The sequence below is a fragment of the Sceloporus occidentalis genome, unplaced genomic scaffold (genome assembly GCF_023333645.1).
Source record: "Sceloporus occidentalis isolate IW3139 unplaced genomic scaffold, rSceOcc1.0.p SCAF_42, whole genome shotgun sequence".
Lineage (NCBI taxonomy): Eukaryota > Metazoa > Chordata > Lepidosauria > Squamata > Phrynosomatidae > Sceloporus > Sceloporus occidentalis.
This window is the reverse complement of record NW_028317022.1, coordinates 3,874,939-4,019,117: the sequence shown is the minus strand read 5'-3', so window position 1 is coordinate 4,019,117 and position 144,179 is coordinate 3,874,939. Positions and strand designations below refer to the sequence as shown.

At 41.3% G+C, this 144,179-nt stretch overlaps 1 protein-coding gene across 2 annotated transcripts; it reads right to left on the bottom strand.

The window, feature by feature from the left end:
* Positions 1-63,993: 63,993 nt before the first annotated feature.
* On the bottom strand, positions 63,994-109,310 carry LOC149289888 (striatin-like). Of its 2 annotated transcripts, XM_089490112.1 has the most exons (19): positions 109,029-109,310; positions 87,569-87,672; positions 86,027-86,100; positions 83,825-83,906; positions 83,258-83,425; positions 81,490-81,625; positions 80,505-80,640; positions 79,527-79,637; positions 76,038-76,124; positions 75,641-75,784; positions 73,461-73,597; positions 73,141-73,316; positions 69,302-69,349; positions 68,304-68,425; positions 67,603-67,770; positions 67,345-67,485; positions 66,558-66,665; positions 64,807-64,893; positions 63,994-64,163 (listed from the first exon to the last, which is right to left on the bottom strand). In XM_089490112.1, exons 1-19 carry the CDS (start codon positions 109,308-109,310, stop codon positions 63,994-63,996), a joined length of 2,481 nt encoding a protein of 826 aa, XP_089346238.1. The 2 variants fall into 2 exon arrangements, with proteins under 2 accessions (XP_089346238.1, XP_089346241.1); XM_089490115.1 differs by lacking the exon at positions 76,038-76,124.
* Positions 109,311-144,179: the final 34,869 nt, after the last annotated feature.

Here is a 144,179-nt window from a genome sequence, read left to right as displayed (position 1 = left end):
GGTTTGAGGGGGTAAAATTGAGTTAACCGGCTTCAAAGATGTTCCAAAGAGGAGATGGAGGCAGACTGAGCAGATTTGTTAAAAAAGATTTGGAAATCATAAAACGCTGCTTGTACTTATTGCCCTATAACTTACAAAAAACAGCAAAAAAACATAAAAACATTGGGTATTTCTAAACTCAGGACAAGTAGTAGAATCTATTTAGCTAGTTTTTTTACTTGCTTTTTTAGGTGAGTAAAAGATTTTTCAAATAAAAGTCATAAAATGTGTTTTTTTTCAATTTTTCACCATGTTTTTTTAATTTTTTTTATAGTAAATAAGATGATACGATCAAAATAATGGTATCTGAAGAAAGCCCATCTTGTCCTGAAAAAAACAATATATAACTTATGTGGGTACACTAAATGGGTGAGGAGAAAATTACAGCTGAACACAAGCACCACAAAAGTGTCAAAACAGCCTCGGTCCCACAGGGTACAAAACGAAAAATGAGCCCGGTCCTTAAGGGGTTAAGTTTATCAATACATAACAATTTCTTATCTATCTTCATATTCTCTAGCTCACATTGTTTGTACATACTAGCCCATAACTGTGCATTAGTAGGACAATTATCAAATTGAAAAGTTATTTTACTTTTGTTAGCATATGTTTTTATAAAATCCATGACTTACCCTTCTTAATGAACTCTCCTTGAGTGGCTGTTGTATCACGCTGTATGGCTTTCTTGTGTCTGCCGTCAATAGCGTCTCTTAGCACTTGTTTTTCCAATAAAATCTGGAAGTCTGTATCCTCAAAGGTCCTTTTCTTAATTTTCTCCCGACAGTTTGCAAAAAGTGTACAGATATATCTGCCCTTCCCCCTGAGCAAGCTGGAGGGCAAAGGTCAGGAAAAAATACGCAGGGCTGGCACGCCAGATATGTAATAAAATGTATATAGGGCCAAATACAAACTTCAAATAATTGGAACACATATAAATGTATGTGCGTCAAAAATAGGCAGAGTCACTTAGATGCAAACAAAGGTAAAACATTTAATACGAACAAAAATAGAAGAAGAATATAAAAAGAAGATAACAAAAATAATACGAAATAAGTCTTACAAAACATTGGAGAGGAATTTAGTTCATGACATCTGTCCTATGCATTCCTGAGGATGGAGGGAGGGAGTGTTGGGACGTGAAGAGTACGTGGATGGCAAGTACATCTCCCCTCTACCTCTCCTCCCATGCTTCTCCAAGGCTTTAACTTATATACACGGTTTGAATAATGATGTCAGTCTTGTCAGTCTATTGGTCTTCACCTAATTGGGTAAACATGCTCACTAAGATCTTTACACGTCGAAACCCTATTTTAGGTGGTGGCTGTACGCATACTGTAATGCCCTTTTAGAGTTACAACTATACCCTGCATTAGCAAGTTACTATCCTATCTATAGAATGCCTGTTCAGCAAATCCTTAATTCCATATTTTAAGGTCAAGGAAACCTTGAAGCCTATCATTGAACTATTGCCTATACCAATAATTATATATGGTCCATTTCTTAATTGAGGTTTATTAGAATCTTTTACAGGGGTGCTTAATGTGTCTTAATGGAAACAAATTACTTAAATATTAACCATCTAAAATTCTTCACAAAACAAGATTCATTGTATTCAAAGATATCTTGAACTTTTCAGGACACTTGGACAAATATACAAAAAAATATTCATATTTAATTTTTTAAGATACTTGATGTGGACAGAATAATTGAGAAGGAACTTAATGTACTATAATGTGTCCAAACATCAATCAATTGCCTTAAAACTTTGCACATCCTAAAATTTTAACTTCCCAAAGCAATGTTTGAAGTTTCATGGATTTTGGATTTTCAATTTACAAATGAGTGACATTAAGCTTGTGTTTTAGGGAGCTTCATGTGGCATAATGGAAAAAAAATAACTTACATTTCAATCAATTGCCTTCAATTTTTACACAATGCAATATTCCATCTACCTATACATGCTCTTAAAGGAAAAAGGAACTTAAATATTAACCGGTTTCCTCCAAAATATTTCCAAAAGCAAGAGTCGTTCTATAGAAACATATAGAAACTTTTGACAGCCTAATTTTTTAATCTCCCCCAAACTTTCCTGGAAAGTTCATGGATTTTGGATTCTCACTCTTCAAATGATTGGCATTAAGCTTTTTTGGGGTGCTTAATGTGTCTTAATGGAAACAAATTACTTAAATATTAACCATCTAAAATTCTTCACAAAACAAGATTCAATGTATTCAAAGATATCTTGCACTTTTCAGGACACTTGGTCAAATATACAAAAAAATATTCATATTTAATTTAATAATTCAGAAGGAAATTAATGTACTATAATGTATCTAAACATCAATCAATTGCCTTAAAACTTTGCACATCCTAAAAATTTAACTTCCCAAAGCAATGTTTCAAGTTTCATGGATTTTGGATTCTCAATTTACAAATGAGTGACATTAAGCTTGTGTTTTATGGAGCTTCATGTGGCATAATGGAAAAAAGAACTTCAATTTCAATCAATTGCCTTCAATTTTTACACAATGCAATATTCCATCTATCTATACATGCCCTTAAAGGAAAAAGGAACTTTAATATTAACCGGTTTCCTCCAAAATATTTCCAAAAACAAGTCGTTCTATAGAAACATATAGAAACTTTGGACACCCTAATTTTTAATCTCCCCCAAGCTTTCCTGGAAGTTTCATGGATTTTGGATTCTCACTCTTCAAATGATTGGCATTAAGCTTTTTTGGGGGGTGCTTAATGTGTCTTAATGGAAACAAATTACTTAAATATTAACCATCTAAAATTCTTCACAAAAGAAGATTCAATGTATTCAAAGATATCTTGAACTTTTCAGGACACTTGGTCAAATATACAAAAAAATATTCATATTTAATTTTTTTTAAATACTTGATGTGAACAGAATAATTGAGAAGGAACTTAATGTACTATAATGTGTCCAAACATCAATCAATTGCCTTAAAACTTTGCACATCCTAAAATTTTATCTTCCCAAAGCAGTGTTTGAAGTTTCATGGATTTTGGATTCTCAATTTACAAATGAGTGACATTAAGCTTGTGTTTTAGGGAGCTTCATGTGGCATAATGGAAAAAAGAACTTCAATTTCAATCAATTGCCTTAAATTTTACGCAATGCAATATTCCATCTATCTATACATGCTCTTAAAGGAAAACGGAACTTAAATATTAACCGTTTTCCTCCAAAATATTTCCAAAAACAAGTCGTTCTATAGAAACATATAGAAACTTTGGACACCCTAATTTTTTATCTTCCCATAGCTTTCCTGGAAGTTTCATGGATTTTGGATTCTCACTCTTCAAATGATTGGCATTAAGCTTTTTTTGGGGGGGTGCTTAATGTGTCTTAATGGTAACAAATTACTTAAATATTAACCATCTAAAATTCTTCACAAAACAAGATTCAATGTATTCAGATATCTTGAACTTTTCAGGACACTTGGTCAAATATACAAAAAAATATTCATATTTAATTTAATAATTGAGAAGGAACTTAATGTACTATAATGTGTCCAAACATCAATCAATTGCCTTAAAACTTTGCACATCCTAAAATTTTAACTTCCCAAAGCAATGTTTCAAGTTTCATGGATTTTGGATTCTCAATTTACAAATGAGTGACCTTAAGCTTGTGTTTTAGGGAGCTTCATGTGGCATAATGGAAAAAAGAACTTCAATTTCAATCAATTGCCTTCAATTTTTACACAATGCAATATTCCATCTACCTATACATGCTCTTAAAGGAAGAAGGAACTTAAATATTAACCAGTTTCTTCCAAAATATTTCCAAAAGCAAGAGTCGTTCTATAGAAACATATAGAAACTTTTGACACCCTAATTTTTTAATCTCCCCCAAACTTTCCTGGAAGTTTCATGGATTTTGGATTCTCACTCTTCAAATGATTGGCATTAAGCTTTATTGGGGGGTGCTTAATGTGTCTTAATGGAAACAAATTACTTAAATATTAACCATCTAAAAATCTTCACAAAACAAGATTCAATGTATTCAAAGATATCTTGCACTTTTCAGGACACTTGGTCAAATATAGAAAAAAATATTCATATTGAATTTTTTTAAGATACTTGATGTGAACAGAATAATTGAGAAGGAACTTAATGTACTATAATGTGTCCAAACATCAATCAATTGCCTTAAAACTTTGCACATCCTAAAATTTTAACTTCCCAAAGCAATGTTTGAAGTTTCATGGATTTTAGATTCTCAATTTACAAATGAGTGACATTAAGCTTGTGTTTTAGGGAGCTTCATGTGGTATAATGGAAAAAAAATAACTGACATTTCCATCAATTGCCTTCAATTTTTACACAATGCAATATTCCATCTACCTATACATGCTCTGAAAGGAAAAAGGAACTTAAATATTAACCGGTTTCCTCCAAAATATTTCAAGAAAAAAGAGTCGTTCTATAGAAACTTTGGACACCCTAATTTTTTATCTTCCCAAAGCTTTCCTGGAAGTTTCATGGATTTTGGATTCTCACTCTTCAAATGATTGGCATTAAGCTTTTTTGGGGGGTGCTTCATGTGTCTTCATGTAAACAAATTACTTAAATATTAAACATCTAAAATTCTTCACAAAACAAGATTCAATGTATTCAAAGATATCTAGAACTTTTCAGGACACTTGGTCAAATATAGAAAAAAATATTCATATATTTTTTTTTTAAGATACTTGATGTGAACAGAATAATTGAGAAGGAACTTAATGTACTATAATGTGTCCAAACATCAATCAATTGCCTTAAAACTTTGCACATCCTAAAATTTTAACTTCCCAAAGCTATGTTTGAAGTTTCATGGATTTTGGATTCTCAGTTTGAAAATGAGTGACATTCAGCTTGTTTTCAGGGAGCCTAATGTGCCTTAATATGAAAAAAAAAGAACTTAAATATCAATCTTCAGTCTTTACACAATCCAATAGTACATCTATCTTATACATGTTCTTAAATTTTCAGGACTTTGGTAAGACATACCATAAATTATTCACATGTAACATTTTATTAAAATGTACAATGTAGAAGGGGGCGTGGCTTGCCTGGCTCGAAGATGGCTGCTTGAGTCTTTGGCTCCGCGGCCGACTCACTACAATCTGCTACCATCCGACCCTACAGAACACGATGGGCAAGCAGAAACGCTCATCCCAGCGCCACGACACCCCGGACACTCAGTCCAGGTCGGCTGGGTCCTCGCTGCGGGCTTATTTCCAGACCCCCGCGGTCCTGGACACGCAGCCTCCATCGCCCAACATGGCGCCCTCTCCAGCGAGCACGACGACTTCGGACGAGGCCCCGCACTCACCTCCACCGGCTGGTGCCGCACACTCAGCCGCGGACCTGCAGGAGTTGTTCCGCTCTCTTCCCACGAAGGCGGACTTCAGTAATCTCATCGTGGAGGTCAAACGTGCCCTGCACGAGGAGGTGGCAGCTCTCCGTGCGGATATCACGGGAGTGGAGCAGCGCACTTCCCGTCTGGAGGATACACATGCCCAGGCTAGTCGACAGCTGCAGGACCTGCAACACTCCACACAACGTCTGACGGGCCTTGCGGCTGAGCTCCGCCGCTCCGTGGAAGACCTCGAGAACAGAGGTAGGAGGAACAACGTGAGGGTGAGGGGGCTGCAGGAATCAGAGGGCCCTGAAGATCTGCGGGCCTTGCTGCAACGGCTCTTTAATACTTTGCTAGGCCGCGCACCTGACGCTCCGGTGCGCCTGGATAGAGCACACCGCGCTGAGACCTTGCGGGAGGCCCACGGATCCGCCTAGGGACATAATATGCTGCTTTCAAGATTTTATTTTGAAGGAGGAAGTTATGTCTGCGGCGCGCAATATGCGCGCTATTACGTTTGAAGGCCACTCTCTGGCACTCTACCAGGATCTCTCCCCCATTACGCTACGTAGCCGGCGGGCGTTGAGACCGCTTACTTCCTTGCTCCAGAGCGAAACATCAGATACCGTTGGGGTTTTCCCTTTCAACTGACAATCACGCATGCTGGCTCCACTTTTTCTGTGCGTAAGCACAGCGATGTTGCAGGAGTGGCTTCGGCCCTCGGGTTGCCTGTGCCGCGGGTGCCGGACTGGACCCTTATGAAGGATGCTTTGCAGTTCCTGCCTCGGGCGGTTCCTGCCCCGGCTCCTCGCGACGCTCCGTTGCCGCGGCGTCCCCACCTATGACGTGGAAGATCCACGGATGACGGGAGAACCACCGCGCAAATACGTGAGGAGTAGAGGACCACGCCTCCCGACCGTTACTTGGACGCTGTGCCGTCATACTATGACCCGTGAGAGGAGTTCTTCTGTTTTTTGTTTTTTGGGTTTTTTTGTTTGTTTTTTTATTTTTTTAATTTTTAATTTTAATTATTTTATTTTTTTTCCCTCTCGGCTGCCTACAATACAAAACAAAAAATCATTACGTTTCTTAGCCCTGAGAGGGCATGCTGGTTGGCCTGAGAGTTCATTTTATATAAGAACTAATTGCTCTGTGCATCGGATTACCGCTCTGAGGACGTTTATGTGCTTCTGCAAGTGGGTTTGGCACGCTGCTGCACTTGCTGTTTTTCGCGAATGTGCCTTACTTTTCCTGAACACTCGGCGTGATCGGAATCGTTACAGGGCGGTTTTCCTTTAGTTTAGTTGGCTAACGTTTGTTATTCTTGTTGCGGCACTTGTTTTTTTTTTTTTTTATTCTTTTTTTTTTATTTTTTTTTAAATTTTTTTATGTATTATTATTATTCTTCTCGCCGCGTGTGCGCATTGGGTCTCCGTACCTGACTCTTACATTCTTACTTTCTTTGCCGTTTCTGTTGCATATTACTCAGACTACACTACTGTATAACTGCTACCTGTCTGGTCTGTTTCCTACACCATGGCAGCCATCTACGTTTCCTAGCCCGGAGAGGGCATGCTGGTTGGCCTTGGTGATTACTTTCTACCATCACTTTATACTATGTACATCAGATTGCCATTGTGTGACAACTTCTGTGTTTATGCAAGTGTGTATGGCACGCTGTTGAACTTATTGATTTTCACGCATGTGCCTTTCTCTTTCTGTACATTCTACGTGATTGGAGGCTTTCCAAGGCCGCTTTCATCTAGTAGGCTACCATTTATTATTCACGCTGCGGCATTGTATTAACCCCTTTTTTTTTTTTTTTTTTTTTTTTTTTTTTCCTCTCCTTCTTCTCTCTCTCCTCTCTTTTCTTTCTGACCGGGTGGCGGGTCGGGTGGTGGGAGGTGCTTGTGGTGTTCTTCACTAACATAGCCTATACTGTGGTTTGTGTTGTGTTCTGTTTACGGTTGGTTCAGCTCATTGATTCTGACTATGTGAGTTGCGGCTGCGGGGTAATGTGGAGTTCTTGTTACCTCTAGTTTTTGGTTTCTTCCGTCTCATTTTGGCTCTCTCCACCTTGCTGCCGCTTTGGGCGGGGCTTCTACTAACCCCCTAGCAGGTCGGACTCCGTCTTGCTGGACGCCTGGCCTTGTTGCCGCCGTCCTTTCCGACAACTGCTGCTACGCGCTTGTTGCGCGGGTTAACGTTAGTGTCTTGTGTGTTTCTCCTCCCTGTGTTTCCCTGCGTTTCTCCTCCCTGTGTTGTGTGTCCCTCCCTGGCCTTTCTCTTTTGTTACCTGTTGCCTACCCCTTTTCTTTTTCGCGTCTTACCTCCCCCCCTCCCTCTTTACCTCCCTTTCTCCCACCTCCTTGTTGTTTTATTTTGTCTTTTTCTTTATTTGTTTGTAACCTTTTTTTTTTCCACACTCACGTTCTCTTTGCTAGCTTCTCATCATGCCCCGTCTCGCCTCCGCCTTTCGGGCAGTGGACTTGGTTGCTCTTAGCCTCAATGTTAGGGGCCTTAATTCGCCGGAGAAGCGGTCAAGGGTTTTCCGGACCCTATGCAAAGCTGCCCCTTCGGTGGTGTTCCTCCAGGAAACTCATTTTCGCGGTGGACACGCCCCAGTGTTTCATCACCCGGCCTTCCCGCAGATATACACGAGTAATTTTGTGGATTCTAAGTCCCGCGGCACGGCTATCCTGCTCTCCCGTCGTGTTCCCTTCCTTATGACTGCTCAACAGGAGGACCCTGGAGGCAGGTTCACGTTTGTCAAGGGCACTGTTCATGATCAGGTGTTCACCTTCGCATCGATATATCTCCCCAACAGGGGACAGTGCTCCGCCCTGTCTCGTATCCTTTGCGCTCTTATGGGCTTCAAGGAGGGCATATTAATTGCGGGAGGGGACTTTAATGTAACGCCCGACCACAGATTGGATTCGACAACGCGCTCGCCCCCTACTCCACCATCCCATGTCAAGCAGTTTAACTCCATTTTGCGCCGCTACAGGCTTGTTGATTGTTGGCGAGCGTTTCACCCGGGTGAGCGGGATTTCACTTGTTATTCTGCTCCGCACCGGTCGTATTCTTGGATTGATCTGTTCTTGATGGAATACTATCACTTGGGTCAGGCTGAAGGGTGTTCTATCAGTGTTGCTGAGATGTCAGATCATTCCCCAGTGACCCTGCGACTTCGGGCTCCCCTTTAAAAAGCCTTCCACTACTTCATGGCGCCTTAATGACTCTCTCCTGACTAATGACGATGCGGTTCAGGCTGCTTCGGAGCTGCTGTCCCATTTTTTCCTAGATCATGCCGATTCGGAGGTGAGCTGCCCCGCAGTCTGGGAGGCTCACAAGTGCACGGTCCGGGGGCTCTTTATCAGTAAGGCATCTTACTTTAAGAAACTCCGCTCCCAGGAGATATCCGATCTTTCTCAGCGCATTGCGGACGTGGACGCTCTCCACAAACGCACCTGCGACGATCGCACATATCTCGAGCTACTCACCTTGCGGCAACGCTTGAATACTCTTCTCAACCACGATATTCAGAGATCGTTCCTCCGCACTCGTTCCCTCTTTTATGAGCATGGCAACAAAAGTGGCCGTCTCCTAGCTAGGGCGCTGCGCTCCAAACAACAATCTCTATATGTTAGTAAGGTTAAAACTCCTGGGGGCCTGGTTTCCTGCTCTCCCACTGACATAGCGGACGCCTTTTGCCATTATTATCGCTCTTTATATAATCTCCCTGTTGGCTCCTCGGGTTCTGGACGGGACTCTCTCATTCGTGAATACTTAGGAAAACATATCCGTCGTAAACTGACTGCGGAACAGTCGGCGGCCCTGGAGGGGGAGATTGGTGAGGAGGAGGCGTGGGCGGCGGTGAAGTCGATGTCGGCGGGAAGGGCTCCGGGGCCGGACGGCCTCCCCTTGCGGTATTATCGCATTTTCTGGGAGCAGTTGAGGGTCCCCTTTGTGACTCTTCTTAATGCTGTGCGTCAGGGAGACCTCTTGCACCCCCATTCGTTGATGGCGACGATTGCTGTGTTGCTTAAGGAGGGGAAAGACCCTTTGCTGTGTCAAAGCTATCGGCCCATATCTCTCCTGAACGCAGATTTAAAAATCTTTGCTAAGGTCCTGGCTTCTAGACTGCAGGGTGTGTTAGGCTCCTTGATTCATCCTGATCAGTCGGGTTTTATCATTGGCAGGGAGGGGCGCGACGGGACCTATAGAGCATTGAATTCGATTCACCTTGCCCAAGTGACGGGACAAAAAATACTTCTATTGTCGACGGACGCCGAAAAGGCGTTCGACAGGGTGGCTTGGGACTTTCTGTTCCAGACCCTCCGGACCATGGGTTTCGGACGTTTTTGGCTTCATTGGGTCATGTCGTTGTACTCTGCCCCTTCTGCACGAATTCGCCTGAATGGAGCCCTCACAGATTCCTTTCCGATCCGCAACGGCACCAGGCAGGGATGTCCTCTGTCGCCCCTCCTTTTTGTCATCGCTCTGGAGCCTTTCCTACAGGCGGTTCGGGATGACCCTGGCATCCACGGCCTGACTTGTTCTGGCCGCGAACTGAAGGTGTCGGCGTACGCTGATGATTTGCTTTTTGCGATCTCGCAACCGGTAGTCTCCCTCCCGCACTTGCATGGCGCGCTCAGGCTGTTTGGCTCCCTCTCCAACTTTAAAATCAACACAGACAAATCTGAGGTAATGGATATTTCTTTGTCCGCGGCTGACTCCCGTGCTATTGGTGCTTCCTATCCGTACCGGTGGTGTCGTGGTTGTCTTAAATATTTGGGGGTCTGGATTCCTACGGACCTCTCCTCTATCTACAGGGTCAATTTCCCCAGTCTCCTACTACGCCTACGTAGTGACCTCCGGCTCTGGGATCTCTCCCACGTGTCCTGGCATGGGCGTGTTAATGTCATCAAAATGAATGTCCTGCCAAGGATATTGTATCTCTTTCAGACGCTGCCGGTGACCATTCCGAGTTCCTTTTTTTCTGAGTTACGCACGCTCGTTACGAGCTATGTTTGGCGGGGGCTCGCCCTCGGCTAAGCTATGCGGTGCTTACGCGCTTGAAAGACAGTGGGGGACTTTCCCTGCCTGACTTTTTCAAGTATTACTGTGTTATCCACTTATTGCGACTGTTGGAGTGGAAGTTTCAGCCGTCTTCTAAACTCTGGATTGCTCTGGAGCAGGCTGATACACCTTTCTCCCTGCCTGGTAGCGTGGGGCTCCGCCCTGGGGCCATCCATCTCTCCTCTTGCCCGAATCCTTTTGTGCGGGCTACTCTGGGGACTTGGCGTCGACGTCACGTCGGTGGGGCGCTTTCTTCCTTCCCGTCCCCGCTGACCTCCGTTGCTGGGAACCCGGATTTCCCTCCGGGACTGGAGAGGGGATACCTCGACTCACTTATGCTGTCTCCGGACACTACTCTGTCCGCCGTGTGGGATGGCGCTGCTGCCCTGCCTTTCGAGCGGGCTGCTCCTGCCGCTGAAGGCACTCTGATGCAGCGCTTCTGCTATGCGCAGATCTCTCGCTATGTTCGATCGGTTCCGGGCAAGCATCATCTTTCCAGACCTCTTACCCCTTTTGAGCAACTTGTCCGGCGATCTTGTGTCCCCAGAGGGGGGATCTCCATCCTCTACCGCATGCTGTTGGCGAAAGATTCTCTGGTCCCTCCGGTGTTCATGGGACGCTGGGAGGCTGACCTGGGGGAACCGCTCTCGGAACCCCAGTGGTTGAAGGTTTGCGTCTTGGCCCACAAATGCTCTGTTGCAACTCGCTATCAGGAGACGGCTTACAAGCTATTATCTCGGTGGTATAGGACTCCGCCACTGGCGGTTAGTCGGGTTGTACCGGGGAGTGATCCCGCCTGTTGGAGGTGCGGGGAGGATAGTGGCACTTACCTATGTGGTGGAGTTGTAGCACGCTTCAGCCCTACTGGTCTGGGGTTTTCCGGTGTTTGGAGGAGGTTACGGGTGAGGAGATTCGGCCTTCCCCAGGCTTTGGGCTCCTCCTCCACTCTGAGAGGTCGTTGGGCAGTATGAAACGCTCCGTTCTCCGTCATCTTATTAATGCGGCCCGTAGCCTCATACCGCTGTATTGGAAGCGCCCTATGGCCCCACCCCTGCGCTTGTGGGTTTCGCGGGTGGAGGAGAGCCGGACTTTGGAGGAGCTGATTCACCTGGCTTCTGACAGGATGGAGGCGTACACGATGACGTGGGCATGCTGGCTCTCCTTTCTCTCCTCTCCTGTGCTTGTGTCGTTGCTTCAGTGATGACACTCGGCTTCCTGATATCTGTTTCTGCCTTACTGGCTCTTTGCTTTTTCTTCTCTTTCTCTTTCTTCCCTTCCCGTCATAGTAAATTTTTTTTTTAATTTATTTTTTTTTTTTTTTTCTTCTCTCTTCTCTCGTTCTTTTCCTGTCTCCCCTTTCTTCTTTCCTCCATCTCCCTCCTTTTCGTGTGTGTTTAGGTGTTTCCCTCTCCATCACATGGTCTCGCGACACTTTGACTCACGGGCTTTGATTTTTGGCCTCCATTGCCTCTTACTCCACATTGCCTCGCGTTGCTTGTCATCTTTTGTGTTCCTCCTGGAGGAGGTTGTATTTGGAATGTATCTATTACTGCCAATTTCTGCCTTATTATGTGCCTGACTCATGGTCATGTCGCTGACGCTGCATTTTTCATGTGATGTTTCCTTTTGTTATTGTGTTGTCTGTGTCCTTCAATCAATAAAATATTATTTACCTAAAATGTACAATGTAAACAGCTTAATGTAAAAAGAGCTTTGCTGATAATCTTTGAACACCCTAATTTTTTTAGCCTCCCCTATTTTGAACGTTTTATGGATTTTGTTTTCCCAATTTGCAAATAGGTGAGATTAAGGTTGTTTTTCGGGAAGCTTAATATAGCTTAACGTGCAAAAAAAAAAGAACATTAAATATTTTAGGATGTCCCTGAGCAAAAGGCGTTGTGTGTTTACTTACGTTTCTACGTTATCATTGGTGACCATTTGCGCTACTCGATGTGTTCTGCAAAAAAGTGTAAAATGGGACAGATTTTCTGGTTCTCTCCTGACATTAGCTTTCCAGCACAACCAGATAGTTCTTTTATCTCTGGCTGCTCTCGGCAGCTGTGTCTAAATGGCATGGGGTTTTTAACCTGGTATGTTGAAATTCAGGAATACTAGCCATCAAGACAGAAGCTCTGTAGGCCGGGTCCCATATTCCTTGAACTGTATCCTTTATATAATGTTGTACAAGGCAAAAATGTTCATTGTTTGTATTGTCCTGTTCATATGTATGTATTTATCATATTTATTGTATAGGTTTTAGATCAATTAAGTAGTAAAGTAACACTTCTGTTAACTAGGATCTCTAATATTGTATCCAGTGAATTAGGACCTTTTATTGTATCCTTACCCTTAGAGTTCAGCTTCAATGCAGTATTCATGTATAAGATCTGCCTGTAGAAATCTCCTTTTCGTTATGTTGTATCCTTCACATTATGGATTTCTCAACAGAACAGCTATGTGTAAGCTTTGAGGTTATGGACCCTGTTATGTCTGTATGCACCACCTATTTTCTTATTATTTTCTAAGCTTGGCAGAACATGATAAGGAAGCTACGTGTAATCTCGTCAGACAACGACCTATTACAGTAAATGTAAACAGCAATATTCATGAGAGGGTTGATCCAAGGAGAAATCCGATCGCCACATTTGGGGTCAGGAAGCAATTTTTTTCCCTGATGAAACATAATTGGCCAGAGTTTCTACAGGGTTTTTTCGTCTTCCTCTGGATCAACCCATAATGAAATATAGAATGACTATGTTTATATTACAATTTTACTTAATAAAGTAAATATGATTCAATTCTCTGTCTTCCCTAATTTATTTTACCGCGCAGAACACACATCTATACATAGTGATGATCAGATTTTAGTGGAGAAAGTAAATTTGGTAAAGATGATACTTTTAATGTCTAACTGACATGTCATGGATTGCAAGCTTTCAAGACTATTTAGGTTTCTTCAGGCATAATATATTTTAAGAGAATCATATATTTAGCTGAACCAAATTTTCAGTCTCTATCTATACATCATGTTATTGAAGGTTTTAGTAGAAGTGGCAAGGATAGATTTACTTGGATCCTGGGATGATTTTCTTAAACAAAAGGGATCAAGTTTCCCAAACTGGAGTTAGCACTTTGCCGTGTAGGCTAAGGTTCTCTGTATGCGTCTGAAGAATATCAATCTCTAGCTGGGTTGTAGGGAAAGATAGCAATGTCCAAGAAAAAAGGACAGCAATCTACCATGACAACGTTAAAAATTTGCTGTTCCACCTACTTTATAGAACTGAGTCATTTAGAATTCATTGAACAGTTGAAAGCTAAAACATTTCCGTGAGGGGGGGCGGGGCCAGCGCTGAACCTAGATGGCTGCTTAACTTCGCAGCTCCGTTCACCGGCTCGGAACTTCTTCATTTAACCTTATCCTACCGCAATTATGGGGAAATCAAACCGAACGACGGGCACCCCTAAACATCCGGGTACGCTGGAAAAGCAACCAAACCCGTCGGTTCGACAGTTTTTCCGACGCTCTCGGGACTCGGACGCAAGGGGCCATGCTTCCAAAATGGCGCCCTCTCCTTCCAGTCGAGCAAGTGAGTGCTCTGATGACGCCTCGCTGGATCAGGACCTTGTCTCCCAGGATCTCCCTGCCGCAGCCTCCTCATGGCAGGAGGCATTGAAACACTTACCTACTAAGGCGGATTTGGTTTCCGTGATAGATGCTGCCCTGGATCAGGCTCTACAGGGAGTGCGTGCTGACCTTGTCTCTATTAAACGTGATGTACAACATATTGGTGACCGAGTGGCGGCGTTGGAGGAAGATCAGGTCAAAACCAGCGAAACAGTGGACTCCCTTTCTCATCTCTCCCGCGGCCACTCGGACCTTTTCAAAATGCTACATAGACAAATGGAAGATTTAGACAACCGGGGACGACGCAACAACCTTCGGGTCAGGGGACTTCCCGAATCAATTACAGCGGCTGATATTCGCTCGACACTACAATCTTTGTTCAACAAGATCCTACAGCAACCCAGTGACCCGCCGATACAATTCGATAGAGCTCACCGTGCGCTCCGTCCGAAGGGTCCTCCGTCTGCGCCGCCGAGGGACGTGGTTTGCTGTCTGCACGACTACACAGTCAAGGAGGCTCTCTTGAAGGCTTGTCGTATGTCTGGGGTCCTGGACTTCGCGGGTGAGCAGATCCATATTTTCCAGGACTTATCCCCGATGACCCTACAGAAACGTCGGATCCTCAAACCTGTCACAGCTGCATTGCGGGAAGCGAACATCCCATATCAATGGGGGTTTCCCTTTGTTTTAATTGCCCGTAAGGACAAAGAGGTTTGTACTCTTCGCCAGTACGACGAACTAGCCTCATTTCTCACGCAGCTTGGCCTCCCTGAGCTCTCTCTACCGGACTGGGAACCTACGCTGGAGTCTCCAAAGCTGCTTACGGAACCATCCAGATCCTGGTCGGTGCCGACGAACCGTAGGAAGAGGATTCGCCACTTGGCTGCCATGATGGAGCAGGCCGGTTGATACACCCGATCGACGTGCTCCAGGTCCAGCTTATCTCTACTTCCTTCGACCTTTTGCTGGGACTAGATGCGTGTGATGGACTCCATACGCTCCTATACCCGTGGTCCGGGTCTCTGGTCCCGGGAGTTTTGTATCAACCCGTACCGGCACTCGTGCCTTTCGCTCCCGAGGGGTAAGCTGATGTTAACCCTACATGTCGGACATTATGGACGTCGGCCTCCGCATCATGTCGGTCTATCGTATTGTTGTTTTGTTTACATTTCTACTGCTCCTCTTTTAGGGAGATTTTGTTAGTTCACTGTTATCACTGCACACATTATCTACATACCACCCTACACACTATCATTAACTACTTCTCTCGAGTCTGGATCATACATGAGGCCTGTTCACCTCATTTCGCAACACTTGGCTGGGCCTTTGGCGTCCTGCTGCTAATATCTCCCCATACACTCCTGCATTTTTTCCTTTGCTTTCTTTTCACGACATGTTTTTATTGTTTTTCTTATTATCACACTGCTATGACATGCTTGTATCAGTCTCTGGACCTGTGTCCCTAATTTCAGGTCCCCAAGCGGTAAACTGTATGTACTCTGTTCCGTAGTCGGGGACGTATTGTTCCCACTGGTTCTTCTCTACCTTGCCTTCACTGGCAATCCCCCCCCGGAGCCTTCCTGTCCGTTCCTGGACAGTGGATTTGGGCCTGCTTGCAGTCCCCTTGCTCGCCACACATTTTACATCATTTGGGATGTTGGCCCTACCTGCACCACACAACTCGCACACACCTCACTCCATATGTTGGTTTAAGTTGTTTTATTATGTTCTGATTTTTGCCTGTCCCAGGTGTCCAGTGTTGTTGATGTTCTCACCTCAACATTTTGCTATAGTCCTTAATGTCTCGTGATACTCTCAACCTGGTCTCTCTGAATATTAGAGGCCTCAATAAACCTCAGCAACGTTCTAAACTTTTAGCGTTCCTACACTCTTTTAAGTCACACGTCGCCTTTGTCCAGGAAACCCATTATTCTGCCAATAGGGAATTCCCACTCCTGAATAGGCATTTTACGCAATCGTTTCTGTCCAGTTCCCCCTCCTCTAAAACCAAGGGGGTGGCTATCCTCATACATAAATTGCTCCGCTTCCAACCTTTGGAGGTCTGGAAAGATAGTGATGGCCGTGCTGTTTTTGTTAAAGGTTATTTTGGCTCGCATAAAATTACATTCGCTAATGTGTATGCACCAAATTTCAACCAAGCGCGTTTTCTTATATCGATCCTGAATAGGTTGGCCGATTTTCAGGAGGGTATCGTCATCTTGGGTGGCGACTTTAACATGGTACTGGACCCTAAGAGTGATACCTCCTCTGGGAGCTCCCATATTCCGTTCTCAGCGATACGTAAAGTCGTTAAACATCTGAGACTGAACCAACTGATGGACGCATGGAGAACCCTCCACCCCACTGGAAGGGACTTCACTTACTTCTCCCCAAGTCACAATAAATACTCCCGTATAGACACTTTTTTTATTTCTCATTTCCACTTGCCGGCCCTGTGTTCGGCTAGAATTGGCATAGCTTCCCTAAGTGATCACGCCCCGGTCTTTTTGAAACTTAATTTACAAGACTTACCTAAAACGAAGTGGCACTGGAGACTTAACGAAAATCTTCTGAGTAACCCTCATCACGTGTCCCAATTGTCCTCCCATATCAAGCACTACTTTGAGGATAATATTACCCCTGATGTCCCCCTCCCGATTGTCTGGGAGGCGCACAAGGCAGTCATGAGGGGCCACCTAATAAAGCTAGGTGCTTCTATAAAGAGACTAAACTCGGCCACTATATTAGAGCTAACGCAGCAAATAGCGCGTTTGGAGACGCGCCATAAATTATCTCTACTCCCTTCCATTCAGTTAGAGCTGACGGCCCTGCGGGCGCGGTTGGCTTCCCTTCTTGACGCTAAAACCAGGCGTAATTATTTGCTGGTGAGGCGCCAGTTCTATGAGTATGGAGACAAACCTGGCAGGCTTCTGGCACGAGCGCTGAGGGCTAAGAGGGCACAGAATTATGTTACACGTGTTAGGGACCACGCCAATCGGCTTCATTTCCAATCAGAAAAGATAGCAGAATGCTTTAGACAATACTATACCTCCTTATATAATTTGCCTCGCCCGGGGGACCCTGACTCTGACTTGGATGCGGCCACTACTGACTATTTATCGAGATTTATCACACAGGCTTTACCGACTGACGCTACTGCCCTATTGGACAGTCCGATCTCCTTGGCCGAGGTTGATATGGCTCTAAAAAATTCTCCCGCTGGTAAAAGCCCTGGCCCAGATGGCTTTACGATCTTATACTATAAGAAATTTTTCCCAGTTTTGGGTCCGCAGTTAGTTTCCTTTTTTAATGCTGTCGCTCAGGGCGCTGCCTTTGCCCCACAATCCTTGACGGCGCATATTGTGGTTCTCCCTAAACCAGATAAGAACCTAGATCTGTGTGGTAGCTTTCGCCCTATTTCTTTAATCAATGTTGATCTTAAGTTGTTTTCCAAAATCCTGGCAAATCGCCTGATGCCCTTCATACCCTCCTTAATTCAATCTGACCAGGTGGGATTTGTCCCAGGTCGTGAGGCTAGGGACAATACCATCAAAGTTATCAACATAATCTCATATGCCCAAAAACACAAAATTCCGATGGTCATGGCCTCTATGGACGCCGAAAAGGCGTTTGACCGGGTGACGTGGTCCTTTCTATTTAAGGTACTTTCGAGAATTGGCTTAGGTCATAGGTTTTTGTCCTGTATTAAAGCTCTGTACGCCGCTCCAACCGCACGAGTCTCTCTCAATGGCATTTTGTCTGATACTTTTACGCTGTCAAATGGCACGAGGCAGGGTTGTCCCCTTTCCCCCCTTCTGTTTCTTTTGGTCCTTGAGCCCTTCGCTAACGCTGTCCGGGCTCATCCGGATGTTGCGGGGGTCCAGATTGGACCTCGTCCTTACGCCTTATCGCTGTTTGCGGACGACATACTCTTTACTCTGGCCAACCCTGTCCAGTCCCTTTCAGCCGTCCTATCGGAGCTCGCCAGGTTCCAAGATCTCTCTAATTATAAAATTAATCTCTCCAAATCAGAAATTATGGGTTTTCACCTCCCTCTGCCAACGACCCAGCAAATACGCGCCAGGTTTCCTTTTAAGTGGAAGGAAGACTCTATTAGGTATCTCGGTCTGCTTATTCCCTCTGACTTGTCCAAACTTTACACTCTGAATTACGATCCCCTGCTGAATACATTAGACTCAGATTTACGTCAATGGGCTTATCCCCATATATCTTGGTTTGGGAGAGTGGGGGTTATCAAGATGAACCTATTGCCTCGCTTCCTCTACTTATTCCAAACCCTACCTATTCACCTCCCGAGGCCCTTTTTTCGTCGTTGCCAGGGAACCTTCTTACGCTATGTGTGGAGGGGGAGGCCTTCGCGCTTATCATATTCGTACCTGCTTAGGCCTAAGTTGCAGGGGGGAGTGGGCCTTCCGAGTTTGGACCTTTATTGGAGGGCGGCGCATTTACGCCGAGTCGTGGAATGGTCTGTTAAATCCGATAAACAATGGATAGCATTAGAGGCCTCTTTTCTGACATGCCCTATTAGTGCTCTGCCCTGGACTCGTGACCCGTTGCAATGCGTTATGTACCCTGTCCACCCGTTCATTGGTCCTACCTTGAGGGTCCTTCGTACGATCTTGAGGGAGGGCTCTCTCTCCAGTCTCCCTGGCCCGATGACCCCCCTGGAGGGGAACCCTGACTTTCCTCCGGGTCACTCGGTGGGTAGTTTACAAGCCTTCCGTGCCCCCGGGGTGCGCATTCTCCGTCTCTGTCATGTCGTGGGTGGGGGGGTGTTGAAGCCTCTGGAGATGTTGATGGGCTCGGGTTCTCAAACCTTCCCGCTCCGATTTCTCTACCATCAGCTTAGACACTTTGTTGTGTCTTTAGCGACATTTCCGCAGGCGGACAGGCCGCTTACTCAATTGGAGAGATTTTGCCTAGAGAAGAAAGAACCCTCTCACTTACTGTCCAAATTATACGCCTTACTGCTGGCCCCGGAGCCGTTGGCCAAACCGTATTACTTTAGCCTCTGGGAGAGGGACTTGAATTGCTCGTTCTCCCCAGAAGAGTGGTCCAACATTCTTTATATTGTTCATAAGGGCTCGATATCTAGCCGGATGCAGGAAACGACCTTTAAAATAGTCACGAGATGGTATAGGGTCCCTCTGGACACCCATAGGTTTGCGCCCCAGGTTCCACCTACCTGTTGGAGATGCGGCATCCACCCAGGCTCATTGCTGCATATTTGGTGGCACTGCCCTGATGTCAGGCCCTTCTGGGACGCCGTCGTGTCGGCTATCCGTGCAGTTGCCAATCCAGACTTTCAGGCCTCTCCTGAATCTGTCCTACTCCATCATACCGCTATTTCACCCGCCAGTTATAAACGCTCCTTAACGTTCCATCTGATCAATGCGGCCAACGCTGTTCTGCCCAGACATTGGAAATCAGCCACCCCCCCCACTTTTACAGCCTGGATCAACCAGGTTGAATTTATTTATCAGATGGAGGTTTTAGTATGGTCCGCCAGGGGGGCCGGACACAAAATTGAGCTTAAATGGTTCCACTGGAGGGAGTATGTGACAAACTTGGGAACGCAGTGTTCTTCTTCACTATCTTTGTAGGCTTTGTCTGCCACTAGGGTGGAGCTGAGGGCCACCTTCATTTACTCCGTTCTGTATTCACTTACTTGAGGCTAATGTTCGCCCCTCCTCGGGGGCGCTCTTCTCTGGACCCTGGGACGCCGTTGTTTGTATTTTCTTTCTTTGCTTTTATATATGTTTGTTAGTGATATGCTCTCAATGTTTTGCCTGCTCCGTACTGCACTGTTATGTGGATCCTTGTGCGCTTGGAATTAGTATGGGTCGTACAATGTTGACATGCTGCTCCTTGTGGGGTAGCCATGTGCACCAACATTTTCTTCAGCTATTGGGTTCTGTTGAAGCTATATGCACACTGCTTGGATGCACACTGTGACTTACTGTGTGATACTCTGTATTGTGTTCCTTTTACCAAACGTGCAATAATCGGAGAATTGAAAAAAAAAAAAAAAAAAAACATTTCCGTGAAATAAATAAAAACAATAAAAATCTTGTGAAATGTTGCCTCATTCATAATATTTCAGGGGTGTTTAATTGCCATATGACAAAGACAGGCACATAAAGGTTGTTGTTTTGTTGTTTGTACATGCTGAAACCTTCCGATGAAAGGATAAAATTACATATTGACTAGAGTTTGTTTGCTTAACATGCAACAGAACACAAGTTATGTTTTTTTAAAGTGGAACAGCACCTTTAAATACACACTTTGATACTATTGATGATCTAAATATTGTTTCGCGTTAGGGTAAACGCAGAAAAATAAGTGACTTTAGAATGAATTATAGATTTCAGTATAGAAACATATATTACCAACAAGGTCCTTTATTCATGATGGATCCAATACAAATGCTATTAAACCTTTTAGGGCTATTGTTTTTCTGCTCAGATTAAGATGACACAGGAATGGACCATAGTGTAATTTGTACGCTCATCGCAATATTGAATCATTACAAATTCTTAGTAAACACATATATAAAAAAATTGTAGATATTTTTGTAGATATATTTGTCTGCTCTTATTTCTAAAGATATGGCATATACCGAATGGACAATTAAAAAAAAAACATTTCACCCATTCACTCTGCACAAATACCAGTAACTTTACATCATTTTTATACATTTACTGTGTACAACAACTATAAAAAACAAATGGCAGATTTCCAGGTTTTCCTGACATTGTCGAGATGCGAGAGACTGGAGACTTCACAGGGAAGCCTTCATCAGCGGAGAGAAGCCCATTATATTTCGATCTCTTCGCATGCGGGACAATCCACCAGACAAAGAAGTCCTTCAGCTCGCACCCAGATCCGGCGTCTTTCACTCAGACTTGGCCAATGTTGGGAGCTTATTGTTAAGAGCTACCTGGAGGTGGACTAGAAAGCCAGTATAACAGTCCACAAACTATATCAGAAGGCAGGCGGCAGACAAGGAAAATCCAAAAACAATCTAGAGGTCAGAATATCCGAGGTATCAGTCCAGTGATCAAAAGGGTAATTAGCAGGCAGAAGGGGTAGTGGGTGCATGATCCGGGTCAGCAACGATGGAGCACCTTTAGGGCTGCTACTGCACCATGCCTTCCTGCACCTGATGGCATAGAAACATAGAAAGTGACAGATAAGAACCATTTGGCCCATCCAGTCTGCCCAATATCCCCTTAGTACCTGCCCTTATCCTATATCTAGCTTAGCCTTATACCTATCCCATGCTTGCAAAAATGTTTTCACTGCATTAACATCTACCACTTCTGCTGGAAGGCTATCCAATGCATCCACTACCCTTTTCATAAAGTAATATTTCCTGATGTTACCTTTAAACCTTTGCCCCTCTAGCTTAAGACTATGTCCTCTTGTTGTGGTAGTATTTCTCCTTTTAAATAAACTATCTTCCTTTATCGTGTTGATTCCCTTTTGAGTATTTAAATATTTCTATCATATCCCCCCTGTCACGTCTTTCTTCCAGGCTATATATATATATATATGAAGGTCATTTAACCTTTCCTGGTAAGTTTTATCCTGTAATCCATGAACCATTTTAGTAACCCTTTATGGTCTCCACTACTGTACACAACACTCCAAGTGAGGTCTGTGGAAGAATACAGGATGACCTATGTCCCATATTCTGTTCTCCTGAACAGAATATTTCCAGTAAATACTGATAACACCAGTTTGTTTGGATACTAAGCACAAGGTTTGTCTGGATACATCATCCTGACCTTCTTCGCTATAAATTGTATAAATATGTTTACTAATAAGGGCATAGAACTTTTTATGTATTATGATTGGATTAGGATCGGGCCTTATTTCCGGTATGCTTTTATAAATATATCCATAATGCGTCATAATAAACAGAAATCTTATTATACAAACACTCTTGTCTGTGTGTCTGATTTCTCTCGGGCCGCTCGATAAAGATATCTACATAATTTGGAAACCCAAGGTATAGAAGTACTCGGAAGTTCTCCGACAGGTCTCACCAGTACTCTGTACAACGGCAACCAAGCATTCTGCTAGCTCTATTGCATTTTCTGCCTACCTTTAAATCCTCAGAAATAATTACCCCTAAATCCCTTTCCTCGCACGTTGAGGTTAGGACAGTATCAAATATTCTATACTCCGCCCTTGGGTTTTTATGCCCCAGGTGCATTACTTTGCATTTATCCACATTAAATACCAGTTGCCACAGCTCTGACCATTTTTCCAGTTTATCTAAATCATTTGCCGTTTGGCTTATCCCTCCTGGAACATCAACCCTGTTGCAAATGTTTGTGTCGTCAGCAAAAAGAAACATTTCCATGAAGACCTTCTGCAATATCACTGATAAAATATTAAAGAGAACGGGTCCAAATAAGATCCCTGCAGGTACCACACTGGTAACCTTGTTCTGTATATATGCCATTGACTACAACACTCTTTTTTCTGTCATACGGCTACCCACTAATCCATTCAACAACATTGGGATTTAAACCCAGAGATTGCAGTTTATTTATAAATCTTCTATGTGGGACAGTGTCAGAAGCCTTACTGAAATCCAGATACGCAATCCAAATACTGCACCACCTTCTTTTTTTTTTTTTTTTTTATTTCTTTTATCAAATAATTAAATACAATAAAAGCAAATAGACAGTATTCACAAATTTATGTGTCTGCAAGGAGAAAAAAAATAAAATATATATATATATATGTATCACCATAGACCCCAAGTAAATTGGAAATCCCTCATTTTCTTTTTGGATTCTCCACTTCTATATTGTTCATATTTTTTAATTTGGTCAATCAAATTTAACCACTGGGGCAATACGGGGGCTCCTTTATCGAACCATTTCCTCAAGATCAATAATCTCCCTAGAAATTTTTTTTTCCTAAAGAGTTTATTTAACCTACCAAACTGTTCCACATCTCCTAGTATTACAACCTTTGGATCTATTACACCATTGCAATTAAATTTCCTTTTCCAAAAATTAAATATGTCGTCCCAAAATTTTTTTAACATATCACATTGCCACCATAAGTGCAATAAACCCGCATTAAGGACCCCACATCTGGGACAGTCTGAGTTGTCTCTACAATTAACCTTCCATAGCTGATGCGGAGAGTAGTATAACCGATAAATAATTTTAAGTTGAGTGAATTGGTATTGTTTATTTACAGTGCAACACCCTGTGTTAATTAGAATACGGTTCCACGAGGCCTCATCAATAGCCCCAATCTCCTCTTCCCACCTCCGTTTAATCTTATCTCGGAACCTTATATCCATTTCTCCAAGCGATATTTTATAAATAATACTAAGTATCTTTTTCCCTGTGATCCTTTTCTGTAAAAATTCAAACAAATCATGTGTCTCAAGTTCAAAAAACTTCTTATTTTCCGTGTGTCAGGACACGGGTGATCAGGTCGGGTAGGAGCCCATGCGCAGGGGATACTTGGGGTTCAGTATGTAACCCATGGTGCATGATTATTCAAACAAAGACACCACAAGCAGAATTCCAGGTAATGCAGTGTATTTTATGTATATAACAGGACCAGCAAATAAGGGTAATACAGTCTAAGCAAGAAACTGGACGTATGGCAAAATAAATACCGGTAATAAGTCTTTTGGCAGGGAGCCCGCTTGGAAGGGCACGAAAGGCACACAGCCCGCTTGGAAGGACACAAAGCAGGGAGTCCACTTGAGAGGACACAAAGCAGGGAGTCCACTTGGGAGGACACAAAGCAGGGAGTCCACTTGGAAGGACACAAAGCAGGGAGTCCACTTAATCAGGACACAAAGCAGGAAACCAGGAACAGTACAGGTGCAGAGCCACAGCAGGAAGGTCCATAGACTTCAATACAAAGGCCCTGACTGAAGTAAGCGGTGATGTAAGCTTGGCATATTTCATACACACTCTTCCTCTTCCCCACAAAAGTTTGCTCAGTGCAGCTTCTAATCCTCTAAACCATTTATCCGGAATCCACACTGGTGAGGCAGATAAAACAAACAAAACCTGCGGGAGAACAATCATCTTCACTAAACTCAATCTATCTGCCAACGACAATGGGAGTTTTGCACAGATCTCCACCTTTTTTTGTATCTTTATACCTAATGGGATAAGGTTCTGCTTCATAAAAAGATCAACTTTACTCGAGATTTTAATCCCCAAGTATTCCACAGGCTCCCCCTGACTCAAAATCTTGACCCCCTGGACCTTGGGGCTACTTACTGGATTCAATGGGAGAAGTGTTGATTTGTCCCAATTAATTTTAAGACCTGAGAGACTACCAAAGTACTCAACCGTGTCTATCACTATTGGGAGCATTTTTTCAGTATCTTCCAGAAATAATAATAGATCATCTGCGTATAACAACAGTTTATCTTCGTTACATTTTATCCCAAATCCTCTTATTTGTTGATTTTTCCTAATACTAAGAGCTAGGGGTTCAATATATAATATAAATAAAAGGGGGGAAAGTGGGCATCCCTGCCGGGTTCCTCGACTTAAAGGGAAAATGTCCGAAAGCTTACCATTTAAGTTTATCCTTGCTACTGGAGATCTATACATAAGTTGTACCCAGCTCAAAAAACCCTCTCCAAAACCAAAAGCTATTAACGTATGCCATAAAAAACTCCACTCCACCCTATCAAAAGCCTTCATGGCATCCAAAGATAGGATGGAGTGGGAAGAGTTCCTGCCCAGCTGGAGGTTGGCAAAAACTATTTCAAGATTAGAATGTAATAATCTTCCTGGTACAAACCCTGTCTGATCTTCTCCACTCAGATCCGACACAAAGTTTGCCAATCTTCTAGCGAGCACTTTGGCTAAGATTTTCGCATCGGTGTTAAGTAAGGAAATCGGCCGGTATGATTCCACTTTTGCTGGATTTTTATCTTTTTTAAGAATAAGAATAATTACTGCTTCCAACATAGAACTTGGTAGCTGCTTTTCTTTCAGACCTTCAGTAAAAACTGAGCGTAACATAGGTAAGAGAGCACCTGCGTATTCCTGACCGTCCCCTCCTGGGGTGGATGAGGATGCACAAGAAAAAAGTGCATCCCTCATCTCATCCACCGTAATTTCCTTTTCTAATACATCCTTCTGTTCATCCGAAATCGTAGGTAGAGCACACTCCTTTAAATAATCCACTATATCTCCCTCATTTACTACTGGATCTGCTTGATATAGCTTAGAAAAAAATTTGACAACTGCAGCCTGTACTTTACTTGGTTCCCTTACCACCCTACCATCTTCCTCTTCAATTACCAGGATATCACTTTTATCTTTCTGGGCCTTTACCAAGTTTGCTAGCAATTTCCCCGGACTACCCCCTTCAACAAAGTTCCTTTGGCCTCTAAAAAATAGCTTATGTTGTGCCTTATCTATCATCAAAGCTGCAAGTTGGTCCTGTGATTCTTTCATTTGTTTATAATTCTCCCTTGAAGGGTCTTTTGCAAAATTTGCTTCACTACTAAAGACTTTCTCTCTTATATCTTTCTCTTCGTTTTTTTATGACCACATCCCTAAGGAGCAACCCCCGCAGAAATGCTTTTAGTGTATCCCAGACCACACCTAAAGTTGCGGATGTTCTATTTATCTCCCAAAACTCTTTTAGGGAATGAATATTCTTCTCTTTGGTGTCAAGTAGTGTCAGCCAATGGGGATTAAACCTAAAAGGTTTCCCTTCATTCTTCCTCTCCTCCCCCAATGACAAATCGACCACTAATGGTGCATGATCTGAAATTGACCTCGACTCATATACGATCTTATGAATAAACATAGTCCCCAAATCATTACATAAAACTAAATCAATCCTAGATGCGGTTTGATACGAGGCGGAGAAACATGAAAATCTTTGTATAGCAGGATTCATTAAGCGCCATGGATCATTCCAACCTAGTTCTTCCATTATTCTTGCTAATGGGGTCTGAGTATTTACATAAGTATTCCGTATATTACCCACTCGGACCACATCTTTCACAGAATCCAATATACAGTTAAAATCCCCAAACAAATATAATGGGAGATGCTCCTTATCTCGAATAAATTGAACTACTTTATTTATTGGGGAGAAAGGGGGAGGAACGTAAAAGAAGGTCATAATCATCTCCTGGTTATATATTGTCAAGTGTACAAAAATGAATCTACCTCTCCCATCAATTTTTTTGTTCTTAATCACTAACGGAATATTTCGATGGAAAAGTAGTGAAAATACCAGCTGAATAATTAGAATGGGAGGAGTGTAGTTCCACCTGGGCCCATCTTCTTGTCAACCTCCTCTGAGTCTCTCCTATCGTATGTGTTTCCACTAGACTTGGGCACCAGGGGGCTCTTCGTGTTCGTCTTCGTGCCCGTCTTCGGGGGGAAAAAAACCTTCGTATTCCGCGAATATTCGCCCGTTCCTGTCTTCTCTTCAGGCGAATATTCGCGGACATTCTTCGTGCTCGTTTAATCTTCGTTTCCTTCCCGGTTGCCTAGCAGGGGTTAATACGGGGTTAACAACACATCGGAGCAGCAGCAGTTGCCGTGAAGGAACGTGTGTGCAACTCTATTGGTCGTTTCGGCAGGGGGCTGGTCTGGCATCAATGAGTGAATTGCAGAACGCACTTCATTCGTTGATGGCAGGCCAGCCCTCTGCCGAAACGACCAATAGAGTTGCGCACACGTACTGAGGTGTACTGTACACAAAATGACCTAGAGACAAATGCTCCAAGGAACTTGGCCTTCGTTTATCATACACAATCACACATCCATAGATGTTTAATAAAAGAATAGGGATTATTTTACATTTTTAAATTGATTTTGGACCACTTGTAATACATGCCTAACATTTGCTACCTATTCACAATGGCCTACTTTGCAACAACCCAACTTTTACTGGACAGGACTGGAAAAAAGCAGGACTGTCCACCAAAATATTGGGTGTGTTGGCAGGTATGCGGTTGGAAAAATGTTGGACAAGAACTAAAAAATAGCTTAGGGTTAATGTACGGTTATGTTTAAGATTAGTAGCAGTGCACTGGTTTGGTTAAAGATGTATTATGTCTAAATAATAATTTAATTTTAATTTTAATGAGTTTTAAAAAAAAAATTAGGGGTTTATTTAAATGTATTTTAAAGTTAGATTTATTATTTAGTACTTTATTATATTTATTTAATGTTTATACTAGTGCTACCTACCGAGCTATAACTACCAACGTGTATTTGCATACCTAGATAGCTAAATTAGATGGGACAGGACTGGAAAAAAGCAGGACTGTCCCTGAAAAAGTTGGGTCTGTTGGCAGGTATGTGAATGGAAAAATGTTATAGTATGAAGTGTGAGTTATAGCGTTAATGCTAGTGAGTGTAGAAGTGAAGGCCAGGATGCAGCAGCAGCAGAATTGGGAAAGGCGAATGAGTGGGCAATTGGCGACCCACTCACCTGTTTCACCCCAGGGCAAAGCACCCAAACACTGTCAGTCTTAGACGTTTGGCAGCAGACTTCCAGAGCTCAGACACAAGGCCCTAGCGTAAGCTGGCCACTCCGGCGGAGGTAGCAGGCGTTGCCACACCGCAAACAGACGCAGCCAGGGGGGAGAAATTACCCTCTCCATTAGGGACATTTCAGGCATGACACTAGCCAGGAAGCGAACTGGCAGAGAAGAGACGCTGGCACCAGCAGCAGCAGCAGCAGCAGCATTGGAAAAGGCGAATGAGTGGGCAATTGACGACCCGCTCACCTGTTTCACCCCAGGGCAAAGCATCCAAACACTGTCAGTCCTAGACGTTTGGCAGCAGACTTCCAGAACTCAGACACAAGGCCCTAGCGTAATCTGGCTACACCGGCGGAGGTAGCAGGCGTTGCCACACCCGCAGCAAGTGCAACCAGGGGGAGAAACTACCCTCTCCATTAGGGACATTTAAGGCATGACACTAGCCAGGAAGCGAACTGGCAGAGAAGAGACGCTGGCACCACCACCACCAGCAGCAGCAGCACCATTGGAAAAGGCGAATGAGTGGGCAATTGACGACCCGCTCACCTGTTTCACCCCAGGGCAAAGCATCCGAAGACTGTCAGTCCTTGGCGTTTGGGAGCGGACTTCCAGAACTCAGACACTAGGCCCAAGCGTAAATTGGCTACACCGGCGGAGGTAGCAGGCATTGCCACACCGCAGCAAGTGCAACCAGGGGGAGAAACTACCCTCTCCATTAGGGACATTTGAGGCATGATTTCAGCCAGGAAGCGAACTGGCAAAAGATGCTGGCACCACCACCAGCAGCAGCGTTGGAAAAGGAAAAAGGTGAATGAGTGGGCAATTGACGACCCGCTCACCTGTTTCACCCCAGGGCAAAGCATGAAAGTCTGTCAGTCCATGGCGTTTGGGAGCGGACTTCCAGAACTCAGACACTAGGCCCTAGTGTAAATTGGCTACGCCGGCGGAGGTAGCAGACGTTGCCACACCACAAACACGTGCAACCAGGGGGAGAAACTACCTTAAACATTACAGAGAAAAAAAATTAACTTTCCAAGCTAAGAGCTGGGTAACCCAACTTGGGCAGATTGAATTTAAGAAAGGCAATCTGCTCCATCAGATGAGGTGCCATGCGTGAGCGCTGTGGACTCAGTATGTTTCCAGTCATAGAAAACACGCGCTCACTTTGAACAGTGGTTGGCGGACATGATAGTAGCTGCTGCGCAACCCATGAGAGTGCAGGCCACACACTCTTCTTTTCATCCCAGTAGCTAAGAGGATCAACATTAGGCGCAGAAGGAACTTCACAGAGGTAAAGTTTGACCATTTCAGCAGCACTACTCTCCTTTCTGCTGCTAGCTCTGTCAGATGGTCCAACTATACTCCCAAGTGCCTCTTCCCAAAACGCAGCTGCTCCACTCAGCTGTGTTGTGCTGCTTGTGGCACTGCTGCTGATGCTGCTGCTAGGAGTAGCAGACCACATCATCTCTTCCTCCTCCTGCACCTCTCCCTCCTCGGACAGCATTCCCATTTTACGCTGCCAGTCACGCACCTTGTTGACCAATTGCTCCCGGTAGCTACTGAGAACATTAAATTTCAAAGCTAGCTTTCCCTTAATTCTTGGATCGTAAAGGCACGCTAGCATCATTTCGGGACTCTCTTCCATTCGTTTGCGAAGGTGTACTTTTAGCAGATCCTTCAGCTTCCTGACTATGGCTGCTACGTCAGGATGTAGAGTGCCACCTTGAACAGCCTCACGGTTTCCAAGGAACACATCCATCTTGCTGCCTAGATGGGAGAACACTGGGATTACCTGGGCCAGACTGGCAGTGTTTGAGTTTAAATTTCCTGTGGCATCCCTGAATGGTTTAAGGACTGCCACTAGCTGGGCGATCACTGTCCAATCCTCCCTATTCAATGGAGAGGTAATCCCAATATTGTGCTCTGAGGCAAGATTATGGATTGCCCTCTGCTGCTCCAAAATCCTCTCCAGCATGTCTAACGTGGAGTTCCACCGTGTACTGACATCCTGACGTAGGCAGTGTACGGGAAGACCTGACCTCTCTTGCTCTTCCCTCAAAAGTTGGCTAGCCTTAACACTATGGTGAAAGTGCCCAGCGATCTTTCTGCAGCGGGACAAAACTACTGCTGCCACATTAGTTCCTTCTGACATTGCTGCCTTCACTACAAGATGGATGATGTGGGCTGCACAGCGCACACCAACAATATGACCATCTCGCAGCGCTTTCACCATATTGGCACCTCCGTCAGTTACCACAAAACCAACTTCAACATTGGTGCCCGCCTCTGCTCCCACCCAAAGGCTAAACATTTTCCTCATTGCATGCAGAATATTTTGGGAAGTGTGCTTTTCATCCATCACTTCTGCATGGAGAAGGAAAGATCGGTAGCCTGCTTCAGCAGCTTCCTTAGACACACCGGGCTGCCACCAGGCTGGAGCTAAGACTGATATTGTCGTGAGACTCGTGACTAGTAGTAGCGCGAGCAGGAAGAATAGACTCTGCACTTGGCCTCTCAGTCTCAGGCTCCTCTGCTACCTCGCTAGGTGGAGTTCCACTATGTGTAGCCCTCTCTCTAACTGTCTTTACAAAAATTTTGTAAGGACTTGGTGGCTTGCTAGAGGTACTAGGAGGACATGGCGTGGCGGTACCAGTGGGAACAGTAGGCGCAGCACTAGTGGTGGTAGAGGCGGTGGGGGTGGTGGTGGTGGTGGTGGTGGTGATTTTCCCTACAAAGGAATGAGATCGCTTTGGTTTGGGACCCCTCTGAGTCTTGCTGCTAATTTGGCTCTGCTTGGTACCTTGCATACTGCTTGTGGACGGGGAAGATGCTGCTTGGGGCAAAAGGCACTTCTTTTTAGTCACTGGGCTGGTACTACTTGTGCTATCCTTTAACTTTGAACGTGCTTCTGGTGCTTTAGGCTTTCCGTAAAAAACCATAGAGCTTGTGGGCCTAGCCGCAATACTACTGCCTGCTTTTGGTGCCTTTCCTTTACTTGATGATCCTTCAAGCAATGCTTCCCCAAATGATAAGCGAGAGCTTGGCCTACTTGGCCGACTAGACTGACGCAAAGGCTGCATCTTAGAACTGGTGGTGGTGCTGGTGGTGCTGGTGGTGGTGGTAGATGGAGTTTGTCCCTCCTTAGTCCCAAAAGGAGGATCCATTTCAAATTTTGTGTTGTGTTTGTAGTGTAGTGTAGTGTAGTGTTTAAAAAACTATAAAAAAAAGGAAAAACAAATTAAAGACAAAAAAATTTGAGGAATTTCTCTTCAGTGCTACTGCTTAAAAAGTAAAACTATGCACTACTGCACTGTGCTGTTGTGTGCAATCTGCCAAAGTGATAAAGTTATTTAAATTATTAACTCAAGATTAACTATTTAATAACTAGCAGTATTTTATTTTTAATTTGAATTTACACGGGCCTAAGAGCTTAGCCTACTACTATGCTAGCCTAAAGCTATATTTCCTTACTATAAGTCTACCTCTAGGCAGACGCTCTCAAACCGACTAAGCTAAAGTGAGGTTAAATCAGATTCAGTATATGATTTATTAATTAATATTAAGTTATATAATATTAATAGATTAGAAATAATTTACTTATATATTATGTATTATAGATAGAAGAATATAGATTATGAATTAGAATTTAGAATTAGAATTACTTATATTATAGATTATGAATTAGAATTTATATTGTTATATATTATTTATAATATATTATAGATTAAGATTAAAGAAGATTAGAATTATTTTAGTACTACAGCTAGTAGCTTGAAGCTTTGCTTAGTACAGCTCGTCACAGTCAATTTTTCTTGAAAAGAATTAGAAATAAAATAAAATGTCACAGCAAAACAGTTAGCTTCACTGCTTGCTAAACAAAAACACACAGCACTTATGCGGCTGCACTCACTAGCCCAACAAGTTCACTTCACTGATGGAGTGAGGTGAGCAAAACACTAAGGGTACTTTTAATAAAATTGAAATAAAATGTAAAATAAATGAGAAAATCTTTGCAAAACAGTTAACGTCACTGCTTACTGATCAAAAAAAACCACAGCACTTATGCGGCTGCACTCACTAGCCCAACAAGTTCACTTCACTGATGGACTGAGGTGAGCAAAACAAATGAAATAAAATGAAAGATTATTAATTAAGAAAAATTGACTTGGTCTCTTGCTGTTGCTAAAACAAAGCACAAACTATAGAGCTGCAGCACCAGTACTAATAAGATTAGCTGAACTATACGCTAGTAGTAATTAATTAATATTATTACTTTTAATTATAGCTAATTTAATTAACTATTAAGATAAGAAAGAATTATAGAATTATTGATATTACTGATTTTAGATTAGACACTAGTAGATGTCTTGAATGTCAACAGTACACTCTACACTAGTATACTATTACTAACTATAACTGACAAATATATATATAATTTTATAATGAATTCAATTATTAATTATATTAATTAATATTACTGATTTTAAATTAGACACTAGTAGATGAATGTCTACAGTACACTCTACACTAGTATACTATAGTATATATATATATGACTGACAAATATATATATATAATATTATAATGAACTATTAAATTATAGATTCTATTAAATTATTATGTATAAATTCTATTTAATTTATTTAAGCAGGACAGGCAGTAGGCACTAGTGCCAGCCCAGGGCAAGGGCACCCCAGTGCCACTGAGACACTGGATGCACTGTGTAAGAAATCATTTTTTATACTTTTATTTTGTTCTGCACATTTTAGGCCTGAATGCAACTTGAGTGCTAGGAACATATGGTATCAATTAAGTGACGTAGTTTAGAGGGTCTTCTGTGGAATGCCGGTGTATCATATTACTGTTCCAATAGAGTTCCTTTACGTATACCCTAACCAAATGTAAAGGGGTATAAATTGGCATGACTACAAAGACAAAGTCTTTCCACGCTCTTTCCACACTCTCACCTTCATCTCACCAAGATATTTAGCCTACAATACCTTTTATCAACATTTGTTCCAGCATTGGTATTGTATGAATTGATAATTTGTTATCGAATAAACCTGATTAATAAGACATAGAAGCTGTGGTCTTGATTGCTGTTTGATCACTGGAGAAGCTTAGATATTCAAGACAAAGAATATTCTAACAAATTGGCGAGCCAGCCAGTCTTTAGTCAGTTTTCTACGGCGAGCCTTTACTGCACATTTGTTTTTGACTTTTCCTCTTCCGACAAAGGGGGGATAGTGTGCAGTTGTCTGAAGAGATCAAAGAGATCCTCTGACTAAAAACAAAAAACCTAGCAGTGTGATCAGAAGAAAGTGTAATTCGACACTACCAGACCATTACCAGACCACGTGGTGAGAAGCAAGAGCATTCCAGAACCGTGTATCGTAGTGAGAGCAGACTGAGCAAGCAACTGATCTACGGTAAGTATGGATTTTATTAATACTTTGTCTTCCGCAAGTAAACTTGAATATACGTTTGTTCCTTATACGGCTAGTGATTCAGCTTTGTGGCATGATTTATGGCGTCAGTGTGAAGATGCAAATAAATAGATAGACAAAACGATATTTTCTGGGAATAAGGAGAAACAAAAGTTGAGAAATGTAATGAAAATGATTAAGATTTTTAATACATTACTTGATGGTGGTGATAATCTGACTAATAATGATGTTAGTCAAAGTAATTCACAGAGTAGTGACATGGTTAAAAATGAGATGCACAATGTGTGTGCAATAGAAAAGGAGATTTCTGATTTGTCGGATTGCTTAGAAATTAAGAATTTGTTAATTACAAAATTGCAGAAAGATTTGAAACAAGTTTGTGTTAACACAAGGAAAGATAAACAAAGACACAGCTTAATACCAGAAAATGTAGATGACGAACAAGAGGTCAGTTCAGAACTAATACAAATACAAAGTGAGTTAATGAAATTACTTAAAGAAATACCGCCGTATAATTCTAATTTGGATGCATTTGGTAATGCAGATGTATTTGAATCCAATACAAACAAACATAACTTGTCTAATAAAGAAAAAAATATTTTGTTTAAGATTTGGTTACCTACATACATGAGTAGAAGATTAGTAGCTCCAATAAGTTCTCCTATAGTGGAAAATGATGAAATAATTCATGGAACAGATAAGGATAGACTCCAGCAGTTGATTAAGTTTACAACTGGAAATACCAATCCAACAATTGATATACTAGAAAATCTGAAACCTACAATTTCAGAGGATCCATTTTCTTTCTTGTTAAGATTTGAGCAGGCTTACAGATTAGTTTTTAAAATTTCTGATGATGAATGTCCTGTCTCTATGATTCAAGTTTTTGTTAAAAAGTTTAACTACCTGGATCCTACTAGCATAGCAATTGCTTCTGATATGCAAACACTTGAGGATGCTGCTGCATTTATTGATAAAATCAGGAGAGAATGCAGACATGAAGGGGTTAAAATGAATGTGTCTGTAGTTAACATGGTTAATAGCAAGGATATAGGTAGAAAGGACAGATCACATTTAATTCACCCCCCTTCTCCCCCTCAGGAATTTAAACATACCCAGATGCAGAATCCCAGGGGACACAGGTTTTGGAATAAAGAGTGTTTTCACTGTTTCTATTGCAAGAAACTGGGACATTTTAAAAGACAATGTCGCAAATTTCTCTATAATAAAAAATTAAAAGAGCAAAGAAAATCAAATGGATTTGTTTACAGTTCAGATCCAAATGTATATACTAACAGGGCTGTAACACCTCAAAGAGATTTACTTTACACTCCAATGATTAGGCAAATCAGGGAGATTGAAGTTAATAAAGAAGATTTACCTAATACAGGAACTACACAGGAGTATGTTTGTTGTAAGTGTCGTGAGAGCTATAATACGTAGATCTATGTTGATTCAGTATATAGGGAGCTAGTATAGCAATTAACTCTAATTCGTACTGTATCCCTGCACTCTGTCTTCTATGAAGATGTTTTGAATAAGTTAATTTATTTATAAGAAAAACTATATGAACAACATCAGATGTGTTATATGTTAAAGTTTTGTGTTTTGTTTTATTCTGTAAGTTAAGATCCTGTAATGTTATATGTTGTATATGTTAAACTGCAACTACATAGTGTCCATCATTTGCAGAAGTACAAGTTAGTGATATTTCCTTTCTTGCTTCTCAGGTTGATTCAAAACCTTAATTTAGTTCATGAGAACAGGGTTTTGCGTCATGACTAAAAAGGATTACTATGTATTGTATTGATCAAATGTGTTTTTCCGTAATCAATTGAAGTATTAATTATTTACTATTGTCCATATTCTTAAATTAATCTCATGATCCAAATTCATGTGTTATAATTTGCTATTTGGTTATTTGATAAAATGATGCAGTCTTTAATGTTAATCATTTTAAACAATTTCTTAAGAATCATATTAGACTATTACATCATGTTTTATAGTGAGGTGCTACAATAATAAAGGTTTTGTATCAGCTAAGATTTTGATGCTGCATATCTGTTGTGTTTTTTAGGTTGTATGTAAGAATCGAATGGACAATGCAAATTATTAAAAAGTCCATCATGGCAAAGACATCTGACATTCAACAAGAGACAATCCTTTTTGTTTCTAGCAGTTCTGACGGCGACCATACTGATGATTGATGGTTCTAAGAAAGATCTACAGAGTCAAGAAGATATACAGATTGACAACCAATTTATAGACAATTTAACAATACTCAAGGGTTCCCAGACATAATTAAGAAGAAAAGAGAAATTGATTATTTCAATGGTCGTGTGTTTTGGTGTAATGAAAGGATACTTATTAGTTTGTAACATTAGAATTAACGTCACTAGACAAAGTAATGTGAGGTTAAATGTTCCGATAGGGCCTAAACATTTATTTAGTTGGATTAAAGGGACCTACACACAAGATGATAAATTTGGGTTTTGGGAACATATCATAAACAAAGTAGCTTTATTGAGTATAGTAATAGGATGCAGTAATAATGTATGTGAAGGTACATGTTTAATACCTATGGCAGATAAAGAAGAAACATTGTTTCCTATGAGAGTATTGGGAATACCTGTCAGTAGTACACAATTATTATTTTATAAATTAGAGTATCCTGATTTTGTTTTTTCCACAGATATGTCAGAACCGGAACAGTTAGATTTGTCTGCATGTTTACATTTTATGTAAAAAATTATTTGTTTGCCTCATCAAGCTGAAACTATATATCATTCATGTTTTCATAACCAGAGCTCATGTTCAGGTACAATTCAAAGTGTGAAAACATCTAACGATCTTGTAACGCCTATAGAGAAAGGTAGAGTATGTGTACAGGTAATGTCTAATGGGGAATTGATTAAAGCAATGTTTCCTAAATGTACGCATACAGAAATATTATCGAAAGGTCTGTATTGTATTGATGGCGATCCAATAGCAATCTATATATATGGAACTCAGATTAATGTTTCTCAAATTAATTCTCAAAAATTAAATGTTTTGCCACTACAGTTTAATTTATCACAAGTAAGTGAATTTCCATGGCAAAAGTGGGCAAATGAGATAAGGAAAGATGTAGGATTTTTAAATGTCTTGCAAAAACAATTAAAAGAAGCACAGATTGTATTTCAACATGAGCAAGGTAAACTCAAAAACATAGAACATGAATGGTCAATAGTCTCAGGTACATCTTGGTGGAAAAACTTTGCTAAGTCAACAGAAATTATGGCAAAATCATCTGTTGGCTCCGCTATCACCAATGTTTTGTTACATCCATTTATTATTGTTTGTGTCTTTTATATGTATTATTTTTCAAATATGCTTATTATGTAGAATAAGAAAATCATATTTAACTTTTCGAGAAAAGCAAGGAGCAATGATATTAAGGGAAACTTTAAGACGTAGGATGCATCAGTCTTCCACAGATTCTTTTTTATAATATTATCATTTACATATCTTCCTGCACTCACTGAATGTGATACGAATGTTGTATGAATGGACAGCAAACATTTATTTATGGTACATAACCATAAACAGGGGGAAGTGTAAGAAATCATTTTTTATACTTTTATTTTGTTCTGCACATTTTAGGCCTGAATGCAACTTGAGTGCTAGGAACATATGGTATCAATTAAGTGACGTAGTTTAGAGGGTCTTCTGTGGAATGCCGGTGTATCATATTACTGTTCCAATAGAGTTCCTTTACGTATACCCTAACCAAATGTAAAGGGGTATAAATTGGCATGACTACAAAGACAAAGTCTTTCCACGCTCTTTCCACACTCTCACCTTCATCTCACCAAGATATTTAGCCTACAATACCTTTTATCAACATTTGTTCCAGCATTGGTATTGTATGAATTGATAATTTGTTATCGAATAAACCTGATTAATAAGACATAGAAGCTGTGGTCTTGATTGCTGTTTGATCACTGGAGAAGCTTAGATATTCAAGACAAAGAATATTCTAACACACTGTCAACTCAACAGCACTTACACTACAGTTGATGACAAATTAAATAAAAAAAACATTTAATTAATCAAATTATTATTATTAATTATATTAAGTAGCACTGAAGTGAGGATGAAGTACACTGTGAGAAATGGCAGTCTAAGGCTTACCAGTCTCACACAGAACAGAACAATCTCTCTGTAACGCTCGGATGCAGCACAGCAGTGTTGCCAAAGCAGTCACAGCAAAAAATGAATAGATCTCTCAGGCAAGCTCTGGTCTTATAAAGACGCCTTCAGAATTCAAAAAACAGCAGCACAGGCATTGGACGAGACCCTTAGCATGACGTCACAAGAGTGAGCTGATTGGACAGACGAGATCAGCTCACTCCTGTTTGAAATTTTGGCGGCTGCGCGGCAAAAACGAAGACGATGGTTTTGAGTCTTCGTCTTCACCTACGTTTTGCCGGCACTGTATTCTCTTCGGCGTGTCTTTGGAACGAACAAAAAAAACGGCCTCTTCGTGCACGTTTTCATGTTCGCCCGAAGACGAATGCGCAAGTCTAGTTTCCACTAAACAAATAATAGCCGGAAGATATTTCTGAACGCGATCAAATATGGCTACCCTCTTCCTACGTTCTCCCGTTCCCCTCACATTCCAAAACAAGACCTTAACCTGCATTCAAAAAAAAAACCCCAAAAAACAAACCACCCCAACCCTGCAGACACATAACCCGCCCCCCCCCTCTCGTGATGCGTGATGGACAATTTGTAGCCCAACAGTCCACTCAATCCATTTCTGACAGAACATTCTAGAATCTGATCCCTCCACCCCCTCTGGTAAACCCAGAATACGAATGTTATTCCTTCTGGATCTATCTTCCATATCTCTCATTTTCTCTTTCAATTTCACCATGTCTGTACTCAGAGAAGTTGTAATGTTCCTTATCCCCGCCATTTCTTCATCCAAAGAAGGGACCAATGTTTCCAATTTATCAATCCTTTCTCGTATCTTATTTAACCCCTTGATGACAATTGCCGGTCCGGGCACGTCACCGAAAATCGTGACGATTATGACAATTGACGTGCCAGGACCGGCACGTCTTTAAACGGGTGAAAAAATCGATCCGTGATCGATTTTTTCACTCAAACGGTGTTGCTCTAATGCCTCGACATCGAGGCATTGAGCAACACCAAAAAAAACATTCCTGGCCCCCCCCGATCGCTCCTAGGAGCAAATAAAAAAACATGTTTGAAAGACTGCACGTCTTTCAAACATGGCGGCGCCCGCCGCCGAAAAACGGGTTTAGGAAGCGATCGCGAGTCGCTTCCTTTGCTTAGCTGGTGTTGCTAAGATGCCTCAGTATCGAGGCATCTTTTCAACACCTGTTTAGCAAAGGAAGCGACCCGCGATCGCTTCCTAAATGCTTAACTTACCTTCCCGGTACCGGCGTCTTCAAAACACACGCGGTGTTTCAAGATGGCGGCGCCCATCAAGCCGGGGGCGGAGCCTGCTGTCATCATCGGGGGGGGGTGTTGCTGGATGTCATGGACATCCAGTGAATAACACCCCTAGTGGTCAGATCACTCATAAGAGTGATCATGATTTGCTAAATCAAAGGCAATGTTTTCTAAACATTGCCTTTGATCAGTATTGGATCTGCCTCCCTCCTTCACTTGCTTCTAGTGAGGGAGAGAGACAGATCAGTGTGTTTTCAGGTATTCTCAATAATATATATATATATTGATCCAAAGGCTCTTATAAGAGCCACCCATTTAATATTAACCCCTTCATTGCCATTGATCACTGCATAAACAGTGATCTTGCATAGTGGCAATTGTTTTGGGGGTTCTTTTTTTTTACATTTTTTTTTACTTTTTTTTTTTTTGTACTTTTTTTTTAGGGTTTTTTTTATTTTTTTTATTAGAGCCATTAACCCTTTCCTTCCCCACTATTTTTGCTGCAATTGTTGCCATGCAGCGGTATACGGCTGAGGAGGCATGTTCCAAATTTGGCCCTTTTGCCCCCAAACAATCTGACAAACCCATGCATGTGGGGTATCAATGTACTCAGGAGATGTTGCTGAACACATATCGGGGTGTTGTGTGACAGCAACAGCATACCAGGAGCTGTAATTTTACACCTGAAGTACAAAGTATGTTTAAAAAACAGCAAAAACAATTACTATCACAAACTTTGACAAGGGTTGGTGGTAGGATTAGTGCATGGAAAGGGTTAAACTATCAGCATCTAAAATACCCTGGGGTGTCTAGTTTTCAAAAATATATGGTTTGGTGGGGTAAATTTAATTTGGCTGACTATGCTCCCCCCCAAAGTTCTCCGTTTCTGGGGGAGATGCAGATCTTGACTCATCTATATCTTCTCTTCCTTCCACTGAGGGCACATTTTTAGCTGAGCAGGTTTTCGTCATAACAGGGGAGGCTTTAAGGAATTTGTCAATTTTACCTGCCACAATACTCCCTTTTGGAGAACTAATGCCTGCGGACTTCCGGTTTGGATTTTTAGGAGGCATTTTCTATCTCTTAGCAGTATCCTAGTATTCCTACTAATATAAAACAAAGGAGCAGGCTCAAGCCACCCAGAATATATATATATATTTTTTTTTATATTTTTTTCCTCCCCTCTTCTAGTTCTTTTGCTTTATTATCAAATATATAGACTTCCAGTCTAGAATTGGATTGAATTGGATTGAAATAATCTAAGATAAAACAGTGTCCAGACCGCAGTGCATCTTATAACTGAACAGGCATTTAAGCAATAAGCCCCAACAAACACTTCATCAGCCTTCCAGCTTAACTCCTTTTCCAGGAAATATAGTTGTAATCAGATTTGCTCAACACCAGAGGGAGTGATACCGGATCTTGCTGCAGTACATCAGATTCAAAAAAGACAGGAAGACTGCCGTGCCGCCATGGTGCTGTACCGGCGTATTGCCGCAATATCACACTGTCCCACGCCAAATTGGTGTACCCATCAGTTGTCTCATTGGCATCTTGCCGTGCCGTGCCGCCGAGCCGCCTGAACCGCCGAGCCGCCAGACCGCTCAGCTGCCGAACCACTCAGCCGCCGAGCCGCCGAGCCACCAAGCCTAGGTTGTAACCGGCGAACTCCGGCAGAGGAGGGAGAGAGGGGAGAGATGGGAGGAGGGAGGAGGAAGCACGTAGGTACGTCCCTATGTCATGACATCCTCAACCTGGTGCACCACCTTGATCAATTACTTTAGTCACCCAATCAAAAAAATCAATAAGATTAGTTGTTTTTTTTATCTTGAAACCCATGTGACATCAGATGTTCAACAATCCTATCCTATAACATAGTTTCCATTAATTTCCCCGACTCCTCCCTACTGCCTTTTTTGTGAGTGGGCACAACATTCACTAATTTCAAATCCCCTGGGACGACTCATGTTACCAATGATTTGTTAAATAAATAAATAAAATAAAATTTTGCTAGTACACCACCAAGCTCTTTTAATAACTTCGGGTGTATCCCATCAGGCCCCATCGACTTATTTGTTTTATAGGTATATGTAGAAATAGATAGTAGTCCTTGAGAAGGCTGGCAGGCCCAGCGAATCTAGTAGTTAGTAGATAACTTTGGTTTAGAGCACGATTCACTAAATAATCAATTTCCAAAATCAGCGTGGAATTCCAAAACTGGTCAACAGATAAGCCGGGATCATACACGGAGCAGGTATAAAGACAAGCCATGGTCATACATGGAGTAAATAAGCAGACAAGTTGGGTTCATACACGGAGCAGATAAGCAGACAAGCCAGGGACATACACGAAGCAGGTAAGCAGACAAGCCGGGCTCATACATGAAACAGGTAAGCAGACATACACGGACTGAATGCAAGGTATCGAATCGTCAGGCAAAAATAGGCCAAAAAGAAGCCAAGAATCAAAGCAAAGCAATCTTCACAAAACAGGATACACGATATACTAGATCACACCAGGGTATCGGTGGAATTAATTTCCGTATTTTTAAATCCAGCACCGAATACAGGACACACCTCCCGACGAATCACCTCACTGAGACATGCCCCTTGGCAGCCCTATCAGGGTGTGTTTGCTGCCTATAAACTTTAGTATCGGAGCGTCGCTTTACTCAAGCTGGGAGGGTGTTTACTGCAGCCTGATCTCGGGAGAAGGATCTCCTGCATGCTGGAAAAAGGTGAATGAGACAGGGGAATGATGCCTGCGGGTACCCGTGGGGCATGTGTGACATTACCGCCTTCCTGAGTACCAGCCATAGGCCAAAAATAACCTGGTTTATCATGAAATTTGGTGTGGCATTTCTTGAGTAATATGGGAGCATTTAAATCTATAAATGGAACCCAAGACCTTCCCTCTGGGTCTTATCCTTTCTAAAGTACCAAATATTTAAATAGTATTTCTGGATCTTCTAGAATCCATAATGCTTTGGATTTTGTATTCAATGTGGTAGAAGGTAAAGATGTAGGATGGTATCCATAATTACAGAAAAATGGGATATCTTGGAGGCTTCATAGGAAACATTATTTGTAGCAAACTCAGCTCATGGGAGTAGCCTAACCAAATCACATTGATGGTCTCCTATAAAGCGCCTAAGAATTTGTTCTAATGTCTGATTTATCCTTTCTGTAAGGGCATTGATTTGCGAATGACATGTAGAGGAGAACGCCAATTATATACCTAAAGCTTTATTAAGGGTTTTCCAAAATTTAGCAGTGAATTGCACTCCTCTGTCCCATAGGATCTGTTCGGGAAAGCCATGTACGAAAATAGGAACTTACTCGGGTGCAGAAGGTAGCTTGGGTAATGGAATGAAATGCGCCATCTTTGAAAATTGATCTACCACTGCTAGGATGACGGTGTACCCACCTGAGGAAGGTAAGTCTACAACGAAATCCGTGGCTAAATGGGTTAAGGGACGTGCAGGAATGCAAAGTAGACGACGATATCCAGAGGGTCGATAATGGGACGATTTCAACGCGGCACATCAAAGACACCCTGCCACATAATCCCTACAGTACGAAGAGAAATTAGGCCACCAAAATTATCTTGCGATGATGTCTGCTCTGCCACAAGCACAAGGGTGACCTGAGGTGCATAAGGAATCACCTTATAGGTGAACTCGCTCTTTCTCGGGAACCAAAAATGTGCCTTCCTGTCAATGACTGTGAAAACGTGGTCCTGTGCTGCTAGACTGCAATGTAACAATGGAGTATGAATTTGGGTAGAGATAGAAGCCAAGATACTGGCAAAAGGAATAATGGGTTCAGGGCTGGGTTTTTCATCTGAAGTACAAATAAACTTAAAAAAAGCATTAGTTTTCAAATTTTTAGATCTGGGTCTATATGAAATAATAAAACTGAATTGAGATAGAAACAACGTTCAACAGGCTTGTCTGGGATTCAGCTGCTAAGCCTTACTACGGTACTCTTTGTCTGCTTCATTCCACCTCAACCTACCTAGAAGAACCAGGATATAAGAGATACTTGAACAATGAGGTCTGGGTGCATTTAAGCAATTATTGCAAGTGGATCAGAAATGGAAAAGCAAAAGGATCTAAAACCTCCTCAAAAAAAGAAAAAGAACCCATGGAAAGAACAGATAAAAAACATTTGTAACTGGCTTTTTCTCACCAGCATCACAGAAACCTCGGGCCTCAGAGATGTCTACTCCAAGTCATACTGCCAATTCCTCTGTCTTTTTAGGAGAATGCTCCTTAGATTCATCAATGGACCAAAAACAAGGGAAAGTCACCCAATAATTTTTTAACACCTCTGTGCAGTCCCTCTTAGAACAGATCAAAAATGAGATAGGAGCCTCCTCAAGGGATCTGAACCAGGTGATAGCCAAGAAAGGCTCTAGAGTCTTTAAAATGAGAAATAGGGGTAAACATTGACTTCCTTTAGCTAAGTTTGTATATTACATTTATGGGTGGGATTTATGATAACGGTGATTGGATATCAGGTCATCATATTTTGATAATATTTTGAACTTATAAAGTGTTGGATAATACCATCTATTGATGGTATTGAGAAAAAGATTTATATCACATAAAGGTGGATAAGAGGGATGGAACAACCTCATATTCTGTCATTGTTGGATATATATTTGATAATGTACATGACACATAAGGCAAATTAAGATAAAGTACACTTTTGGCTGGGGTTTATGATTTTGGTGACTGGATATCAGATCCCTTTAATTAGATGATAGACTAAGCATATAAAGGGTCTGATAAGTTGTCTGACATGTAAATTAATGGTGAAATTGGAAAAAAGGGGAAGGGGAAGAGAGACGGGGGGCAAGGTGGCGGGAGATTAGACAGGCAATATTAAAGTTGTGTATATATAACTCATAGAAATGAAGCTAGGAATGACTTCATAAATTAATTTGTACGAAGTTTTTTTTTTAATAAGATTGTAATTAGGGGTATAGTCGCAAATAATACATTTTAGTTTGTATAAGTAATAGAACTTGTATAGAACACTTCTGGATGAGAATTATGACACTAACATTCAGATAGTAGAATCTTTATATTTTAATCATTTATGTATTTATAAAGAGACAGAAGAGTTAGCTGTACTACGTTGATAATTAGTGGATAACAGAATATTAAATAAAGTTGTAAACTATATAGCTATGCTATCTCAGACTTCTAATAATCTTAAAGACTGGGTTAATATAGAGGCTTTGTGGTGGGCACCTATTGATTTCATAAAATCTCATAACCTACCCAAATGGCTTTATCTGTTTGATATGTTTCCAATGGTGTAAACTTATCTAAAATTAGGAGAGATTCAAAAAGCCTGGTCAAGGTATATCTGAAGAGGCAAGAAAGCTAGAGTGAGCCATAAGATTCTTTCTAGGAATAACAATAAAGGCGGTTTAGCGATCCCGGATATTAAAAAATACCCCAATGCCGCTATGATCAGACATATCACTAGATAAACCAGCCAAGATGCAGATCTAGATGCATGGAAATCAATAGAAAGACTTATGCTTAACATCGAGGACCTTGATATTATTATTTAGTAGTCACTGATCAATAAGAGCTTCCAATTCTTAGTAGGCAAGAACTATATAACAGACCTCTTATTAGGGTTCTAGAATAGATTTACAAAGAATCAGGGTGTTAAGGCTTATACCCAGAGGTTCCTATAAAGGTAAACAGCAGCTTAGAAGATCCGTACATCCAGGGATAGATACATTGAAAGATTTAATGCCAGATGGTAGATTAAAGCCCTTTTACCTTCTATCTCTTGAATATCCTCTCACCTCTAGAGATGTTTTAAAGTTTTTAAGAATAAAAAGTTTCCTGTTGGGAATTATATTTAGAAATGTATCCGGTCCTTTTGACCAGAAGATTTTTAGGAAAGATGACATTACACTTGTAGGAATTTTGAAATGTAACCTCTTTGAAGAGGATGATGTCGGGTGGAGGCAGGACATTAGAGGAGTTATAGCAAGGTGGGAGAAACACCTGGAACTCTCTATAGATGTCATACACTGACTGGAGATCATTCCAAAATTAAAAAAATCTATCCACTGCTTAAATCAAATGGAATTACAATATAAGATCTTACAGGGGTGGTACCTGGTCTCTCCCCGATATGCTGGAGATGTAATTCCCAAACAGGATTTCTGATGCATATCTGGTGGAAGTATGAAAATTCGACCAAGTTTTGGCCTTCTTTCTTCTAATAGACATTATGGATAAACCTTTTAATAAATCAATGTCCATGAGGCTACTACTGGCTTGACCAAACCTAACAAAAAATTAGTTTTTTATGGCGACATGTATATTTCTGGCCCCAAATTATGGAAATCAATAGAAACATCAACCAGATTGAAATAAAAACTGCATGTCTCCTATCAGTAAGAAATGGAAAAATCAAAGAATAGGATTAGCCAAGAGACAGGGAAATGTGGAATGCTTACATATCCTAGCTATGGGTGTAGTCTTTGTGTTTGATCTAAACAATGATCCAATTCTCTGTATCATGTAAATACAATATTTTTGTTGTGGGTTTTTTTTTCCTTTTTTTTCTCTCTTTTTCTGCTTTCGGTCCTTTAAATTATGTATGATATAATGTATGTCATGTTGTGTAATATCTTTTATAGCTATAACGCTATAATTTTAAAATTGTCTTAAGAAATTCTTGTAATAAATATATATATATATATATATAATTTCAATAAAGAACGTAGATAGGAGCTGCTGGGGTTGTTGGCCGAGTTTAAGCAGGGGACATAGCGGCAATATTTGTTTATCATGGGTACGTTGATCCATCTTGTCTTCCATGCCTTTAAACGGTGCTTCATGAGCCTTTAGCATCTGACCCTGGGACGGGAGGGCTTTGCCATACTCAGAGAAATCCATGACCCTGGTGTAATGTCACACCTACCTGACACCAGAGCACTCGAGGTAGAATATCTTCTCCCTGTAAAGCTACAGCTAAGGGTATACCCCAAGTGAAGAAACCAGGGGAGAGGCAATACAACTGTGAAGAGGCTCTGGTATAGATAGAAATAGAAAGTAGTCCTTGAGTTGGCTGGCACACCAGGCGAAGCTAGTAGTTAGTAGAGAACTTTGGTTTAGGGCACAATTCGCTAAATAAGTGATTTCCAAAATAAGCGTGGAATTCAAAACTGTTCAACAGATAAGCCAGGGTGATACACGGAGCAGGTAAACCAACAAGCTGAGGTCAGGACAAACCTCCCTATTCATCCCCTCACTGACACATGCCCCCTGGTAGACCTATGCCTGCTGCCGATAAACCTTAGTACTACAATATTGCCTCGATTGACTCGCGCTGGGAGGGCGTTCACTGAAGCTTGATCTCCAGACCAGGAATCTCCTGCATGCTGGGCAAAGATGTGCTAGACAGGGTACGGATGCCTGCGGGTACCCGAGCCCCTGTATTTGCAGTGGACTGGCAGGCTAATGTCACCAGAGGCCCGAGGGACATTTTGTAGCAGGAGGAACCCTGGTGGATATTCTCTGAGCAGCTGATTGGTCTTGTGTCACTAAGTTTCATACATTTAGCAGCGCTTAGCGTTAGTGTCTTTATTTCTTAGTGTTAAAATCACAAAATAGGAGCTTCCTGTCTTGCCCTAAAATTAAAAATTATTCCAACCTTGGTGACCGAATTATGAAAATTTTAATAAATACAGGAGGCGAGGATTTTCCCTCCCTGCCTCTCTTCTTCCGGTCTGACTTTATTTGCGTTTTTTACATTTTTTTATTCTGTGCCTCTTTTGTGTTCCTTCCACGCAAATGGTTGATTCCTGTCCTTGGCGGTTATCTTAATGTTTATGTTTGAAGATGTGATCTTCTACGTTCCGGTTGATGATATGTAGTCCCGCAGCATAATTACGAAAGAGGAAGAGGCACGGGCCGACAGAGTTTATATACTTGTTACTGTTTTCACATTTTTCGCTGTGACTGCTTTGGCAACACTGCTGTGCTGCATCCGAGCATTACAGAGAGAGATTGTTTTGTTCTGTGTGAGACTGGTAAGCCTTAGCCTGCCCTTTCTCACAGTGTACTGTGTTCAGTTCTACTGAATTAATAATTTTATTAATTTAATCATTTTCTAATTTAATTTTTTTTCAGTGCTTTTGTCTGTCATCAACTGTGTAGTGCTGTTGAGTTGACAGTACACCCAGTGCCTCACTGGCACTGGGGTGCCCTTGCCCTGGGCTGGCACTAGTGCCTACTGCCTGTCCTACTTAGATAAACTAAATAATAGAATTTATAAATAATTTAATAGAATATATTATTAATAATTGGATACATTATAAAATTATATATATATTTGTCAGTTATATATATATATATATATATATAGTATAGTTAGTATACTAGTGTAGAGTGTACTGTACATTCAAGACATCTACTACTGTCTAATCTAAAATCAGTAATATATAATACATTTTAGTTAGCTTATTAATTAGCTATAAATAAAATTAATTACTACTAGTTTATAGTTCAGCTAATCTTATTAGTACTGGTGCTGCAGCTCTTTAGTTTGTGCTTTGTTTTAGCAACAGCAAGAGACCAAGTCAATTTTTCTTAATTAATAATATTTCATTTTATTTCATTTGTTTTGCTCACCTCAGTCCATCAGTGAAGTGAACTTGTTGGGCTAGTGAGTGCAGCCGCATAAGTGCTGTGTGTTCAGCAAGCAGTGAAGCTAACTGTTTTGCTGTGACATTTTATTTTCTAATTTCTTTTCAAGAAAGACTGACTGTGTGACGACAACAACTGTACTAAGCAAAGCTTCAAGGTACTAAAATAATTCTAATCTTTAATCTTAATCTATAATATATTATATAACATAATATAAATTCTAATTCATAATCTATAATATAAGTAATTCTTAATTCTATTTCATAATCTATATTCTTCTATCTATATACCATAATATAAGTAATTCTTCTAATATTTATTATATAACATAATATAATAAATTCTAATCTATTAATAATATTATATAACTTAACCTCACTTTAGCTTAGTGGTCTTGAGAGCGTCTGCCTAGAGTTAGACTAGAATACTAAGAAATATAGCTTTAGGCTTAGCATAGTAGTAGGCTAGGCTCTTAGGCCCGTGTAAATTCAAAGTCTTTAATTTTTTTATCCCGTTTTTTTGTTTTTTTTATTTTTATTTTTTTTTAATAGTTTTTTTAAACACTACACTACACACACAACACAAAATTTGAAATGGATCCTCCTTTTGGGACTAAGGAGGGACAAGCTCCATCTACCACCACCAGTTCTAAGATGCAGACTTTGCGTCAGTCTAGTCGGCCAACTAGGCCAAGCTCTCGCTTATCATTTGGGGAAGCATTGCTTGAAGGATCATCAAGTAAAGGAAAGGCACCAAAAGCAGGCAGTAGTAGTGCTGCTAGGCCCACAAGCTCTGTTTTTTTACGGAAAGCCTAAAGCACCAGAAGCACGTTCAAGTTTAAAGGGTAGCACAACTAGTACTTCTACTAGCCCAGTGAGTAAAAAGAAGTGCCTTTTGACCCAAGCAGCATCTTCCCCATCCACAAGCAGCATGCAAGGTACCAAGCAGAGCCAAATTAGCAGCAAGACTCAGAGGGGTTTTCCCAAACCAAAGCGATCTCATTCCTTCGTAAGGAAAACCACCACCACCTCTACCACCACTAGTGGTGCGCCTACTGTTCCCACTGGTACCGCCACGCCATGTCCTCCTAGTACCTCTAGCAAGCCACCAAGTCCTTACAATATTTTTGTAAAGACAGTTAGAGAGAGGGCTACACATAGTGGAACTCCACCTAGTGAGGTAGCAGAGGAGCCTGAGACTGAGGCCAAGTGCAGAGTCTGTTCATCCTGCTCGCACTACTACTAGTCACAACAATATCAGTCTTAGCTCCAGCCTAGCAGGAATTCCATTTGATCTGGCTAATGAAGAACTAGACTATGAGCCATAGGAAGTAGAGGAGATGAGTGGTCAGGAATCAGATTCCTCAGGGAGCAGTGTCCAAATGACTAGTGCACAATTTTCCCCTGAGCCTCCACCTTCTCCGCTACGATCATCACCACCACCAGCAGCAGCAAAACCTACCAAATCTAGAGTTAAAGCAATTAGCAGTCCCACTATGGCCAGTACTGTTACCACCAGTGCCACCACCACTAGTTCTGCCTCTGTTCATCCACCCCGAGCAGTAGAAGCAGCACCCAAGGCACACTCCAAGGCTATGCGTGCCCCAATTTGGGAGCACTTTGAAAATGTTGAAGAAGGGCGCTATGGAAAGTGCCAACATTGTGGGACGCTAATAAGCAGAGGGAACGTGTCTGGCCATTTTACCAGTGCTAGAATGAAGCATCACCTCAGCACTCAACACAACGCTGTGCTATTGTGCAGAAGTAAAACTGAGCACAGGCAGCATAGCTGGTGGCCGTGGTACTACAACAACAACTAGTACCATCTCCAGAGAGAGTGGAAAAACCCCAACAGCTGCTTCTGAGCCAATAGCAGCAGCAGCAGCTAGTGCTGGCAGCCAGAGACCAAGGCAGGTTGGAGCACTGCATGTGCAGCCCACCCTGGAACAATTTGTGGCATTCCAATCCAAAAGGTCAATGTCCAAACAGCAGGCCAATAAAGTAACGCGACTTATTGGTCAGTTCATTGCTGTTGGAGGGGCATCCTTCTCCATGATTGAAGGGGAGCCTTTCAAAATTGATGGCGGCTGTGGCTCCACAATATACAATTCCGTCACGTTCCACTTTCAGCAGGAACATTGTCCCCTCATTGTATCGGTCCTGTGTTTCAGCAGTGAAAGAGGAGCTTTCCAAGGCTGCTGGTCAGTCTGTTCATTTCACAACAGATTTGTGGAGTGCACCTAGTGGGCAGCATGCCTTTCTTTCTTTGACAGCACACTGGTGGCACCCCGGTGTGCCTAAGGAAGCTGCTGCAGCAGGCTACCGATCATTCCTTCTCCATGCAGAAGTGATGGATGAAAAGCACACTTCCCAAAATATTCTGCATGCAATGAGGAAAATGTTTAGCCTTTGGGTGGGAGCAGAGGCAGGCACCAATGTTGAAGTTGGTTTTGTGTTAACTGACGGAGGTGCCAATATGGTGAAAGCGCTGCGAGATGGTCATATTGTTGGTGTGCGCTGTGCAGCCCACATCATCCATCTTGTAGTGAAGGCAGCAATGTCAGAAGGAACTAATGTAGCAGCAGTAGTTCTGTCCCGCTGCAGAAAGATCGCTGGGCACTTTCACCATAGTGTTAAGGCTAGCCAACTTTTGAGGGAAGAGCAAGAGAGGTCAGGTCTTCCCGTACACTGCCTACGTCAGGATGTCAGTACACGGTGGAACTCCACGTTAGACATGCTGGAGAGGATTTTGGAGCAGCAGAGGGCAATCCATAATCTTGCCTCAGAGCACAATATTGGGATTACCTCTCCATTGAATAGGGAGGATTGGACAGTGATCGCCCAGCTAGTGGCAGTCCTTAAACCATTCAGGGATGCCACAGGAAATTTAAACTCAAACACTGCCAGTCTGGCCCAGGTAATCTCAGTGTTCTCCCATCTAGGCAGCAAGATGGATGTGTTCCTTGGAAACCGTGAGGCTGTTCAAGGTGGCACTCTACATCCTGACGTAGCAGCCATAGTCAGGAAGCTGAAGGATCTGCTAAAAGTACACCTTCGCAAACGCATGGAAGAGAGTGCCGAAATGATGCTAGTGTCCCTTTGCGATCCAATAAATAAGGGAAAGCTAGCAATGAAATTCAATGTTCTCAGTAGCTACTGGGAGCAATTGGTTAACAAGGTGCGTGACTGGCAGCGTAAAATAGGAATGCTGTCCGAGTAGGGAGAGGTGCAGGAGGAGGAAGAGATGATGTGGTCTGCTACTCCTAGCAGCAGCAGCAGCAGCAGCAGCAGTGCCACAAGCATCACAACACAGCTGAGTGGAGCAGCTGCGTTTTGGGAAGAGGCACTTGGGAGTATAGTTGGACCATCTGACAGAGCTAGCAGCAGAAAGGAGAGTAGTGCTGCTGAAATGGTTAAACTTTACCTCTGTGAAGTTCCTTCTGCACCTAATGTTGATCCTCTTAGCTACTGGGATGAAAAGAAGAGTGTGTGGCCTGCACTCTCATGGGTTGCGCAGCAGCTTCTATCATGTCCGCCAACCACTGTTCAAAGTGAGTGCGTGTTTTCTATGACTGGAAACATACTGAGTCCACAGCGCTCACGCATGGAACCTCATCTGATGGAGCAGATTGCCTTTCTTAAATTCAATCTGCCCAAGTTGGGTTACCCAGCTCTTAGCTTGGGAAGTAAATTTTCTTTCTCTAATGTTCAAGGTAGTTTCTCCCCCTGGTTGCACGTTTGTGGTGTGGCAACGTCTGCTACCTCCGCCGGTGTAGCCAATTTACGCTAGGGCCTAGTGTCTGAGTTCTGTAAGTCCGCTCCCAAACACCTAGGACTGACAGTCTTTGATGCTTTGCCCTGGGGTGAAACAGGTGAGCGGGTCGTCAATTGCCCACTCATTCGCCTTTCCCGCTGCTGCTGCTGCTGCTGGTTGTGCCAGCATCTTTTGCCAGTTCGCTTCCTGGCTGAAATCATGTCCAAAATGTTCAAGGTAGTTTCTCCCCCTGGTTTCACTTGTTTGCGGTGTGGCAATGCCTACTACCTCCGCCGGTGTAGCTTATTTACGCTAGGGCCTTGTGTCTGAGCTCTGGAAGTCCGCTGCCAAACGTCTAGGACTGACACAGTGTTTGGATGCTTTGCTCTGGGGTGAAACAGGTGAGCGAGTCACCAATTGGCCACTCTTTCGCCTTTCCCAATGCTGCTTCTGCTGCTGCTGGTGGTGGTGCCATCGTCTCTTCTCTGCCAGTTCTCTTCCTGGCTAGTGTCATGCCTCAAATGTCCCTAATGGTAAGGACGGTTTCTCCCCCCTGGCTGCGTCTGTTTGCGGTGTGGCAACGCCTGCTACCTCCACCGGAGTAGCCAGGTTACGCTAGAGCCTTGTCTCTGAGCTCTGGAGGCCCACTCACACACGTCTAGGACTGACACAGTGTTTGGATGCTTTGTTCTGGGGTGAACCAGGTGAGTGGGACGCCACTTGCCCGTGGTGGTGGTGGTGGTGGCGGCGGTGGTGCCAGCGTCTCTTCTTCTCTACCTCCATCGGAGTAGCCAGCTTACGCTAGGGCCTTGTGTCTGAGCTCTGGGAGTCCGCTGCCAAACGTCTAGGACTGACAGTTGTTTTGATGCTTTGCCCTGGGGTTAAACAAGTGAGTGGGTTGCCAATTGCCCCCTCATTCGCCTTTTCCATTTCCATTTCATTTTTTTCCATCTGATACACAACCTACCAAACATAACACATAACACAGTGACATAACACACATAACACACACACGTACAATTCACAAATCACAAGGACCTTTCCTCCTGTTATTTGCCCTGGCCTTCACTTCTACACTCACTAGCATTAACGCTATAACTCACACTTCACCCTATAACATTTTTCCATCCACATACCTGCACACAGACCCAACTTTTTCAGGGACAGTCCTGCTTTTTTCCTGTCCCATCAAATTTAGCTAAACTAGGTATGCTAGTGCACATAGGTATAGCTGGGTAGGGTTGCACTACAACATTAAGGCTAGGTTTCCACTTGGTTTTTTTTAGCTAAAAACGCCAATAGCGCCACCTGGCGTTTTTTTAGTGAAAAAACGCAGCAGCCAGATGTTAGCTGTTCTTCAATAGGAAATCGCAGAATGCCATATCCACTTGGCGTTTTTTTGTTTGGCGTTTTTTCAGTCCTCTTTGGCGTTTTTCTGCTTTTTTGGGCTCTGTGGCAGCTTTTCAAAATCGCAGCATGTTGACACTGGCGTTTTTTGCAAGGAAATCTTGGCGTTTTTCTCCAATAGAAGTCTATGGGAGAGAAAAACCGCCATGAAAAAGCCATGTGGGTTTATTGCCTTGGCGTTTTTTATGGCGTTTTTTCCACAGTTACAATGCAGAGGATGGACCCAGTATCTGTGTGTCCTACGAGAAATAGGCTGGAAACAAACAGTTTCACACAAAACAAAGTTCATATTGAATTCTACACCATTTGGAACAAACATGCCATTACAAACAAACATACGCGACACATCAACTGGATCCTGCGTGCCAAAAGCAACAGCAAACAATTTGCACCATCATTTGGGGCCAATCTTCCTAGAGGAGCAGACATTCGGAATAAAGCAGGCCTTACAAACCACAGAAAAGTAACAAAAGGGTCCGCCGGGGCGTTTAAGTAGAACTCTACCAAGTAAATGACATCAGGGGGCAGATACTTGCCATTTATCCTAATCCCTTTTAGCTGGGTGAAACTTCTAACTTGTAAAGGCTGGAAAAACTGCCTAAGGTCAAAAAAAGCAATTTCCACACAAAGGCTAAAACGCCAGAAAAAACTCCAGAAAAAAACGCCAAAACGCAGGAAAATGCAGTGGCAGTTTTCTTGGCGTTTTTCATCAAGAAAAAAAACGCAGGACAAAAACCCAAGTGGAAACCTAGCCTAAATGTAATAAAGTAAATAATAATAAATATAACTAAAATAAAATTAAACCCACCACAACACACCCAACATTTTCGTGGACAGTCCTGCTTTTTTCCAGTCCTGTCCAGTAAAAGTTGTTGCAAAGTATGCCATTATAAATAGGTAGCAAATGTTAGGCATGTATTAAGTGGTCCAAAATCAATTTAAAAATGTAAAATAATCCCTATTCTTTTATTAAACATCTATGGTTGTGTGACTGTGTATGATAAAAAGGAGGCCAAGTTCCTTGGAGCATTTGTCTAGGTCTCAGACAAGACAACTGCTCGGAGGAACTAGGCCCTCAGTTTCGGTTAATGTGTATTGTGTACAGTACACCTCGGTACGTGTGTGCAACTCTATTGGTCGTTTCGGGCAGGGGGCTCGTCTGCCATCAACGAATGAAGTGCATTCTGCAATTCATTTGTTGATGCCAGACCAGCCCCCTTCCGGCAACCAATAGAGTCGCACACACGTACCTTCACGGTGCGAACGCAGCTGCTGCTGCTCCGATGTGTTCTTAACCCCGTATTAACCCCTGCTACGCAGCCGGGAGAAAACGAAGATGAAACGCGCACGAAGAATGTCCACAAATATTCGCCCGAAAAGAAGACAGGAACAGGCGAGTATTCACAGAATACAAAGGTTTTTTTTTCTCCGAAGAAGAACACGAAGAGCACCCTGGTGCCCAAGTCTAATATAAACCACATGATGCCAGTCTTCAACAGGAAAGTTCCTCACTCCTCTCCATCTCCAAGGGTAAGACCTAAAACGCTAGATACCTTTTAATAAGTCAGACATTTGCTGTACATTTCCACCCCTTCCAATTCTATCTAGGCTATAAGGACAGACAGGCTCTTGGAGGTCCTCATGGATCCAGACTGGCCCAGAAGGCTAACGTGCCTGGATCTGGTGAAAATGAAGGTCCCCAAAATGTCCATGTTGTCCACTAGGCTGGAGCCTCTCCATTACGATCTAGTCCTGCATCTGAAGCGCACTATTGGGCAGAGACACCTTACTAAACATGATTTATCTGCCGAAGCGATTAATACATGTCACCAAAGTCAGAAGCAGGCCTTGATTTTATGCAATGTTCAGAAATGATTTCAATGTCAAAAAAGCACAATCTAAAGGTAGTTCCAGAAACAGGAAGTTCTACTTACCAAGAGCTTCTTTTCCCTGTAAATCCCTGGTGACACTAAGGATAGACTCCTCCTCCGTACCTGATAGGGAAGGACTCAAACTTTAAAAGGGCCCTCCCCTCCTACTAACACCAGTAAATACCAAAGACCACACAGGCAAAGCAATCTGATGCAACAAAATTTATTGAAAGGAAGGGAGGGAACAAAAACGTGTCACCAGGGATTGACAGGGAAAATAAGCTCTCTGTAAGTAGAACTTCCTGTTTCACTGCCATCCCAGGTGACACTAAGGATAGATTTACCAAAGCAGGACCTTCCGACCGAAAAGAGAGTCCTCCTGAGCCATCTGGTCGAGACGGTAATGCTGCACAAAAGCGTAGAGAGTCCGCCAAGTAGCCGCCTTGCAGATCTGGTCGGGCGAAAGACAACATCTTTCGGCCCAGGAAGTGGAGACTGCCCTAGTAGAGTGGGCACGGATCCCCACAGGAGCAGGTTGGCCGGCTGCAGAATATGCCAAGTTCATGGCCGCAACAATCCACTTAGCGATGGAAGACTTGGAGATGCTGACACCCCTGTTGGGCCCTGAAGAGGCCACGAACAAACGAGAGGACTTACGCAGGGGTAGAGTCCGTTCCAAATAGATGGTGAGGCATCTCTTCAGATCCAGAGTGTGAAGAACTTTTTCTTCAGCTGAGCCAGGAGCAGGAAAAAAGGTAGGCAACACGATCTCCTGGTTCTTGTGGAAAGCCGACTGAACTTTGGGTGCGAACTCTGGCGGTAGAGAGAGAACCACCTTATCCTGGAAAAAACAGAGAAACGGTTCCTTCATAGACACAGCCTGGAGTTAACAAATCCGACGAGTAGAAGTAATGGCTACTAAGAAGGCCGTCTTCAGCGAAAATAAATACAGAGAAACCGACTTTAGAGGCTCAAAAGGAGGTAATGTGAGTCTACGAAGGACGAGATTCAGGTCCCACGGAACCATCCTGGTGACAAATCGAGGACGCATCCTGACGATGGCCTTGGCAAAACGTCTAATCACAGGCAGATGTAAGCTCGAACCCGAGGAGAGCACTGATGGCAGAAATATGCACCCGGATCGTAGAAGGCTGAAGTCCACAGTCGAATCCTTCCTGGAAGAAGTCCAGAATAGAGGCAGAGGAACAGGAAGTCGGCAAAATCCCCCTGGAACAACACCAACTGTGAAATCTCTTCCAGATCTTAATGTATCGTAGAGAGGTAACCTTCTTTGTACTCTGCAGAAGAGTCTCAGCCACAGGGAAAGAAAAACCTTGCGCTCTCAGCAGTTTGCGTTCAATCTCCAGGCTGTCAGGTAGAACACGGCAGGGTTTGGGTGTAGGAACGGACCCTGATGCAGAAGGTCTTTCCAAGCTGGGAGCCTCAGAGGGGGAGAGAGACCTAGAGCGATCAAGTCGGAATACCAGACTCGCTTCGGCCAGTCTGGTGCTATCAGGATCACGGAGGCGTGGTCCTTCTTGATCTTCTGTAGGACCCTGGAGATTAGAGCAAACGGAGGGAAAACGTATGCGAGACGGAAATTCCATTCCCGTGAGAAGGCATCTATTGCCAAGGGATGATCCTGAGGTCTGAGGGAAAAGAAGACAGGAATCTGAGCATTGTTTCTGGATGCCATCAGGTCGATCTCAGGCAAGCCCCACCGTTGGACGATTAGATCGAAGGCTACCGGATGCAGAGCCCACTCGCCGCTCAGCACAGGAGTTCTGCTCAGGAAATCTGCTTGAGAAGTCCAAGTTCCTCTGAGGTGGACGGCGGACAGAGTCATGTGATGGGACTCTGCCCAAAAGGAAATCCTGAGCGATATACAGAGAAGTCGAGGACTTCTTGTGCCCCCCGTCTGTTGACACAGGCTACCACTGCCTGATTGTCGGAACGAAGCAAAATGTCCTTGCCGGCGAGCAGATGTTCCCAGTGATGCAGAGCTTTTTCTACTGCAAGTAACTCCAGACAGTTCGAGGGAAGAAGTTTCGTAGCTGGGGACCAGAGACCTTGCACAAACCGGTCTAGATACGTAGCTCCCCATCCCTTGATGCTGGCGTCGGTGGTGAGAAGTACCTTGGAGACAAGAGACCATCTTCTCCCTGCGGCAAGGACGCTCTGTTGGAGCCACCAGGAGAGGGAAGCTCTGACCTGCGGAGGAAGACAGACACGCCTGTCCAGAGCCAATGGGTTGTCTTCCAGATGGTTGAGGACAAATCCTTGAAGTACTCTCATGTGGGCCAGAGCCCAGGGCACTGCATACTTTGCGGAGACCATCTTGCCCAGCAGGGACATACATAACCGTAAGGAGCTGCGGTGCGCAGAGCGAATCCTGTGTATTAGGAATCAAATCCCCTCGATCCTGGCAGTCGGAAGGAAAGCTTTCCCGGAACAGGAATCCAGGCGAAGACCCAGGAACACTAGTTGTTGAGAGGGAACGGTGCAGGATTTGTCCCAGTTCAGAATCCAGCCGAGATCTTGTAATGTGTCGACCACCGTGGAAAGGTGAACCCTGAAGAATCTGCGCCGACTGGGCATGGATAAGCCAATTGTCCAAATAAGGAATCACTGAGATTCCCTGAACTCGGAGATGGGCCGCCAAAAGTTTCGTGAAGACTCTTGGGGCCGCCGACAATCCGAATGGAAGTGCTTGAAACTGAAAATGCTGGACAGTTGAACCCCGAGGAATCGCCACTCTTGTTGATGAGATGGATGGATGGGAACGTGGAAATAAGCATCCTTTAGATCTAATGACGCCATGAAGTCGTTGAGGCATAAGGTGTCTTGGGTGGATCTTACGGTTTCCATCTTGAACCTGATGAACTGGAGGTGACTGTTCAAAAAAATGCAAGTCTATGATTAGGCGAAGACCACTCGGTCTCTTGGGGACCAGAAAAAACGGAGAATAAACCCCTTGGCCCAGTTCTGGCCAAGGGACAGGAACCAGGACTCTGAGGTCTGACAAGTGTTGAATGGTGGATAACAGGACCGACCGCCTTGCCTGGTCTGGAGGAAGGTGGGAGATCAAAAAACAGTCTGAAGGTCTGGTCCGGAATTGAAGTCGATAGCCGTGCGATACAACGGCTCTCACCCAAGGGTCTCGGGTGAGTGAGAACCAACTGTCGGTGAAAAAACTGAGCCTTCCTCCCACCGGAATGGAGGAGGCGTCATGCAGCGTTCTTGGGGTCTTGAAACGCTTTGGGGAAGGCGATCCTGTCAAATCTCCCCCTTCCACGAGGGAATCTGCCTCGGAAGTTTTGTTCTCTGGACGAGGGGTTGAACCTAGAACTATGGCCTCTAGATTGTCTCGGGAAGAAAGGCCGAAAGGACTGCTGCCTTTTCGAAGGAGGCTTTTGCTGAGTCATCCAATGCTTGTCCCCTGTGGTTTTCTCGAAAAGGGACTCCAGCTCTTCCCCAAATAAAGTCTTACCCTTAAAAGGGATATTAAGAAGCCTGTTCTTAGAGGCATTATCCGCTCCCCATGCCTTAAGCCACAAGGCTCTTCTAGCTGCAACTGAAAGCGCCGAAGCTCTGGCCGTCATTCTGATGTTTTCAATGGAGGCATCACAGAGAAAATTCACGGCCAATTTCACGGCAGCAACATTCTTGAGGATAGTCTCCCTGGAGGTTTTGGCAGCAATATCCTCTTCAATCTGGGAGAACCAAATCTTGACAGCTCTGGAAACTGAGGCAGAAGCAATTCCAGGTTAAAGACAGCAGCTGAAGCCTCGAAAGATTTCTTAACTGCAGCTTCGGCTTTCTTTTCCATCTGGTCAGAAAAATGAGAGCCATCCTCAAACAGCAGAGTAGTCTTCCTAGAGACCCTCATAACAGCAGTATCCACCAGCGGGGTAGCACAAAACTCAGCAAAGTTCTCATCAAAGGGAAACATGTGTTTAACCCGTCTGGACAGGTTAACCCTCCTTTCCGGGTGGTTCCATTCCTGCTTGATAATGTCAGAAAGCGCAGGATGAACAGGAAACGAGGCAGACTGCTTGGAGAAGCTAGCACCAAAGAAAGAGTCATTTTTCTGGGTGGAGGCCTCCTCCAAATGCATAGCCGACCTCACAGCAGAAATTAAAGTCTCAATTTCTTCCACCGGGAACAAAAAAGAACTTTCCTCCCGGATCTTTCCTTCCTCTGAGGAACCTTCCTCTACCTCAGGATAGTCAAAATCAGAGTCTGAGAACAAAGGCTGACGCCCCAGGAGAGCGGGGTCTTGTACCGCTGGAAGGTGATGATAGGTAGAAACAGGAACAGGAACAGCCTGACGGAAGGCAGAGAAGGTAGACTGCATCTCCTCTTTAAGCCAGGTCAAAAACTCCCTACTCCCAGACGGCTCAGAATCCGCTGCAGATCTCAGGCAAGCGGAGCAGAGCTTCTTCCTTGAATCCTGCAAAGCCTTGTGACACGCGGAGCATTGGGCATGTTTAGACTTCATAACAGCTTTCTTAGGCTTGTCCTCAACAGAGGGCGGCACAGAATTATCAGGGGCCGACATAATTAAAGATGCAACAGCACCTGACCCAAAGAAAACAGCAGGAACACACATAGCAGCCAAACCACTTACCTTCTATATATACAGTGAAAAGGAGCTGAAATTAGGCTGTAATCTGCAACAGCAGAGAGTTTGTCGCCAAAAATTTGAATTTTGACCAAAACGAGGCTTGGAACGCACAACCGGAAGTGCAGAAGCCTGAACCGGAAGTCTGCAGGCGTCATTATGGCCGATGCCAGTAAGCCGCAACAGCGGTGTCCAGCAGCTGAATCTTCAGACCGGCAGGCGTCCCCGGCCATAGGAGGTGTCGGCATACAAGCTGGCAACTCCGTAAACACAGCCGGCGGCCGCGATCACTGCCGGGACGAAGGCACCACCGTGGCCGCGATCACCGCAGGGACGACGGCGCCACAGCTGCAGCGTCCAGGACAAGCACTGGGCGACGCAGCACCAGCCATCCAGCTAAGGTGCAAGGTATCCCCCCAGGAATGGGGGCTTAGCCAAGGGAAAACGGCTCAACCTAGAGCCGAACAAAATAATAAACGGTAGACGAGTCCCCCTACCTGGTAGGGCAGGAAAAAAACTGGTGTTAGTAGGAGGGGAGGGCCCTTTTAAAGTTTGAGTCCTGCCCCATCCGGTACGGAGGAGGAGTCTATCCTTAGTGTCACTTGGGATGGCAGGGAAACTTATTTTACTTATGATAAAAGTTGTAACCACCACAGTTCCCCTTTAATATGTACAAGGACCAGTTAGACATACAAAGAGTAATATTCACAAAGCACTTAACACTAGTTGGCTGGTATGTCAAATGAGTTCCAGAATAAGGTAGATAAGACATTTTAGTCACAGTTACAAACCTGGAATAGCGCAACATTTTTCCTTGAATTCTACAGTTAACACAACTTCAGTGTAATTGGTATATCTGCCTATAATTAAAAAAAAGACCATAAATGCACTCTGCTGGTCATTTCCCTGCCATGACTGGGAATGCTCTCTTTAAAAAGCACACGTGTTCTTGGAGGTATGCTTATTCACTTTACCAATGGCTACTCTCTGCCACATGGAAGGCAGCACCACTCTACTCTGTGTGTCCACTCCCAATGTATTTTCCATTAGCAGAAGGTAGTTTAGACTTAGCATTCGTGCCAATGATAAGCTAGGGTATTAAACCGCAAAAGAAAAAACTGGATCCGTGCATGAAAGCAGTAATCAGGGCATAGGAGCAACATTTGGCCTAATCTGTACAGGGATCAAACACCGTCATATAGAATTATGCTTTCCATTTCCAGCTTTAATCAACAGACTAGTATTGCCTATAAGAATGTTCACAACCATAGTTACTTAGATTTCACTCCCTAATGCATCTGAATTAAATGATCTGGCCTGTGGCCAATGAGTCAGTTTTAAGAATGCAAGAAATGCACAATTACATATTTACAGTACTATGCAATGGTTTTAGGCAGGTGTGGGGAAAATAAATGCAGTAAAGTATGAATGCTTTAAAACAGACAGGGTAGTTTATTTGTAACATTTAACAAAATCCAAAGTGAATGAACAGAAGAAAAATCCAAATTAGATCAATATTTGGTGCGACCACCCTTTGCCTTCAAAACATTGCACAAATTCGGTGATTTTGTAGGCATATAGTTAGATGCATGATTAAAAAAAAAAAACATCAAGGCACACAGGGGTTTCCAGATGTTCAACACAAACCGTTTTGAAGAAGCACAAAAGAAAGACATCATGCTTACTTCGCTTCATAATCGGAACATGTAGTGCCATCAGCTCAGCATTGGTACATCTATCTACTGTGCGTAGAAGACGGATCAGAGATTGTTTCATGGAAGACTTGTGGCCAAAGAGACAATTCACAAAATTAGAGGAACGGGGGTGCAGAAAAAGACTGATGAGTCAAAATTTGAAATATTTGGCTGTAGCAGAAGGCAGTTAGTTCGCCGAAGAGCTGGAAAGCAGTGCAAAAATGAGTGTTTCCAGGCAACAAGGAAGCATGGTGGAGGTTCCTTGCAATTTTGGGGCTACATTTCAGCAAATAGAGTTGGGGACCTGGTCAGAATTAATGGTCTCCTCAATGCTGACAAGTACAGGCAGCTAGTTATCCATCATACAATACCATCAGGGAGGTATCTGATTAGCTCCAAAGTTATTCTGCATCATGACAATGACCCCAAAGAGTCAATAACAACAGAACTACGATTGCTCCGAACGTATATTGAGACCCAATCAACCTGCTGAGCTCCTTGTATGCAAGTGTATCCGTACAAATAGTTTTGAGTTTAGCTGTTTCTTCGGTTTACTTGTATTTTGGAAACTTTTTTCACATCTGCCTAAAGCGTTTGCACAGTAATTATATATATATATATATATATATATATATTATATAATATAGAGATATATACATCAATGCAAACCATTTATACATTTATTTGTGTATGAAACACTTGTGATTTTTGCCTACATCACCATTATTGATATAATAAATATTGGGGTAAAAACAAAAAATTCAATTTGTTAAAATACTGGAAATATTTGCTATCACAATCAATAATTGAAGAATTTGTTTATTATTTTTTTTAACAACTGGACAGTGATAAAAATGAGGAGAAAAAAATCCTTAAATACATTTTTGTTCACTTAAATGCACCATTCATGAAAGGAAGTCTTTAAGGGGACTTATTCTGTCAATCATGAAAACAATTTCTAGCTCAACACACGCAGAAAAGACCAATATGAACCCATGTTTGATTTACAACTAGAACTAGGTTTTTCCATATGGAGCTCCCAACCCCTGTATTTTATTTAAATAAAGGCACCGTTCCATCCATTCATATAGTATTCACCTGGTTAAAACACAACAGACTTATGTGTGGGGTTTTTTTGTTTTTGCTTTTAAATTGTCATTCTTTTTACATTCAAGTTTTTAACAACTAAATAGCACAGCCATTGAAACAAGCATGCCAACTGAAGATGTATGTACATCAATTAAAACAGCTGTATTTGTATATAGCATGTTACAGCAAAATACTCAATGTCATTATACCCTAATCATTTTTGCATGTACACTTACCAAGGAGAACGCAACACAAAAAGATTAAAATGCACCCCTGGAGTCAACCCATACTAGACACGTTTAATATATGTTTACAATATATATATATATATTTATATATAATATACATAGGTTTTAGAATTTCCAAATAAATCTTTGCAATTTAGTCTAAAAAGAAAATGGAAAATCAAGTACACAAATAATACACAATTTCCATCTAAGACCCACAAACTGTATTTCTGTTCTTGAAACAAGTGGAAACATTATAAAACTAGCAATGCTATTATGCACATTAGTTGTCCTTGTCTGAACTTTGCTTTAAAACAGCTTTAGTAGTTTACTTTAGCACTATCAAACAAGCGAGAACTACTTTTTCCCAAAAAAATTCTGAGCATGCCTTAGCAGCAAATATCTGTTTTGTTTTAAAAAAAAAATAAAAAAAAAAAAATAAAACCTTTAACACATGTATACTTCTGTAATTTAAAATCATTTGATTCCTTAAAACAAACCAGGAGAGCATTGGTCACATACTAAAAGTAACCAGTGGTTGCATTAAGGCGGATATTATATAGTATTAAAGTATAACTGGCATCTGTTTTTGTAATCCTTATGCAACCGAATTGCTGGCCCTTAACAGGATGTGGAGAATTCATTTTCCAGGGCAAGAAAAAAAAAATTGATTAAAAAAAATAAAAAAAAATACATAGACAGGGTAAGTAACATTGTATTAGCACAAATACATTGCATGTTAAATACAATAGTATCATATCCTCCTGTTATGGTCTTCATTGATGGATTCAGAGTTGTCTTTATTATGGACCTGTACACCCTGTTCTATTATAGCTCATCTGTTAAACTCTATGACAATCATTTTGGGAAACACAAAGTTTAAAATGAAACATTTTACTTTCTTTTGAATACAATTTCACTAAAGAACAGGTAGCCTTAAGCTCAATGTTCCAGGTATAATGTTGCAAGGAGTTAGTAGACTGAAAAATGTATTGAACATTTTCAGAATCTTCGGTCAGTAGACAGGCGGAGTAGTATCCATGAATTACTCAATTTAACCAAAAATTAACATGAATGGTTTCACATAAGAGTTGACCAAGGCATTAAATTATATATTTTAAACCTATCATGTAAGTCAAAAAGGTACATACGTTTTAGCTATATGTTTATTTAGACAGATGGGAAATGGCATACATCTTGCGTTTCATTTTTCATATTAATTAACATTACCAGAGCAGTAACTAAAAAGGCAAGTTAAAAAGGCTAACGTGAGCCAGTGTGTCTACTGTATTCGATTGGCTTTATTAAAAAATAAATGGAATGAAGTCCCTTTTGAATGACAACCGTCACATATTTAAAGACTGACCCTCCAGAAACCCCTGACCTTCAGTACTTTACAAAGGTAATCTTTCTATAAATTTATTTGGCAGTCACTTGGATAATACATTCCTGGAACACAAAGCACCGTACACTAAACAAAAACCATTTAAGAACATAAAATGCATGTTTTCCCCCAACTGAATGGGAGCATCCTTCCTTTTCCAATAAATCTGCTTGAAAACCATTCATCAGGCAGCAAATGGGTCCCAAGTTATCCACCATATATTCTTCTTCGAGCTTTAAGCGAGATAGACGGAGCAGTACGTTTCCTGTTACGAATCCTATTTTTTTGCCACTTCACTGGCCATCCTTTTTGTCCCACTAGCCAAAACCCTATGTTATGCTGGAACCTAGTTTGATCCAGGCCTGCCTGGTCAAGTATGCACTCTTAAAAATAAAATGCTGCTACTGTAGCTCAGAGGGCATTTGCAAGACAGAAGCCTGGCTCCAAGCACCAGTTCAGTTCACAGCACCCTGAACAAACCATTCGTTTAGAAAACCACACCCGGCAAAATTAAACCCACGACATTGTTTTTTGCATTTCATCCTGATTATTGAACACAAAAAAAGAAAGACAGAAGGAAGAGAAGGGAATAAGCCAGTTAAGTCAAATCTTCCGGCATCGGTAATGTGTCTCTGGTTGGATGAGGCTGGTAACTGATAAGCTACTGGGGAACATTATGTCATACAAAAACTTTAGCGAGGGCGTCAGCACCCGCACTGGCAATGTAGCATTTAGATGGGTGGAATGCCACGTCGTAGATAGATTCGTCTGACTTCTTGCGGTGGGCTGTGAATTCTTGTATGCAGGTCTTGCTTTCCAAGTTCCATAAACGTATTGAACAGTCATGACCTGAGAAAACACAGAATTACAATGGATTCTTCCTGGAATTAAGGCTTTCTGCATGCCGCTGTGTGCTTCTCTCACATGCTCAGCAGCACTCCTATTCTAGTCAAAGGAGACAGCCAATCACATGTATACCATCTGAAAGTAGATGTTTAGGATATATATGATTGGCTGCCGCTTCATGACTTTAATAGGACGATTCTTGGTTTTCAGAGCATAAGCTGGTGGGGGTAATAAGACATACATCTTATTGGCAAATGGCAACAACTAAATAATGCCTGCTCAGACTTGCTTGGAGTAAAGCGTACTGAGGTCCATGCAAAACAGACTCCAACATGGAGTAAAAATAACATTTTGTGGACTAGACTGCTCCACTAATTACAGCATACACATGGTTCTCATTTAGGATTGCCTTTCTACTGCATACAAAGGTTGCTCCAATTTTAAGTTCTATTATTGTTACTCCATTAGGGCCCTGGTATTCTTTACAAAAAATGTTGTGGTCATCCAAACTGCATCACGGGTATGGTTGGGAACAATAAACCGTAAAAGCAGAAACATGTAACATAGACCTTTGGAATATTTTGCATTCGCACAAATTCTAGTAGCTTGCGCAATGTTTCTGTGCAAATGTTACTTAAATACTTACTGCCAGACATCAGATACAATCCATTTGGATCAACTGCTAAACTAGTGACGGCATCTAAGTGAGCTACCATTGAATGGATCAATTTTCCTAAAAGGCAAAGAGAATATAAATGTTTTGTTTTCTATTTCATGGAACTGATGACAATAGCATAGTTTGAAAAGTGGTTACCAGTAAGCAGTCTTTAACCCCTTCAATCCCCTATGGACGTACCGGGACCTCCAAAAAACGCCTAGTAAAAAACCCCTATGGATGTACCAGTACGTCCAGCCCTTCGTGCAGCTTCAGGGACACATCCCTGCCACTGCACGGGAGATCAGCCTGGACTCCCCACTGACAGCAGAAGGCGGCATTGCCGGCTTTCTGCTGTCCGGTCTGCTGTAACAGCTCCAGGCATGAAAGCCGGAAAGCTGTTATGTTTCAAACTGCGCGATCGGGCATTCCCTGCAGGGGATATCCTGTCCTCCGATGAGGCACAGACGCTGAGATCTCTATGCACGTCTGTGAGGACCTGCATAGAGATCAGTGTGATCGGTGCAGGGGGATCGCGGGGAGGGGAGTGAGAAACCATGTCTCAACCCCCCTCCCGTCCTGAAACAGAAGAGCTGGAAAAAAGCGGTTAGTTATCTAAAAAATATAAAAAAAAAATCAAAATGATATAAATAATAATTAAAAAAAAAAGTGAGCTGTGATGTCATTGTGACATCACTGGCATGTTCAGGAGGTCCCTAAGAGGACCTCTAACCATTTGTGTGTAAAAAAAATATATAAAAAAATGCAAAAAAAATATATAAAAAAAGATTACATCCCATTGTCCTAGCATAACATCTAGCCAGTATAACCCTCCTGCCCCCGTTCACAACCCCCAAACCCGTTAAGCCATAGGCATAAAAATTATACAAAAAATGTACACCTTATAGTATGCTCCTTGATGCTAGGAAAGTATGGAAAATCTATATAAATCAGGTATTTCTGAAATCACAACACCTGAATTGATAAACTTTTGATGAATTTTCCATCACTTTACCTAAATTTGTGAGGATTCAGAGGGAAAATTTAAAAAAAAAGTTTTTTTTCTAATTTTCGCTAGTTTTTACTAAATTTCTCATTCTAAATTTTCAGCTAATCATCCAACTATGGTATCAAAAGAAAGCTCTATCTCTCCTTGAAAAAACAATATATAGTTTACATGGGTAGACTATTCACAGGAAAAGAGAATCATCTCGGAACCGACATAGCGCAAAAATGGCAAAATTGCTCCGGGCTTTGAGGTACCAAAAACCCCTGGGATTGAAGGGGTTAAATAGTTCTAATGCAAGCAATCCTTCAACATGTTTTATTTGTTAAATGATCATGTTTTCATTTTTGGGACCATATAGTGGCTGTAATAGACATTTGACACACAATTCATTGCTCAAGAAAACAGAATCCAAACACCGTACAATAATTATTGCTACATATTTAAGGAGTGCAAAGCACGTTTGCATGATGTTTTAGTTCACAAATCACTTAAAGGACACAAATAACTACAGTAAATACTTCTTTTCCAAATCTTGCAAATTTTATTTACAAATTAGACTAGCTATAAGAGCACTTGTCAAATGAGACAAGCCTCAGAAATGCTAGAGAACTATTGTATAAATCGCTTTGGATACAAAAGTTTTTACTATGACGACTATACTGTCTTTTTAAGGATAGCACTGGCATTGAAAACACTTGCACATTACTGTGTATCTTATTTCTTATCTTCTTACCTGTGTTGTTGTCATAAAATTTTATGTGACGGTTTTCATGAGCAGTGATACTGATTGGAAGAGTCGGATGACTGATTACCCGGTTTATTTGGCAGGAGGCATTAACAGCTAAAATGAAAGAAGAGTGTGGGGGGGGGGAGAAACGTTGCTTCAGGTTAAACTGCATTTTAAGTGTCAGAATTCATTTTTTCTATTATTTTTGCCCGACTTTCCCTAGTTAAGAAGTTAGCTTTGTCTTTCAGGGTTAAAGGCTAATAGGAATCCTTAAGGAAAATAAATGTAAGCAGCAGAACATTCTAGAACACAAACAATGACAATATGTTATCCAATGTATTTCTTTTACTCCTTCTGTACCTGAAGTTTTTAGAACCCTGAAATTTGTCATTGTTACCATGTTTGTTAAACCATAATTCCCCTTTCCATATTTGATGAACCCGCACAAATTATGTCTCATATTGTTCCGAAAAAGAGGGGCCTTCTTTTCAAATCCTAGAAATTCAACAGCCCTGCATTTGCCGATTGTAATACATGTGATCAGCCAGCAGGGCTCTGCTGCACTATAGTAAAATTGCGGTGGGTGCCAACACCGATCCGGCATTCCATTTATGAACGTGTACTGTTACACAAGATCGGTCGGCAGGAAGTTTCTCCCTCACAGGGGAAAGTGTCTGGTGCCAAGAGACAGCCTGATCTCCTGTGAAATGGGATGGAGATGTCCCTGTTGCTGCAACAAACTCAGGATGAACCTGTACAGAGTGAATGTAATACAACTGAAAATATTACTCACCAGTATCAATGCAGGATTCCAGTGTCAGGACTTTCTGACGTGTCTCCATATTAAAGATACTTGTGTGTCCGCTGCTAAATGATGCAACCATATGGGCGGGATCACTGCTTACAAGGTCGACGGATGAAGGTATGCCTAGTTCTTGGTGAGAAAACACAAAATATGAATAAACCATGAGCTGAGCTAGGTTTGTCATTACAAGAAGACCAAGAACTGTAAATAAACCTTACTGAACTATTTAGCAGTATCTGCTCTTACCTAAGGTCTCGTTAAATATTGTTAAAGCTGGGGAGGCTTCAGCTGCATTCCACACTCTTATTGTGCCGTCCGCCGAAGCAGACAACAAACGTTGGTGAATCGTGCTGTATACCAGACCCCACACAGCATCAGTGTGGCCTTCAAATGCCCCTCTAAGAACAGAGGGATCTGTCACAACAAAAAGAAAATCAAAAACAAGGCATTCATCGCACACATTAATAAAAACTGGAAAGTACTACATACTTGTCTGTAAAAGACACATTCTATAGCCACAAACCAGAATTCCATCCCATAGCATTATACACTAGTGACCCACACGAAAACTGATAGTTAAAGTTAGATCATGTGTATCAACCATCATTTTATCTCCCGCTATCTACTGACCCCCCAATTCTAAAAGGTCAGCTACGGCCAGTACAAAACATTAACACGTTGCTAGAATGCCAAGCTGTAAATACATTAATTATGTGGTACATTTGTTATGTCCTTGTAGGCCATACCTCTTTCAATGAATTGAGGGTTGCAAAATATTGCACATTTTTAAATTAATAAATGCATTATTTTTAAAAAATAACTCATACAGAAACAATAGTGATTACATGAACTGGCCTAACTTTCATTTGCCAAAAGCAGTTTTCTAATAAAAAAAAAAGCATGCATTTTAATTACCAGTGGAAAATCCCCTAATGGATGGAACATACCATAAGAATCATAAGGATCCACATTGGGGTTTGGGGTATTCCAGCTCTGGATAATACCATCTGTTCCACCGCTGTAACACTGCTCCCCATTACTACTCATTACTACGCATAAAACCGGTCCCCTGAAAAAACATGTGCTTGAGATTAAATATCATTTAAAAAAATGGGAAAGTGAACATACACATTCATATATATATACACACACACACACACACTGACGTGAAGCAAATATGGACCTGTAATTATATTAGTCCACCATGTTTACTTAAATGTTTTAAAAACAAATCCAAACCCTTGGGGTCTTATTTTAGATTTCTGTTTGGCATTAAAAAATAAAATCCAAATGCAATCGCCAATTTATACAAACAAAGCTCCAAATAAATTAGTGATTGTGTGCCATTGCATTTCATTTTATGTCCCATGGACATGTGTTTCCAGTGTGAAAAACACATATACATATATATATATATATATATGGTCTTCACATAATTCAAACAATCATTTTCACTTAAGAGTTAACGTGTATTTTGTTAATAATGATAATTTTTTTTTTTTTTTATTAATAGCTATTTTTTCTGGTTCTTGTAAGTCTGTAGGAAGCAAGTTCAGACAATCTACCACTATCATAAGCACCATATCACTGCCAGCAGGCTCATTCTGTCATGTGTGGAGATGAATGATATGGGTTGGACTCAATAATTCAACAAAAACAAAAACATGTCACCTACAAAATATGACACATCAGCTAAACATTATGAACATAAAAATGGAATATGATATTATCCCAACTAGGCACAGTCAGGGATCTTCTACTGTTGGGTGACATATGACAATACCGGCAGCGATACAATCTTGCTTACAACCTTCAGGCATGGGTGGAAGAACCTGAGATGGTAGTATGGTAAGACATACAAGACTGGAAAGGAATTAAAACTGCAGCTTATTAAGATCTGCGGTCCTTAGATAACCTTAATTTCTAAATGCAGCTGTCTACCTACCTGTGTGCCCGGAACGTATAAATTGGTTCAACATCCAGCGATGTACTCCTAAATTGGGGAAAATGCGTACATTTAAATTTCATGTGTTTTGGCATAGCAATAGTAAAAAATATGCATGCAAACAGTATTTCGGTAAGAATTTAAAAAGTAGAATGGTAGATCAAAAAATGTAAAGTGCAAAACTGTCAACCCCAATGGAAACCAGAAATGAATTAGCAGTTAGGGTAAAGTTCATTGAAAAAATTTGATAAAATGAACATTTTGGTAGTATATATTGTTTTTTCTAACAGGACAAAAGGGGCTTTCTTTAGATAGCATTTTATGGTCAAATCTAATTTGACCATAAAGAGAAAAAAGAAAAACACTAATTTATTTTAAAAAATGTTTTACTCATCTACAAAAGCTAATGAAAAAAACTGCTAAATATACTAATATTTGTCCTGAGTTCAGAAATGCCCAATGTTGTCATGTGTTTTTGCAAGTTACAAGGCAATAAGTACAAGTAATGTTTTGCTATTTCACATTTTTGTTCCTCAAATCTGGTAATCCTGCTCTCATGTCCAATGTTGACATCTTTGAATCTGGACAATTCAATGTATCCCCATCAAACCATGTATTGTTGAAAACTAGACACCCCAGTGTATTTCAAATAGCGGTATTTTAACACTTTCTATGCACTAATTTTGAGACCAGCCTTAGCGCAAGTTTGTTGTCGTAATTTTGTCTTTTCATTTCACACAAATTGTACTTCAGGTAACAGCTCCTGGTATATCTCACTTTATAACACCCCAATACGTGTACAGCAACATCTCCTGGGTACAGCAGTACCACCCATGCAAGGGTTTGTCGAGTTGTCATTAAGGGGTTAAAGAAAAAAAATATATAAACACACATCAGAGTTGAAAAATGCTAGCGATGTCAGATAGCCCTAAAGTGTGGGGATGCCATAATAATAAATTAAAGACTAAACAGTTCAATTAAAATGTTGTTTCATAATTGGTGACATTTTAAAGGTAACCTCACTCTATGGATTGCTTACAGTTCCTAATGAAAAGGCTGATAGCATTAACTAATGAAAGATTATTAGGTTGTATACACACATACACAGATCAGGATTTACCACATAAACATCAGGTACAATTAAGAGCCAAGACTAGCTAATCAATGTCTAAAAGCCCTTCAAACATTACTTGCCAGCTGCATTATCCATTAAAATCCATTAAGTTTGGTCAATTATATTGACTACCTAATCCGTGTTTAATGGCCATGTACAGCATTTTGTTTTGAAGTGTAAGAAAAGTTTTCGTTAGCACTCGACAAGGAAATTACACGGTGCGGGAGTGCTGTTATAGTTATTTGTCATGGTAAATAAGCACTTCAGTTGGAAGCAGCAGGGGCAATCATTGTCCCCTATATATATTTAACCTTATAACTCTGGCCAGTAAGATTTCTAGAGATAGAAAATGGGACACCTAAGTTAAAAAGGTGCAAAAATATTAATGTTACATTGTGATTTTTATGTTTCATTTTTTTGAATGGTCAGGCCCCTTTGCTACAAAGAACATCCTCCTTTTGCATTGCTTGTGTTTTATTATACTTCTAAGATCTAAGCCAGAAGGTAGAGATTGTCATACGTTACTATCTATATTGCACTGTTCAAAACAGTTGAAGGACCCATTGGACAATAGCTTTGGGTGCTACAACGTAGATTGTTAGATAACACCTAGATAAATCCAAGAACCGGTACCAGACATTTCCCTGCAGGACCAGGACAGCTACTTAAACTGAAGTGAACAGAACAACCAGTGATAGAAAAATTAAGTCACATTCATGACATCATTCTACCTCTGGGACAAAAAAGTTGCTTGGCTAACAAATGCAATACTATGTCCATTTTCTACAGTTTGCATTGAGGTGCCAGGTTTCTGCAGAAGGAAAAAAAACTCCCGGGGTGGAAGTTGACATTGTATTGTCATGATGTGAAAGTCTACATCTGCATGCTACACTTAAAATAAATGAGGAAAAAGCTGTATGATTGACCAAAAATCTAAAATTATTATATTGTTCTGGGTGTTGCAAGGTTGCAGCTTCAAAGTATATCTGAATAGGGGCTTCAGAAAAGTGAACGTTATTAAAATGAATTCAACATTTCCCAGTGGAAAGTATAACTCCCTGGTGCACTAAATGAAAGAGGATAAACAAACCAAATTAATATATTTAGGTAATTCATGAAAAAATAAACACCAAATGGTGAGTGGGAAGATGTAAACTTAGTTGGGTGCATCTAAAAACGCTTCTACAGCTATTGTTAAGGGAATTTGCCGATAAGAATACATGACAAACTGAGAGCTATTTAATTGTGAAAAATTAAATCTACATGTCTTCTCCTGATCTCTCTCCATCTCTCATGTCCCGTATTACCAATTGCTTGTCTGCTATTTCTTCATGGATGTCACAACGCTACCTGAAACTTAATCTAAAACTGAACTCATCATCTTCCCTCCCTCCATCTCCACTACCTGAATTCTCTATCACCATTAACACAACTATCTCTCCTACATATCAGGCCCAATGCCTTGGGGTCATCCTTGACTCAAACCTCTCCTTCATCCCTCACATTCAGTCCCTCGCCAGATCCTGCCGCTTGCACCTAAAAAACATCTCTCGCCCATTCCTCACCCAAGAATCCACAAAAACTCTGGTTCATTCACTTATTTCCCACCTTGACTACTGCAACACTCTTCTGGTTGGCACTCCACTGTCTTGACTCTCTCCTCTATAGTCTGTCCTAAATGCTGCTGCTAGGCTTATCTTCCTTGCATGTCGCTCCTCTTCTGCTTCCCCACTCTGTGAAACCCTCCACTGGCTCCCAATTACCTTTAGAATTAAATTTAAAATCCTGGTACCGACATATAAGGCCATCCATAATACTGCTACTCCGTACATTTCTGCCCTCATAAGCAAATACTATCCTACTCAATCCCTACGTTCTTCCCATGGGCTAAGGCTCTCATCCTCACTTATCACCTCTTCCTTTTCCAGTCTACAAGATTTCACTCGGGCTGCCCCATATCTCTGGAATCTACTCCCAGCGAACCTTCAGCATTCACCCTCCCGACATTCAAGAAACATCTAAAAACCCACTTCTTCAGAGAAGCATACCATCTTAGCTGCTAGAACTTCCTTGTCATCGATACAGCCACCACACTACCTCTCACCCTTTCTCTGTGCCTTATGTTTGTCACCCCATTTCCCTCTAGCTTGTAAGCTTGCGAGCAGGGCTCTCTCCACCAAATGTATCGGTTTGTCTTAGTCTGTCAATTCTTGTCTTGTCATATCCCTTGAATTTATGTATTGTATTAAGCGCTGCGTAAACTGTTGGCGCTATATAAATAAAAGATAATAATAATACACATTTTATGGAGGTAAAGAGCTATTAGTTATCTTCTCATTAACCATAAGAAAACTCAACTGGCCAAAACATGTTTAGTTGGCCTGTCTGTGGTTCGGGAGGCTAGCTAAATATACATATATAAATATAGAGAAAAGGATGGACTTGACTAGACTAAAGCAGTAGTTAAGGACTACTGTAGGGAAGATACCAGTAAACTAAGCGAGTGGAATTAGTAACAGCCACAAACTGCAACTTGAGATATGTTTTGATTAGTATTAAGACACGAAAAAAAGCTACAATACCACATATTGAAAATAAACATTAGTCAAGCAATCCTGCTCAGGTACCAAAGTTATTTTCTCTAGGCTTAATTTGGCAACCAAAACACTAAACCAGTATTTATAGCATATAAATAGTCCTTCATAAACTTGCGAAAAATACAAACTTTTTAGCAGGGGCAGTCTTTTGGAGATTCCACATTTTTAATGTATGATCTTCTGAGGCAGTAATAAGGACTGGCTCAATTGGATGGAATGCTAGGCCCCGGATTCCATCAAAGTGACTTCTTAGTGTGAATTTAGGGTTCCATGTTTTCCGTAATGCATCCTTGTTGTTCGCAATCTAGAACAAACATGGATAAAATTAGACAAATAGGTTTTTATGCGCTAGCTACCTACAGAAACTGGCTTTGATGTGTGTGGTTTGCATATCTACATTTTTAATAAGTTAATTGAGTTTTGCAATGGTTTCTGTAAAAGAACTTACATCATAGGTTAAGGAGTCTGCTTCATTGGCCACTGTTAGTCCTGCCAACTCTCCAAGGCCAAGTTCATTTTCTAATGCTTCATCTGTTCCCATAATGAACGATTTTCCAGACGATGGAGGAAATGTCAAAGCTTCAACTAAGATAAAAATATACAATAGGTCTTTACAATTATGTGCACTCTATTTAAAAATGATGTCTAAACATGGCAGACACAGGGCCATCACTACAATACCACTGACAGCACATCAAAAAGTTAACTGCAGCTTAATCACTGCCTTGTCACTAAAGAAATAATAAGAATTGACATACATACCAACTAGTCACATATGTACTAGGGTATGCAAACATGCTTAGCTACAAAAAACACTATGCTGGTCTTGCTTGACAGGTGGACTAGCTCGTCCATTATAGGCATCACTTTGTTTTTATTCATTCCTATTGGATGAAGGCATACAATGTATGGTCTGCACCCCAGCTTTCCTGCCCTGTGTCAATGTCCTACACTCTACCAAACCTAGTATCCAAATATATACACGATACAGGCCGTACACAATCCTACAGCTCCAGTGGATGGGGGCCATCCCTTCCTGTTTAAAAGAATGATGTCTATAGATTTGTCCATTTGTGACATTTGTCACAGCTTACACAAACATGCGAAAGACCCAGCTGAAACCCAATACTGCTGAAGCAAAATAGTTTTGGTCTTATTTTCTGCATCCTACAACCAGGAAGTTTCTCCCACCGCCATTTTTTTGTGTACCGGCCAGGTCCCCAAATGTGCCATGCAACATAGCACATGGCTGGTCATCAGGTTTTTTTTACCTTACAGCTCTAGAAACCAAGACGCTCTCATCTTCCACAGACATTTACATCATTAGTTTTCTTATTTTTTTCCCCCAATTATAACCTTGTAATATTCAGGGGTTTTTTTTGTTTTTTGTTTTTTTTTTTACATTCTACTTTTGGTAAGACTACAAAGGATATCAATGCTCATTTAAAACAAAATAGTAACTACTCCTGAAAGCATTGTTACATATCAGAAGCAGTAATACAACGATAATACAATTTCCTTAAAGACAGCCTATAATGTTTTGTAGACAAGGCCATACTTTCAATTTTTAGACAAAAGAAAAACAGTATCACGAGTGGTTAACTCCCACGGATAGCTTAAAAGAACACCCGCAAAAGGTACACGAGCCTTTCCATCGCATTCATTTCTGTATAAGCAAGACAAGATCAATACGCTCGAGACATTATTTTTAATTCAAAGGTTAGGCTAAGCCTTTAAATGACCACACTGTTTCCAGACTACAACGCAGAATTTCTAATGGTGCCAATTTTCTGCAGAAGGTATCCGTCACAATATGGACTCCATTTGAATGATTGAATGCCGATTAAAGTTTTTTTTTTTTTTTAAAGATGTAAAAGTAGAAGCCACCGCAGTCACAACAAATGCGGCAGCTGCTTAGCTTCAGATCAGAAGAGAGGGAAAATGTATGGAAGAGCGTTGCTAAGTAACAATTTTTCCCTGTATAACATGCACATGTGTGGAGGAGTCGGATGAATCACAAGAGAACAGATTTGCCACAGGCACCAACAGTCCTTACCTCCTACTATTTAAATCAAATCAGCCTAGAATCTGACATTCGAGAAAAAAAAAAAAAACACAAATTGCTATTATCCACAGCTGCAGTTTTTTGCCTTCATTTTGTTTGCAATCGATGCTAAAAGGACATCACTAAAGGATGCAATCCAGAGAGTTAAGAAGCTGATCGATTATTTGTATTTACCTATGGTGTGGTTAAAGGGTAGTATGAATTGATAACCATTCACAAAAACGGACAGTAAAAAAATTCTTAGGTAAGCCATACATAAAACTTTAGCAGGTGAGAAGAATGGTGTTTTTTGGTCTAGGTCTGTAAGCAATTTGTAATGTTTGATAATATTACAGATATGTTTTAGCATTTACTAAATTTTATAAAATTATCCTAAGTTTTTAGTGTCACAACTTGCCAATAGCTTTATATTTAGCAAGGTTAGTTTTGGCGGAGCCCAAATTTCACCCATCGCAATAACTTTCAAAGAGGTCAATTTCCCCACTCCGAGAAGCAGTTTCTGAATAAGATCTAAACCATATAAAGAAATATGTCTTATAGACATGTCACAATTGGATCTGTACCTTCATCTGTCCGGTTAATTTCTTGTTCGCTCAGCCGAGAGCTTGCAGGTCTGGAGGAGGACACCACAGAGGGCTGTAATGATGGCAGCTCATCAACATCTCTAAGGTTGGCCAACATATCTTGGAGCTTTGACCTGTTTGGCCCTGGCCACAACACAAAGCACATCATCACATAACACTGCCATGGTTCTGTACACAGTAAAAACATGTAAGTTAATGCTAGTTGTTGGCACATACCACAATCAAAGAGCCCTTGATACTTGCGGGTCAAACAGGATACACAACTAATTTTAGTAACCAAAACGGCCACTTGGGTATTGCCACAGCCATTTTCAAATGAGCAGGAAGTGTATATACAAAGTTTAACTCCTAACTTTGTACACACCATGACACTTACCTGTACTTTTCTCCAACATGCTCCCACATCCCTGTTTTGATTGTTTTATGTGGGACACAGGCTGGGACATTTCTTCTGAAGTTTTTCCTGTTGTAAGTTTAGGGACAAAAGTTTCTTTAAGAAATGGAAATGTGGAAACCATGGCCCACAGCATTTCCTAAGTCGGTAAAGAGATTTTCCTGTTTTGCCTAAAGTTCAGAATACTGTAGTTTTCTTTTCCCCCAGAAAACAAATATTGGGTATTTTCTTGTCGAATCTACTTATCTGTTTGATCTTTTATTTTACAGATATAGGAAATGCACAGCTATATGTTCATGGGAAGCAGAACATACTCTTGCACTTGAACTTAGAAACAGATCTAGCGCATAATAAAGCAGAAGGATCCTTAATGAATGAATGGAAGTCAAGTCAACAGATACTGCCTAATGTCTGGGCCCCAAATGATTCCATACAATATGGATATAATATTGTCAAAACTAAAAATACAAATGATGCTATTTCGCATGATAAATAATAAAACCCCCACCTAAAAATGTGTTTAAATAAAATATTCCAAGGCGAATGTGTACTTTAACTCGAAGTTACTTTATTTTTAATTATTTACAATTGTTTCTAAACTATTAAATAGATTTATCATTCAGTATTTGCATTCATTTATTAATGAACCGCAAAAATATTAAATGGATTAATACACACTATATAACCAAATTTATGTTACCACCCTTCCTAATGGAGTTTAGGAGTATAAAAGTACATTGGCATGCCACTACCAAAGACAAATGCTGGCGGGGGAATAGGTCATATAGACAAGCTCACCTACTTTAAATGTAGCACTGGCATAGGATGACCAGTCAAGTTTCTGCCATGCTAGATCTGCCCAGTCCACTGAAAGTGCTATTACTGTGAAGGGGAAGTGTCTAGGAGTAAGAACAGCTCAGCCACAAAGTGGTAGACCACACACACACAGAGAGCTCACAAACCCCAAACCTAGTTGAACTACAACCTCTGCAAAATTTGGTTTGACCAAGTATATTGCGGCTTCATTGAGTTGTGCTGGGTTGAATGCTATCTGTTACTGAATTCAATGAAACTCATGGGGTCCAGTGAACACCCGAAGTTGAGATATACCAAAACTGATCTAGATCAATGAAGTCCTATGAAATGGCAGAGAAGGTCTAGCATTTACAGTTCAGACATGTTACTTGGGGTCACCTATAAGCCTTATCCATTGCAGCATGTCTCCTGGTGTCTTTATAACAAAAACGACCTACAGCCTTTCCCCTGTTATAACCAATTTTAAGCAGAATGAATAATGTACTTAATATTATGGCACTGTAATAGCTAAATAATGAGGAAGAATCCCCAAGTTACTTGGTCCAAAGAGGATGTGTGTCTGTAATATAAAAACACACCTGTGAGGTAGGATGACCCAAAATGTACTGTTTAAAGGGAAATCGCCACTGCTTTAGTAGCATAAGATTAAAAAATATGGTTTCTTGAGGGGTTTGCGAAGTACATTGTGCTAACACCATAACTCCTTATCATATAGCTTGTGGTAAACAGAATAGATCGGTTTTAGTTACACAGGCCCTGATACTCTGAAAGCCTACAGCGGAAAATATTTCACTGAACAGGACTTCTTTAGGCTCCCCATAGTTGACTCAATGTGATGTCTGAGTAGGGGCACTGGTCCCTCACATTACACGATTGACACAGGTCATCAGATAAAAGAACAAGATTAAATAAAACCAAGTCCTGTACACACATTCAGAGAAATAAATCAGTGTTGCCCTGTGGGTTGGTTACAAATACCACCCTTAATGTAGTCTGGCCAAGTCTGCAGCTTGTTGAGGAGGTGAGTCACAGAGATGTTAAATAATAAAATTGAGAAAAATAGGGGAAAAAATATATATAATCCGGAAACAAAAAAAAAAAACTTTCAATACATATGTTTTATGCACTGGAAAGCTCCACTTCCTCTTTTATAACAGACCTTAGAAAGCTACGGCAGACAAAACAATCTAAAAATAAGTCGCCGACACGTCATGTTGATCATGAAGAACAACGAGTCACCGGGTATCCAGAAGATTACAGGATAAAATAATGCACATAGATGTGACACAAACTGTATGGGGCCACATAAAAGAATTTAGAAAAGCCTGATGATGTTGCTGTAGATAGACAAAATATATTTGAAGCTACAATAAATGATATCACAAGTTTATTATTTTTTTATTAAATTCATGTGCCTGGCCTAAATTATTTAAGCAGTTACCTCTTTTAGTGCCAGTCAGGTGAGCTACTTAATTATTAAAAAAGATATAGATATATTATGAAATATGCATCATCTCTGGGAAGTGACAAAAACATAATTTGATAATGATCTTTCGCCAAAAAATGTTCATGATAGGGGCATATATTCTGCTCTCTCTTAAAATAGTGGTTTTGCACATATATTTATGGCAAACATCTAATGGGCCCACAATATCTCTAGCGAGATGCTAAATATATAATGTCTGGAACAGAGCACTGCGCACAATTTCCTTGCCATGTGTAATCACAATAGAAATGGTCTCGTAGGAATGCAAATGCTATGTTCGGCAAAAAAAAAAAAAATACTAAACAAAAACAAAAAAACTTAATGGTCAGGAAGAGCTCCTCAAAATTATTAATTCTCAGTGGCATCTTACGCTTAAACTGGCATAGCTAGTTAGTCCCAAATTTGGAACTCACCTCCCACCTCCATTATGCTTAAGCTATGCCTTCCCAGGCTGCCACAACCAATGAGCCTCCACCAAAGGGACGGGACAACATAGGGGTATAATGACTTATCTTACTCTATAGACATATGATATGCTGCACTATAACGTATTAAAACTTGATAAGTGTCAGAACAACCTTAGCCTCATTGAATGACACATTTTACATTTCAATTACAGGTTGCCAACTAACCATTCAGGCAAAGGTTATTTCTATGTTGTGTACCCTTGGCCTTAAAGATTTACTGGCAAACCTATTCTTTTGTCTGCCTGGTATGGGGGTCATATACACGCACCACTATTAAGAATAAGGATACAAGAAAATACAGAGAAAGGATTCAAAGTATTATGCAAATGAATGGATGAAGAAGCTTCACTAGCGCTTGTGTTGTGTTCCAGATTACTCTCTAAACGGCATGTAAGTAAAAATATACATATAGGTTGAGTGACTAGTTACAAGCGTTTTAACTGAAGGACAACCCAAGGCATTCTTCTATATGAGGCGCCTTAATCTTAAGGCACTCTGGCAATGAATATTATATTGTTCTTGGCTAAATTCACGACTCCAGTGCCAGTTAATAGGTGAAGAGCAGGAAAAAGAGGAGGAGTAAAGTAAAAAGAGTAAGTGGTTGAGGAAAACATTGAAAAGAAAAAAAAATAGCTTCGGAGGGTAGATAGGATATGAGAAAGGTGGGATTGATGACTTTGAAGTGCAATGTTTTCCACTTACTCTTAACCCCTTTTTTCCCCTTGCGCTCCTTTTTGTATTGCTCCTTGAGTTTGGTTATTACTCCCTGATCCACATTCCAGGACTCCGGTATCGGACACTGGTCTTCCTTTTCTAAATAGTGAAAAACAATCAAAAACACATCCCTCTTCAATACATAGTTCTCTTTTTCTATTTGAAGAATCTTGTGAACACTTTTTTTTTTTTTATATATAATTATACACAGAGGAAAAAAAATACAACTCAAAAAGGCACGCGACATTAACATCCGGCTCTATAAAAGCAACAATATCGTAAAGGAAGATTTTGTTTTCATAGAAAAAGAAATATTCATATTCATGGCCGTTTCTCTTCATTATTTCAAAAAGTATACAGGAAAAGAGTTCCTAACACGTTGCCAAGAGATATTTTGGAATCCAGGGATTATGTAAAAAGACTTGTTATAGAAATCAAACATGAGGAGCGCTTTCAAATGTTTGCCAGGCAGTAGAATGAGGATGAACATAAGCAACAAGCTACTATATGAATGTACTGTGTCTTCAATTCTTTGACATGGGATTGAACCAAACCAGGAAAACTTATTTTATTATAACATTGTATTATAGGATAACAATTTTGCACCATTGACTGCACCATGGCTAAACACACTGAAGTTTGTCTTAAATACCAACACAATACGCGTCAGGACCAGGTACAAAGCCCTGCTTACAACCTGAAAAAACTGCTTTATATAAAGCACTGCATTCAAAAACCTGATGCCAACACTTTCCATTTAACAATCAACAACAATTTAGACGCTAAACTGAATTTTCATTAACATACCTACTAAGTAATACGCATCTTGATGTGGGAAAGAGACACCAAGTGGATTAAGTTAACTTAGTAACTTATACTTTCACTGGAAGAGAAGGAACAGCTAAGCATGGCATACATACTTCCACTTAGTATATATTTATCACTTAGTTTCCATATGACACGCACCCCATTCAGTGCCATCGCCAGCACTTCTAGATTCTCCCCCATCGCTGTCATCAGTTACCAGGAAGTCAAACTCTTTCAAAGCCTCTTCAGTGTCACGATCATCATTAGGCTCAGGAACAATTCTTCGTCGCACAATCTAAACGTAATAATAACAATTAAATAGTCCAAATAGACCAAAACGATTCATACGTAAAACAGTGTCATCAATTAAAAATAGCTGGAGACAGTTGCCAAATTAGAGTTCTCATTCAAGCAATTAAATATAAGCTTATGTTCGCAGCTTTAAAAGTTTCCAACTTGGTGATATTTTATAGAACGGCAAGTGCTGGAAAATAACATCAATCAGTTAACATGGAAACCATTAGTTAGATAGTTAAAGCTTCTGCTCTTGGGAGATAACGTAATTATTATTATTATACTTTATTTATAAAGCGCCAACAGATTCGGCAGGGCTGTACAAAGTTGAAAATGTTAGACGACAAGTACAATACAGCAATGGACATACAGATACAGGAGGAATGACGGGCCCTGTTCCCGCAGGAACTTACAATATAGTTGGAAAAGGGGGTGAGAAACAGGAGGTGAGGACTGCGTGGTTGTGAATGACGTTAATGTAGGGCGAGATAAGGGTTGTAAGTGGGTGAGAGAGAAGTTTTGATGTTTATGTCAGTGGTAGGCCTCCCTGAAGAGAAAGGATTTTAGGGAGCGTTTGAAGGAGGGTAGAGTTGGTGAGAGTCGGACAGCACAGGGAAGAGAGTTCCAGAGGATTCGTGCTGCGTGAGAGAAGTCCTGTAGGCGGGCATGGGAGGAGGTGATGAGTGAAGATGCGAGGAGCAGGTCATTGTTGGATCTTAGAGGGCGACTGGAGTATATTTGCTGATGAGGGAGGATCTTGCCCACATGATGCCAGCATGACATGGGTAGAAGCCTTTATCCAACCTGAGTTTGTAGGCATTAGTTTCTTTGGCTGTTTTTTGTGACTTACCGTGGCTGCATCTATTATGGTTTTATCCCTGCCATCATTGTCTTCGTCATCCTCCTCATCGCTGAACTCTGCAGCAGCATTTTCCAAAAACTTAAAGGTCTCCAGCACAGAGGCAGAGTCCGTCATGTCCGGTTTTCTGCAAGGAGAACAAAGCACAGATACTGGTTGTTACTTAAACACAGGTTTCCAGATTTCAGAACTCTGAATGTAAAATGAATCCTCTTTTTGAGGGTCAGTTGCCTAAAGACAAACTCTAGTCACGTTACATGAGCCTTCATGAATTGCTATTCACACAATGGAGGTTGAGATACCCGCTTACCCACAACTTGTGGGCTTCTCGCAAAACGTTTAAGTACCTTTCTAAACACTACATTTTAATGGCGATGAATTGTAAATAGCTTTTAGCAGCATTTTATTCATTTATTATGACTACTTTGAGTTTTGGTTGATATTAATCAGCATAGTAGTTTTAGAGAGATATTGTTTAGATGAAGAAAGTTTACCGCAAAAGAGATGTGGTCAGGGAATAAAGCGTTACCAAAAACAAGGGACATAATTATGCAAGTTATGAGAAAAAGGAAGTTAAGATGGCTACTTGCTTGGCATCTGCACATATACATATTTCACTTTAATGTAACAATTATTAAAAAGACTTGATCACACAAAAATAATACCACGACATCTAAGAAGCCTTTCCACTTTTTATGGTAACAATCCATCAGTTCCTGCTATTGGGTCACAAAAAAATAAATAAAAAATGAAATTAAATTGTAGGTGTTAAACAGTACTAGGAATGATATTTCTAATACTGCAGTCTATATTCCCTAATGTAATGTAATGAGTTAAATCCCCACCATTGTTAATTGTAAGTAGCTTTTAGTATCACAAGTGGAACTTTCAGTAAATTAACAATTTAGCACCACCATGAACAAAAGGTGGGGGAATTAATTGCTGAAATATATATTCAACATTGTATTCATGGACTGTATTATGTTTAGTCATTATAATCAGTTTACTTTTTAATAGCATTTCTTTTCTTGTTCGGTTTGCTTAGAGAGACATATACCACAACTCGGTCATGTGAGTGCTGCCGGTAGCTATTGCGAGTCTCCTGATCTACAAATTTTACATCATCCTATGACCTGGGAAAAGTATCACAGTTCAACAATATAATTCTCTGCATTTTTATTTTTAAAAATGCAGTCATAAATTAGGTTTATTAGTGGAGCTTCCACGATGGATTTCTTATTATCAGTCGACTGTAATTATAGCTCCTGTTCTTTAAAGCCTACACAAATTGTCAATTAATAAAAAATCAAATTGTCAATTACTGCGCGGCACCCACCATCTCCCACACTCTCCTACCAAACCCTGCCTTTTATTTTCAACCTTGACTTGAAATACCCAGGGACCAAAATAGTAAAAAGTTCAAGATCAGCACACCTGAGGAATATGAAGTATGCAAGACATCATGCCTACAGGATATGAACCATAATGCTTTATTGGATTATTGTTACCTGTAGTTGCCATGCTTCATTAAACAAAAACCTTTACACGTACAGAAGAGCTGAGAAGCCCAGAATATATGAATGCAATAAAAACATTACTTAAAAATAAATCCTTAAACAAAAAAATAAACTCACAGCCGAACTAAAATATGCATTTATGTAAAAAAATTTAATTAACTTACTTTAATTGTGATAAATAAAATCAGTGCCTCCTGTAAACATAGCTGCTAGTATTTATAATTTTATGAAGCAACACTTACCCAATGACCAGTGGATTGGGAAGCTCCGTCTCCGTGCCATTTACCATGGAGTCCTGATTTGTATCTGTGAGTCTGTCCGAGGTGTCGGCGGACAGCCCCAGCAAAGCACGAACACGTTTCGACTTAACCTCCAGTATGGTGTCTGTGTAGCCCACTTCCTGAAGATACCTGCAGAATGCCACAGCACTGATTCCACAAGCCACACGACATCCCAGACAGACAATAATGGCACACTACCCCCCCATGACACAGAGCAGCACTATTCACATTGCATGATAATAAATCGTCTGGTACCAGCCCAAAAGGGCTGCCTCTTGCACTACCAGCCTCAATAGTCACTTGAAAAATGACTACAATACAAACACAAACAATTCCCTATTCATAGCAGCAGAGAACAGAAAAAGGCACTGGTTAGAGACACACACACACACAAACCTCTAATGCATCCGAGCACACTGGCAGTATAATAGATTTAAAAACACATGCCTCGAACATTAAAGTAAGACTGTTAACCCTTTGTTTTCAAAGGAACCAGCCAGTGGTACGCAATGAAGAAGAGTCACTTACTGCCTTAGTAACTGGCGGCTCTGTTTCCATATAAACTGGCTGTTCTGTGTCGGTGGCTGGATCTCGGCCTCATTAGCTTCATCTAAAAGGAAAAGGAAGGAAGATATATCACACTGGGTTTTCATTTTTTTTTTCTTTATTATGCAGATAAATATAGCAGAGATCCAAATTAAAAGGGTCTCCTAAACAAGGTTGGTTTAACAGGGTCTTGGATGACTACGTAGAACCTAGATTTGCATTGATTAAGAGATATTCACTTTCATTACATGTAGGGCCTTTATGCAAACTACCTGACACCAAAGGAGGAACCGTTTGCATACAGAGGCAGCACACGGTCACAAAGCGCACGTTTTAATGTAAACGAGCACACGGTTCTGAACGACCTTAAGCACGCGGCTCCAAGTTATAAGCCACCTGGGAGGTAACACAAGCATATGTTGCTTCCGCCTGTGTTTGTCACTTGTTATTTAGCTCGAAACCCCATTGAGCACTGCAGAGGAATGCGATAACGTTATAAATAACCACCGCGAGTCGCTCGGGGGTTGCCTGGGTGATTCTAGAAGTCTGTACTGTAAATAGCAGGAATCAGCTGCCGCAAAATGTGCATTTCATCTGAAAACGAGGGTTTCTATGATCGGTCTCTCTCATTAGGATATCGTAAGGTTTCGGACTTTAGCAAAAGGAAGTTTGCTTTCACAGATGCGTATGATTTAAGTTGCTGAAAAGGTTACGATGCTGCACCATACAGGGACATGATGATGTGTGGTGCTTTTCCCTCTTGTGTCACTTTAAATGCTAATCTCAACAATGCGACTCTTAAAAAGGCTCAACTATATTAATTTATGAACCGACAAAAATGACCGTATTTATCAGCATATAACACGCACCCTCCCCAGGACCGGAAGTGAGGGAGACATGGCTGCAGATCGTGCAGCTCTAGGATTCATCGGCATATAACACGCAGGTAGGGTTTCAGCTTCGTATTTTAGTTATAAAAGTGCGTGTTATACACCGATAAATACGGTATATGTAAAATGATATAATATATATATATATATACACATATCTCCAGTTAAGTTCTTTACATTATATCCTCTCTCTCCTTGCATTGTCTGCCTGAATCAAGTCAACAACTTACACTGCAGCTGTGATATGCAGTTTTTTAAGTATATGACAGAAGTGTTGCTTTATATGTCGTTTCCCTTTTTGCAAAGCATAGAGGGACAAATCGTTATACAGACATTCTGTTTCCCCAATCTCCGCAGCTAATTGCATCGCAGGAGATACTGTGCATGGAACGCACCACCTGCCCGGCAGCACACATGCACACACACTCGTCATCCACTGCTTGCTCAGCCCCCCCCCGCCCCACTGATTTCTTTACTGCCAGAAACTGACTGCGTCTAGTAGCCAAAACTGTCTCCAATAGCAGACAGCGGAGGGGGCAGAATACTGCAGATATCTACAGATGGTGAGGGGGGGGGGGGGGGGTATTTTTTTTTCCTTTAAAGAGGTAGAGGATGTACAGATGCATAGTGTTTTTTGCAGTGTGCGTGTATATACATACACACATATATACACACACACAAGAAGAAGTGACAGCACTTGATCTTGTCGATGCATGCTAGGCAGGTTAGGGGGGAGTCATTAAAGGGAAGGGAGCGTAGTAGCCTTATGCTCCTTGGGAACAGAGGAGAATCAAATTTGCTGATGTGACTTTTGTTTTCACAAAAAAAATAAATTATTGGGGACCCTTTGTTGTAGACTTTACGTTTCAGAAAAGTAATAATTCAGTATCTAGACAAAGAGCAGTCTAATGTTTGCCACTTGTCTAGGCCATCCAGTTAACGCAACTTTTTTTTTTTTTTTTCAACTGGTTTTCCACAAACACGTCTTTTCGTTGTAGAAATGCTTCCTTCCTGTGTTTTGTAGCAGTTAATTGTCAGTTTTGAAGATCGTCTGTCTTTGTGGATTGCTTTTTTTTTTTAGAACAAGAAAGCACCAGAGATTTCAATGGTTAAGTTATTGGGGGGGGGGGGGGCTTCTATCTAAGCAAAAATGTCAAATACTAAAACAGGGTATTATACATTATAATACATATAAAAGACAGGGAAATATTACAAGTGGTTTGAAAATGTTATTCTGAAACAATCTACCTCTTAGTATTGAGCATACAAAAATATAAAAAAAAAACCCACATACCTGAATCATAGTTTGGTGGCTTCATATCTCCCTGATTTAATTCAGTTCCGTATTTCAGCTTGTGATATTTTGCCCTGGGGAGCGGGGAAGAAGAGACACTCTTGGTCACGACCGCCATGACAGAAAGAAAGGTTTTTTTATTTCTACAACTAGACTACTGTAATGCACAATGACTAGGATTCTACCGGCATCAAGTTACTTAGAAATAGTTATTTTATATTTTTAGTGTAACGTACACGTTATCAGCATTGTATCCAAGCTTTTAGTAAGGCTGTCAAACAGTTGAAGACAATATCTTATTAGGCCAAAATTACAGAAATCTTCAGGACTTCAGCGGTCTTTTCTTCAGATGAACGTTACCTTTAATGGGCCAATATAAAAAAAAAAAAAAAAAAAGATGCATCGACCTTCAACTAAAGACTCAATTGTCTATTACGCCAATGTGGCTATATCTAGTTTTTCCCTATTGGGGTTGTAGCCTGGCATTATATCGTGAGTGGGTACGTTTTTTCAAAAGCGTATGACCAGTTAGAGTTCTCCAAGCTCTACCAGACAGTCACGCTCCATGGATTGTATCCTAGTGGTGATCCTAGACGAGTTCCAGTTTAAACAGGAGGACATATGAAAATCTTTAAATCAAAGTGTATATTTTGCAGAAATGTGGACACTTGTTATTGTATTCACAGAACGTGCAAACTTTTACTGTCATTCACACAAGTAGTAGTATGCCGGGTAGGTGTGATACCAAGAGAAGGAGATAAGGCGGCATAAAAACACATCCAGCATCCCTGCATGCATTAAATACTCCAAAAATGCTTTACACGCAGCTGGGTTATAACATGAATTATATAGAAGCATATAATTTGATTGTAGAATCATTTGGCCCATCTAGTGCCAGAATGAAGATTCAAATCTTAAAGGGACAGGACAGGCATCATATACCCTTTTGTCCCTTCGGTACGATTCTCCTTTCCATATTTGATGTACCCAAATTACACGTCGTTTTGAAAATAGGACTACAAAAAACATTTATCACACATGCTAATAAGTACAAGAAAAAAAATCCTATGGAAAATTTTAAACATTTCTGAACGATGACCCAATTAGAACAGCAATGGCAAAGCACAACACAGTTACATCAGCTTACTAAATAGTCTAAACAACAAAACGTCAGACTCGTTCACTAAACTCACTATGCATTATAGAAGGCAATCCCTGGCTATTTACTTGTTTATTTAGTTCAAGAAATATCACTGATTTAATGTAGGGCCATCCAGGCTATTATTGGACCAGATGAAGCTCAAGTAGGGTTGGTCCTTCGCATCAGAGCATGAGGCCAGGGAGATAAAACTGCAACACTCTTGCTTGTGTCCTCTGGCAAATAAACCGTTCTTGGACACCGTGATTTATTGATGAAAAGCTAACGTTTCAAACATTGGTATCACAGCACTTGTGAGGACTTTATGAGCAGCTGATTGATAAACGCTTTTAGGCATGAAGTCAACTTAAACACCCTCACAAGCCTATCTGAAGATCACTCACCTTTCCTGCTTTAAAGCATACTCCAACATTTTTATTCTTCTCACTAGATCTTTCTTTAAGTTCTCTTGTCCTTTTCTTTCTCCTTGCAGGAAGGCTATTTGTGCCTGAAAACAAGAAAAAAGTACCAAAATTAAAGAAAGATTTGCACAAAGATTCAGAGATAAAAATAGACCGATATTTACAAAGCAGGACCGTGACTACAGAATACAACCGACTGGTCCATCATGTACATAACTAGAATTATTGAATTTCTTTACTGTGTTTACCTGTAATATGAGAGAATACAGCACAGAGTGGTGTGATATTTAATGACCCATTAGGAATAAATGCATGTTCCAGATTTACTTCATAGATATCAGATACCACGCATTCAAGAAACCTCAACGAATACCTGATTTTTTTCCCTCCTTTTCTTAAAATGCAAAAATGTTATACTTGTAATGACATGTGTAACGCCATATCTATACAATGACTGCAAAATCATTACACCTTACAGAATGCTACCAAAGCCATTCAGAATAGTTAAATTGCTGGGCCATGAATGCAAAACTCCAGCCTTCGAGGGCCATAAACAGTTTTTGGACACCCCAGCACAAGCACCTCAGTTACAAATTCACGAACAGACTAGTTTTCATGTAGCGGTCCATATAACTCCTGACCTGTTTGCGGCCTTTGAGTTGTGTATGGCCGACTGCTGGAGATTTTGCCTCTCAGAGTATCAAGTGCAGGCCCTTGGAGCAGAAGAGACAACAGAAGCATTCGCAAAACAGAACAGACTCCAAGCGCATTGTGATTAAGAGAACACATTTTAGTAACGCAAGTGAGGTTTAGGTTTAAAACAAATGAGAAAAGTAAAACCGGGTTTTCAAACAACGTGATGTCACGTGACTTCATACCTTTACATCCTTAAGCAGGGGCATTTGGTAACACACAAATAGGAAGTAATTTCATAACGAAACGGGTCAAGTAAAGTGGACGGCAGTGGGAAAATGGCTTCTGTGTCATAAAAGACAAGCTTCCAAATAAATAAAAAATGTCCCACTGTTACAGAATCGCTAGTATATTTTTTAAACAAAGATCAACTTACCGCAAGACTTTTAGCAACAACTCAGATTTAAGATTTTGAAAAAACGTCTTTAGCTCCTCTGCCTTTTGTCGTGTTATGCCGTTATTCTCCAAATAGCATTACGGTATGATACCTAAAAATGTTTCGCTACACAGCAAAGCCGTACGATTTATCTTCATGTGATCTAAATTAGATTCTTACTCAACACCATCCTACTCTGATTCACACTTGAAAAGAACAAGTTGACAGTGGAATGGCTGACATTTCTGCAACCAAACCTTTATGTTCACCATAATCTTTTTTTAATTATTAAAACTAGGAGATATATATATATCTATCTATCTATCTATCTATATATATATATATATATATATATATATATATATATATATACCGTATTGGCTCGAATATAGGCCGCACTTTTTTCCCAAACTTTGTCTTTAAAGTGGGGGTGCGGCCTATATTCGGGGTCTAGCGCCGGGCAGGCAGCGGGGTTAGGATACAGATCCCCCGCAGCGATACAGGGGACCTGCATCCTACTCCCCGATACGCTTAGAAAGCCTCCCCTGCCAGCACTTTCCACGGGGGGGTGCCGGCGCGGGAGGTTGTCTAAGCGCATCGTGCGGATGGTCACCGGCTGCGGAGGTTGTTTACCCGCATCGCCGCAGCCGGTGACCGTCCGCACGATGCGTTTTACCTCTGCCCCCAAGACTTACCAGAGCAGACTCCCGGGTGTCTTGTGGGGGCCGGCGGGGGACATCTACGCAACACGCGTATACAACAGCTGAGTGCCGGCACCGGAAGATGTATACGCGTATTGCGTAGATGTCCCCCGCCGGCCCCGCAAGTCACCCGGGAGTCTCCTCTGGTAAGTTGGGGGGGGGCAGAGTGGCAGCATATCTTGGGGGGGGGGGGGGGGACACACAGAGTGGCAGCATGTTTTTTGGTGCTTTTTTAAAGAAAAAAACTTTTTCTTTAAAAAAGCACCAAACTTTTAGGGTGCAGCCTATATCCGAGCCAATACGGTATATATATATACATACATACATACATACATACAAGTGCAATGCTTATTTTTGCTGCCCTTGAGAACGGAGAACAGGACGAGTGAGGCACCCAACTGGGTAAAGTGATGGCACAAATCACATTTCTGGTCAGGAATGATTTTAGATATAATATATATTTATAAAATATTAGGTAAGTTAATTGTATTTGTTTCTATAAAGAAGTAAAAAAAAGTAAACGTAGCCACAGTAGACACATCTACAACCAAACCAACACTGTAGTAAAGTTCATAGGAGCCTTTCCAAGACCAAGTTCTTCTTGACAAATACTTTTTTCTTTTGCTTACTAAGCCTAGACAAGGAAGAGATGCTCATAATTTATTGGGGTGCACTTAAAGCCAAGCACCTCTGACAAGAAAAATGAGTCTGTGTATGGTGGAAAAAGGCCCTACAAATGTTCTTAAATAGGGAACATTTCCTAGTAAGAAAGCAAAAATGTATGGAATTGCAGGATCTGGGGAGTCCATGGAGACCATTGAATGGGCAGAATCGGCCACCTCAATTTGGAAGGACTGGGCGGAATTCAAGTAGTATTTAGAAACCAGATTAATTTAATGACAAGCCAAGAAGAAATACCTCAACAGAGACCAACCCAAAGTCTCACAAAACATTAGGTGCCAGCAGTAATAAAAGCCGTGGCTACCTGGGTTTACCCAACCATGTTTGTTAATACATAATCTCCAGTGATATTTTTAAACACTTTCTGAAAACATAGTTCCGCTTCTGTAAAACTAAAGTAGAATAGGAATCGTAGACACTGTGGTTTCGACCAAAGACATTTCCAACAGGAAACAAATTACTGGCTAATGTGTGCATTAATACTTAAAAGCTGGTATGACGAACAAGATAGTCTAATTTTAAGCACAGATTTTTTCTGAGAGCCTTTGTATGTTTACACAGGCCCTATTCATGCAGCATTCTTCAAATACTTTGTCAAAGTAGAAGATAACTAATGAGAGCATTCTTTGAATTGTGGATGTTTTTAAGTCTGACTCTTCTTTTTCTAATTGAACTTCAAATTAATTTTAATAATGTTACGCATCTCCGAAATCATGGATAAACGGATGTTACAGCCACAACTACCTGTATCTATAAAAGGAAATTTTGGGGTAAAATTTGGAACAGGATTTTTTTTTTTTACGTATGGCAAGCCACATGGCACTTTTAAGCAGCCCACACATACAATGTGTTTTGAAGAAAAGAAACTCTGACCAATCGCTTAAAAGATTTGTCATTATTGGCCACCTTCTGGCAGCAAAGGAAGCGCTATGAAGTGCTCGGAAGGATGTTGATCCTCCGGTAAGCGAATAATTTAACAACTTAACAAGAGTTGTCAGGTGGCCCCCAACTCTAAAGCCACAGTGCTGGATGAAAAAAAGATCACAAAATATCCAACCGGCGTTTATGGCATTTGCAGGAGTGCGGTGCCCTAAAATATGGCAGCCTATTTTACTCGCACAACCTGTACACACTAACAGGGCAGGAATGCATCGCAGTGCCAGAAAACCTCAGCTCTACAATATGGTTGCACAATGGTGCACTTTTTCTGACTGAAACATTTGTAAAAAGTTATTTGGTTACCTTGTCTATCACGGTGTGGCTGTCACAATGTCACCATAACATTACCAAATTCCCGCTTTTTATTTATTGCCCTTTACAATTGCTGCCTATGTTTGGGAGAAGACATGTTGTGCTCATGGAAATCTATAGGACACACACATTTATATATTATATATATGTACATACTTTTCTTTCTTCTTTGCTTCCCTCTGGGAATCTTGTAGAACATCACTGTTTGCTTAGGTCAGCTGTTGGGAGTTTAGTGGGGACATCATGGCATGTAAGAGTCACATGTTAGCCCATCTCGGCCAATCAGCTGACGCAGTTAATTTGGTAAGACAGGCACTGCTGTGAGTGACTCTCTGCAAGCAGGGGTTGACAGTCACAGAGAAAGCAGCGTGCAACTTAACCTTACATGCTGCTTTTTCAAAAATCGAAGCCAGTTATATTTAAAGGGGGACTTCCAACATTTTGGATTACTGGTAAGGCATTAAATGTTTTCAAAAGTATTGTGCCATTTTCTTTATGAAAAACAGTTCTAACTTTTGCACAATATAATGTTTTCAGAAAGCTACATATTAGCCATTACTGTGTGTTCCAAGCTCTGTTGACCACTTTGGGTGATTCAGACTAAGCCACCCTCTTTAACCCACACGTTGACAATATGGCGTAGGTCTATTGACAAAAGGATTGCCTTGGGTAAACACAGAACTTCCTTAGCAATTCCATAGAGGAACCAGCTTACTGTTTGTGCAGGGAAAGTCAACCTAAATATCTCATCACTGACAACAATGGCAGTATTCAGGTCTGAAGACATTTGAATAAAATCTGTATATTACTGTACTTTAGGCTCATATTTGTCCTTTAAGGTTTAGAGAACCTGTAATATAGCAATAGCAGTCCTCACGAACACATTTTTCCTTTTATACAGCGCGTATATTCTTCCTTATCTGTAAAGGGTTCAATTCCTGGCAAATAATGGAACAATTGGCATTGTGCACAGCAAGCAATTCTGGTGCAAAGTTGTTAAAAGCAAAGCATTCATAAACAATGTAGTATTGGTGGAAAGGCTACCAAAAACTGAGGATTTAAGGCAGATTAACCCAAAAGTTAAGGACTCGCCCGCAAAAAGCAAGGATTACCTGCCCCAAGACGGCCTAGAACACTTGGAAACATCTTGTCCCCTGTTTCAGGCACCCAATGTGGACATAGCCTGTATGTGCTGCAATCACATGGAACTCACTAAGACCTGACCTTCCACAGCAACAGGAATACAATGTGATCTAAAACCATATTAAAATGGAACTCTGAGCGTAACTTTTGTTATCTAAGTTATTACGTGCAGTGTATGCCTATTACAGTATGTAAGTAGTACAAGCATGCCCCTGAAATCACTGAACACCAAAGTATTAGAAGGAAAATGTTAAATTGCGTTGTAAAGGTGGGTACAGACAATGCTGGTTATGCCAAAGGGAGGTCTTTTGGCTCTTTTAACCGAGTACCCAGAAGCCTGTTGACTTAAACTAGGAATGGGACGTGAGATATTTTTTTTAGCATCCTATTTAAGTACCAACGAAGACCTCCCCTTGTCATGCTATACAAGAATCTATTATATTATAGCTTTTGGAGACTTATTTATGGTTGTTTTTTTCATTATTATTTGTTAACTCTTTCTTTGCTGCTGTTGGTGAGTAGTAAAGGAAGATATGCAAAATAGGAAGCCTCCTGTCTAAAATAAAAGTTCCGTTTCACATTACGATCAAATGCTGTATGATTCTTGGAGCAGGAAATCCTTCCATTTTGCAGGGAAGTCCTACTGAATATTTATATATGCCGCCGATGGTTGGGTCTGGGAACCCATGGCGACTACATAGTCAATTACATGCCCTACTTCATTTGGTTTTGTAGATTAATCCAAAAGGCTAAAATAATTTAGCTGAGGCAACTGAAAACCAGGTCCAAGGCCAGAAGATATTTGCTCTATGGTCATTCCACCCATTGATTGCTCCACTTTTACTACTACCTAAACATTACAACAATCTTGTAAGGGGTGTATTGAGCAATATTGTTTTTGGCTCTTCCCTGGACACCACTGGTTAATGGAATATATACCTATTTCCAGTATTGTTCTAGGGAAGAGTCCATATGACATCCAGAGGTAATCACAAAAAAGGGGTATAAAGGACCTACATGATTTAATGCCAACTTTGCCCTCACATTAGCTAGCAAAGCATGTGGCAGCAAACTGTTGGGGACCATTAAATATTAACCTTAAACGTATATTTGATCAAGGACAAAAAGGCAGACCATTGCAATATATTCTTAGATTACTTCAAGGAAGAAACATTTGGTGCCGGCACTTGAGAGGCCATCTTACTCTTGCAGTCATTAGTATTTGTCAGGTATAAATATCACTGTCTCCGTTCACAAGTTGCAGAAAAAAAACTGCCTGAAACAGAATATTAAAAAGCAATTATATAGCAACTTGCATGAAGCTGCATAGTTATGGATACAAATTACTTTCTGGTTATTCAAGCTATGAAAAAAAAAAAAAAAAATGTTTTTTTTTTTATGGTGGATTTAGGAGACCATAAATGTGACGTTCTAAAAATACACTAACAAAATGTCAAGTCAAAAAAGATTAGCTAGACCTTTTCAGACTCATTCTTTAGGTGGTTACACTTTCATAAAAGCATTATATATTCAATAACAGACAATGAAACCTCACTGTAACAGAAAAACAGATAATGAACGTTGTACAGAGACACACATAAGGTCCATATAGAATAAGCCTGGCAAACAAGTTAAAGGAGGACGTCGCATTTAGCCTTGTGTTACTTTGTACACCAGTATAATGTAAACTTACCAAGTGTCTTAAGGACAATATGAGATATTGTACGGTAGGTACATTAATAGCCAATAGTGAGACATGGTTCTAATACTGGTGGACTTTGCCCAATACAGTTAAGAGTTTGAAATTATGGATGGGTTAGTAGAGCGTGGCATGCCCAGCGTTCAAGACTAACGCAGCGCAATTTTCTTTTTTCTTTTAGACTGAAAGGGAAAAGAGTAACTGATGTCCTTGCTGTAAAATATGTAGAATAGAGGCACAAGAAGTTAATAGTGCTTAAACAAAAATGTACAATTTTACTTTCTTGGGCATAACGCAAATTATGTTACAATGGGTTAAAACCAGATTTAAACGATGCTAGAGACTAAAACAGATCTGTTGCTTTAACCCCTTCGTGACAAAGGCTGATTTTACTTTTGGTACCCTTTGTGACAATGGCCGTTTTAACATTTCTGCGCTGCTCGTGTTTAGCTGTAATTTTCTTCTTTCCCGTTTACTGAACCCACACACATTATGTATTGTTTTTTTCAGGACAAGAAGGGCTTTCTTTAGATGACATTGTTTTGATTGTATCATATTATTTACTATTAAAAAAAGTATAAAATATGGTGAAAAATTTAGAAAAAAATGACTGTTTCTAACTTTTAGTTGAAAAATCTTTTACTCGTCTATAAAAGGTAATGAAAAAACCTGCTAAATAGATTCTACTATTTGTCCTGAGTTTAGAAATACCCAATGTTTTTATGTTTTTTTGCTTTTTTCTACACATTATGGGGCAAAAAGTACAGGTAGCGTTTTGCTATTTCAAAGCCATTTTTCCCAAATCTGGTAATTCTTCCCCCCATGTGCCATTTCGGGTATATTTGAAGCCGGCCAATGCAATTTACCCCATCAAGTCATATATTTTTGAAAACTAGACAGCCCAGGGTATTCCAAATGGTAGTATTTTAACCCTTTTCAAGCACTAGTTCTACCATCAGCCTTTGTCAAACTTTATGGTAGTAATTTTTTTTGCATTTGTTTTTTCACACACATTTTACTTCAGGTATGAATAAACAGGTTCCGTTATATGTCAGTATCATAAAACACCCCAATATGTGTTTAGCAACATCTGAGTACAGCGATACCTCACATGAATGATTTTGCCTGGCTGTTTGGGGGCAAAAGGGCCACATTTGGGGCATGCGCATTTTCAATGTTGAACTTTGGCGTTTGGCGATCAACTGCCCATGCCCTATTTGGTACATCTTTGAGCCGGGCCATTTCAGTATGCCCAATAAAGCCATATATTTTTGAAAACTAGACACCCCAGGGTATTTCAAATGCTAGTATTTTAACTCTTTCCATGCACCATATCTACCACCAGTCTTTGTCAAACTTTGTGGTAGTCATTTTTTTGCATTTGTTTTGTCACACACATTTTACTTCAGGTACGAATTAAAAGGTCCTCGTATATGTCACTATCACAAAACACCCCAATATGTGTTCAGCAACATCTCATGAGTACAGCGATACCTCACATGAATGATTTTGCCTGGCTGTTTGGGGGCAAAAGGGCCACATTTGGGACATGCGCATTTTTCAATGTTGAACTTTGGCATTTGGGGATCCACTGCCCATGCCCTATTTGGTACATCTTTCAGCAATTTCAGTGTGCCCAACGAAACCATACATTTTTGAAAACTAGACACACCAGGGTATTTTAACTCTTTGCATGCACACATTTTACCAACAGAATTTTTTCAAAGTTTGCAGTAGTATTCTTTTGTGTGTATTTTTCCCACACACACCTATGTAATGTATGAATTTACAGCTCCTGGTATATGCCGCTGTCACACGACACCCCAATATGTGTTCAGCAACATCTCCTGAGTACAGTGATACCCCACGTGCATGGGTTTGTCATTTTTTTGGGGAACTAAAAGGCCACATTTGGTACGTGTGCATTTTTCTAATTGGAAATTAGATGTGTGGCCATCCTTCCCCTCGTGTTAATTGGGACATTGTTGAACCCGGCCAATTCAATTTACCCCATCAAATCGTACATTTTTTAAAAGTAGACACCCCATGGGCATTTAATATGCCAATATTTTAACTCTTTCCATGCGAGAATTGTTTTAAGCTAATGTGCTAATTTTAGGACTTGCTCACAAAAATATATGTTTTATATATATATATATATATATATATTTTTTTTTTATTTTTTTTTTGCCTTTTCTTAAAAAAAATGTAATAATTTTTCAACTTGAAGGTTCCCCTGATAGTGACATCAGTGGGAAATTATTTTTACATTTTACTGTTTTTTTAAAAAAAAATTCTAATTATTAATTTTATTTTATTTTTTAATTTATTTTTACTAATCACACTGTGATTAGAAAGCTGGGCTCCATCGACTTGCATGGTTGAATGCAGTACCTGTATTCAACCTGCAAGTGGAGCCCGAGTTCTCTAGAGGGTCTGGAGACCGTCTAGCGAACTTTTTCATCTTTATTTTTTTTTTTTCCCGGGCCGCTGCCATCTTGCTGATGGCGAAGATCACCGGCAGCTGCGGCTGTGACCGCTCTCCGGAGCGGTCACAGTCCATCCAGAGGTAAGTGTTTGGTGTCGCTGGATGCCTCCTGATCGAGGCATTCCAGCGACACCATTTAAGTTTAGGAGGCGATCGTCGATCGCCTCCTAAACGCTTTTAAAACTGGCGTCCGCCGCCATACAATGTATGGCGGTTGTTGACGCCCCGGGGAGGGGCCAGACATGGCCCCTGGTGCTGATCGTGGCGTTGCTGAATGCCTCGAGGTCGAGGCATTACAGCAACGCCGTTTGGGTGCAGAAAGCGAACGTAGATCGCTTTCTTCACCCGTTTAAAGACGTGCCGGTTCTGGCACGTCATTTGTCGTAAACTACTTGTTTTTCCGTGTCGTGCCAGAACCGGCAATTGTCATTAAGGGGTTAAGGGGAAGGAATAGCAATATTCTGAAGGCATCAGTTAGGCCAAGTGTTTGATGGCCTTATTGAGCTAGAAACACAGATCATTTCGTTTACAGGCATATCCCCCATTAACATACACATTGGGTTCCAGAGCATGTATGCAAAACAAAAAAAAAAGGGGACTTAAAGAGAAGACGTGTTGGCGTTATGCCATTATTTCCGTTCTCATGAAGCGAACGTACATAAACAGCGACATGGTTCTGCTGCAACTATGACCTTATTATGCACAAGTGTCCTGTACCTCCTGCTGAGTTCTCCTGGAGTGCTGCACATGCTCAATCATAAAAAAAACTGGGATGTGTGGGTCATTCATGTGCTCCCAATGATTCCCAATGATTCCAAGGGCAGGATTCAGGGGCACCAGCCTTTCAACACTTGTCTATACCAATGACATATTAGACAGGCCGATGTGCCATCAACACGCAAGGCATCTGGTCGATTATACAACGGCTAAAAATTAACCTACACAAAATGAATAATGCCATAGAAGACAGCCAACAAAATATATATATTATATCTTAAATACAGTACTATAGACAGTAATATTGGTTATTGGAATATTTTTATTCTAATAAAATTCCCTTAACTGTAGATCTGGGTGACTCCCAGCGCAAACACCACACTGTGCTGAGGGTCCAACTAGGTCATTTACACCGAGCTATAATACCGTTTACTACAGGCAGCATCATAAGGAGCCGACGTGTTAGTTATTTATATTCATGTGTGTGCCATCTAGGCTTTAACAAACTAAAAGCGACCGATTATAATAAGCGTGGTAACTGCTGTCTATTCTCAAAGGTCCCTTAACCTCAGTTTGTAGCCAATTTTAATAAGCCAGTGTTTAGCGCTTCCAGTCTCGGACCTTTCAATGAAATGAACAAAGTGGAGGAACAGATTCATTAAAAGCAAAGAATGCACTATGTTTGCAAACATGCCCGTCCAGATTGTTGGATCTGAACCAGGAAGGTCACATCAATTCCAAGCATGTTGTAATGGAGGCCGAGTCATAAAATAGAAATGAAAGGAATTCAGGAGTGCGAGTTCAACACCACAATAAGATTAGTCATAAGGCACTCACTGCGGCTCTGACTTCTACTGACATGTTTGCTGGGCGCTGGCTCGTTAAAGATAAAGTATTGCCTAAATCATGATGAACGTCGATCACAGCATTCCCTATGCTAAATCGCACAAATTAAAGCAAGTAATCCGATGAAAGCTACTATAACTTATATGATGGTCCTGTATAAATCAATAAAGGGTGTACAACGGGTGAAGAGGACATAAGGAGTACAGCACACGTTACATTTTGGAGCCAACACCCTGACATAATATACAATAGACTTATCAAAAAAAAGATACAGGAAGTAGCAAGTCACAAGCTGCCTCTCCGTATTTGTGCATAACAATGGTTCACGTACTATATTGCGTATTGTCCATGTGTTTGGTCTGGGGTTAATCTAGAAGGTGACAGTTGCTCTCTAATAAGATAATTGCAGGGGTGCGGTGGACACGTCGGTTATTGCAAATCCTGCAATTTGAAGTAATAGGTCACTTTTTAAAATCGCCCACACCAGCCTAATAGTTGCCAAAATCCTGTTCGTGCAGAGGCTTGTGCAAGTTATCTACACCCAAAACATGAGCAATCGTATTCATCAATGTGCAGGACATGTTCATTTACGGGAGAAAAGATTAGCTGGCATCTCAGGTTAGGCAGGTAGTAATGGGATCATACGTTTCAGAAAAGTCAAGTCTGCGGAACAGTTATGCAAATATATTGTTAATTCCCAGCCAGATAATACATAGAACCCTACCTCCCTCCTCTCCACACCCATTACCAACGTGCTCAACCTGAGTGACCCAGCTCAACCGACACTACAGAGAGGGCGGTGAGATTCTCACTGGAGAATACAGCTCCTATTTATTATCATTAAGGGAGATTTATCATGATGCATGTAAGAAATTTCAAGTAAATGCATAAGCCTTGATAAGTCTTGGCAGTTCTTGCTAATTCTCAGTGGAAGCCGGTTTCAGGCTGGCAGTTTCTTATTTTGATCCGTAACCAGCAATGCAAAAAGCCATTTATTGAGTGAGAAGGTCAGAAACCTGTTGAGTAACAGTATGGAAGCCCAGCTGTAAAGTGACAGAGTATAATACGAGCTGAGTTATTTAGTCATTTATATAGCGCCATCATATTCCACAGACCTATATAGCGTGTAAACAAGACCTAACAAGTAGCGTATCGCATAACTATTTGGACTTACAGAAGAAAAAAGGGTGAGGGCCCTGTTCAGTCAGTCTAGAAGGAAGTACATAAACCAGTGAAATATGACTGGCTAAAGAAACATTCATATCTATGGAAATATCTATACATATTCATATACCCGTCTATCATGCATCTATAATCATTTCTCAGCCGGTGGTACTTTTGACTCGGGGGCATTTTAGTTCTTGCTTAACTTCAGACATTAATGGAATTTCATGGGAAATCATGATTTGGCAAAGAAAAAATAAAAATAGCATGTGTGGCCCTTTGTTATAAGGAAGGTTGAGAAACCCTGTTCTGGATGGCAGTATTGTTTCAACGTCAAACTCATTTTGCGCATAACAAAGGGTTAAAAGGGCAGATTGCTGCAATTGTAAAGCCCTCCCCTGGTGTCTTGTTCTAACATTCCTCCTTAGATGAGCTGTGAACACGCAAGTACCATATATACTCTCCCTGTTTACACATTTACAGAACATAGGCACGTTTCTCGGAATCTCAAGGAAACGTGAAATACTCCGGGTACTCGAGTTCCTCTACATTCCCAAAATAGCAGTGAAGACATTGTGGGATACGGGGTACTGTAAAGGTCAGGAAACAAAACAACCCCCGCCCCCCCCAAAACTATATCTGTCACTTTTCTCCAATACTGCACTTCATTGCACTCAATTCTCCCAAACTGAAATCATATAAACCAGAAGCAAAAATGCTTCATGACAAATGCAAGAATGCGGGGGTCTTATGTAGGTCAAATTCTTTATCAAATTTATACTCGGCGAGGGGGGTTAAACTAAATCCCAAGGCATCCATGGAGCTTCAGACTTGCTCATCTTTCCATCACACAATATCATCTGCCATCTTAACTATGAATTAAACATATTGTGCGCTCACAAAGGCAGCACTGATAGAGAAGGTTATAAACAATTTACAGGACAGCTTGTAAAATTCTTCTCCGTGTGAAAATCAAGACATTTATCATCGAGTGATATTATCCTTCGACGCGTATCATTGACAAGTTTTCCAATGCACCTGCTTAACAAGTCATTTGTCTTCTATTTAAACATTAACATGCGTGTTCTTCTAACCACTAATGTAAGACCGAGAAGCTTGATTTAAAGAAATGATGTTGCGCGGTGCCTGAAGAACTCTCACGTGAGACACCATGTGGGAGAACGAAGGGTTGGTGGCCTATGCAGCCCAAACGAACGTTGTTGTAGCACGCACAAGACTTCTCTTATTTTTGTATGCCCACGGCTCAAGGGGTGCTTCCAGATGGCGGCTATGCTACCATGTGCTGCCCGCTTCCTATAATCCAGCATGAGTCAGTCAACATACATTTTGGCAGTACAGGCAAGGGTAGTTTCAATAAATGGTGTTGGGTTCTTCTGACCCACAGCAAGGGTCTGACAGCAGGTATGGACACCACTGGCACAACTGGCATCAAAGCTAGGCTAGATGGCAAATGTACGTTTCTGTGCCTTTCACTATAGAAACACGACTCAGTAAAAGAGGAGTGTTCATTAACTACATGACAACACGCAGAACTTCCCGCCAAACTGGTAAACGTGGAGCAAACAGCCAAACAATCAAATTCACCTTTATAGGTGATTATCAAAAAAAGAGTCTAAGAAATTTGAGGATAGTGCGGCAGTTATAGCAGTCATTCATATCCATTGAAGCAAGAGTTTCCAATTTTTCTCTTTTTTACCTTTAGCGATTGACAAAGCCACCCTCTGAATCACCCATGGTTATGCCATTCAAAAAGTTATACAGGTTTAATTATGCATTACGCTTTCAAGCAGGAGAACTTGCTATGGTTTGGCCCACTTTGTAACGTAATGGGAAATATTTGAACTGAAAATCATTGTCGTTTATCAGTTAAACATTATTGCAGCCCTGGGACTGATAGGTGGGCACCATTGCTTTGGGTCAGGGCTAAGACCCAAACCAACCTTTACAGTTATACTAAAGGGTATTCAGAAACCATTGCAAGCATCGATCCCGCACATTGACACTCGTACTACTAGGGGCGACAAATGTGTTTGTTCGCCTACCGTATATTGACATCGGTACAATAAGAAAGAAGCTAATGTAATATTTCAGCCAACGCTTCCCGCCTCTAACTTATATCGGGTTCGTTTACGAAGAAGTCAGAAGCAGACATATTTAATATTGCCAGCTTCATTTTTACTTGGTGCACCACATGATGCATTACACTATATCGAAGCAATAATTAAAAGTAAACATCCAAGGATGTTGAGCATGTAACAAAATTGGAAAGTACAATTACAATCAAAAGAAAAATGGATTTGGTTCCTGAAAGCAAAGGCTCTAGTTACACTAGGAGCAGGACATAGTTTTCATGGTATTAATGATAGCAGAAACTCATGAATCTTGTTAATGACTGGTTTAACATTATATATTAGATAATCTTTTAAAAGTAAGGTTTCTATTTAACTACATATTTCATCAACATAATTTAGACTGTAATATGAACAGCAGGTCAATCAAAAACAAAAGTGTAACATCACAAACGCATACAACCAACTCTCAAGCTGGAGAGAATGTAGAATTTTAGCAATAAAAGGTATAGAGTCTCACCACAAATTGACCAGAAATCCAGAAGAATGCTCAGAGTACCACATTATTCTGTATAACTTTCCGTGCTCGAGATACAGTTAGAGATCCCTTTAGATATTTTTACACAAATATAAACATCACGGGCCTTCTGAGTGAAACTGAAACCACTTCCCATGTCTAAACTTTACTGGCAAACTGAGGAAGCCAGCACATGAAGACATGTCTCATTTGAAAGTCAATGCCACAAGCAATGGCTACTTGTGAAGAGCTTCCTCATTCGGTTGTAGCACTTGAAAACGTTGGTTAGGAGGGTACTTGTGTAAAACATACAAGTGATTAAATCACTTTTTCTGAGATTTTCTGTGGCAAATATAACACATATATTCCTTATAAGCCATATTTTATTAATAGAAGCATATAAAAGGATGGTAGGAGCTCCCCATCAATCTGTTTAATTCCATATGAATCTACAAAAATACCTGGTCAGCTCCCATGCATCCTGACTTTGAAAGCATAAAGGAAATATGTATGGAAAATCATAATTCAAGAAGTCTTCACAAAAAAGAAAATATATTTTTGTATTTCCCCAAACCCATCTCTTCAAAATTTCTATGCAGAATACAGGGGTAAAAAGGGTACAGTTTTGGTCAACCCTTACAGTCGCTTATTAAAAACTAATTTTATTCTGTACTAATTTAAAAAAAGTTACGTATTTAAAAAAAATTCAGAAACATTAACCCCTTTAGTTTTTAGCTGGATGCAAGCGTTCGTGCTCATAAAGGGGGTGTGGGTTCATCTTCGCAAAAGATTTATAAATAGGTCTTTAGATATTAAAAATTATTACATTAAACAAGGCATGCAGCTGCTTAATTAACGTGCCTCTCATTTCTTTCTCGCCAAACAAAAGGCGGAACAATTCAGAGGCAAGAAATAATTAAAATGTTGCGTCTCAAAGCCCATGATAAATATTTCAGGCAAGGAACCAAAAAAAGCTTCATCTAAATCATATCTGCAAACACTAATCTTACAAAGAAACACCGAAGGCAATAACAAAAGGAAGCACAATCCCCTTAAAATATTACTCATAGCTGCTAAATCTTCGAGGAAGTTATAATACTAAAAATTAAAAAGGTAAAAATGATTGCTGGTGGCTGCACAAAGTGGGTTTCTTCTGTAGATTTCTCGTAGAAGCTGATGCTTCCTGTTTCCTCCCGTCAAGGATACAGACTCCATAAGCTTCCTGATCAGCGTGATACATCGGTGACATGTCATTAGCTGAACAGCTAGCAATGTCGACGCTTAGGGAAAATATAACTAATTCAGAAGGTTTAAAGGATTATTGATGATTTAAAAAACGCATTTTCTTAAAAAAAGCTGGAGGCGATTGCTCGGCTAAGTAATCGATGTTAGCCGAGGCAATGCGTGGGTCTTCACAATTGTATCTCTAAAACCTTTCCTTAGATTTCCAGGACATGATCAGGTCAAATCTAAACCGGTTTTTAGCAAATCTTTAAGATGAGAAGCAGCGTCAGAAAGACAGCCTCCATCAGAAATGGATTTCCACGGCCAAGCAGCTGCACAAAACATCAGCATGTAAAAAAAAAAAAAGTGAAGTGCTATAAAGCGCACCTGTACTGGACTCTGGAGCAGAAGTCTGATGAATTACGTTTCACCATATGACCATTCCACAAACCACTTAGGTTTGAGTGGATGCCAGGAGAATGCTACCTGCCTCACTGCATAGAGCCAACTGAAATTCTGATGGAAGAATAATGGTCTGGGGGTGTTCAGAGTTGTTCATCCTAAACCCTTTGTTCCAAGGAAGAAGCAGAATGCTACAGCATACAATGGTGGATCTCTACTTCCACCTTTGTGGCAATAGTTTAGGAAGATGTAGACAAAATGAAGCGCATTTGGATACGGGTTCAAAGACCAGGGTGGAAGAATGCGGCAGGCCTGCAGAGAGTCCTGGTCCTAACCAATGGAACACCTTGTAGAGGAACTGGACCACCCATAGAGAGCCAAGCCTAATCACCCAACACCACTGGCCAAGCATTGCTAAACGAAACAAAATCCCTGCAGCAATATGTCAACATTTAGCGGAAAGCCTTTACTGAGGGATTTATGTTGCCAGTGGATGTAAACTTAAAGCTTAAACCAGGATGGGTAGTGCCTGGAAGTTTATTTGAAAGAAATTGGAAGGGACAATTAGCAGCTAGCATATGCATTTGGTCTATTCCCCTATGACCCAGCTCTTTGGCTCGCAAGGGATGTGTTCTCCTGCTTGCACACACCGTACAATCACCGCCAGCAATATACTAAAGTATTTGCAAAGGACATCATTACATTTTCTTTGTTGTTGAGGTTACATGGGACCGTAAACTGTTCTCTCAATACAAATGACACAGCGTTCCAATCTTGGCCTATGCCAGTGGCACAATTATGGCAAAATATAGGGAACAAGCACAGGCCCATAATGATGTCTTTATTATCCTGATACACATGAGGCCAAGATTTATAACTCTCAACATATGGATAAAAACCCCAAAAATGTTCACGCGTCAGCATATTTAATAATATATATATATATATATATATATATATATATTATTAATCACTGAGCCCTCGTAGTGATGATCTGGACATTTGACCACATATCTTAAGTCAGGGCTCGACAAATCCCAGGCGCCAGGTCGCCATGGCGACAGAGAATTTTGTCCTGGCGCCTAGGTTTTGTCAGCCTCTTACATCCAGAAAAAATTGTGGATGTAAGAGGCTGAGTCACCACACGGGGGCGCTGCTGCTGCTACCTGCCCAGGAGTCTGGGCAGACAGCACTGCCACTCCGAGCCCGCCTCCGAGCCTGAGATCACTCCCATGGAGTGATCCTGTAGGCTGAAACCGCGGTTGCTGGAAAACCAGCAATCGTGTTTTCAGCTGCCACAGGCAGCTTCAGGGAAGGGGTTTGTGTGTTGATTGGGCCCCCACACAAGTGTGGGGACCTGACCCAACACCCCCCTGCTGCCTGATCGCTCCATGAGAGCGACAGTGCAGCGTAAACCCCTTCAATGCCACAATTGTGTATGACACATTCGTGGCATTGCAGGGGTTAACATTTGTCCCCACAAGCTTGTGGGGACTAAATATCAGTCAATGCTGTGCTCCAATGGAACATCAGCATCGAAAGAGTTAACAATAAAAAAAAAAAAACACAGCACTGACCTGAAAGTCCAGGGTGCTTCCAGGTCAAATGCTGTGAGTTTAGTAAGTGGGCTGATGATGATCTGATCACTCCTGACCAACTGTTAGTTTAAAAAAATCCTGGCTCCTAACTTTTTTACCTGGCGCCTAGAATCACAACAAATTTGTCAAGCCCTGTCTTAAGTTTATGTTTCATAAAAGGTATTTATCCAAAACTTAATTCACTGTGCATGCCCGATAAATATTTACCATGTTTAATAACTTTTTACATTTTATGCTTTAATTGCTGCCTTACCCCCAACATATCTGTGATAATTGCTTTAAACTAGGGGCTCAGGTGCAGTTGTTGGGACGGTATAGGGAGCGAGTTCCTATTTCCTACATATTCCTTTCCTTACAAGATTGAAAATATACACCGCAATCGTAAAATTGGTCTAGAGCCATCACACCACCTCCATATAACATAGAACGTATTACTTTCCAATAGTTTTTTTTTCTTTTACACAGTGGTTTGGACAAAAGTGGTACAAATGGGTATTTTTTATTTTAATAAAACACTTTATTGCTGCAGAATGATTTGAATTCTATGATCTTAAAGGTAGATTCATCACTTTTCCCCCCAAACATCTTAACACTTTAAAGACCTAATGTAACGGTGTTTACTGGTTACAATTACAATGTTGATTAAAAGTTAGGCTAAAAGTTGAACACACACACACACACATATATATATATATATATATATATATATATATATATATATATATACACACACACACACACACACACACACCGTATATAACATTTGTCAAGTACTATAATCTGACACCCCATGATTAATAAGGTTTTCACTGTATTAATTGCATGGTAATCTATATAAAAAAATCTATTAAGGTAATTTGTTGATTAAAGATTTTTATTATTAACTGAACCCTCCCATCATTCCAACTCATCTATATGTACATATATATATATCACAATGTGACAAGCATGGACAATTTCATAAGATAATTTGAAAGTTGCGTAATTATTCGTAAGCAGTCGGGTTATTTTTTTTTTTTAGGCGAGTGGATTTTCTTCCACGGGCGGCAATATAGTAAAAAGCTGTTTTTGTGCGGACGTCTTTATACATAACAAAAAGGAAATTCTCTCTCTCCTTCCGTCATGTGCATACAGGCTCAGTCATTGAGTGAACAGGGATAGGCACGAGTAATGTAACGTTCGGTCACAGAGGTATCCTTCAGCTAAGTAGGTGGAACCTGTTATACGCTGCATAACATTACCGGCCCCTATACTGCAAAATCTATCCAGCCCTGAACCTCTGTAACCTTTATATAGTCCTGAGGATTCAGACCTTAAGGGGGGGGGTTATACACGATATAGAATTGGCACATGCCAAACACAATCAGTAGTATTACTGAACAGAAACCTGGTGTTACTTCGGTCTGGAAAGAATTGGATCATTTGATAAAATAATAACATGTCTGGGTTGTGGCTCCTCTGCCTTCCGTTCCAACATTTCCTTGCAAGAGCACAAGTTGGAATCGTGCAGCCGCCTCGGTTTGTATGAATGCCCGTGATCCCGGAGCCGGAGCCCTGCGTGGTAACGAGTACAGAAGACGGTTCTGGAGCCGTGTCCTAATCGATCACCCCCCTCATATAACACGTAAAAAGTGAAATCATGTTGTGATCAGCACGGATAATACATGGGGAGAGGTGATCTCCCGTGCAACCTACATTTAATGGTTTAGTATACTTTATTGATAATTGTATTCTGCTTTGCCATATACTTCTATATACTAAGTTTGCCACTCAGGGTGGTACAATTCCCTCTATTAATGTTTATTCTATTATTTTTAGCCCTGTATGTTCTGCTTTTCTATAAAATCCATTTATAGTCCTCACTGTAACCGCTACACAACGTTGCCAAATGCAAGCAAACTGAATAAATTACAATTTTGCATTGTGATAATAGAGAGAATTCAGCCATTAAAACAAAACAGCTGTACTGCCAAGGTTTCCTCTTCAACACAACATGACCAGTAAATACTAACTCCTAAGTTCCAACAATAAAGTCAAAGATTACAAATATACAGAACAAAAATAAACCATCTACGGCCCTCCTCACAGTGAACGATACCATTCTGCGCCTATAAATGTATTTTATCAAAATGAAACCTAAAACACAAGCATAGAGGACACCCATTGCACGTTGTGTAAATTACCGTATTTGCTCGATTATAAGACGAGGTTTTTTTCAGAGCAAATGCTGAATTAACATTTACTGGTAAAACTTTTTTCCTATAGGGTCGTCTTATATTCAGGCTTTCTTTTTTTTTCTCCTAAATTAATATTCAGATTGGGGGGGTCGTCTTATAATCGAGCAAATACGGTATATAAATATATATATAGTGCATGAACTCCTAAGAGTGCGGAGATGACATCATAGCTACCCACTGTATTACCAAACATGTGAAAGGTTTGGACATGCTGTCTACAGATTCCCATTAACCAAGTTATTCTAATTTCTTAACCTATGCTGTGCTTAGCAAACCCAAGTTAAAAGACTTCTAAGGGTTAATATGTTTAATACACCTTCAAAAGGGCACCGATTATTCGCAAGTACAAGATAAGACCTCCAGGAACAAAACATTTTCAAGATTAAGTTCTATATTATACAGCGCACTAATGCACGCAAACTCATTCACGGCTATAATTTAACGAGCAAATAAAGCCTCAAGGTTTGACAAAGGATTTGTTTTATTTGTGAAGCCCGGAACACACTGAATGCAACATTTCTGATATAAAATCACCAAGAACACATGGTTTTTACTATATTCTCCAGTCTCAAGCACAGCCTTAAACTCAACGTGGATTAAACCCAACATATTTTATTATTATTATTTTTTTTTATTTTTTTTTTAAGACTCAAACTCTCATCAGTCCTTGGTCTCATTTTTGGATTGGGGATAGCCATATGCCTATAGCATGCCAATTAGCTCTCCGTATTAACCTCTACCCCCTCTGTTGGGAGGCTGTTCCACTTATCTACCACCCAGTGAGGCTTCCCTGCTGAGTTTGACATCAAACCTGTCAGGATACACCATTTAAGATCTCAGTAAATTACAGCTATTAATTAGGTTAGGTTCATATAAAACATTTGCCGGCTATGATACCATTCTCTGGGCGGACTTATGCATTTGATTCACATCTTATAAAGTTTGAAAGTAATGTTCCATCGCACGACTAACTGAATAAAAAAAAAATACAAATTTAATGTATCCAACATGCAATTAGGTGCTCGATATCCCTAATAAGAATGTATAAAAATGTATTTCAACTAACTATCGTTTAGCCATTGCCATTGAGCATCTAACCCCAACAATTCTCCCAAGTCTCACGCACCAGTCGTATATACATTTTAATACACAAAAATAACATAACATAATTAATGATCAAAGAAGAATGAAGCATTATTTACATGATATATACAGTGAATTTATTACATAGTCCTTAACACCTTTTTTTTCACGAATCCATTGCTTCCTTGATCCAGATAAACAAGCAATCTGACTCAAAGCATTCTGTTAACCCTTTACATTCACCCAGCCTTTATAGAAATAATGTAAATATAGATGTGATCGCTGCATAACTGATTAGCATTTAGCAAGAGATTATCTAACAATAGTTATTAGCAATAGTTTCACATCTATAAAGACTACAAATATTATGGATAATAAAGGCTATTGCCACATATTAAAGGCATCCTGTAATAAAAGCATCTGCCCCATATGTAAATGAGGGCTGATGAGAGGCAGTGAGCCCCATGAAGCCCGTCTCCCTCCCCCTCTCGCCACACGAGCAGTGGGCTCGCTGAGTGCCCATGACAGTTACCTGCAGCTCGGCCCTCTCCACCTCCCACTGCGCTCTCTCCACCTCGAAGCGGGCCCATTCATGCTGCAGGAAGTGCAAGATCCCCGGGATACTGTAATGGGCCCTCCCTGCCGCTCCGGTGTTACCGCCGCCACTTGCTCCACCAGTAGCCGAGGCCGCATCTCCGGGTCCGGCCTCAAATCCTTTACCCGTTCCCGTGGGCCCACCTGCACCTGCCGCGGCAGACAGCAGCGAGTTATTGTTGTTATTGAAGAACACGCCGGGACCCGCCTGCTCGTCCATGTCCGCCCTCGCAGCAGGGGCCGCGGTTAAAACCGAGCCGCCCCGCCACCGAAAGCACGGAACAGGAAGAATGAAAGGGCAGACAAGAAATGGCAAATGGCCGCCTCAGCGTCCACCACGGGAGCAATAGCTTAGGGGTGATTCCGGAATGCTCCCGTTACGTCACATACGTTCCATCCGCTCTCTCTACCCGCCGATGTAACCCGGACTCCGCTACCACCCACACTCGAAGACAAGCTGTTGCTAGTACTGCTCGCTGCCTGGGCGGGTCTCCTGCTTCTCTGACAGCGGCGCGATGACGTCACGTGCGACCAAAAGCCGTATAATGTTCGGAGCCGCCCTTACCGTCAGTCTTCCTGTGTGTATTTTTTTTAAACTAGCTTTATTGTTACCCTTTGCAGCACAATATCTGTGGATATAAATAGTAATTCAATATATTTTCGAAGTATCCCCGAGGCGACCCAAAACCCACTGTCCATTATTCTACCTATAATGTTGCTCTTTGGGAAATAGGGGCAGACTGGCCCTGATGGCAAGGGAGCAATTGTCACCCCTGGCCCCGGTCCAATTTTTTTTTTAAACACGGCTATTCCAAAGCATTTGGGACTGGCCCACTCGCGGAGTGGGAAATGCGGTCACGTAATGTGACCCTGTGGTGTTATTGTACTACTTGTGATAGTACTACTTGTGATAGTACAAGTATGTGAATTTGTGTATGATAAGTATGTATAGCATGAGTGTGTGTGCTAGTGTGTATTAGTAAATGTGCGTACTAGTGCATATGCTGGGTATGTTACCGGCATGGGGGGGGGGGGGGCACTTAGGCCTGGTGGTAACACAAATTGGGTCTCAGTTTTAATTATTATTGATAAAATATCAGTGTGTTTAATAAGTGTTTTTCATTTGCCATTTCTCCTTTGAAGCGCTGTCTCTCGCACCTGTCTATTTCACCTGGAGTGCTTCCTACTTTATGAGGCCATCCATCATTAACAGCTGTTAATGAGAATGTGGTCATCCAGATCATACAGGTAAAAAGTTAAATTTAAAAAAAAAAAAAGCACACTATAAATAAAAATTTCTTTATTTTGTACATTATTACATTTGTTTTTCTTGTTATTATCTGATCGCTGGTTAGTGACAGTTTAGGTTACAGATTATTGATTGGTCTCACCGATCAATTTCACTGGTCGGAACCTGTCACAAATTATATGATAGTGCTTGGAGATTTTTTTATATTTACAATATAATTTTTTTTTCTACGTGCTCATGAGACGTGAGTTTTTTTTTTTTTCCTGTTCCGGCTACCCAGCATCCCAAAATGTGTCTGAGAAAAAAAACCCCTGAAATCTGTGTTTGTCATGGGCCACATAAAACGGTAAGGATAAGTTTGAAACCACATACGTGCAGTATCTACGTGCTCAGGAGAAGAGTTCTTCTTTCTTATTTCCATTATCCCAGCGTGGAGTATCCATCCCCAAAACGTGCCTGACATGCGAAAAGGTAGAGGAAAAAGAAATTCGGTGTTACTGTGCGGTATCTACGTGTTCGGCAGAAATGGGAGATTTTTTCTTTCTTTTCCAGGTAACCCAGGGTACAGCAGTCGTCTTCAAATACGCCTGAAACATGAACCAGATGGGGGGGGGGACAAAAATGTTCTATTAACTGGAAGCACGCGGAGATTGTACTCAAAGGGTTAAAGAACAATTACAGCACTTATACAATGGTGCATTTGGTCCATTTTAAAATACAATTATCAGGAGTCAAGGGGATTTGGTAGGGGAACTATGAGTTTTACAAAATTTGGCCTACGTGTCCAGTGTAACGTTACAGAAAGTGGGAATTTCCACCTATTCCAAGCCGATGCTGGGATAATTGTTTGAAAACAAGATTTTTACACAGGGCCGGACTGGGACTGAAAAGCAGCCCTGGAAAAATTTGGAGACCAGCCCCATATAGTTTATCTCACGGTGAAGCTCTTATACCCACACGCACCATTTATTCACACCCGAGTCACACTATGTGCCATTCTTTTTATCTCATTATTTGTATTAAAATGCCAGAAAGCAAAAGTGTTAAAAGGCCCTAATAAATGAAACACATTACACATAATAGGATCAAAACATTTACTACTGCGAACATTTTTAGATGAAAGAGTTCCATTTTATTTAGTGGAACAAAGCACTGATCACATTATTCTTCCTGATATTCTGGTAAGAAACTTTTATTTCTTTATTAATTCATGTAGACTATTTTTTCCATATTTAATAAAAGCTATGATTGAGACATGTTTGGTTTTTATTTCCTTTCATTTGACAACCTACCCCCGAGTTATGCACCTCTGCCCCCAGGCTTGCCACTCTGCCCCCCTGATATGCCTTCTAACCCCCTATATGCCACTCTGCCTCCAGAAATGCCTTATACCCCCTATATGCCACTCTGTCCCATGATATGCCTTCTAACCCCCTATATGCCACTCTGCCATATAGGGGGTTAAAAGGCATATCATGGGGCACTCTGCCTCCAGAAAAGCCTTATGCCCCACTATATGCCACTCTGCCTCCCTGATATGCTTTATACCCTCTCTTTATACCCTCACTCTGCATCCAGAAATGCCTTATGCCCCCTATATGCCACTCTGCCTCCCCAATATGCTTTATACCCTCCTATATGCCCCTCTGCCCCATGACATCCCTTTTAACTCCCTTTATGCCACTCTGCCTCCAGATATGCCGTTGACCCCCTATATGTCACTCTGCATCCAAAAATGCCTTATACCCCTATATGCCACTCTGGCATATAGGGGGTTAAAAGGCATATCATGGGACAGAGTGGCATATAGGGGGGTCTAAGGCATTTCTGGAGGCAGAGTGGCATAAAGGGGGTTAAAAGGCATATCATGGGGCACTCTGCCTCCAGAAAAGCCTTATACCCCCCTATATGCCACTCTGCCTCCCTGATATGCCTCAACCCTCCTATATGCCACTCTGTCCCATGATATGCCTTCTAACCCCCTATATGCCACTCTGCCATATAGGAGGTTAAAAGGCATATCATGGGACATTTTTGTTTACTTTATATGGCAAGCCGATCCAGCTTGCCATATTAAATAAAAAATAATATATGCCACTCTGCCCCATGATATGCCTTCTAACCCCCTATATGCCACTCTGCCATATAGGGGGTTAAAAGGCATATCATGGGACAGAGTGGCATATAGGGGGTATAAGGCATTTCTGGAGGCAGAGTGGCATGAAGGGGGTTAAAAGGCATATCATGGGGCACTCTGCCTCCAGAAAAGCCTTATGCCCCCTATATGCCACTCTGCCTCCCCGATATGCTTTATACCCTCCTATATGCTCCTCTGCCCCATGATATACCTTTTAACCCCCTTTATGCCACTCTGCCTCCAGATATGCCTTTTGACCCCCTATATGTCACTCTGCATCCAGAAATGCCTTATACCCCTATATGCAACTCTGGCATATAGGGGGTTAAAAGGCATATCATGGGACAGAGTGGCATATAGGGGGGTATAAGGCATTTCTGGAGGCAGAGTGGCATATAGGGGGACACACTTACATACACACATGCCGATTTTTTTTGTTTTTAACAAATACAAAAAACATTATACAGTACAAAAAATACATTATTTTACTCACCTTCTACTTCTCTTGACTTCCTGGTAGCTGCACACTGTTCTCCTCTATGCTGACAGGATGCCACTGACCTGACATCCGGTGCTGCAGCAGTCTGAGTGCGAGGGGGCGGAGCTTCCACCTCACGCTGCTCCCATCACTATGCAGCCATCAGACTGCTGGGAATGTAATCTAAACGGCCGATGCGTGCTGATGCCGCCGGCCGGAGCTACTTTAACACTTTTTTTTTTATTTATATGGTAAGCTGGATCGGCTTGCCATATAAAGTAAAAAAAAGTATTAAAGCAGAGCCGGCCGGCGGCATCAGCACGCATCGGCCGTTCCGATTACATTCCCAGCAGTCTGATGGCCGCATAGTGATGGGAGCAGCGTGAGGGGTGAAAGGTCAGTGCGAGGGGGCGGAGCTTTCACCCCTCACACTGCTCCCATCACTAGACGGCCATCGCACACGGCTGCTGGGTGCTGATGCCGGCCGCATCAGCACCCAGCGGCCGCTTTGATTAGATTTCGGGAAGCCTGGGGGGCAATTGCTATTTGTGGTCTACAAATTCCCAGTGAGGGTTAATGCGATTATATTTTACAATAATACTTTTTAGGACAAAATGTCACTTACCTGAGCATTAAACCTGAATGATTACTGAGTTTTTTCAGGTGCTCATGGTAACAAAAATGTATTAGTTTTTGGATGTGAGTAATACCATGAATCTGAAATCAGAAAATTGATATTCTTATAGAAGATGCCCCCCCCCCCAGGCAAAAAGCATACCCTTTTGTCCAGAACAATTGTAGGATTTGAGTTCATAAAAGTAGTTATGTGCAGCAGCCGGTCAGCAGAACTGTTTGAGGTTAATACATTGAGGGTATTTAAACATGCATGGGTTAGGCATATGTCTTTTGCCTTTTGATTTTTTAGTGCATTATTTTATCAACGCTTAAGTGCACCTGACATGCTTTCCACCATCCTTCTAGTTTACTTACACCATTAGCCGTTTGGTTTGTTCAACCTTGGTATCATCTGCAAAAAGACAAGAGATTTTGTCAGGAGCATGCCAACACCAGTCTTAATTTTCTTTATACCGGATAAATGTAAAAGAAACAAATCGCACAACAGGCTACTGATTTACTTATCATAAGGCTTTTCATTATCCAAAACCCAGAAGCAGTTCAGTTGTTTCAATGCTCAAGGTGATGTTAAGTTTGATATCGTCCCCTTTTTGGTCTAATGCGATCAGGCATTTCAGATACCAGAGAATTGGTGGCTTTCTTTTGGTAGGGGAACTATGAGTTTTACAAAATGATTCAGGGAGACAGAGCTTTGGTAGCTGGAGTCCAGTGAGGGAAGACATATTAAACAGAAGACAGCTGATGGCTCCATTGGCTGCTGGGGTGAGCTATGGTGTTTTTTGCAGGAGCTCTACTTTCCTCTTCAGGCTAATGATAACTTGGTTTGCATTCTCTAACTGCTCTTGGTAAGACACAGCTCTTTTTGAACATCGCAGTGCAATCTGGATGGCATTGTGCTCCTCTTGTGATCTTTGAAATTCAACTTCAGCCTTCTGAGCCCTATCATTATACCAACCTTATTCCATTTTAAACTCTAAGTAATAGCAATCTGAAGATGTTATTTGTGCCTGTATTCCTTTGTTATTGCCAGGCCAGGACATCATTTCTCTCATCACCATCTCCACCCCTTGTGTCTGAGACCTCAGCAGCTTCTCCATGTTCTCCAGTGTTTTCATATTTTTTCTTAATTTATCAGCTTCATTTCTAGCAGCTTTGGTCTCTAACTGCTGCTGATTAAAGAGCCTCCGTTGTTTATCAATGGCAACTTTGGTCTCCAACTGCTGCTGATCAAAGAACCTAATTTGTTCCTCTAGGCTTGAACAGTGTCTCCATGTGTTCAGGGTGCTTTTGTAAAGCATTCATGTTGTCATTCCTTGCATTTAACATCTCTTCCAGTGAATCGGCAATGTTCTTCCATTTTCTCTGCTCCCTCTCTGCTGAATGAAGAAGAGCATCCAGGCTGTCTTAGCAATGCTGTATCAAGAGTGGGATCCTTCTCATCGCCAACATTAAAGTACAATGTTGTAATTAGACGTCAGCGGCAGATCACCAGGGTTTGAAATTGTGGATATGTCTGTCTTGGAGCCCAGAGAAACCACTGCTGTGTGCACTTCTGGTGTGTCTGCAGTAAATCTCTGCCACGTTGCAAGTACTATAAAAAATTAAGAGTCATCTTTAACAATATAGTACAATAATACAAAAATACAAATAGATAAATAGATCTATATTATATTTGCTTATGCTTATTACATTTTCAAATAAAAGACAATGTATCTGGGGTATGCATGTCAGGAAAATTATCATGTAAAGGCCCCTAATAATGTAATATCTCCTACTGAGCCCCATCATGAATAGCAAGGGCAGGATGGCTTGGAGGGGGGCAATTGCGCAGTGGGATCACGTAATGTTACTTGACCCCTCTTTAATAGCATACACAGTATGCAAGCAGCTATAAAGGAAGACTTCTGGCAAGGTAATGGTTTAAGGTGGTGGTGTGTTATAGAAAAAGTATGTTTTAGTGTAAGTATAAGTGTGAGTTGTTCTAGTCCATATGGAGGGGGGCACTTACCTTTACCTGCCCTACCTTGGCCAGCGGATGCCAGCCCTTCCCTGCTAGGAGCTCAGGCTGGTTGGCAATTATGAGTATCACAATGCTCTACAACAAAAATGCAGAATGATTTGTGTATAAACCAATTGTATCTAATATATATAATAAAATTGCATTCTTTGTAATATTTTTTCAGTTATATAAAAATATATGAAAATAAGACAACCCTGTTGGGGGAAAAAATCTAAACCACAGTTTTTGCTTTCATTGCTCACTCACTCTCTCACGCTCTCAATGTCTCCCTACCTTCTCCGCCAACCGTGTCCCCTTTTTCCGCAGCTTTACTTCTTGCCTCTAGTTCTTCTGTCTTCATTCTTCGTCTGCTTCTCCTAGTATCAAGTCTGTTATTCAGCTACTTTTGCAAAAGGGTTGAGCCTCCTTCTTATAATCAAGCAAATATGGTATATAAATAACCATGGAATACACTTCGGGTCTTATGGCTCATAAGAAGTAGCAGAACTATAAGGGAATGTTATAACATTACACAGAGCTCTATTGCCAGTTGCTATAGAGGAAGATATGTGTCTGTTGTCCTGCTTAACTGGGTTAATAATGTCAGTTAGTAGGAATGCAGACCTTATTTTGGTGTATTTTATGGAAATACCAACTGCCATTGGGAAAGACTGAAGAGCAAAATGCAAATATTGTGATAAAGATCTCCAGAGGATTGCATCCAGGCTGAAAACTGGTGTATAAAGGGAAACCATTTTGGATGATGATGATGAAGCAACCTGTTGCTTAATTAATAGATGCTTCTTTGAAATTTGACATTATTTAGCATTTGAATCAAATATTCAACGCATTTAAATTGTGATTTTTTTTCCTACCCTGTTTAAGTGGGTGAGACTCCCCATGCATATGTGCAGAAAGTGCTCCAATTGATTTCAGTGGGAGCAATGTTTCTGAAACTGATTGCTTCAAGTGAAAACAGGGGGATTAAATATATGAAAAAGGGTTTTGCAGGAAATTGGCAAAGACTGGAACTGCGCCAAATATGTATATTGATCAGGACTTTTATCATCTAAAGGTAGACTTGTCCGGTGGATGTGGTTCAGCTCAGCCCCCATTGGCAAAGTTGAGTTAAAAGATTTAAAAAAACTTCTATGAGCAGCCAATCGATGGCATGCACCTTGACAGGGCTGCCATCGGGGGTACACCTGTGGACCAATACCGTGCGGAGCCCCTATGCTTGGCCACAGGGATCACCCAGTATAATATATATGCATATGTACACTAACACTATAATATTTATATATTGTGTACATAAACTCTCTTTTCCCTGCCTGAAAGGCTTAATATAGCAATGTCAGCTCTATCCTGTTGAATGTCGTGTCCGGGGGGGAGTATATATACTCTGCAAGGTAAAAAGGGGAGCTCTGACAGTTGGAGAACGAGAAGGTTGTAAGTATTGTGCTCCGAGACCCTTTAAAAGTTGTCGTGTGGAAACCTGTTTTGGATATTTGTTCAGTTTTTTGCAACTGGGAACCGAAATAACTGTCCAGTATGCTGGAAAACGTTTGTTTAGTTTATCTCCAAACTGAAGTAGGATTTGATTTCCTTTTGTTTATTTGTTGGATGCCTGATTTAAACTATTTACATAAATGTATACTGTAAGAGTCAGTATGTGTTAGTCTATGTTGTTGGATAGTATGTACATGTGTGTAAGAGAATGGTCTTCAGTGTGTTACCGTATGACATTATTGCGAGTGGGTCAGCATATTGAGGATGTATGTATGTATATGGTGTTATCATGCGTGTGAGTATGGTGTGTGCATGTGTGTTTTACTGTAAAGTGTTTTTGAGCATATGGTGTTACCATGTGTGCAACTATTACATTATGGTGTTAGAAAGTGTAAGTGTAAGGTGTTAGCGTGAGTGTGTGTTAGATTATGGTTTTGGCGTGTCAAGGGTGATCCTAAGATTAGTGAGACCTGCGAGATAGAGAAGAGGAGCAAGAGAAAGAATGTGTGTGGATTGTGTTGCAGCAAGTTTGCGTTTTAGTATCTATGTGTGTTACTTGTTGGGAGGCCCCACAGAAATACTGTACCCAGGTGCCGCCAACCCTAGGCCTATGGGAAGGTAGTAAGGGGGCTGATGTCTGAAACATGGTAGGAGAAATAGGCAGGACAATAAGATGGACATGGGGCAGGCTGATGTGTGGGGCATTGGTTATGCCTGTACTGGGTCCCAAGATGTCTGATAGTGGCCCTGCACGTTAATATTGTAAGATTCAAGATTTTCATAGCCCCTTGTGCCTGAAAATATAGATTTTATAAAAGACAGGATGCTTTTATAAGAAGAACCAAAGGGAGGGTTAAATGGGTGGGATAATACTCGCCTCCTGTCTTTTATAAAATCTATATTTTCAGGCACAAGGGGCTATGAAAATCTTGAATTTTATGGCAGACAGGAGGCTCGTATTATGCATGTTTAAAGCTAAATATGCAAATAAACAAATGAAGCATAATAGTTATAATATTACTGAGGAGACATGAGGATCTGGTCTAAAATAGAAAGTTTTGAACGTGTATTCCGATGACCAGTCGGCCGCCTTAAGAATGTCTGCCAGAGAGCCACCAGATTGTGCAGTACTTTAGTAGACATTGCTCCCCTGGTGGAATGGGCCCCAAATTTTGAGATGTCAATGTAAGCCATGGACATGGTAAGTTTAACCCATCTCGCCAAAGTGGGTGAAGAGACAGGAAGATGGGGTTTACGAAATGAAATGAGTAATTGATGATAGGATGGGTTTCTAAAATCCGATGTCTGGAGTTCATAAGCTTTATAAGGCAATGAACTACGCATAGGGAAGGATTATGAGGGAATAGAATAGCAGGATAGAAAATAGACTTCAAACTGTCTATGAACAGTGAAGAGGACACCCCCGTGGGGAGTATTGTCTTTGCGTCAAGTCTAGGGCACTAACATCTGAGACCCGTGTAAAGGATATGAGACATAAGAGCATAGTAAGCTTAAAACTTAAGAGCTTGAGAGAGAGAGAATCATAATCATCCCATGAATCAAGTAGTTGTAAAACTAAATTAACATCCCAGGTAGATACGTATTTGGGTAGGGGAGGACGTTTAAAACGAATGCCCCTAAGGAGCCTGCATACTAGGGGGTGTTTGCCTATAGGTAAGGCATCAATGGGAGAATGCTGAGCTGAAATGGCGATAGAGATTTAATGTACGGTAAGCTTTACCAGAATCAAATTCAGAGGACAAGTAATTAAGGATGCAGGCTACAGGTGCATGAATGGGATCCAGGTCCCTTTGTGTGCAGCAATTAAGCCAAAGTTTCCAGGCAGATCTGGAATTAGATCTGGTACCTGGAGCCCATGCTTCTGAGAGGATGTCTCTAGTAGATTGAGAAAGCGGGACGTCTGAGACAAGGGAAGAATTCTCGGGAAGTCTGTCAGCATTCCCAGGATTTGGGGAAACCACGACTGGGTAGGCCACCAGGGGGTTATGATGGCTACAGTGGCCTTTTGTGAGAGTGTCTGGGGTAGAACCCTGGGAATCATCATGAATGGAGGGAACGCATATAGGGTCCCTGACGCCAACTAGAAATCGGTGACTTGCCGATTGAGACGTGACGTGAACAGGTCTAGCGTTAGAGGTCCCCACAGATGGTTCAATTGATGGAAGACAGCTGGATCTAGCATCCAATCACTGGAGTCGGCCAGGTAACAGGAGTTCCAGTCTGCAATTGTGTTTAAGAGGCCAGGAAGGTACTCTGCCTTTAGGGTAATATGTCTGTCTAGACAAAAGTGCCAAAGTCCCTTGACAAGGTTGGTCAGTTCTTTTGATTTGGTGCCCTCCAACTTGTTGACATACTGGACCGCAGATATGTTGTCCATCCGCAGGAGTACGCAGCAATGTCTTTCACAAAACTCTTTAGAGCGAAAGAACCTGATAAAAAGCCCCAAACAATTTACATGCAAGAGAGATTCTGTGCAAGAGGGGACCATTTCCCTCCCGTGGAACGGGGGCCGCATCTCACGCCCCAGCCAGCTAGACTCGCATCGGATTCTATGGTAATATCTGGGAAGGATGCGAAGATAGTCCTCCCATTCCAGGATTGGACATGGTGAAGCCACCATAGGAGTTCTTCCCTGGTTTCTGGGGTCAAAGAGATTTCGTCTGAATAACCTAAGCCTTCTCTCAAGTGTTGGGCCTTGAGGCGTTGAAGTGCTCGGTAATGCAGAGGAGCAGGAAAAATTGCTTGGATAGAGGCCGAGAGAAGGCCTACTACCCTGGCAAGAGAGTGTACGGATATTAGATTCTTGTTTAGGATCGAATCAATTTCCCTCCGAATAGTTTTCAATTTCCGTGAGGGTAGGCTGAGAGTGGCATCCAGGGAGTTCACTAGGAAACCCAGGAACTCTATACCCTGAGAAGGGGTCAGAATAGATTTCTTGGAGTTTATAATGAATCCAAGATTGGACAACAAAGATAAGGTCCAATAGGTATGAGTGTGGATAGATTCTAGGGATTGAGACATGATCAAGATGTCGTCTAGATAGATGATTAGACGAACACCCCGGCTCCTGAGGAGGGCCACCACAGGTTTGAGAATTTTTGTAAAGCACCATGGTGCTGATGAGAGGCCAAAGGGAAGACAGGTGAACTGCCATAATTTCTGATTCCACAGGAATTGGAGGTATTGTTGGTGAGAACGGTGTATAGGCACGGTTAGATACGCATCTCTGAGATCTATTTTTACGAGCCAATCGTTTATTAGTAAAAGATCTCTTAACAGATGGATGCCCTCCATCTTGAAATGTTGATAACGTATGAAATTATTTAAATCTCTCAGATGTATTACAGGTCTGTGACCCCCTTCTCGTTTGTTTACGAGGAATAGATTGCTTACAAAACTGTGACGGGAGAGAAAAGCTGGGATAATAGCTCCTTTTTTCTTCAAATCTAATATCTCTAGATTTATGAGATGATGATGAATTTGGTCGAAGCCCAAAGGTTTCGGGATTTGGGTTTGGATTGGAGTGGAAAGAAATTCTATCTTGTAACCCCTGATGGCTTCTAGAACCCATTTGTCTGAGGTAATTTGGGCCCAAACATGGAAAAAATGTGAGAGTCTGCCCCCCAACTTTGTGTAGGAAGAAGGGAGAATAAACGGATTTACCAGCCGATGGTCTGGATCGTAGGTAGCCACGTTGGCCTCTAGCCCTCCAAGGTCTTCCTCGGGAAGGGAAGAAAGGATTGGCTTGATATGATCCAGAGTATTGAATTCTGTCATTTTGTGAAGGGCCTTGGTGTTGTCTAGGTTGAAATTTGCGGCTGGGAAAGCGACCCCTGCCTTTCCCAGCCCTGCCGAAAACCTTCGGAGTTAACACCTTTTTAAGTGAAATCTCTGCCTTATTGAGCGTAGAGAATAGCCCCACATATTTCCCTATCTCCTTAATGAAGGGTTCTCCGAATAGTAAGCCTTCAGCAGAAGAGCCAGGTTCCTGGGTAGCCAGTTGAGTCAACTGAGAGTCCATTTTCATAAGGACTGATCTCCGCCTCTCACTATTTAGGGCGGAATTAACATTGCCGAAAAGGCATATGGATCTCTGAATCCAACTCCTAAGATTTTCAGTGTCAACAGTGTACCGGATTGGCACGCTTCTTCCGCCATATCGAAGATTTTGGCAAGTGGACCCAACAGGTCGAGAAGCTTATCTTGACAAGCCTTAAGAGACCTGTCTAGGCTTTTTTGGGGGTTCTTACCAGTTTTATTGAGGTACTGAATAATTATGGGGTCCAATTCATGGGTAGCGGCAGCTTTATTATGCATAGAAGGTCTTGGGCATTCCGCCCGTAATTTGTTCCTGGCTGACTTGTCGAGTGGCTTGCGCAGCCATAATTCCATGTACTGAGAAACATGAGTGGCTGGGATCCACTCAGAGGATCTCGGGTGTTTAATATTACCCGGGACAAAAAGAGGGGTTGCCTTTTTTGTTGAGGACCAAATCCTCCGTAGCGGTAGTAGCCGCCTGATCTTGTGACTCCTGAGAGGAGACACTAAGAGGGGGTTCAACCTCCGAATCTGAATCCTTGGAGGTGTCCGAGGATGAATTGTCACTATGGGACGTGTCAAATGAGTCTGGTTTACCCCTGTAAGGAGTGATCCGAGCCCGTTTTGATATGTCGTCCTCTCGGGCGGAGGGTATGTGGTGTCTTTTGGATACACCATGTTTTGAACTGCGGTGTGAGCGCACAGTGTCATGAGAGTCTTGATCCATTTCCCTCTGCATAGAGGTTGGATCGTCAATAATCGCAGTACACTTTACCAGACTTTTTGAGTCCCTTTGATAGGTGTCTAGTGGACTCTTCAGTGGACCAAAATAGGTCTGAAGGAGTAGAGGGACCTTGAGTTTTACGCTTGTGTGTATTATGAGCAATGGCAGCGGCCACAGATTGGGCAAATGACTCTTGCATCAAAGTCATGGCCATGATAATTGCCGAAGAAATTGACTTATTAGTAGTCTTCCTGAACCCTCTTATAACAGTCCTCATTTAAGGAATCTGGCTCACCTGCCGGCCCCATTAGGCTAGCGTCTGTGATAGCCTTCTTAGAATGGTCCTTAGAAGACAAAGTAGGAAATAAGTAACAAGCACTTTAACCCCTTCGTGACAAAGGCTGATTTTACTTTTTGTACCCTTCGTGACAATGGCCGGTTTTTTTCAGGACAAGAAGGGCTTTCTTTAGATGACATTGTTTTGATTGTATCATATTATTTACTACTAAAAAAAGTATAAAATATGGTGAAAAATTTAGAAAAAAATGACTGTTTCTAACTTTTAGTTGAAAAATCTTTTACTCATCTATAAAAGGTAATGAAAAAACCTGCTAAATGGATTCTACTATTTGTCCTGAGTTTAGAAATACCCAATGTTTTTATGTTTTTTTGCTTTTTTCTACCCATTATGGGGCAATAAGTACAGGTAGCGTTTTGCTATTTCAAAGCCATTTTTTCCAAATCTGGTAATTCTTCCCCTCATGTGCCATTTCGGGTATCTTTGAACCCGGCCAATGCAATTTACCCCATCAAATCATATATTTTTGAAAACTAGACAGCCCAGGGTATTCCAAATGCTAGTATTTTAACTCTTTCCATGCACCATATCTACCACCAGTTTTTGTCAAACTTTGCGGTAGTCATTTTTTTGCATTTGTTTTGTCACACACATTTTACTTCAGGTATGAATTAAAAGGTTCTCGTTTATGTCACTATCACAAAACACCCCAATATGTGTTCAGCAACATCTCCTGAGTACAGCGATACCTCACATGAATGATTTTGCCTGGCTGTTTGGGGGCAAAAGGGCCACATTTGGGGCATGCGCATTTTTCAATGTTGAACTTTGGCATTTGGGGATCCACTGCCCATGCCCCATTTGGTACATCTTTGAGCCGGGCCATTTCAGTGTGCCCAATAAACCCATATATTTTTGAAAACTAGACACCCCAGGGTATTTCAAATGCTAGTATTTTAACTCTTTCCATGCACCATATCTACCACCAGTCTTTGTCAAACTTTGTGGTAGTCATTTTTTTGCATTTGGTTTTCCACACACATTTTACTTCAGGTATGAATTAAAAAGTTCTCGTATATGTCACTATCACAAAACACCCCAATATGTGTTCAGCAACATCTCCTGAGTACAGCGATACCTCACATGAAGGATTTTGCCTGGCCGTTTGGGGGCAAAAGGGCCACATTTGGGGCATGCGCATTTTTCAATGTTGAACTTTGGCATTTGGGGATCCACTGCCCATGCCCTATTTGGTACATCTTTGAGCCGGGCCATTTCAGTGTGCCCAACAAAACCATATATTTTTCAAAACTAGACACCACAGGGTATTTTAAATGCTGGTATTTTAACTCTTTGCATGCACACATTTTACCACCAGCATGTTTTCAAAGTTTGCAGTAGTATTTTTGTGTGTGTATTTTTCCCACACACACCTACTTTATGTATGAATTTACAGCTCCTGGTATATGCCGCTGTCACACGACACCCCATAATGTGTTCAGCAACATCTCCTGAGTGCAGTGATATCCCACATGCATGGGTGTGTCATTTTTGTGGGAACTAAAAGGCCACATTTGGTACGTGTGCATTTCTCTAATTGGAAATTAGGTGTGTGGCCATCCTTCCCCCGGTGTTAATTGGGACGTTGTTGAACCTGGCCAATTCAATTTACCCCATCAAATCATACCTTTTTTAAAAGTAGACACCCCACGGGCATTTAATATGCCAGTATTTTAACTCTTTCCATGCGAGAATTGTTTTAAGCTAATATGCTAATTTTAGGACTTGCTCACAAAAATATATTTTTTATATATATATTATTTTTTTTTGTCTTTTTAAAAAAAAAATTTTAACATTTTTTTTCAACTTGGAGGTTCCCCTGATAGTGACATCAGTGGGAAATGATTTTTACATTTTACTAGTTTTTTACTATTTTTTTTCTAATTATTATAAATTTTATTTTATTTTTTTATTTATTTTTACTAATCACACTGTGATTAGAAAGCTGGCTTCCATTGACTTGCATGGTGAATGCAGTACCTGTATTCAACCTGCAAGTGGAGCCAAAGTTCTCTAGATGGTCTGGACCGTCTAGCGAACTTTTAAAATTTGTTTGTTCCTGTTACAGGGCAGCGGCCATCTTGCTTGATGGCGAAGATCATCGGCAGCTGCGGCTGTGACCGCTCTCCGGAGCGGTCACAGCCCATCGAAAGGTAAGTGTTTGGTGTCGCTGGATGCCTCCTGATCGAGGCATTCCAGCGACACCATTTAAGTTTAGGAGGCGATCGTCGATCGCCTCCTAAACGCTTTTAATACGGGCGTCCGCCGCCATACAAAGTATGGCGGATGTTGACGCCCCGTGGAGGGGCCAGAGATGGCCCCTTCGTTCCGATCGCGGCGTTGCTGAATGCCTCGAGGTCGAGGCATTCAGCAACGTTTTTTGGGTGCAGAAAGCGAAAACAGATCGCTTTCTGCACCCGTTTAAAGACGTGCCGGTCCTGGCACGTCAATTGTCGTAAAGCACATGCTTTTCCGTGTCGTGCCAGGACCGGCAATTGTCGTTAAGGGGTTAAATATGAATAAAATGCTGAGGGTTCAGAGGGTTGAAAGGCTGCCAGCCAACAAATATAAATATGTAGAAATATATATAGTTACAGTAACAGAATGCAGGATGCACGGCAAACAGTGTTTCAATTCTGAGGTAAATCCTCAGACTGAAATATTCCCGCCCACACAAACGGCTGAGCACCAGCTTGCGGAGCCTCGTGGGCAGCGAAGGGAAGCGGTGTCCCACGAGGCGGGGCAGGGGAAAGGCTTCCACAAAGGGAGACCTCTCAAAATGTCTGCCGTGCAAAATGCACGAGCGACTCCAGTGTCCGTTTGAACCAAAGAAACAAACAACGGAGTGCACAGGAGGGCTGAAGAAGGTTTCAGGTGAGCGAAACCACAGCCCTAGAAACAAATATCTGAAAGGAAAGTGGTCCAAACGTTGAAAATGCGGCCGCAGAGATAAAAAAAAATGTAGGTAAAATGAGTTAATGAAACCCCCGGAAAGGGGTAGGAAGGTGAAAGAAATGAACACACAAAGGTGTATGTAACTTTGCAGTATATGTAAAAGGTATATATTAACGATAAGCAACAATAAATCTGCTACTGTGAGAGAGAAAAATATATAGGTGCAACAGCAAGAAAGAGGAGGAGTCTAAGGAAGTTACCTGTTATATTACCTGTGATATGCTCTGATTGGTTATTACCTGCATACCTAGCATTCTTGATTGATTCTTTGTTTTTTTCTCGACATATATTGTTTGGTTAACCCTTGCTGCTGTCCAGTAGTAAAGAAAGACTATTGCATAATACGAGCCTCCTGTCTGCCATAAAATTGTATATTATCAATTGAACAGATGGGTGATGTATTACAAATGTTAATAAATGCTGTTTGAATAATGATCATCTACACAGTTTTGTGGTATAATGAGAAAACAAGATGATGCGTCTTTTTTAAGCAGATAAATAATAATAATGTCACTATTCATTATGAAGGGCCAACTGCAGCAAGAGTGAACAAGGTGGCTGTATATAATGCATAATTAAATGTGTAAGGACACTGAAGAAATCTCGCTGATTTAATTATACATTATGCAGGGCCGGCCAATTGTTAACTGACAGCTCTCCATTTAGCGAAATAGTGAATAGACCTCATTGTGTCTGGTCCTACCTTTTTAGATAAAGGCTTTTTGGTCTGAATTGTCCATTGGAATCATAGGAATTAACCAGTTTATATTGGCATATTTGTAAATGTATATTGGGCTTTATGGAAGATAAATTTATGCCATTATGAATGTTATCTTGAATATTTCAGCGGGATAAGTATAAATATAAAGGTACAATATGGAGAATCAAAAGGCTTTTTTTTTTCTGCAGCATAAACATAAAAAGTTGCTGCTACTAGTGAATAATAAAATCATCACGATTTATTTTTGGTAAGTGAGTAAATTGCAATGTAAATGTAATGTACATGGTCATATCTTGAAAGGGCTCCATTGTTCTTGCTCTGACTTCTGCTTCCTCTTCATAATGCGACAGGAAGAGAAAGGGGTATGGCTAGGTCAGAAAGAGCAGCATATAGTACAGTTTAATGTTAAGAACATGGGATTAAAGGAAGGGTCTAATTATTATTATTATGTAATGTTTTATATAGCGCCATCATATTCCGTAGCGCTGTACAATGGATGCACATTAAAGAGCTCCAGAGGATTGTCCCAGGAAAATTATTTGTCTGTTGTAAAGAACATTGTCTTTGCATGATCCAATGATCCCTATCTCTCTACTATATTCATTTATATTTATGATATAATATCTATTTATTTATACCGCCAGGATTTCATGTTTCGCCTGATTAATGCACTTTAACATAAAGCTGAGGTATGTAGGTGATGTTCCATTATATTCCAAGATTGTGAATATTTAAAGTGAATACACCAAATGCCCTGCTTCTCTCTACATGCCTTTTAATAGGCTTTAGGGTATTTCCAGAAGAGCTGTAGTTTCAGCTCACTGTCAGGACCTTAACTTTCAGCGCTGGGTCTCCTTTCTCTGGGCAATGTAACAGGGTACATTTATGTGCATCATTCAGCCTTTTGTACCATGCATCACAATTTGATGTTGCAATATTCTAATTGCATATAGTATTTTGCACCTTGGTGCCTTTTTTTTAACTCCACCAACAGCACATCCTTGCTTGTATATGGGACCTTCCCGTTGCTCTGTTGAGTACTTTTTATGTTATTGACTCTACAGTAATCGAACTTGGGTTGTCCTTAGGTGTTGCATGTACTCTACCAGCCCAACCCTTTGGCCTGCCTTCTGACTTAGAATTAGGTTTGCCCTTGGTTTTCTTTTCTTCGAGAGAAACACCTGACGGTAATGGTACCTGGAGGCTCAATCAAAGTGAACCGTGACTATTATGGGAAGGAAATGTTCTACTAGGTTCTCCCTAGTTGTCTTTGGACAAGGCTCCAGCCTCTGATGTATCTGTTGTTACACTCACCAACTCAATGTCTTATGAAGGGCCACTTCTTATCTCCTCTTGCAAGAAAGACTGTGCTGACCCAGCAAAATGAAAAGTTTAGTTGGCGAGGTGACTTAACACTCAATTACTATGTACATTATATAAGGCTAATATAATATCAGCTGTTCTAGCAAGAAAAGCTCAATGGAATTGGCACCTTACAATGCAATACAAAGTAAATTAACTAAGCTTGTGTCACGGAAGCCTCCGTGCCATGGGATCCTGGAGGGGACTGAGTGCCAGCCTCCTTCCTACAGGTTATGGGCCCTGGTAAGGAGTGCCACATTATCCAAATCGTAAGAGACTCTAAAGACTGTGGCGCTCGGAAACAGATTTGGGATTCCTGCATTTTGGTACTGTGACGGTTCCTAGAGTCACCCTACCCCTCAGTTAATGTTATCCAGTGACATGAAGCCCCTTTTGTGTGTTATTAATAAAAATGTATTTTATTATTGCCTTATTTCCTAACCGTTTAAACACAGCACACTAAGGTCTGGGAGATAATCTAATCAAGACAATGTGTATTCCTTATTTTAGTGGTGTCTGTGTTTTTTTGTATTGTTAATCCCTTTACTGCCCCTGTTGTCTCTGGGAGGCAGATTAAGGGGGTGGTTTGTATCCCAGTATCTTGTTTTATGTTAATGTGTGTCTTGCTGGATATATCCAGCCGTCTGTGTCTAAAATAAATCAGTTCTCTTCTTGTTGTACCTAAAGATTAGTCTTGCCTGGTTATTTGGGTACTGGATATCGATATCCCGTTACTTTGCTTGGGGATATTGCCGACGGATTGCGGGGAATTATTGTCCTGAAGGGAAAAATCATCTCTTGGCGGAGAGGGACAACCTGAGGTCCCTGGTGGGTCTGTCACAGCTTGGAATTAAATTTATAAACTCCAACTTTTTTTTACCATTTGTGTAGAGAATTAGTGCCTTTTGGTAAATATGGCTGCATATGTATTAATTTGTAGGCTGAGATAGTAAGGAATTAACACATTTTACCTGTGCATAGGCTACATATATTAATGGAAAGAAAATCCCGTATTTAATGAGAAATTAAATCAATCAATGCTGGGCATTTCATCAATGTCACTGTGTGAGGAAAGATTTCTTTAAACCCATTCTCATGTGACATATTTAATTTTCATAAGAACTTTTTATGTTTATGGAATGCAAAAAGTTATTTTAAAATTCCAGCCAGACTAAGGACAGAAAGATTAAGGCTCTCATTTTTCACAGTTCAACTAGCTATGTCTCAGCTGGATAATTTATATTCGTCTTTGCTGTCATTTATAATGGTTTTCTAGGCTGACAGTTTTCTTCAAAATCAGTAAAATATTGTGGATGGATTGTCATGCTCATTTACTAAGCATTAATTACTAAGATATTTGTCCAGAAGGCAAAACAAATATTTTAATATATTTTAGAAGGGATAATTCTATAATTTATTGTATTTTCTAAATTGATTTAACCCAGTTACTGTAACTGATCAGATATGACTATAGTCAAATGCAGACTTCAGTAAACATATCAATTCTTTACATATTTGGAGATTTTTTCATTATATTTTGAGCTGGGGCAAGTTAAGCCAACATAGTAAAAGATGTAAAGTTACATAAGCATTCGGGACATCCGAGGTCTCTGGCTTAGATTGAAAGTCTTCCAAGCTTATGTAGCCAATGAAAGGTATCAACTTCAACTAAAAACTCCATTTGCTATTTCAAGTAAACACCTTGAATAAATCCTCTAATGATGCTGAGCTAACCAAGACCTTTATAATTCACTACCTCAACACCAGGAGTAAGCCTGGGTGCAGCATTTTGTTGTTATATATATGGGTAGTAGAAGTATTATTAAACACTCTTCTACAGACACCAGACAAGCCAGAAGGCTTGGTGCTGCAACAACCACAAGGGATTCTGGGTAGGCGTATGCAAATAAGGTTAACAATTATCACCTTTGCCTCTATATCCACTTTATACATGGACCCCTTGAAAGTAATTGCCCGCTGTACAAGACAGCCTTTAGACAAAACTCGGGTAAGAGGTGCAGTAGCCAGATCACCACTCATGGACAGCTTTTTTTTTTTATTTAAGTTTATTATACAAAACTGATTATGCTAAACACATTATTCTGACTTTTAGGATTGTAAACCATGTGATGTGATGTAGCCATATCCAGTAAACATTCCTGAGGAACATGAGGTCAGCACAGGTCGATTTGGGCCCAAAGTTGGCCACTTAGAAAGACATCTGTGTGCAATTATCATCATTTTGGTTATGGTACTTAAAATCCTATTTCTTTCCCTGACCAAATGTTTGAATGATTTTTTTAAGTTTTCTTAATTCCATGAGTTTGCTACTGACAGGAAGTAAGTTAACTTCTTAGGAATTGCATTGTTTGCTTACTGCCTCTGAGACAATTGGTGTTACTATTTTTTGCTCCTTAGGAATGGTGTTGTTTAGTGCTGCCGAGATTTCCTCATTCAATCCTCTAATTATCATGCATGTTAATTTACAAATGCAACATAGTGTTCCTATGGGGATTTAAATACAGTCCTATGAAAAAGTGTTTGCCCCTTCCTGATTTCTTCTCTTTTTGCATGTTTGTCACACTTACATGTATATCACCAAAGTAATATTACAGTATTATTAAACCTGAGTAGACACAAAATGCAGTTTTAAAATCATGATTTTATGTAAAGAAAGAAAAAGCTATCCAACCCTACCTGTCCCTATGTAAAAAATGAATTCCCCCCCTTAGTACTAAATCAACCAATAAACCAAATTACATTTTTATTGCATTCAATTTCACTAGACACTGGCTTACTGAATCTAAACATCAATTAAATAGAATCTTGCAAAGTGATGTAAGTTAAAAGGTCTCAAAAAGCAGCACATGATGCCACAATCTCATGAAATTCAAGAACAGAGGAGAGACAAAGTCATTGGCATCTGTCAGTTTGGGAAGGGTTACAAGCCCATTTGGGACTTGGCGAGAGCCATTATCTGCAAACATTGAAAACTTGTGGTGAACAGTGGTGAACCTACCCAGGAGTTGTCGGCCAAGCAACATGCCTCCATGAGCGCATTGACCTCTCATCCAGCAGGTCACAACTGCTAGCCTCACTTTCCTCAGTTAAGATTCACAATTCCAAAAAAGGAAAGTGTGCATCCATAGTATCCATAGCAACCACTGCTGACCAAAAAGAACACAAAGGCTGCTGAACAACATCATCGTCACCCCTAAAACTTTTGGGATATCTTCTGTGGTCTGATGAGTCAAAACTTTTTAGAAGACATGGGTCCTGTTATATCTGACGTAAAGCTAACACAGCATTCCACAGTAAGAACAATATGTCCACATGGTAGAAGTAGTGTGAAGTTCTGAGGCAGCTTTGATGCAACACACTGTCAAGGATGGATCCTTGTTCTGAGATGACTAGGAAAAACCTTCATAAGCCTTCAAGTATTGCAGTTGTCAGCGCTTAGCTGCTGCATTGTGATAACCAAAGTACTAAGGCAGAGGTAAAGCCTCAACACACTAAAGAAGTAAATTTAAAGACATTATTCTCAACAATAAGCTTTATTGTAACAAAACAGTTACTCATGGCAATGCAGTTCTTACAGACCTCATTCCAGAGAGCCTTGATCATGTGCTAAAGACTTAGGTTGATACACAGTCCTGAAGATACTACACACAGGGTTATGCAACAATTTTTTCTCTCTCAGAATTATTTTCAGCAGTACAGAGAATACTGAAATCAATCTTTCTCCTCCTTGAACAAATGTTGAGAATATTTGAATTTATTAGATAATAGAGCTACAAATAAGCAGCCTTGATCATATGATGGAACTGTATTAGTTGTATACTCAAAGGCAGCTTGGTACAAAACAAAACAAAAAAACAACAACAAAATAAGACAAAAACTATAGACATTAAGCCGCAGGGAATCACAGGGGAGGAGAGGGAGAGGGATCTTATCGCCATCTTTATGTATGTAAATACGTGCCCTCCTGTTTCCTGCATCTCCAACACTCTGCTGAACTGGACAGAACATTTTCATCAAGCTAGTGGGAACATAATTTGCCACCTGGCAGAGGAAATCACCAGTTAATGTTTCACTTGTCAGATTGCAGACCCTACCTTTGGTTGTAATCTGCTGTAATGCTGCGGCATTCGGGGGGCGTCCCTTCTGAACACCTATAAAAAAAGGTTCCCCCAGTGTAAGGATGGTCAAAGAGGTGCAGCAGCAGTAGTAGCAGAGGACTGGCCCTGTGCAGGCAGACACTGGCACATCATAGGCACATGAAGCCCCATGGAGCAGGACTGGATTTCCCCAATATCATAGATTTTTTTTTTAAATAAAAAGGTTCTTAATCAATGAAGAATAAAAGATAATATGATAATAAAAAACTACAAATTACAGGTTTGGCTAATAGCATAAATGGGCAACTGTCTTCATCAACTAAGCTCAACTCAGGAACAGGAGGAAAAAATGTCTGCCGCAGTCCCTGCAATACACTACAGTAGTCACTAGAGCTTCTCTAATCCACCCCACAACAGTACATTTTCTGCACTAAAATAAACTATTCATTAACTTGCAGTATGGTAGGTGAGCAATACATATTAATCTCAAGCAAACTGTCACTTTCTCACACTCCAACTCTCATCAGTCTGTAACTGCTGCTACCGGCAATTTAAAATGGTATCAGCACACTTATATATCTAATGTTTGTCCCTTCCTCTTTTAAATGCTGATTGGCCAGAGTGAAAAAAGAAAAAGGAAAAACTCCCACAGGTTGTTGGACCCATCAATCACAGCCATAACAATCAATGAGACCACCCCTGTTTTTGTTGGTTTGGCTACTTCTACCTATCAGTCATTGATATGTACCCTCCCATTTTACCTTATCAAGGAGCACCAAAACGGCTTGTAATGGTGCCAAAATGGCAACAAATCTAATGAATCCAAATTCATTTTTGTTTGTTTCGTCGGATATCGCCCTCGTTTTTGTTGATTCGTACAAATTCACAAAACATGCAATTTTTGTAAAAAAATTGGTATGAAAAAATACACATGCTAATTTTTATTTTTAATGCATGTTTCAGTCCATTTTGCGGCAATTTGCTTTATTTAAATGATACTAGTAAATAAAAATATACTATGGTAAGAATTCCCCTTTAAATCCATTAGTTCGTTGGGGTCTGCCTTTACTAGGCGATGAATTAAACTTAAAGTCGGTCTCTCCATTTGCCATAAGATGGCAGTGCTGCATTGCAACAGGATAGCTTTTATTCGTGATACAAAATGTTGGAGCACATTTACTAAATGCTGATTTATCATGCTTTCCTATAAACTCAGGTGAAAATTCTAACCTGAATTCACTAGCAAAAAAAAAACCAGAATGAACCTTTACGTTTTACTAACAACCAAGTGAACAAATGTAGACTTTATAGCCAATATCAATATCTACACTTAGATTGCAGCTCACCATGTCAACACAATGATTTTAGAAAAGACAAGAGGCTAAAACTATTTTCTCCCTTTTCCGCTCTCAGCTGCAAATAAAACAATACAAGTAGCTAAATGCATTAATATATATATGCATGTGGTACTCCAATCCACCAGTTATGTCACAATGAAATGTCATTCATAATTCATAATAAGTATATATATATATATATATATAATTCATTTCATAATATATGTTTTTCATTAAATTACATATTTCTGATATATATTTTTTTATTATCTAATTATTTTTCGCTTTTTGGATTTATGTTTTGTGTGCGCTGCTATTTGGCTGGTGTGTCCAATGGAGGCGTTGGAGAGGAGATTCTTCTTCCTCACAGGAAGTACAGGATGCTGGTTCTTGACTTCTACCGGAAGGCTGTTTCACCATTGTTTTCCCACAGCTGTTTCTTGTACGGCACATTCTTTTGCAGCAATTACACTTTTTTTGTCAGAGAGGCTACGGCGCATGCTCTCACATCTTTCTGTCATCAGATATTTCTTCCTTAGCTGTTTTACCTCTGATAGAGCTTTTCCGACAGGAGTTTTTCTCCTTGTTAAAAGGGAGCTGCCAGCGGTCTTCTTTTCCGTCTATCTGTTTGGTGACTAGAGAGTTGATGTTTAACATAATTACTTTTGTACATGATGACCTAGCGTCCAGATGATGGCCACTTTTTGTGTTATGGGTTGTGATTGTTATTTACTTTGCTGTTTATGGAACTAATAAAATGTTAACTGTAAAAAAAAAAAAAACTATATTTGAAAATACTGGTAGTGTTTATTGCTGATCTCTGACCCACATCAGATATCCTTTTATTGTTTATATAGTTTTTTATGTCGCCACTTGCTACTGACCCCAGACCACATTTACTGGGTAAAGCTATCCTTCCCATTCTACTTGACTAGTAGACCTTCAACATCTTTAATTTGACGGGAATGCTAGTGGCAAATTCTTTTATGAGTAAAAAGTGGGAACGTTCATGTATCAAGCAATATATTTGCTTTAAAATGAAATATCACACTGAACAAAACATACCATTTGTAATTCAGTAATATGAGATATATGGGAAGGGGTCAAAATACTTTTGCAAGGCACTCTATGAACATAAACCATATTTGAAACACTACACACAGCGTACACTAACCGCTTCTATCTATCATACAGTCAACAAAAGTGATTGCATAAAATTACACAAGGATGGACGCTATGTACGCTGTGGAACAGGGAGAAAACCCTTGCTTGACTTGCTGAGATGCCACAGTATAATGCCTACATCTTCATTTTACTTCAATAAAAGTACTTGTGGGTGTAACGGTCAGTGTCCCAATACTTTTTGTCCCAATACTTCTATTTAGTGTATGAAGATGTGCAGTTAGTGTATTTGCTCGAAGAGAAAGTGTTTACCAGCCAGCCATGTAGTCATCCTAGCGACATAACCTTATTTGAAAGAGACTTAAAAACTCTTAATGCACCCTAATACAATCTAATATACTAAACCTATCTGTTCCTACCTATATCCTTGTTCCACAAAAGCCAAATCAATATGCATACTGATAAGTGTATATGACAAATAGTCTATTTGAGAAATTTGTGCTCTAACAGCTGGAGATTTCAAAAATTGCTATTTTGAACAATGATGCTTTGCCTGATCAGATTAACTGAATTAAAAAGGGAATTTGGGTTTTGAATCCATATGCTGTTTAGTCTCAGCATATATTTCAGCCTACGTGAAGTTTGTAATGTGGTAATCTTGCATTCATACAAGTAAAAAAGAAAAGTTATCTACTTAATTCACTTCACGGTTGAGCCTGACTTTGGATACCCATGGACTACACACCTGACTGAGATCATGAATTAGCTCTTTGAAATAGGGTGAATTTAGCACATGGAAGTTATTTAATTTTGGATATACCATAAAATGCTTGGAATTCATATTCACATGGACATACAATTTGAAAGATTTATACACAGTATATCACTGATGTGTATTGAGGCCTGCAGCATGTCTAAGTATGCTTAACTGTGCCAGTGAAAGAAATGCTGCAATTTTTTAGTATGCACTTCCCCATGTAAATGCTGATTGACCACAGTGAAAAAAGTAAGGAAAAACTTCCACAGCTTGTTGGACCCATCAATCACAGCCATAAAAATCACCCCTTTTTTTTGGCTACTTCAGCAGGGCCGGATTAAGAGCATCATGGGCCTGGTGCTGAAGATTTTGTTGGGCCTTTTTATTAGACTTGGGCACCAGGGGGGCTCTTCGTGTTCGTCTTCGTACTCTTCTTCGGAGAAAAAAAACCTTCGTATTCCACGAATATTCGCCCGTTCCTGTCTTCTTTTCGGGCGAATATTCGTGCTCGTTTCATCTTCGTTTTCTCCCGGCTGCGTAGCAGGGGTTAATACGGGGTTAAGAACACATCGGAGCAGCAGCAGCAGCAGATGCGTTCGCGCTGTGAAGGTACGTGTGTGCGACTCTATTGGTCGCCGGAAGGGCGCTGGTCTGGCATGAACAAATGAATTGCAGAACTGCAGAATGCACCTCATTCGTTGATGGCAGGCGAGCCCCCTGCCGAAACGACCAATAGAGTTGCACACACGTAACAAGGTGTACTGTACACAAAATGACCTAGACAAATGCTCCAAGGAACTTGGCCTCCTTTTTATCATACACAGTCACACATCCATAGATGTTTCATAAAAGAATAGGGATTATTTTACATTTTTAAATTGATTTTGGACCACTTGTAATACATGCCTAACATTTGCTACCTATTTATAATGGCATACTTTGCAACAACCCAACTTTTACTGGACAGGACTGGAAACAAGCAGGACTGTCCACAAAAATGTTGGGTGTGTTGGCAGGTATGCGAATGGAAAAATGTTGGACAAGAACTAAAAAATATTTTAGGGTTAATGTACGGTTATTTTTAAGATTATTAGCAGTGCACTGTTTTGGTTAAAGATGTATTATGTCTAAATAATAATTTAATTTTAATTTTAATGGGTTTATTGAATTTTATTTTAAAGTTATATTTATTATTATTTACTTTATTATATTTATTTAATGCAGTGCTACCCTACAAGCAGGACTGTCCCTGAAAAAGTTGGGTCTGTTGGCAGCTATGTGGATGGAAAAATGTTATAGGGTGAAGTGTGAGTTATAGCGTTAATGCTAGTGAGTGTAGAAGTGAAGGCCAGGGCAAATAATAGGAGGAAAGGTCCTTGTGATTTGTGAATTGTACGTATGTGTGTTATGTGTGTTATGTGTTATGTCACTGTGTTATATGTGTTATGTGTGTTATGTGTTATGTCACTGTGTTACATGTGTTATTGTGTGTGTTATGTTTGGTAGGTTGTGTATCAGACTGAAAAAAATGAAATGGAAATGGAAAAGGAAATGGAAAAGGCGAATGAGTGGGCAATTCGTGACCCGCTCACCTGTTTCACCCCAGGGCAAAGCATCCAAACAACTGTCAGTCCTAGACGTTTGGCAGCGGACTTCCAGAGCTCAGACACTAAGCCCTAGAGTAAGCTGGCTACTCCGGCGGAGGTAGCAGGCGTTGCCACACCGCAAACAGACGCAGCCAGGGGGGAGAAACTACCCTTACCATTAGGGATATTTTGGGCATGACTCTAGCCAGAAAGGGAACTAGCATTAAAGAGACTCTGGCACCACCACCAGCAGCAGCAGCAGCATTGGGAAAGACGAATGAGTGGGCAATTGACGACCCGCTCACCTGTTTCACCCCAGAGCAAAGCATCCAAACACTGTCAGTCCTAGACGTTTGGCAGCGGACTTCCAGAGCTCAGACACAAGGCCCTAACGTAAGCTGGCTACTCTGGCGGAGGTAGCAGGCGTTGCCACACCGCAAACAGACGCAGCCAGGGGGGAGAAACTACCCTTACCATTAGGGACATTTTGGGCATGACTCTAGCCAGGAAGCGAACTGGCAGAAAAGAGACGCTGGCACCACCACCACCACCAGCAGCATTGAAAAATGGAAAAGGCGAATGAGTGGGCAATTGGCGACCCACTGACCTGTTTCACCCCAGGGCAAAGCATCCAAACAACTGTCAGTCCTAGACGTTTGGCAGTGGACTTCCAGAGCTCAGACACAAGGCCCTAGCATAAGCTGGCTACACCGGTGGAGGTAGCAGGCGTTGCCACACCGCAAACAGACGCAGCCAGGGGGGAAAAACTGTCCTTACCATTAGGGACATTTGAAGCATGACACTAGACAGGAAGCGAACTGGCAGAGAAGAGACGCTGGCACCACCACCACCAGCAGCAGCAGCATTGGGAAAGGCGAATGAGTGGGCAATTGACGACCCACTCACCTGTTCCACCCCAGAGCAAAGCATCCAAACACTGTCAGTCCTAGACGTTTGGCAGCAGACTTCCAGAGCTCAGACACTAAGCCCTAGCGTAAGCTGGCTACTCCGGCGGAGGTAGCAGGCGTTGCCACACCGCAAACAGACGCAGCCAGGGGGGAGAAACTACCCTTACCATTAGGGATATTTTGGGCATGACTCTAGCCAGAAAGGGAACTAGCATTAAAGAGACTCTGGCACCACCACCAGCAGCAGCAGCAGCATTGGGAAAGACGAATGAGTGGGCAATTGACGACCCGCTCACCTGTTTCACCCCAGAGCAAAGCATCCAAACACTGTCAGTCCTAGACGTTTGGCAGCGGACTTCCAGAGCTCAGACACAAGGCCCTAACGTAAGCTGGCTACTCTGGCGGAGGTAGCAGGCGTTGCCACACCGCAAACAGACGCAGCCAGGGGGGAGAAACTACCCTTACCATTAGGGACATTTTGGGCATGACTCTAGCCAGGAAGCGAACTGGCAGAAAAGAGACGCTGGCACCACCACCACCACCAGCAGCATTGAAAAATGGAAAAGGCGAATGAGTGGGCAATTGGCGACCCACTGACCTGTTTCACCCCAGGGCAAAGCATCCAAACAACTGTCAGTCCTAGACGTTTGGCAGTGGACTTCCAGAGCTCAGACACAAGGCCCTAGCATAAGCTGGCTACACCGGTGGAGGTAGCAGGCGTTGCCACACCGCAAACAGACGCAGCCAGGGGGGAAAAACTGTCCTTACCATTAGGGACATTTGAAGCATGACACTAGACAGGAAGCGAACTGGCAGAGAAGAGACGCTGGCACCACCACCACCAGCAGCAGCAGCATTGGGAAAGGCGAATGAGTGGGCAATTGACGACCCACTCACCTGTTCCACCCCAGAGCAAAGCATCCAAACACTGTCAGTCCTAGACGTTTGGCAGCAGACTTCCAGAGCTCAGACACAAGGCCCTAGCGTAAGCTGGCCACTCCGGCGGAGGTAGCAGGCGTTGCCACACCGCAAACAGACGCAGCCAGGGGGGAGAAACTACCCTTACCATTAGGGACATTTTGGGCATGACTCTAGCCAGGAAGCGAACTGGCAGAAAAGAGACGCCGGCACCACCACCACCACAAGCAGCATTGAAAAATGGAAAAGGCGAATGAGTGGGCAATTGGCGACCCACTCACCTGTTTCACCCCAGGGCAAAGCATCCAAACAACTGTCAGTCCTAGACTTTTGGCAGTGGACTTCCAGAGCTCAGACACAAGGCCCTAGCGTAAGATGGCTACACCGGCGGAGGTAGCAGGCGTTGCCACACCGCAAAAAGACGCAGCCAGGGGGGAAAAACTGCCCTTACCATTAGGGACATTTGAGGCATGACACTAGCCAGGAAGGGAACTGGCATTGAAGAGACGCTGGCACCACCACCAGCAGCAGCAGCATTGGGAAAGGCGAATGAGTGTGCAATTGACGACCCGCTCACCTGTTTCACCCCAGGGCAAAGCATCAAAGTCTGTCAGTCCATGGCGTTTGGGAGCGGACTTCCAGAACTCAGACACTAGGCCCTAGCGTAAATTGGCTACACCGGCGGAGGTAGCAGACGTTGCCACACCACAAACACGTGCAACCAGGGGGAGAAACTACCTTAAACATTAGAGAAAAAAAAATTAACTTTCCAAGCTAAGAGCTGGGTAACCCAACTTGGGCAGATTGAATTTAAGAAAGGCAATCTGCTCCATCAGGTGAGGTGCCATGCGTGAGCGCTGTGGACTCAGCATGTTTCCAGTCATAGAAAACACGCGCTCACTTTGAACAGTGGTTGGCGGACATGATAGAAGCTGCTGCGCAACCCATGAGAGTGCAGGCCACACACTCTTCACAGAGGTAAAGTTTGACCATTTCAGCAGCACTACTCTCCTTTCTGCTGCTAGCTCTGTCAGATGGTCCAACTATACTCCCAAGTGCCTCTTCCCAAAACGCAGCTGCTCCACTCAGTTGTTGTGATGCTTGTGGCACTGCTACTGATGCTGCTGCTAGGAGTAGCAGGCCACATAATCTCTTCCTCCTCCTGCACCTCTCCCTCCTCGGACAGCATTCCCATTTTACGCTGCCAGTCAATCACCTTGTTGACCAATTGCTCCCGGTAGCTACTGAGAACATTGAATTTCAAAGCTAGCTTTCCCTTAATTCTTGGATCGCAAAGGCACACTAGCATCATTTCGGGACTCTCTTCCATGTGTTTGCGAAGGTGTACTTTTAGCAGATCCTTCAGCTTCCTGACTATGGCTGCTACGTCAGGATGTAGAGTGCCACCTTGAACAGCCTCACGGTTTTCAAGGAACACATCCATCTTGCTGCCTAGATGGGAGAACACTGGGATTACCACGGCCAGACTGGCAGTGTTTGATCTTAAATTTTCAGTGGCATCCCTGAATGGTTTAAGGACTGCCACTAGCTGGGCGATCACTGTCCAATCCTCCCTATTCAATGGAGATGTAATCCCAATATTATGCTCTAAGGCAAGATAATGGATTGCCCTCTGTTGCTCCAAAATCCTCTCCAGCATGTCTAACGTGGAGTTCCACCGTGTACTGACATCCTGACGTAAGCAGTATACGGGAAGACCTGACCTCTCTTGCTCTTCCCTCAAAAGTTGGCTAGCCTTAACACTATGGTGAAAGTGCCCAGCGATCTTTCTGCAGCGGGACAGAACTACTGCTGCCACATTAGTTCCTTCTGACATTGCTGCCTTCACTACAAGATGGATGATGTGGGCTGCACAGCGCACACCAACAATATGACCATCTCGCAGCGCTTTCACCATATTGGCACCTTCGTCAGTTACCACAAAATCAACTTCAACATTGGTGCCTGCCTCTGCTCCCACCCAAAGGCTAAACATTTTCCTCATCGCATGCAGAGTATTTTGGGAAGTGTGCTTTTCATCCATCACTTATGCATGGAGAATGAATGATCTGTAGGCTGCTAGAGCAGCTTCCTTGGGCACACCGGGCTGCCACCAGTGTGCTGTCAAAGAAAGAAAGGCATGCTGCCCACTAGGTGCACTCCACAAATCTGTTGTGAAATGACCAGACTGACCAGCAGCCTTGGAAAGCTCCTCTTTCACTGCTGCAACACAGGACCGATACAATGAGGGGACAATGTTCCTGCTGAAAGTGGAACGTAACGGAACTGTATATTGTGGAGCCACAGCCGCCATCAATTGTTTGAAAGGCTTCCCTTCAATCATAGAGAAGGATGCCCCTCCAACAGCAATGAACTGACCAATAAGTCGTGTTACTTTATTGGCCTGCTGTTTGGGCATTGACCTTTTGGATTGGAATGCCACAAATTGTTCAAGGGTGGGCTGGACATGCAGTGCTCCAACCTGCCTTGGTCTCTGGCTGCCAGCACTAGCTGCTGCTGCTGCTGCTATTGGCTCAGAAGCAGCTGTTGGGGTTTTTCTTCTGCATCTTTCCCCAATAGCACAGCGTTGTGTTGAGTGCTGAGGTGATGCTTCATGCTAGCACTGGTAAAATGGCCAGACACTTTCCCTCTGCTTATTAGCTTCCCACAATGTTTGCACTTTCCAAAGCGCCCTTCTTCAACATTTTCAAAGTGCTCCCAATTTGGGGCGCGCATAGCCTTGGAGTGTGCCTTAGGTGCTGCTCCTACTGCTCGGGGTGGATGAACAGAGGCAGAACTAGTGGTGGTGGGGCTGGTGGTAACAGTACTGGCCATAGTGGGACTGCTAATTGCTTTAACTTTAGATTTGCTAGGTTTTGCTGCTGCTGGTGGTGGTGATGGGGATGATTGTAGCGGAGAAGGTGGAGGCTCAGGGGCAGGGGCGTACCTAGAGTATTTGGCACCTGGGGCGGATCCTATATGTGGCACCCCCCCCCCCACAGACACACTTTAAAACTGCATAGCTTCTACCTTTATATACTGAGGCAGACATTGACGGTGGTACAGCATAACACTTATCACTATATACTGAGGCAGAAATTGACGGTGGTACAGCATAACACCTATCACTATATGCTGAGGCACACATTGACAGTGGTACAGCATAATCCCTATCACTATACATTGAGCCAGACATTGACAATAGTGCAGCATAACTCCTATCACTATATACTAAGCCAAACATTGATGTGGTGTAGGCCTACAACTTTATTGTCTGGCTTAGGGATGCACCGAAACGAATTCTGGACTGAAACCGAAAATGCAGCATTTACCTGGTCGAAACCGAATATGACCCCCCCACACCATAAAAAAAATCTAACACTTTTATTTAAAGTAAGTAACACACCAAAATAGGACAAAACAATGAAATAACAATAAATATATATATATATATATATATATATATATATATATATATATAATTCTTAAGAGCAATCACATTCCTATCATGCCCAGGCATACCCAGATTCCAGGATGTACTCACAGACTTGGCATGATAGAAGTATGATTGCCCTATCTACCCCTTCTCACTACCTTCTCCTTATCTACCCCTTATCCCCCGTCTCACTCCCTTCTCCCTATCTACCCCCTCCTAACTATCTACCCTCTCCCTCTTTGAAGTTCACTAACCTTTCAGGAGTCCTGCGGTGGGGGTGCAAGGCCTCTGTCTCCCAGCTCTGCCACTGTATGGAACAGTATAGAGTGATAGGAGTTATGATGTACTTTAGAGCATAATTATATAATGAAAAATACATTGGAAATGGTACAGCATAACACCCATCACTCTCACACACTTACCAATCCACACATACACCAATCCACACATACACCAATCCACACATACACCAATCCACACATACACCAATCCACACATATACCAATCCACACATATACTAATCCACACATATACCAATCCACACATATACCAATCCACACATATACTAATCCACACATATACTAATCCACACATATACTAATCCACACATACACTAATCCACTCTCACTGTCACTGTCACTCTCATGCTTTCCTACCTTTCCTCTTTTCTCCTTACAGCTCCTTTTCTTCTTCTTCAGTTCTTCTGTCTTCTTCCGGTTCAGAGGGCACGGACAGCGTTGGGCGCGGCTTCAGTGTTGTGCGCCGGGATCTGACAACAAACCCCCGGCGCACAGCAGCTGTTGCTGCGCGGATCGCAAGGGAGCGGTATCGGAGGTCTTTAACCGGCTTTAAATCACTCAAGGGAGACAGTAATCTCCGCCGCTGGAGGGGTGCCGGGTGCCGGCAAGTTGGCACCCCCCTGATGAGCGGCACCCGCCCCCCGCTAGGTACGCTACTGCTCAGGGGAAAATTGTGCACTAGTCATTTGGACACTGCTCCCTGAGGAATCTGATTCCTGACCACTCATCTCCTCTACTTCCTCTGGCTCATAGTCTAGTTCTTCATTAGCCAGATCGAATGGAATTGCTGCTAGGCTGGAGCTAAGACTGATATCGTCGTGAGACTTGTGACTAGTAGTAGTGCGAGCAGGAAGAGCAGACTCTGCACTTGGCCTCTCAGTCTCAGGCTCCTCTGCTACCTTGCTAGGTGGAGTTCCACTATGTGTAGCCCTCTCTCTAACTGTCTTTACAAAAATATTGTAAGGACTTGGTGGCTTGCTAGAGGTACTAGGAGGACATGGCGTGGCGGTACCGGTGGGAACAGTAGGCGCAGCACTAGTGGTGGTAGAGGCAGTAGAGGTGGGGGTGGTGGTGGTGGTGGTGGTGGTTTTCCCTACGAAGGAATGAGATCGCTTAGGTTTGGGACCCCTCTGAGTCTTGCTGCTAATTTGGCTCTGCTTGGTACCTTGCATGCTGCTTGTGGATGGGGAAGATGCTGCTTGGGGCAAAAGGCACTTCTTTTTACTCATTGGGCTAGTAGAAGTACTAGTTGTGCTACCCTTTAACTTTGAACGTGCTTCTGGTGCTTTAGGCTTTCCGTAAAAAAACATAAAGCTTGTGGGCCTAGCCACACTACTACTGCCTGCTTTTGGTGCCTTTCCTTTACTTGATGATCCTTCAAGCAATGCTTCCCCAAATGATAAGCGAGAGCTTGGCCTACTTGGCCGACTAGACTGACGCAATGGCTGCATCTTAGAACTGGTGGTGGTGCTGGTGGTGGTGGTAGATGGAGCTTGTCCCTCCTTAGTCCCAAAAGGAGGATCCATTTCAAATTTTGTGTTGTGTGTGTAGTGTTTAAAAAAAAAAAAAAAAAAAAAAAAAATGAAAAAAAAGGGGGATAAAAAAAATTAAAGACTTTGAATTTACACGGGCCTAAGAGCCTATCCTACTACTATGCTAAACCTAAAGCTATATTAGTATTCTAGTCTAACTCTAGGCAGACGCTCTCAAGCCCACTAAACTAAAGTGAGGTTAAATTATATATAATATTATATTATTAATAGATTAGAATTACTTATATTATGGATTATAGATAGAATATAGATTATGAATTAGAAAGAATTACTTATATATATTATAGATTATGAATTTGAATTTATACTATATAATATATTATAGATTAAGAAGATTAAAGATTAGAATTATTTTAGTACTACAGCTAGTAGCTTGAAGCTTTGCTTAGTACAGTTGTTGTCGTCACACAGTCAATTTTTCTTGAAAAGAAATTAGAAATAAAATAAAATTTCAAAGCTTCACTGCTTACTGAAACACACAGCACTTATGCGACTGCACTCACTAGCCCAACAAGTTCACTTCACTGATGGACTGAGATGAGCAAAACACTAAGGGTACTTTTAATAAAATAAAAATAAAATGTAAAATAAATGAGAAAATCTTTGCAAAACAGTTAACGTCACTGCTTGCTGATCAAAAAAGAACACAGCACTTATGCGGCTGCACTCACTAGCCCAACAAGTTCACTTCACTGATGGACTGAGGTGAGCAAAACAAATGAAATAAAATGAAATATTATTGACTTGGTCTCTTGCTGTTGCTAAAACAAAGCACAAACTATAGAGCTGCAGCACCAGTACTAATAAGATTAGCTGAACTATAAGCTAGTAGTAATTAATTATTAATTTTATTTATAGCTAATTTAAT

Bases quoted from the DNA above. Each gene is read 5' to 3' on its own strand.
- LOC149289888 (XM_089490112.1), bottom strand. From the start codon at position 109,310: ATGGACGAGCAGGCGGGTCCCGGCGTGTTCTTCAATAACAACAATAAC. The intron at 69,350-73,140 runs GTTTGTATTTTT...TCCCCAATTTAG, and splicing joins AAGACTGCCCCTGCTAAAAA to GAGTACATCGCTGGATGTTG. The intron at 68,426-69,301 runs GTAGGTAGACAG...ATGTTTTTTCAG, and splicing joins TATACGTTCCGGGCACACAG to GGGACCGGTTTTATGCGTAG.